At 63.8% G+C, this 116,883-nt stretch overlaps 4 protein-coding genes and 1 long non-coding RNA gene across 9 annotated transcripts; 3 read left to right on the top strand and 2 right to left on the bottom strand.

Annotated features, from left to right (window-relative positions):
* Nucleotides 1-21,384: 21,384 nt before the first annotated feature.
* MLC1 (modulator of VRAC current 1) lies at nucleotides 21,385-35,934 on the top strand. 5 transcript variants are annotated; one of them, XM_081084908.1, is made up of 13 exons: nucleotides 21,679-21,760; nucleotides 22,146-22,326; nucleotides 23,327-23,416; nucleotides 24,556-24,609; nucleotides 24,923-25,024; nucleotides 27,242-27,337; nucleotides 27,623-27,694; nucleotides 29,678-29,794; nucleotides 29,953-30,009; nucleotides 30,299-30,421; nucleotides 32,957-33,122; nucleotides 33,309-33,434; nucleotides 34,783-35,934. In XM_081084908.1, the coding sequence occupies exons 1-13, from the start codon at nucleotides 21,705-21,707 to the stop codon at nucleotides 34,884-34,886; spliced, it is 1,344 nt and encodes a 447-aa protein (XP_080941034.1). In that variant the 5' UTR covers nucleotides 21,679-21,704; the 3' UTR covers nucleotides 34,887-35,934. The 5 variants fall into 5 exon arrangements, with proteins under 5 accessions (XP_080941036.1, XP_080941034.1, XP_080941033.1 ...); XM_081084907.1 differs by having other exon boundaries at nucleotides 27,242-27,355; XM_081084910.1 differs by lacking the exon at nucleotides 32,957-33,122 and having other exon boundaries at nucleotides 21,385-21,760; nucleotides 27,242-27,355.
* Nucleotides 31,658-32,258, bottom strand: LOC308514640. Its single transcript, XR_013995602.1, has 3 exons — nucleotides 32,019-32,258; nucleotides 31,936-31,980; nucleotides 31,658-31,711 (listed from the first exon to the last, which is right to left on the bottom strand). It is a non-coding gene; the product is annotated as an uncharacterized lncRNA (long non-coding RNA).
* Nucleotides 35,935-41,038: 5,104 nt separating the features above from the next.
* TTLL8 (tubulin tyrosine ligase like 8) lies at nucleotides 41,039-64,144 on the top strand (the record flags this gene model as incomplete). The annotated part of the gene is made up of 14 exons (XM_081084069.1): nucleotides 41,039-41,094; nucleotides 41,684-41,787; nucleotides 43,300-43,382; nucleotides 45,954-46,092; nucleotides 46,499-46,572; nucleotides 47,320-47,448; nucleotides 48,583-48,697; nucleotides 49,840-49,965; nucleotides 52,286-52,469; nucleotides 54,805-54,953; nucleotides 58,462-58,702; nucleotides 59,772-60,207; nucleotides 60,652-60,870; nucleotides 63,841-64,144. 14 exons carry the CDS (start codon nucleotides 41,039-41,041, stop codon nucleotides 63,844-63,846), a joined length of 2,061 nt encoding a protein of 686 aa, XP_080940195.1. The 3' UTR covers nucleotides 63,847-64,144.
* Nucleotides 64,145-69,780: 5,636 nt separating this feature from the next.
* On the top strand, nucleotides 69,781-79,988 carry IL17REL (interleukin 17 receptor E like; the record flags this gene model as incomplete). Its single annotated transcript, XM_081084068.1, has 16 exons — nucleotides 69,781-69,882; nucleotides 71,796-71,823; nucleotides 75,519-75,668; nucleotides 75,767-75,876; nucleotides 76,395-76,509; nucleotides 76,686-76,778; nucleotides 76,960-77,099; nucleotides 77,490-77,561; nucleotides 77,641-77,695; nucleotides 78,001-78,173; nucleotides 78,384-78,428; nucleotides 78,730-78,787; nucleotides 78,903-79,066; nucleotides 79,301-79,375; nucleotides 79,558-79,615; nucleotides 79,906-79,988. The coding sequence occupies 16 exons, from the start codon at nucleotides 69,781-69,783 to the stop codon at nucleotides 79,986-79,988; spliced, it is 1,521 nt and encodes a 506-aa protein (XP_080940194.1).
* Nucleotides 79,989-95,031: 15,043 nt separating this feature from the next.
* On the bottom strand, nucleotides 95,032-98,248 carry PIM3 (Pim-3 proto-oncogene, serine/threonine kinase). Its single transcript, XM_081084203.1, has 6 exons — nucleotides 97,900-98,248; nucleotides 97,673-97,782; nucleotides 97,533-97,583; nucleotides 97,070-97,436; nucleotides 96,212-96,388; nucleotides 95,032-96,128 (listed from the first exon to the last, which is right to left on the bottom strand). The coding sequence occupies exons 1-6, from the start codon at nucleotides 97,982-97,984 to the stop codon at nucleotides 95,941-95,943; spliced, it is 978 nt and encodes a 325-aa protein (XP_080940329.1). The 5' UTR covers nucleotides 97,985-98,248; the 3' UTR covers nucleotides 95,032-95,940.
* Nucleotides 98,249-116,883: the final 18,635 nt, after the last annotated feature.

The raw sequence follows: 116,883 nt of genomic DNA, 5'->3' as shown, positions 1-116,883 counted from the left end.
TGGTGGGAGCCTCTCCTGCCTCCTCAGCAGCGCTAAGGGTGTCCGACTGCAGCTTAGTCCTGCTCCCCGCTGGCAAGTGGGCATCCCCTGAGGGCTGCCGGGCTGCCAGAGGGATGTCTGATTGCCATCTTAGGCTCAATCCCCTGGGGAGCAGGCCTAAGCCAGCAAGTGGACACCCCCGTGGGGTCCCAGATTGCAAAAGGGCACAGGCCAGGCTGAGGGATCCCCTACCCCCAAGTGCACAAATTTTTATGCACCGGGCCTCTAGTCCTATATAATAAAAGCCTAATATGCAAATTGACCCAACAGTGGAACTGGTCACTATGATGCGCACTGACCACCAGGGGGCAGACACTCAATGCAGGAGCTGCCCCCTGGTGGTCAGTGCGCTCCCACAGGGGGAACCACTCAGCCAGAAACCAGGCTCACCGCTGGCAAGTGCAGCGGCTGTGGTGGCAGCGCTATGGAGCAACGAGCAGCAAGCAGGCAGGCGGTAAGGAGCCGGGGTCCCTGACTACAAGAGGGCACAGGCAGGGTTGAGGGACGCCCCTCCCCACCAAGTGCACAAATTTCATGCATCGGCCTCTAGTTCTGATTATAAAGAATTACCCCCTTGAAATTCACTGAAAACAACTGTTAAAGGAAACTGAGGTGTATTACAATTTTAAGAGTTTTACAACAGTTGACTGGCACTGGGCAGCATCCAATCCTGCAGAGAGAGGGGCTCCGAGGATCGGTACTGGTGAGACCGTTACAGGCAGCGCAGGCGGGAACAGGGACGCTGTCCTGGGCAATACAGTGCTCGGTACAGAAAGGTCACTTCCTTTAGGGGACATGACATGCATGGCCCACTGGGCAGACCTCTCACTAGAGCTGACCGTGACGGACCAGGCACTCCACCCCTGGAGGAGCAGGCGCTGTAAGCCAGCCAGGTCTTGGTTTGGTGACGTGGGGCTCACACAGCGACTCCACTGGGGGCCTGGTGTCTTATTTTTTAACACAAAAGAAAGAGTAAAAAATGAGAAGTAAAAAGTCTACCTTCAAGGAAACAAGATGATCGGAGCTCCAGCACAGATGATGAAGGATATTCAACAAAGCACATCTGGCCTCAAACCAGCAATGGCCCAGGAGCTGAGCCACAGCCTCGTAGAGCCTGGGCCACACCCACGCTCCGCCAAGTTCACACCAGGGCACCTGGAGAACCAACTGATGGGGGACAGCAGGGTGCAAGGGGGGTGCTCCAAGGGCAGAAGGAACCTTCAGGACCCATCACAGCACGGAATCCTGGGAGGGGGTGTGTGAAGCAGGAAAAATGGCACCTGAAGGTCCTGGCACGAGGCCCCGGCAGCCCCACGCTGTCCCTTCAACAAAACCTTCACCGAGTTGCCTGGGATACAATAAACTCCAAGATGAGAACCGCCAGAAAAGAACCGTCCTAGGACTTAGCAACTTGACCCTAAGAAGGACAAAAACCGTAAAGCAGATGGATTACAGAGGAGGGGCTGAGAGAGGACCTGGCTTGTGCTCCCAGTGAGAGCTTCCCACATGCAGGGTGATCCCGCACCTGCCCTCTTCAGAGACCAAGGGGAGAGACCCAAGACAGTGCCCAGCAAGGAGGTAACCCACCAACCTGCAGTTCAGCCCTTTACCCCAACAGCCTGAAAAACACTAAACTGAAGGAAGAATTCACCAAAATAAAAAACATCACGTTGTTCCTTCTGGGCACACAAGAAAGGTGTATCTGTAGGACCTGAGAGGGGGCACCGGGTTAGGTCCTACAGATACGAAGTCGCCCAGCTGAAATGCTTCAAGTTACTGACAGGCTGAATAAAAAATAACACCTGCCAGGAAGCCAATGATCGTGGCGGCTTGAAAGAGAGACGACCAATTTCCTACACGGCAGGTCCAGGACAGCGAGAGCCCAGGGGTAAACCGAGAGGTGTCTGCACAGAGGAGGGAAGCACGAGGCCAGATGAGCAGCGGGGTGGGAGGCAGCACATCGCAGGAACAGGGAGAGGAGAACGGGGCCATTTCCGGGCACAGAGGAGAGGCCGCCCGCCCCTTGGCCCACTGTCACACGAAGACATGGGCGTGTCCACTGCTTCACCGTGACAGCAGAAGCCTAGGCACCAAGTGTCCAGCAATAGAGGAGTGGCCGCATCCCTCTGAGAGCAAGGCCTAAAAGGCAGAGGAAGAAAGGCCTCGATTCAAGGACCCCCACATCCACCCGAGAGGCAGAGCAGCAGATGGAGTCCCGAGCAAGCAGAAGACAGGAAACGGCAGAGATCAGAGCCAACGCAGAGATGGAAACGAGCTGGAGACCAAGAGCCAGAGTCCGTGCCCCGATGAGGTCACATGGACAATCCTCCAGCCACACTAACAGGGACGAGAAGACACAAACAACCAGGATCCAAAACGAGAGGGGGCACCGGGTCAGGTCCTACAGATACAAAAAGAAAATGATTTTGTGCAAATAGACAACGTGGACGGGACGCACGGAGTCCTCAGAAGGCAGGTGAGGCCAGAGCTCCCTCTCCGCGAGGCCGAGGACCAGGCGCTTTATCCACGGCAGAGACGGAATCTGTGGTCGGGGAGCTTCCCACAGAGAGAGTGCCAGGCCCAGAAGCCTCCCTGGCCCACCTGCCAGGCCCACACACCTGCTCCGGAGACGAACGGGAGGTGCCACTTCCCAGCGTATGTGAGGCCAGTGTTGCCTCGATGCCCAAATCAGAAAAAGACACTTCAAGAAACCACAGACCGACCCTCCTCAGGAACAAGAAGTGACAGTGAATAAAGTCTCAGCAAGTCGGCCTCGCAGCAGGTGACAGGCAGCAACGCCACAGCAGGGGGTGGTGCTCATCACCTAACTGGCCATCTCGACAGACAGAAACAGGAAAACCACACGTCCACCCAACGGAGACATGAAAGCCCAGCAGAATCCCTCACCCACTATGGCCTAAAGCTCTGCAAACTAGGGACCTAGCGCCTCAGCCAGACAGAGGGGCCCCGCTGGGCACACACAACCCCTCACCACCTCTTCCCCACTGTCTCCAAGCTCCAGCCCCGCAGTGAGGCAAAAGCAAACAAAAGCACCAAAATACACCCAGAGAACAAAGGAGGAAAACCACCTCTACTTGAACACACGATTGCATGCATAGAAAACCCCATCTAACCCATAAAAACCACTGGAAACATTGAGTTTAGCAAGCTCACAGGTCACAAGATTAATATACAAAAACCAACTGCATAATAAATCCTAGCTACAAGCAACTAGAAATATATTTTTTATTTGTTTTTACTTTATTTATTGATTTCAGAGAGGAAGGGAGAGGAAGAGAAAGCCAGAAACATCAATGTTGAGAGAGAACCATTGACTGACTGCCTCCTGCACACCCCGCACTGGGGATCGAGCTTCAACCCAGGCATGTGCCCTTGACCAGAATCAAACCTGGGACCCTTCAGTCCACAGGCCGATGCTCTATCCACTGAGCCACACTGGCTAGGGCCAAGCAACTAGAAATTGAAATTACTGTTTACAACAGCATTAAAAGTTTCTTAGAGAGTCAGGGACATATTTGACAAAAAACATATAAAACATACACAGTGAAAAGTACAAAACGTTATGTAAGAAATGAAAAAAGACCTAAGTAGATGGAGAGAGACAGCACTGAAGAATCAACGGTGCCCCAGACAAACCTCGACAGCGTCTGTCCCAAGCCCAGGCGGTTCCGAGATCCACACAGACACCCGAGCTCTCGGCAAAGACGGGACCCAGTGGGAGCCTTGCCTACCCGACTCCAGACACAACACAGGGGCGGACAGACCCCACACGTCAGGGCAGTGGGTTTCATGACGGTGTCAGGAGACGCACGGAGAGAGGGCAGGGCTCACAACACTGGTGCTGGGGCGAGGGGTAGGCACGTCCCCAACCTGGCATCATTGGTAAAAATGAACTCAAACTAGACCGTGGCCCTCAACGTAAAACTGAAAGCTGCAGCATTGTAGAAGAAAACACAGGAGAGAGTGTTTGTGATCTTGCGTGAGGCACATTTCTGAAGTGTGTCACCAAACTCATGAAAGAAAAAACCGATCAACTTCCTTAAAATTAAAAATTTCTGCTCCTCGAAAGACATTAAAAACAATAAAAACACAAGCCACAATCTAAGACAATATTTGCAAAAAACATACCTGATAAAAGGCTAGCTTAAGAATGTGTACTCCACCAACTGCGCAGGTACCGGACGTAGTGCATGGTGATGAGAAATCACACAGGGCACCGAACACACACGCACACACAGGGCACCGAGATGCACTGGCAGGGGCCCCGAGAGCAGGCAGCTGGGACACGGGGGAGCAGAAGCGACCCCTCAGCACCAGCCTCGGCCACTCAGGGGCCAAGGCAGGAGGCGCCCCCATCAAGAAGGACCACAGGTCTGGGAGGCGCTAAAAGCATCACCTGTTGTATGTAAATTCCACGTCCATAGGCTCAAAGTTATACGCTTGTTCAAACTCCGGATTCAGCTTAAGGGTCACATCTTCTTCGTGAATCTAAAGGAGAAAAAAACAGCCTAACTTCCATCCTTCGTACCCGATTCCTTGCGACGGTCTCGTCTGTCTCTGTGGCACATGGCGACACACCCCACAGATCGAATGGGCCACCGGATGTACAACCATCACAGCGCCCTCCCTACACACGCGTCCCCATTCCCCTCCCTGGCTCTGGGGGTCTGCACACCAGGAGCACAGCCACGGGCCAGGCTGTCCCGGGACCACCCCTCCTAGAGGGCCCTCCAGCCAAACAGACCCTGCAGAGAGTGATCCCGGACCAGCGGGAGGAAAGGCGTTTCTGAGGCAGCCCAGGGAGCGTGGGGAGGCCTCCACTGGCCGGGCTCTACTAGGTGGGCCGGTTAATAATGCGGATTTTTGTCACTGGATGGAGTTACACTCACGTTGATATATATGCGATTTGATACGTATGCTCTTTTGTCGTATTGACAAGCTTCAAAACTTCATGTCAAATTTTCTGAAGGTGTTAATATCATAGATATTTTTACGCTTCATCTTTCTGCAAGTTGTTTTTGAGTTTGACACGCATCTCCATTCAATAATGCTTGTAATTGTTGGTCTTCAAACTTTTTCGGTTGACCTGGGCATTGTCTTTCACATCAAAATTATCACTTTTAAAGCGTTTAAACCAGCATCCACAAGTATCTTGAAATGGAGCACGTTCACCATAAGCTTCCCAAAGCATACGATAACTTTCAGCAGCACTTTTCTTCAAAATAATGAATTTAAACTTCCCACAAATGTTTTGGCATGAAATTTGACATTTTTAAGCATAAAAGTATCTATGATGTTAACAGCTTCAGAAAATTTGACACATTAAGTTTTAAAGCTTGTCAATACGACAAAATAGCATACATATAAAATCGCCTATATATCAACACTAGAGGTCCGGTTCAAGAAATTCGTGCATGGGAGAGGGGTCCCTCGGCCCAGCCTGCACTCTCTCCAATCCGGGACCCCCTCGGGGGATGTCTGACTGCCTCTCACAATCCGGGACCACTGGCTCCTAACCGCTCACCTGCCTGATTGCCCCCAACTCCCTCTGCCTGCCTGCCTGATCACCCCTAACTGCTCCCCTACCGGCCTGATCGCCCCCATCTGCTCCCCTGATCGCCCCTAACCACCTCTGCCTCGCCCCACACCCGGGACCCGTGCTTCCCTTTCTCTGGCTGGCCGCAGGCACCCAGGACCTGGGCCGGCTTCGCCTGGGCTGGCCGCAGTCACAAGGGACCGTGGGTGGGCGGCTTCGCTTGGGCCACAGCCACAGGCGCCCGGGATTGTGGGGTGGGCAACTTGTCCCTCTCCCGGGCTGCCACCTGGCTGGCCCCCATTCCTCTCTCCCCAGTGTTGAGTGTCTGAGCCGTTACAGCGTGAGGGCGTGATGACCATCTGCATATTAGCTCTTTATCATATAGGAGGATATGTGATAAGTTTTCATCTATTGGGAAAATCTGCATCATTAACTGGTACACCTCGTATCCTGGGGGTGCTGGGCGCAGCGTGGCAGGGTCAGGAGGCAGGGCGGGGATCACCGCAGGAGCCCAGAGGCCCTCCGAGGGAAGCAGGCCGCCCAGTGAAGGCCCAGGTTCCCCAGACTGAGGAGGAAAATGGGTCATGATCAGAGATGGCCAAGACATGGGGAGCATGTTCCCTGGAGTGAGGTCAGCACAGCCGCATCGGATGCAGGCCTGGAGGACATCACAGACAGACACTGTCCCTTACAGAAACACAAAAGATGAGGTATGAAGTCAAAGAGCGGGAAGACAAAAACAAGGGAACCCAAGACCCTACCGAGATGACAGGGCAGCTCCGTGGAGCCAACAGCCACTCAGAAGCCTGGAGAAGAACGAGAGCAAAGGGAGGAGAGGCGAGGCCACTCCCCGACTCTCAGAGATGCACCTGCTCTGTCCTGGGGAACCCTCCCACCCGGCAGCCTCTCACCTTCACCACGTAGCCGATGTACTCAACGACGTGTCCGTTGTACTCCTGCGTTTTCAGAACCAGTTTGTCACCTAGAGAAGCACAGGACCACATGTGACCACGGCAGCACATCAGAGGACCCACCACTTCACGTGACGTCAGGGACAGGAGACAGGTGCTGAGTCCCTGACCACGTTTTAAGTGACATTCTAACCCAAACCAAGAAAATGAGCTAATGGGACCACGTGGCGCCAGTGGAAACCGCTCCTCCTGGGCGGGGCCACACCCACCTGCGTACAGGGAAGGCCGGCTCTCGGCCAGCCCCGGGACCTCCAGCACCAGCAAGTCCCCGCTCCTCTTCAAGACGACCCCGCTCATGTTATACTCTTTCAGCTCTATCTCCGCGTGGATCTCCTCGAGCCAGAGCAGAGTGGACAGCTTCTCCTTGTAGTTTGACATGTTCAGAAGCTGAAAGCGATGAGCTAGCCAGTGAGCGCAGAGCACGGGGAGCACCCCAGGCCCCGGAGACAGCAGCTGACGTGCCAGACGGGAAGTGAGGGCTGCAGTGACCACAGGCCGTGCAGGACAGCGGTCCTGAGGCGGGGCGTCTCAGTGAGCCCCACCCCCGCCCCACGGCGACCTGGACAGTTTGCAGAGCCTGGCACAGAGACAGCACCGGAGCTGTGTGGCCTGGGTGGTGAAGAGGTGGAGCTGGGGGTTCGGGGAGGCCTAGGCCCGCGGTCGGCAAACTCTTTAGTCAGCAGAGCCAAATATCAACAGGACAACGACTGAAATTTCTTTTGAGAGCCAAACTTTTTAAACTTAAACTATACAGGTAGGTACATTGTTATTAACTTAGGGTGCTCCTAAGACTTAGGAAGAGCCACACTCAAGGGGCCAAAGAGCCGCATGTGGCTCGTGAGCCGCAGTTTGGTGACCACGGGCCTAGGGGGCAGTGCTCAGGGTGTGGGAGCAACCTCACAGGACAGGGCTCCCAGCCTCCCGCATGGGCATCGGGTGCATTGCGGTCGGAGAGGGACCCTCCTGTGCATCGTAGGGTATTTGGCAGCGCTCCTGGCCTCTACAGCACCCTAGTTGTGACACCAAAAACACTCCAGGGGGCAAACTGTCACCTGTGGAGAACTGCCGGTTGAAGGGAACAATTCCCAGAGCTCGCACAGGGCCAGGACGGTGGCCGCCAGCCCCATGCAGCCCGTGCACTGCACTGCCCTGGGCAGGGTCAGAGGGCACCAGCCCCCAAGTGCACCTCTGTTTCCACCTGGCAAAGCTTTAATGCAGGAAAGTGTCCTGCTTTTCCAAGGAACTCAACTGGGTCCCAGAACTGAGTTCAACAAGGTAAAATCCAGGATGCCTGGCAGCCACATGAGCCCTCCCGGCTGGAAGGCGGCACTTGAGCCCCCGAGAGGAAACACCCAGCCCCACTCAGGAGACAGGACGTGAGAGCCGTGGCTATACTGCGTCACTGATGTGCAAAGAGGTGAGGAAGATGAGCATGTTCAGCACAGACAGGGAAGACAGAAGACAATGAGTGGACGTGAACCCGTCCAAGCCCAGCGCAGAGGGAAGCGGCGAGAGAGCAAGGAGCAGAGCGCCAGGGACGGGTGGGAGGGAAGCCATCAGCCACACGGCCGAGCAGCGCAAAGAACCCAGGAACGTGAGGGAAGCGGCACCAAGGCACGTGGTCCTTTAATGTCGTAGACCCGGCGACAGAGCCATCGCGGACGCAGCAGGAAAGCCCAGCCTGTGTGTGAAGGCAGAGGCAGCAGAGCAGCTGTGTCGTCAGGACGGCTCGGGGGACGCAGCCGCCTCAGACTTTTCCAGACACGGAAGCCAATGAGCACCCAGGAGCACCCAGAGGCCGGGGCCCCGTGGGGCCGAGAGCACCAGGAAAGGTCCGCGAGGAGCCCCTTTCTAAACGCCTGAACGAGAACTGGTTATGTCACGTGAAAACGCTAAGACGCCTCACGGGCTTCAAAACAGACGCAGAAGTCAGACTTCCGACAACGCCAGCAAGACGCCACGGAGAAGGGGAGGAGCCCGTGGGGCGCCCGCCTGGCAGCTGAGGGGCTGGGGCTCAGGCCCTAACCTGAGACCATTCACCCCAAATCAAGTGACAGCTAAAGAGCGTTAACGACCCAGCTCCTCAGGGAAGCCGCCACACCGGGGGCTGCCTCAGGCTGACACCCCTTCTCCGGCAGAAGGCCCGAGGCCACGGTGCCCACGACCAAGGCAGCCTGCAGCCAGGAGAGCACGGGCGGCCACAGGCGCCTCCTACCTCGGCGAGCAGCGGCTGGAAAGTCAGGATGTCAATCTTCTGCTCCACACACTTCTTCAGCCGGTCGGGGATGGGGTACTGGGGAAGGAAACTTGGAAGCTGGCGTCTTGAGTTCCTTAAGGAAGAAATTCAGTTGGAGGTGATTCTTTGTCACGACATCTGGCACAAGTTCCTCGGTCACCACAGGAACGACGCAGCAGCCGCGGCCCCGTCAGCGGGCGCCAGCATTTACTGGGGGCATCCTCCCAGCTGCAGCAGGGCGGTCGGTGCACAAGACCCTGGAACCAGGGGTTCTGCACCTTGACTGCTGTGCCTGACAGGGCGTGACCATGGGAACCGCAGCCACGGCTGCAGAGCGCGCTGACGGCTGCTCCGCCCAGGCCTGACTCCGCTCTCGCCTGTCACCCTCCAGCTCTGCCTCCCCTGGCAGGGGCTGTCACTGGGAGTCGCCACCACTGCTGTGGGCAAACCTGAGGCAGCAGCATGATGGCCGGAGGGGCGGCCGGAGAGGAGACCAGGGAAGAGCGGATGTTACAGTGCCACACGGTGCAGGCTGCCGTCAGTTCACAGGTGCACCTGACGTGGGTGAGGATGGCGCCAGCACTGCCCCCTTCTTGGGAGACAGGCTGGGCTGTGGGGAACACAAGAGGTGGCGGGGACCTGAGGTGGTGAGGTGGTGGCCGGGGCGTAGCAGGTCCGCTTCCCCGTCCTCGTACGCACTGTGGGCTGCACCCGGCCGCCCTCAGACAGTTCTGTATGAACACGCCATCCCCCAAGTCAAGGGTGGAATGAGCCCCCCACACCGCTTCCCTTCAGCCAGTGGCCACACCGCGAGTGCACGCCAGGCCACCCCGCTGTCCCTCCTGTCACGGTACCTTTTCTGCGTGGTCACGACAACCGTCGTTTTCGTGGGCGCCGGCGCCGGGGGACTCTTAGACTTCTTCCACAGGAAGGGCTCGCGCACGGCGATCAGGGCCTCCTCCGCGCTCACCACGCCCACGTCCAGGATGCGCCCGATGAGGCAGCTGGAGAAGCAGAGCAGGAGGAGCTCCTTGCAGCGGCCGGCAGTCCTGCGAGACAAGACGTGGTCAGCGTGGGCCCCACGTGCAGAGGCAGCCAGGCTCTCGGAACAGGATCCTTTGTTTTTAACAATTCTTTCACAGGAAAAGGGACTTTCCACAGGAACAACGCAACATGTCCCCAAGACAGTCAAGCACCCCAAACAGTCACCTCTGTAATCGTCAAACCTCAGAACAGTTTTCCCAAATTCCAATCGGAACCGTCTGACACGACCAGACACGGCTCATCACTGCTTCCTGCCCAAACTCCTGCTGTGGCCCTGCCCCCAGCGCGGTCCCCGCCCCACAGCCTCACAGGACCCCAGGGGTCACGGACAGGGGCTGAAGGAGCCCTGAGGTCCCCATGGCTGGACACTGCTGGGCTTACAGCGAGGCAGGGACGCACTCACTCAGATCCACGTTCACAAAAGATTTACAATTAATTAGCAAATGGAGGTGGCAGACTGCAGCCAAAATGTCCAGCTGACAGGCGCCCAGCAGGCAGTGGCAGGGGCTCAGGACATGTGGAAGGAGAAGAGGCGGCGGCCCAGGCTGAGGGCGCCCAGCTGTCCTCTCACTCAGAGGTCAGGGAAGGGGGTCAGTGCCTCACAGTGGACCTCACTCAAGCCACCGTCTCCACCAACACGTTTTCTTTTGAGTCTGTCCCATCGAAAGAGCTACAAATGCTGTTTACAAGGACCACACACGGGACCTGAGCGATAAATGTGCCAACATCCCAGGCAAACCCCTGAGAGCCCAGCAGCACGTACTTGGCCTCACACGTGACCACCACCAGGGCTCTTCCTCCGGGAGGGATGAGCCCACTGGGCTCAGGCTCCGTGACCTGCCTCCTCCAGCCGCCCTGTCCGCTTCCTCCCTCTTCTCCTTTGCAGGCACAGTCATCTGGGAGGGGACAGGAGACCCAGCGGTCAGCTGCTGGTGGCAGTGGTGGCGGCCTGTGGACTCCAGCACGCACGCACAGCCTATCACCCAACAGGGCACAGAAAGCCAACCGCAGGCAGCCTCCCGTTTGGAAGTGTCTGCAGGAAGCAGCATGTCCAATGCACTTCCGGGGTCGCCAACTACCTTGTCCCTGTCCCCAGCCCCGAATCATCAGAGAACTCGAACCAGAGCCCACAGCATCGAGGCCCCTGGGTCCCCCGACCGGCCGGGGCCCCGTCCACCTGGAGAGACTGCTCTGCTGTGGGCCACGCTGCTCTCCGCCGTCTGGTAGGTTTTGTCTGGGCAGCTCTCCCGCGTCTCAGGGTCGGGAGCAGGTGCTGGGGGGCCGTGCTGGGTCCCCTGCAGCAAGTGGAACCGGAACTGTCTGGTTCTGTCCCAGCCGGCCAGCTTGCAGCTGACCAGCTTCTGCGCGACGTCTCCTTTATTCCTGCACAAAGGGAGCTGCCGTCAGCAGACAGGACTTCTGGAGCTGCTGTTACTGTGAAACAGTTCAAAGGAACTGGTACGTGGCGGCTGCAAATACCTTCACGAGCATAACTGAGTTCTGTGGTGAACGCTTTCGTAAAGGGAAGAGCAACGGGGCAGGAGAGTAAAGGCTGTTCTGTAGGATCTTAACCCCCAGCTGGAAGCACGGCCGGGGAGGGGGGGACTCACTCGATGCAGACCACCAGGCTCCTGCTGCCCCCTTCCCGCAGCGTGCCGAAGCTGGTGGCCCTCGTGACTTCGAGGCCGCCCTTGTTCTTCAGCAGAAGGGCCTCGCAGGTCTCCTCGGAGGCCTCGGCGGGGGCGTGGTCTCTGGAGAATCCCACAGAGTGTCAGTCACCTGCAGGCTGCCTCCCCAGGCTCCGCCCCTGCCCACCTGCCTCTCCTCCCAGGTCCCCAACACCAGGTGCAGGGCCAGCTGCTGAGGACCCTCGAGGACACAGCCACCCCGAGGGTGAGTGACAGTCCTACAAGCTCCAGAGAGGAGGCGAGGCGGCGGTGACACCGCGAGGCGGTCCTGGGCCTTGGGGGGGGGGGGGGCGCTGCTGATTATCAGGGACAGCAGGCTTTCATTTAGGAAGCATTGTGCTCCTTCACAGCATTTGAAACAATTAAATGAGAAGGTTCTCTCCCCTACCCAGACCCCTTTCCCTTTATTCCAGACACTGCTCACCTGAGCACCGCATCCAGGAGGCCCACCAGGCACACGCCCGCCCGCCCCACCTGCGGGGGCACTCAGAGTGCAGGCCTTCAGTAATGTACACCTGGGCATTACCAACCCATATGCAAATGCAGTGACATTCTCACCACACCAGTGACCCCCTCTGCTGCCTGCTGCCCCTCCAATTCCCCATCTACACAGGCCTCCCCACCCCCCTTCCTCTCCTGCACAGGTGCCAACAGGGCCGTGGCCGCGGGTGCAGCCCTGGAGCCGCTGGGTCTTGGGGCTGCTCAGCTGACCTCTGTGATGGACAGCTGAGGCCGGGAGTGAGTCGCAGGGCTCCCCCCCTTCCCGCCCCCGTGCAGATGTGCAAGACAGTGGGAAGCGCAGGGTCTACAGCAGGGCCGACACTCGCTGGGCACACACAGAGGGCACTCAGATTGGTGTCCGGATGGTGGTCTGAGTGGCTACCACCGTGGCATCTGGATGCACGTGCAGAGGAAACGGCTCAGACAGGGAGCTGGGGTGGGGGTAGTGGGGGCGGGGGCAGCACGTCCTGGCGGGCAGAGCATGGCCCTCTCAGTGCCAGGCCCGCTCCTATGGCTGGGACAGGGCTGGCACGTAGGCAGCGGGCCCTGACCCTGTGCTGCCCAGACAGGGGACAGCCAGTTCCTTCCCCCCCTTAGCCCCCAGCCCCACTCTGAGGGCGATGAGGACACCCGAGTCGAGGATGGGGCCAGCTCGCAGCCAGCCCAGCACTGAGGGCGGGGCCTCCCTGTCCCCGGGAGACGGCTACCTGAGGCAGATGAGGGAGGAGCCTCATTGAGCAGGTCTGGGGTCAGTCACTGGCCAGGGAGGACCAGCAACCCCTGGACGGCTGCCCAAGGAGGCGGAGCAGGAGGGACCGACCACTGCCAGGGGCCTGGCTTGCATCCACCACTGCACACGGCCCCCCTCCCCTGAGAGCGCAGTTAGTAAATCACCGCATGCTGAGGTTGGCGCCGGGAGAACACGCGGATCCAGACAAGACCATGACCCTGAGCTGGACAGGAGGGGCCAGGCTGGAGTGACAGGCCGCACCAACCACTCCCACAGCCTGAGCGCAGTCAGTCTGTCCGCCCCCCGCCGTCCTGCCCCTCACAGCACCCCCCCCCCGCCTCGCCCAGGCTGAGCTTGCGTTTAGTGAGGAGATGGGGTGACAGCAGCATGACTGGGGGCCCTGTGTGGTGAGATCCCTGGAAGTGGGTGCTGAGGAGGAAAGGCAGGGAGAGGCGGTGCTTCACAGCGGGAGCCCACGGCCTGGGGAAGGGAGGCCACTGGCAATGCAGGAGGACACAGACACGAGTCAGTCACCTAGGAGTTGGCCACGTCCAGTGTGCCCACAAAACGCCAACATGCTGAAGAATCACCCAGGCCAGACCCAGGGCAGGAGGGATCCCTCCACTCGACCTCCGATCGAGCACCATCAACTCCTGTGGGAGACGCCTCCCGCCCACCACCACCCACCGGACGTGGACGCAGACGGCCACTGGGCTAGCCCAGGTAACGCTCACCCCAGCCAGCGGGGGCCCTCACCGTCTCTTCACGGGGGTCACGCACAGGGCCCTCCACATGTAGCAGGACTGGCTGCTCTCCACCACCACGGTGCTGACCACGTCGTACCTGCGCGGCACGTACCCCTCAGGCAGCTTCAGAGAGTCCAGGGTGAAGAAGACACAGTCGTCGATCACCCCGTTTCTGCCACAGAGGCTGGAAATGCAGACCTGCGGGCACAGCGTGCAGACAGCCTCACCAACCGGCCGACCCAATGGCCCCCGAACAAAGGCCCAGTGACTGCGGCCTCCCCTCGCCCGGGGGACCTCGGGGGGGAGTAAGGACCCTGTTCTCGGAGCAATGCCCTGAAGTTAACGCATTGTGGGGGCCCCAGAGCTAAGGCCCCTCGCACGCCGCCACCCCACACGCCCAAGTCCTGTATCCCACTGCCCACAAGCAGGACAGGGCACTTAGGACTAAACCCGACAGCACACTGGGTGGTCTTCTCTGGCCAACACTGAACCTGACGGGCGACCCACCCAGTGTCCCCCGGGGAACCGGGACCAGCGAGGGCCAGCGCCTACCTTGTCCACACGCTTGTACCGCAGCGGCTTCACCGACAGGGCCTCGCTGCTCCACGTGCCCGGCCGGATCCAGTAGGTGGCCTCCACCCAGTCGCCCTTGCAGGGCTCGAAACCTCCGAGGCAGGAGGGCGGCGTCACCCGGGCCGTCCCCCCAGGCCGCCCCCCCCCCCGTGTCCAGCCCCTCGGAAGGGACACTGTTACCCTGATCTCCTGCAGACCCACCTGCTGCAGGGCCTCCTCCCCTCAGCCCGACTCTCCCTGCCAGACAGGCCCACGCTCAGGCAGCCACGAAGCTGGTGCGCAGTCTCAGAAGCCCATCTGGTTTCAGAGATTCCCATACTTTCCATTAAAAGCCCCAGGTATTAGCGGCAACACAAGCAGCTCAGTAGCAGACCTGTCATCACCTCCACCTTCTAGGGCAGTGGTTCTCAACCTTCCTAACGCTGCGACCCTTTAACACAGTTCCTCATGCTGTGGTGACCCCCAACCATAAAATCATTTTCGTTGCTACTTCATAACTGTAATGTTGCTACTGTTATGAACCATAATGTAAATATCTGAGATGCAGGATGTATTTAGGCAACCTCTGTGAAAAGGTCGTTCGACCCCCAAAGGGGTCGCGACCCACAAGTTGAGAACCGCTATTCTAGAAGGTGTGGGCGCATGTGTGGTGGACAGTTTCATGACACCCTGTCCCTACCACCTCTGCCCAGATGCAGTGAGTGCCCCTCCCACTTAGGGACCCAGGGTGCTGGGGACGAGGGGAACTGAGGGCTGGCAGCTAGGTCTCTGCCAGCTCAGGTGGGGAGCAGGCAGTGCCCCGCCAGCCCTGTGGCCTGCCAGGTAGCCGTGCGGTGGCCGGTGCCACGGCCTGCAGGGTTCAAGGTGCCCGCCCCCTCTGGCAGGCTGGGAAGCTCAGTGGCATGGCATGCAGTCCTGACACAAGGCAGGGAGAGAGCAGTCTGGGCAGGATGGCTGTGGTGCCTGGTGTAAAGCCACCACCAGATACAGCCTTTTGGTTCTTTTGCAATAAGCACTTCCGACAGCAACAGGCCCAAAGGACAGAGCACGGAACTGGACCCCGAGTTCTTCCTGTGGGAGCTGGTGATGAGCACACTGTTCCAGCCACCAGCCACCTGTCAACTGCACTCGGGCGCTCCCAAGGTTAGCAGTCAAGGCTGCTCCCAGCTTTCATGGCTGTCAAGGGGACACAGCAGGCTCCCGGCAGGATGAGCTGATGACCACAGCCCAGGTGGGGAGTCCCACGCCTACCTCTCAGCCGGCGCCCTGCAGGGCCTGGGGCTGGAGTTCAGCTCAGAAAGCAACCCCCCCCCCCCGCCCGCCATCCTCCCCGCCACCCCCCCTGCCCGCCCCCAGCTCTGCCAGTTCCTGCTGGGTTCCGAATGGGATGGTCTGCGCGGGAGGAAGAGCCACTGTCAAGGGCCCCCTGTTGCTGCCCTCCTACCGCTGTGCCCAGCAGGCACCCCAGACACTGCGAGTTAAACTCAACTGAGGGCACCAACTTACTTCTTTAGGCACGAAAACAAAATCTGAGATCAGCTCAAACAAGTGCGATCACACAGGGACACGTGCTCCTGGGAGGTGCAGGTTCCCCACACCCCCCTGAAAGCGTGTGAAGCGCCTGAGAAACAGCAGCGCCCGTGGGTCCGAGGCAACAGTGACGATGTGAAAGGAGCAGTTACTCAGAGACGGTGGCTGCATTCCACGAATGAGCACAAACGACAGCACGTCCGGTCCAAGACTCGCAACACACAAACCGCGCCCCCACCTGACCCTTGACCCTCGCAGGGACGCACTAACCGTGGCGAGTCTAAGACATAACAAATGGAAAACCCACTTTTTAATGTGAAGGAGAAAGCCACCCCGCTGACCTTCACAAACGCTCTTCAGAGAGAAGTATGTGGTCTGATTGATGTAGCCAGCGCCCTTCATCAGCGACGTCACACAGCCAATCAGCACCCGGGGGCTGGAGTCGGACAGTCCTCTGCCCTGGTTTTTGCTGTCCTCTTCCCACTTATCAGAAACAGCTTCCACCTGAGACAAACCAACCTCTGTTAAAGCACCAGAGGCCCACAGAACAGCAGGCTGACCAGCACCTCCTGTGAAGAGTGATGCGAAAACCCCCAATAAAAGACCAGCAAGCTGAACGCAGCAAACTATGAAAAGGATTGTGCACAAGCGAGGAGGCAAGGGCGGGCCAACAAGAAACTCCACCATGGGACACACACATTGAGGAGCCGGGAAAACCACCGTCATCTCGGGGTGCAGAGAAGGCACCTGACAAAACGCAACTTGCTCTCGTGATGCAACACTCGGCACACTAGGCACAGACACCACCAAGCCACGTGTGCAGTGTCCTGCCAACGTCACGGGCAGTAGCGACACTCACTGAAAGCTTTTCCTCTAAGATGAGGAACAAGGTGAGGTGCCTCCTTTTGCCACTTCTGCCAACACAGCACTGGACGGTCTAGCCAGAGCAACAGGCAAAAAAAGAAAGAAAGAAAGAAAGGGAATCTAACCTGGAGAGGAAGAAGTAAATTTATCACTGCTTACAGATGCCATGATCTTATATGTAAAAGTCCACTAAATATTCCATTAAAAACTGTTATAGCTAATAAATGAATTCAGCAAAGTTGCAAGATACAAATCAACAAAAATTACTTGCGATGAATATTCCAAAAAGTGAAATTAAAAAACCAATTTGCTACATACAGAGACATCAAAAAGAAAAAGAAACTGAGGAATAAATTTAACCAAGGAGATAGAAGACGTATACACCGAAAATTATAAAAAGTGGCTGGAAGAAATTAAAGATACAAGCAAATGGAAAGACACTGTTCATGAATTGGAAGACTTATATTAAAATGTCAATATTGTGCTAAGCAATCTAGAAATTCACCACAATCCCCATCCAAATCCCAGTGACTTTATAGAAAGAGAAAACCCTCCTAAGATTCATACTGTCTCTCAGGGGCCTTGAGTAGCAGAACTATCTTGAAAAGGAAGAACAAAGCTGCAAGTTCCACATTTGATTTCAAAACTTGCTACAGAGTTATAGTCATCAAACACTGGCATGAGGACAGGCACAGGAACAGATTCCAGAAATAAATGGCATGTATGGTCAATAGATTTTCTTTTAAAATTAATTTATTTTACAGAGAAAGAGGGGCAGGGAGGAATGGATGAATGGATAGATGGAGGGAGGGAGGGGGAGGGAGGGAGAGAAACATGGATCTGTTGTTCGACTTACCTATGCATTCACTGATTGATTCTTGTGTGTGTCCTATCTGGGTATGTATTTAACCCACAACCTTGGTGGGACAACACTCTAACCAACTGAGCTACCTGACCAGGTCCCAAGACCATTCAATGCAGAAAGGGTTTCCCCACGGTGAAGGCTTCTAAAACATGATGGTGGGAAAACTGGATACCAATATGCAAAAGAAAGAAGTCAAATCCTTACCCAATACCATACTCAGAGATTAGCTCAAAATGGATCAAAGACTTACATTTAAGAGCTAAAACTATAAAACTCTTAGAAAGAATAGGCAAAAATGGCCATGCTCTTGGACTAATGAATAATTTTTAAAAAATATATTATTTTTATTGATTTCAGAGAGGAAGGGAGGGAGAGGAGGTAGAAACAACAATGAGAGAGAATTATGGATCAACTGCTTCCTGTACATCCCCCATTGGGGATTGGACCCGAAACCCAGGCACGGGCCCTGACCAGGAATCAAACCGTGATCTCCTGGCCAGGCTGAGGTTTCTTACAGAGCTCAAAAGCTACAATGGAAAGACAGACACATTTAACTACAAAAAACTATAAATCAAAGCCAAAAGATAATCTTGGGGAAAATATTTGCAACACTTTCATATACCAATTTTCCTTTAAAAGATCTAATTTCCTTAAAATAGAATTTTCATTAAAAAGTTGAGCCCCACAAAAAATATGGACAAAGGACACAAACATATTTCATAGAAAAAAAGTGAAATATTATTTTAAAACTTAAGTGAAAAATAAAATTACGAGATAACTGTTCACGGATTAGATTGGCAAAGATTCACAAGAGTGAGACATCCACGCCCTTGTCAACCTTGGGGAACAGACAGCCTTCCACCTGCTCCCAGGAGTTCAATTAGTACCACATGCCTGGGAAGTAATCAGACGACAACCACTGAAGTGAGAAGTGTGCACACCCTTTGCCTAGCAATCCTACTTCCAAGAAATTACAAAAGTCCTATTTGCAAATAAAAAAGTTGCTGAATAATAGGATCCGCTAAAGGGATAGCACAGGGCCCAGTAACTGCTACTTTTAGCAATATTTTTTGAAGACTAGAAGAATACAGAAATGTTCACCGTGTTCATCTCCACAGTCTAAAATTACAGGCACACTTACGAAGGATACGTGTCTACGGTGTTCGCTTTACAACGATCACCACTGATTTTTTAAAGCGGAAACCACGGCGAGAGCCAATGCGCCCGGGCAGGTACACCCCGCCGCCCCCCTTAGCCAGGGGCCTCCGAGGCCACGCGCGCGGGCGGCCCGGGAACCGGAAGAAGCTCCCGCCCAGGCGGGCCTCACCCTGACGGCCTTCAGCCCGTTGGACACGTTATCCTCCTCCACCACCGCGATGACCTCCTGGCCCACGCTCAGCAGCACTCTGCTCGTCACCACGTCGTTGGAGAAGTAGATGAGGTCGTCGATCATGCCGTAGTCGCTGCAGTACCGCGTCACCACGCCCTGCACGGTTTTCAGCTTGGCGTCACCTGGGCGGAAGGACAGACAAAGCGGCGCCGCTGATGGCCAACGCGGGGGGGGGGGGGGGGGGGGGCGCTACCCCCGGGGCCCTGCTGGAGGGAGGGTTAGGGTTAGGGTTAGGCGTCCAGGAAGTCGGTGCGTGAGGCAGGCTGCCTGGTGCTCGACCCCCAGCTCTTCCACGGCCACGTGGAACCCCAGGCCGGGTCCCGACCGCCTCGTGCCTGCTCCCCGGCGAAGGGGGCGGGGGGACAGCCTCCACCGATGCCCGGGCAGCTGGGGCGCAGTGGGGATGCCTGTGAGTGATGCCGCATCCGGGTACTTGTGATCCCTACTGTCGCTTTTTCCTCTTTCGTAATCCACAACCTCGGCAGCAGCGCCAGGAAATTATCTCACAAAACGAGGCAACGCGAGAGATCCCAGGCCTGGCCCGGGGTCCAGGGGACCCCCCTCCCCCATTGCTGGCGACAAGGCTGCTGCCGCCCGTGTCCTGGGCCCTCCCTGCACCCCTGGGTGCACGTCCGCCCCGCGGCCCCTGCACGGGAGACTGGGCTCGGGCTGCCCCTCCAAGTCCACGGGGTGCAGACAGCCCGGAGGGAGAGGCCACGCCACAGGCCAGAGCCGGGACGCGCCTGCGGGGGAGGTGGGAGGTCGACTAGGTGCCAGGCCTGACTGCTCTCCCCGGGGGAGGCCTCGCCCTGGGGACCGCCGCCCGCCCGCAGCCCTGGCCCCGGCCCACGGCCCACGAGGCACCTTCCGCGGGCTCGAGCCTCTGCAGCCCGGTCCCCTCCTCGGGGCCGTCCGCCCTCCTCCAGAAGAAGGCCACCACCTTGGCCGCGAGGCGCAACATGGCCGGCTGCGGCCTAGTCCGCGCAGCGTCCAGCTGCCCGAGGCCCCTGCACGTGGCCACGTCGCTCCCACCGCCCTCAGCCAATGGGGTGACCACGCCTGCGCCTGCGCCTTCGCCTTGTTTGTTCACGGAGCTTGGCCAATGGGGTTGCCGCACTGGAGCCTGCACCGGAGCCCCTTTGACTTTGGCCAATGGGGTTGCCGCCCTCTGGGACTGCGACCGCGCCTGCGCCCATGTCCCATCGCTATTGGCCAATGGGGTCTCCGCTAGCAGTGTTTGTGGGCCGTTGGCGACCGTTAGTGTGCCTAGGCGCGGTGCAGTGTGGGAGTGATGTCATGTCCGGCCATTGGCTCATGCTGGAGGGCGGGGCTTGGCGCAGGTGGGCCTCCGGGCCTCCTTCCCATTGGCTGCCTTCAGGCGTCGCTTTGGTTCCGGCCACGCCCCTCCTCTGGTGCAGGGTTGGGGATGCTCTTCTGCTCCTGCCAGGCGCGGCCCTGGTTCCTGAGAGCGAGTCACACGGGCAGGTTTTCCGCCTTAAACACGCTGCTCTCCCGGGAGAACGCACCGGGTCGTGGCCGCGTCTTTGCTCCGGGGACTCTGGTCCGGACTGTCCCCTCCCGCGTGTCTCGGCTGCTCGGTATCTGTCTCCTGCGGCCTCGGGAATGAGGCCTCGCACGGAGGGGGTCCTTCCCGTGAGCTCGGCGGGCCCGCAGGCCTCTTCGTGGGCTCATTTCGAGTTGCACCAACTTCTGCACCTGCCGAGGCTCCTCCACGTGCCGTGCAGCGCGAGGCAGCTGCGCCGGCTCCTCCGCTCAGCGTTTCTCCATTTCAAACCAGGTGTCAAATATGGCATCGCCCGCCCAGCCGGGGCTCAGTGGTGAGAGGTCGGCCCGGAGGGGAGGGTCGCGCGGTTCGACTCCCGGTCAAGGGCACTCCCCTGGGCTGCAGGTCTGAGCCGGGCCGTGTCCGGCGTGTGTGGCGGGGGAGCAAGCAATCGATGTGTCTCCCACGTGGATGCTTCTGTTTCTCCTTCTGAAATTCAGTGGGAAATAGCCCCGATTCTGCACTTCTCAGCTCACCTCTCCAGCAGATGCGCTCGGCCGCCCAATAGACGTCTCAGCCGCGTCATCAAAGCGCACTCCTCGCCGGCGCCTGTGAGCCAGGAGGTCACCCCAGTGGGGGGCGCGCAGGAGGCAGCCCGTCCATGATGCTCTCTCATCATGGATGTGTCTCTCTCTCTCCCACTCCCTTCCTCTCTGAAATCAATAAAAATATATTTGAAAAACACAAAAGCCCACGGAGACAGCAGAGCATCCCACGATGGGGACCTGATGCTTCGCTCTCACCTCCCGCGGGTCTGTGTGTGCGGAGCCGGCGTTCCGGGCGCCTGAGCTCGCCGTGCACACACAGACCCTGCGGCTGTGCCGCCCTGCCAGCGTCTCCGGGGAAGGCACGTCCTGGCCTTTCTCTCTGCTCAGTGAGCAGAAGGAGAGGGCGCCACGGGGACTCCGGGGCTGCCTGCGGGGCCGGCCGGCCAGAGTCCGGAGCAGGCCAGGGCCACCCGGCCGGGGCTGCGCGCAGGCGTGTGTGTTTGCGTGTGCGTGTGTGTGTTTGCGTGTGCGTGTGCGTGTGCGTGCTGTTGTGCAGGGGCTTTCCTCGTATGACCGCAGGGGATGGGAAAAGGGCGCTGCGAATAAAACGTCTCCAAGACAGAGCCGCGGCCTCCGCCTTCGGGACTCTGTGCCGGGGGATCCCCTCGGGGCACTTCTTCCGAGACGCCCCCGGCGCCCACGCCCTCCCTGTGCTGAGTGGGACCCGGGCGGCCCCTCCGTTTCCCAGAGCGAATCCAGGCCCTGCCAAGGCCGGCGGTTACACAACCACCGCCAACTTCCCAGGGTCACGGCTTCCCCTCATTGACATTCAGGACGAGGCTCTCCTGCTCCTGGCCCCGCGCAGATCCGCTGGGCTTTTGTTCCCCCTGAGGAGTCGCTGCTGGAAGGCCCGGCAGGATGACTGGGCAGCAGCGAGCCCCCCACCCGGAGACCGGCGCCACCAGCCCGGGGAGGTGAGCACGGACGGAGGGACGGACGGACAGACAGACGGACGGGACCTGTGTGTGTGAGAGAGAGAGGTGGGGGGGGGGTGATGGTTCCGTGACCACCTTGAGCAACTGAAGGGCGTGGAGGAGCCAGCGCTTCCTGGGACGTGGGGGGTGAAGGACGCAGGGCCAGCACCCGCCCGAACCCAGAGGCGGGCTGGCTTTGCTGGGAAAGGGGCTGAGGGAGGAAGCAAGCGAGTCTCTTGTTCAGTTCACGGACTTGCTGTGAACGGCCCTCCCTCACTGGGAACTTGTTTTAACCGGCGCGTTTCCAGAGCGACCGCGAGTAGCAGAGTGGGCAGCGCGCCGGGCACAGCTCCGGGCGGCACTAACGAGGCCAGTCTGTCCCCAGCGCCATGACGCGGGAGGAGTCCTGCCGGGAGGAGCTCGGCTACGACCGCACGGCCACCCTGGAGCGCGGCAGGCCGGACGCAGAGGGCTACGCGGACGCCAAGGCCGGCGACCTGCCGCTGTCGTCGAGGCTGCCGCCCTGCTTCAGCCGCAAGACGTGGGTCTTCTCTGTGCTGATGGGGGTGAGTCGCGTGCCAGGGCCACGGAGGCATCGTCCCGTGAGGTGTGCCCTGGCCGATGCCGCTCCCAGGCCTCGTGGGACGAGCCGCTCCCTACCCGCCTCTGGAGAGCCCCGGGGGGCTGGTCTCCAAATCGGTCCTCCGCTCACCTGCATCTGTGGCCCCAGCCCCACTGGCCGCTGGGCTCTGGCTGCCCTGGGTCCTGCCACAGTTGGGACAGCCCAGGGCCCACCTGACTGTCCGCAGGGTCATGCATGGAGCTGGGGTGGCCTCCTGGAGGGGGTCTAGAGTCACCCTGCAGGGGTGGGAGGAGCCTCCGGCAGAGTGGCCGGGGGACGGTGTCCCCTGGTGGGAGGCAGGGCCATGGTGTCAGAGCAGGCCCAGGGGCCAAGGACAGCCAGCAGGGAGCTGGGGGTCAGGCTCGGGGGACCAAACACTGGAGGGGACTTTCCTGGGACGTTCACCTTCAGACGAGCTTGGTGACCTGGGAACCAGGCCTCCGGCCCCCTGGGCAGCACCCCCGATAGTCCTGCTCGCCCTCCCCCCAGCCGGGACCCCATGGGGCACTGAGGAAGCCCCCCCGCTCCTGCTTCCGGGGTCCTAGACTCGGAGCCGCCCCCCAGCCCCTGTTCCGCTGCCCGACCTCACGTAGGTGTGGGCCGTGTCTCCTCAGCCCAGGCCCTGGGCCCCAGCACTGCCATCACAGTGCGACAGACAAGGCCCCTCCCTGCCCCGCAGCCTCACCCTCTGCAGTGAATTCCCATCTCCGGGCCCTGAGCTGGACGAGGCTCCGTGCCTGGACCCGGTAGTGGGGGTCCTAAGGCCCCAAAATTGCCCCTGGTGGGGGGAGGGCATTTTCTGGGAGAGGCATCATTTCTTCCCTTAGATTCTGACAGGGCGCCTCCTTTTCTTCCCCAAGTCAATGTTGAAGCCCACAGCCAACACAGCAGGGTGGGCCCTGGCTGTCCCCGGGCGGGGGCGGCTGAGTCGTGCTGTGTTGCAGGGCTGCCTGCTGGTGACCTCGGGGTGCTCGCTGTACCTGGGGAACGTGTTTCCCTCCGAGATGGATTACCTGCGCTGCGCGGCGGGCGCGGTAAGCAGTGCCCTCGGGCGGGTCCTGGACCGAAGCTTGGGGTGCGGCTGGGTGTGTGCTCCGAGACGTCCCGTGGCTGGCCCTCGGCAGTCAGCACCTCCTCTGGGGCCTCAGCTTCAGGGGTTCATGACGTTTGAAAACGACCGATGAGCGAGTCTGAGCCCCGCCGCGGCCTCCTGGGCTGGAAGTGGCTCCCTGGTCTCTGGCTTCTCAGAGCCAGGCCCCCGGGGACTTGGGCTGCCCCACGCCTCCCCGCTGTGCCCCGCTGCAGGCTACTGGCCGGCCGGGCACGCCCTGGGCTCGCGGGGCCTCTCGCCTGCCCTCCCGCCTGCCCGCTCTCCCGCTGCAGCCTCGCCAGGTCCTCCAACACCTGAAGCCACTGACACAGCTCCCCTCCCGCCCGCCCTGGGCGGCCTGTGCTGCCTCAGGACAAAGATCTAACACCCGCCCTGCCTCTCGGAGAACCTTCCAGGTGACCTTTGTCCTTACCTCTGGAGCAGCCCTTGTTGGGGCCACAGTGACCTGACCTCTGACCCTGATGGCTTCAGGGCAGCGCCAGCCTAGGCTGGGGGTCCCGGCGTAGATCTTGGCAATGCCCTTCCCCCTCAAGTGACAGGGGTCATGGGGTCCCAAGGGCTCCCCCTCCCCCTCCAACTACTGCTCTGGCCCGCAGGCCCCGCCCCTCAGCTTGTGCTGTGCCCACGGCAGTGTCTGCAGGTGTGTCACCCCCAAGAGCCACACGCGGTGTGGCCCCTGAGGCCCCTTGGCCCCCTCTGTCCACCTCCCCACCCGACACCCCACACTTGCCCTCTTCCCTTGTTTTTGCTCCGGTGAGGGTCACAGTGGCCCCGACAAGAACGCCCTGGGACTCGGCTCCTGAGTTCCTGCCCTGCAGCGTCTGCCCTTGGGGCCCCGTCTCCCACAGGGACCGCCTCCGCCTCCAAGCGTCCACCTGGACATGGTCACACAGGGGCCCTTCCCGTCCCGCCAGGAAGCTGACACTTCTTCCAGAACAGCCGCTCTGCAGACGGGGCCTCTCAGGGCCGGCCCGTGGCCGCCACCCTGGTTTTGCGACCGACCGTCTCGGGCCTGGGAGGCTCAGCGCTCACTGGCTCGCTCACGGGCTCTCTCTCTTCCAGTGCATCCCCGCGGCCGTCGTGAGCCTCGCTGTTTCCCGGAGGAACGCCGACGTGGTGAGTCCAGCTCGGTCCAGTCGCTGGGCCCTGGGCAGCCGCACAGCTCGTGGCTGTGGATGGAACCAGGCCCTGCGGGGCCGACAGGCACATGTGTGTGCTCACCTGTGTACACGCCTACACGAGTGTGTGTACTCGTGTGCACGTGCGTACACTTATGTGCACGCATGTGTGCCTGGGTGGAGGCACCTCACTGCCCACGGCAGCCCGAGCCCCCACCCTCTCACCGGGAGTGAGTCCGTGGCCTCCCCACGAGTGGCCTGGAGTTGGGGTTAGTGTGGTGCAGAGGAGCACACCCCGACTTCTCTCCCAGGTCCCCAGCTTCCAGCTGCTGTTCGTCTCCACGTTTGCGGTCACCACGACGTGTCTGATCTGGTTTGGATGCAAACTGGTCCTGAACCCGTCAGCCATCGACGTGAGTCGCCGGGGCCATGTGGGTCCCCACGCTTCCCGCCTCCTCCCGGGCCTCCTGCCGCGAGTCTGTGGGGCGCGTGGCTGCTGCCGCGTGTGCCTGTGTCACGGCTCGCGTCCGACCCAGTGGCGAGTTCGTTCATCCTTCTGGGGAGGGGATTGTCTTTCACGCTTTCCTGACTCAGCGGGTGGATGGCTGATGCCACTTCAGTGCCTTCACGAGTTCTTAGACGTCAACGGACATGGTGACACGCAGGGGTCCCCCACAGCGTGCACCCACTCTAACAGCTGATAGCTCAACCGAGTTTCTCCTTGTTGAGTGTGACCCCTGGAGTTAATAATTACTCAGTGGGTCTGCGCTTTGGGGGACACCTTGTGTTTCATCGAGTCTGCGACGCACTGGTGGTGAGGGGCGCCTCTGAGAAAAACGGAAGAGCCATCATTCTCGTTCCAGAGCCGGAGGCGACTCACAGACACGGGGACCCCAGGGTCCTCCCAGAAAGCCGCCGGCATTGGGACCTGGGGAACGGTGGGGCGGCCCCGAGGAAGGCTGAGCGGCTAACAAGCCACCAAAAATGGACAGACACACGCGGGTCGCCCAGCTGCGAGGTCCGCACGGGAGATGGTTGGCTGCTGGGTGGGCGCAGGGCTGCTGAGGGCTCGCACCAGGGGTGCCGTGTGCGCGTCGCCCGGTGGTTATTTTTACGAGTCACCCACTTCGCACCGCTCTCCCACGTTGCCTGTTGTGGTCAGGAGGCACCGTCAGGGCTGTGCCGGTTTCCTGGGACTACCGGGCCGTTGTAGCAGGTGGTCAGTTCCCAGACGCCCTGAAGGCGTGGGCAGTCCACGCTGTGTTTTGATGCAAGTTCTGTAGAGCAAGCGTATTAATTGCATTGGGTCTGAGATGTAGGTTTACCATCGTTCAGGTGTGGGGAGGCCAGGTCCGGGGACACTGGCCACCGAGATGACAGTTTGTGCTCACAGTCCCCAGGAGGAGGGGCCACGAGGCCACACGGGGGCAGGGGCGCAGGGCGGGGGCGCAGAAGCAGGGCGGGGGCGCAGGAGCAAGAAGGGGGGCAGGAGCAGGGAGGGGGCGCAGGAGCAGGGTGGGGGCGCAGGAGCAGGGAGGGGGCGCAGGAGCAGGGAGGGGGCGCAGGAGCAGGGAGGGGGCGCAGGAGCAAGAAGGGGGGCAGGAGCAAGAAGGGGGCGCAGGAGCAGGGAGGGGCGCAGGAGCAGGGAGGGGCGCAGGAGCAGGGAGGGCCCCGCAGGAGCAGGGTGGGGCGCAGGAGCAGGGAGGGGGGCAGGAGCAGGGAGGGGGGCAGGAGCAAGAAGGGGGCGCAGGAGCAGGGAGGGGGCGCAGGAGCAGGGTGGGGCGCAGGAGCAGGGTGGGGGCGCGAGAGCAGGGTGGGGGCGCAAGAGCAGGGCAGGGGTGTGGGAGCCCTCGCTGTGGTCTCAGGGAGGAACGGGCAGGGAGCAGCTGAGGACGGGCTGTGTGAAGTGTGGGCTCCGGGACGGGGGCTGCCCCTGGCTGTTGGGGACCTGGCCCCGGGTGATGAGGGCTGCTGGGGGGAGCCTCCTGAGTAGGTGCAGCAGGCCCTGGACTGGCCCGCTTGTACACAAGTTACATTTTTTAGCGATGGCTCTGTGAGCACTAACGGACGTGACTCTGGCCGTTAGTACAGAGGTGGGCGCGTACCTGTCAGCAGGGCGGGAAGTGGGAAGCGCCCCAAAGCCCCGGTGGCCTCGGTCTTTGGCAACGTGCACAGGTTTCGGGGTGAATGTAGGTTCCCTCTCTAACTGTTACCACTTTCAAATCCTCACCTGGGGATTTTTTCCCCTGTTGCTTTTAGAGAGGGTAGGAGGGAGGGAGGGAGGGAGGGAGGGAGGGACAGAAGAGAGGAGACATCTATGTGAGAGACACACCCACTGGCTGCCCCCCCCCCCCCCCCCGAGGGAACCTGTTCCCAGGCATGAGCCCTTGACCGGGAATCGAACCCGAGACCCTTTGGTCCAGGGGCCGAGGCTGTGACCACTGAGCCACCAGCCAAGGGGTGCTCCTCTCTTTAGAGCAGGGGCCCTGGAGGGCCGGCGGCAGGGAGGATGGGCCAGGGGCCAGGCTTGGATCAGCCGCGGGCGGCACCCAGCCCTGTGCCCGGGGTCCAGGTCACAGGTCAGAGGAGGCAGGCGCTCAGCCCCGCTCCCCGCCCCTCGGCCCCTGCAGATCAACTTCAACCTGATCCTGCTGCTGCTGCTGGAGCTGCTCATGGCGGCCACGGTCATCGTCTCCGCGCGGGCCAGCGAGGCGTCCCGCCGGCAGGTGTGCGGCCGTGTGCAGGTGTGCGGGGTGGGGGGCGGGGGGTGGGGGTGTTGTGCTGACCTCCCCAGCATCACGTGAAGAGGCCGGTCTGTCTGTGGAAAGTGCCGCTGGGGCAGGAACGTTTCCTCACGTGTGAGAAAGACGCTTACCTGAGCTGCTCGCAGGCCTGGGGGTCACTAGCCGGAGTTGGGGGAGTGGCGGGGAGGGGAAGGAGGTGGGGGAGGGAAAGGGGGCGGCCCCCAGCACAGGACGCAGGCAGGCCACCCCACCCGTCTCTCTCTCCAGGGCTCCAGCTCCGACAGCGCCAGCACGCTGCCCGGCGAGGCGTTCCCTGCGCGGGTCCTGAAGGCCTACTCCGTAAGGGCGTCCATCTTCCTGCTCCTTCTGTTACTGGGGGAGGGCAGGGTGCTGTCTGTGGGGATCGCGGCTCCTGCAGTGCGGTTGGTGCCAAAGCACCGCATCGTGGGAGCTGCCAGGTGTGGATGATAAGATGCCGATGTGGGTGGGGTGGGGTGCAGGTGTGGGTGCGGGTGCGGGTGCGGGTGTGGGTGGGGTGGGGTGCAGTTGCGGGTGCGGGTGCAGGTGTGGGTGCGGGTGTGGGTGGGGTGGGGTGCAGGTGTGGGTGGGGTGCGGTGCAGGTGCGGGTGCAGGTGTGGGTGGGTGCGGGTGCAGGTGTGTGTGGGTGGGTGCGGGTGCAGGTGTGGGTGCGGGTGCAGGTGTGGGTGGGGTGGGGTGCGGGTGCGGGTGCAGGTGTGGGTGGGGTGCGGGTGCGGGTGCGGGTGCAGGTGTGGGTGCGGGTGCGGGTGCAGGTGTGGGTGGGGTGGGGTGCAGTTGCGGGTGCGGGTGCAGGTGTGGGTGTGGGTGCGGGTGTGGGTGGGGTGGGGTGCAGGTGCGGGTGGGGTGCGGTGCAGGTGCGGGTGCAGGTGTGGGTGGGGTGGGGTGCAGGTGTGGGTGGGGTGCGGTGCAGGTGCGGGTGCAGGTGTGTGTGGGTGGGTGCGGGTGCAGGTGTGGGTGGGGTGCGGGTGCGGGTGCAGGTGTGGGTGGGGTGGGGTGCGGGTGCGGGTGCAGGTGTGGGTGGGGTGCGGGTGCAGGTGCGGGTGCAGGTGTGGGTGCGGGTGCAGGTGTGGGTGGGTGCGGGTGCAGGTGTGGGTGCGGGTGCAGGTGTGGGTGGGGTGGGGTGCGGGTGCGGGTGCAGGTGCGGGTGCAGGTGTGGGTGGGGTGGGGTGCAGGTGCGGGTGCAGGTGTGGGTGGGTGTGGGTGCAGGTGCAGGTGTGGGTGGGGTGCAGGTGCAGGTGCGGGTGCAGGTGTGGGTGGGTGTGGGTGCGGGTGTGGGTGGGGTGGGGTGCAGGTGTGGGTAGGTGCGGGTGCTGGTGTGGGTGCGGGTGCAGGTGTGGGTGGGGTGGGGTGCAGGTGCGGGTGCAGGTGTGGGTGGGTGTGGGTGTGGGTGCAGGTGTGGGTAGGTGCGGGTGTAGGTGCGGGTGCCGGTGCAGGTGCGGGTGCGGGTGTGGGTGCAGGTGTGGGTGGGGTGGGGTGCAGGTGCAGGTGCGGGTGCGGGTGTGGGTGGTGTGGGTGTGGGTGCGGGTGCGGGTGTGGGTGCGGGTGCAGGTGTGGGTGGGTGTGGGTGCGGGTGCAGGTGTGGGTGGGTGCAGGTGCGGGTGCAGGTGTGGGTGTGGGTGGGTGCGGGTGCGGGTGCGGGTGCGGGTGCGGGTGCAGGCGGGCTGCAGATGTGGGGTGAGGCACACAGTCCTGGCTGACACCTGCTGCCCCTGGGCGCCCTGTTTGGAGGATCCATCAGGTGGCCACCCTCTCGTTTCACTTTGAGTCTCTCTCTGCGTCTGCTGGTCCCGTAACCAAGCTGCTCGCCTCCCACGGGAGTTGGCGTCTGGGCTTCTCTGTGGCCTGTAGGTTTGGGCCGGAGGTGTTTGGGGTTACGTCGCGCTTAGAATCACTCCTGGTGGCCTCCCTCCGTCAGGACAGCAGCCTGCCTGGGGGGTGGTTCTGCCGTAAAAGCCAGAGCACATCCAGTCTGGCTGCTGTGGGCCTGGCTGCCTCCTCAGTCTGTGAACAGCGACCGGACGTCACTGTCTGTCCTTCTTGGGCCTTTTGAGTGGAGCCCGCTCGCTCGAGGTGCCCGTGGCACGTGCCGCCGGCCGTGTCCTGCCCCCGTGAAGGCGGCAGCGCCCCCGCTGATCCGGTGGGGGGGGTGTGTCCCGTGTCTGGGAAGGTCGTCCTCGGACTCGGACGGTGCGGCTCCTTCGCCCCAGCTCTTCGCGCCCCACACCCTGCCGGTCACGTCAGGGCCCACCTCCCCGGGGACGCTGCCTCCACTGTCGCCCACAGGTCATCGAGGTGGTTGCTGGCGTCTCCGCCGTGCTGGGCGGGGTCATCACTCTGAACGTGCACGAGGCCGTCTCGAGCCCGCACCTCGCGGTGACGTTCTTCTGGATCCTCGTGGCCGTGAGTACCTCCAGCGCGGCCTCCTCCGTCTGGCGTGGCCACACGGCCCTCTCCTGGCCGCCCTGCCGCTCCCATCGGACGCCGGGCGGGAGGGCACGGCCGGAGCCCCGCTCCTGGGCCTGTCGCCTCCAGTGTCTTCCTTTTCTCTCCCCTCTCAGTGTTTCCCAGGCGCCATTGCCAGTCACGTGACAGCGGAGTGTCCCAGCAGGTGCCTGGTAGGTGGGACCCAGGCTGGGGGGGGTGCGGGGGGGGCTGTCCTGGAGGGGGAGGAGCCCAGCTTCGGCTCGTCCTGTGTCTGTCGGGTAGCGACCTGCAGCCTCGCTGTGGATGTGGGACGGGCGCAGGGCAGGTCTCACGGCAGCAGGAGGAGCGGTTTCCCCGTGTGAACAGTCAGAGGGGCCCATGTTGAGACTCCTGGCACGAGACCCGCCCGACCGTGAGCAGGGGCTGCGTGGCGCAGGCGTGGCTCGAGCTGACCGGCCCCCACGGCCGCCTGCCCCCCAGGTGGAGGTGCTGACCGCCATCTGCAGCCTCACGGCACCGCTGCTCTTCACGGCCGCGGGCTACCTGACCTTCAGCGTGAGGCGCGTCCTGGAGGTGTTTGCCGACTACCCGCCCACCCTCAAGGTGCGAGTTCTACAACCGGCTGCGGGCGTGTCCCTGGGGCGGTCGGTGTCTGGCGCCCTCGTGTCCCTCCGCCCCCTGCCCTCCGCTCAGGCCCTGGGAGGGAAGTGCCCCCGGTGCTGTGGTGCCGCCCGCGCTGACGCTGACGCTCCCGTTTCTGTTCCGCCGTGAGATTTGGTGCTTTTCCCCTTCACCGTGGCTTCGAGTCCACGAGACACGCTCACGGCTCAGAAGTCAGACCCGGAGGCCGGCCACCCGCCCTGTCACGTCTGTACACCGGCTCCTTTTTCTTTAAACTGAACGATTTCTCCTGGCCTTTCCTCCGACTCGGGGATCGAGCGCTCTGTCTCCTCTCATTACACACGTGCAGTCCCCTGGGCACCAGCTGCTCCCCTGGGACGGGCCGGGCTGCTCTGGGTCCTGACGCTGCAGACACTCTGCGGGGCACCCCTGGCACAGGCAGCCCGAGGGCAGCTGCCAGGCCAGGGGAGAGGCGTCTGTGCTGTTAGACCCCAGGTGAGGGCCCTGGTCCTGGCCAGCGGAGGCGGGAGCAGCTGTCCCCTGTTCTGAAGCAGGTGAGGGCTGGCAGCACCCGCCCCTCCTCCTGTGACCTCTGTCCACCTGTGCACCTGTCCCTCCTCCCGTGACCTCTGTCCACCTGTGCACCTGTCCCTCCTCCCGTGACCTCTGTCCACTTGTGCACCTGCCCTTCCTCCCGTGACCTCTGTCCACTTGTGCACCTGCCCTTCCTCCCGTGACCTCTGTCCACCTGTGCACCTGCCCCTCCTCCCGTGACCTCTGTCCACTTGTGCACCTGCCCTTCCTCCCGTGACCTCTGTCCACTTGTGCACCTGCCCCTCCTCCCCGTGACCTCTGTCCACCTGTGCACCTGCCCCTCCTCCCGTGACCTCTGTCCACCTGTGCACCTGCCCCTCCTCCCGTGACCTCTGTCCACCTGTGCACCTGCCCTTCCTCCCGTGACCTCTGTCCACCTGTGCACCTGCCCTTCCTCCCGTGACCTCTGTCCACCTGTGCACCTGCCCCTCCTCCCCGTGACCTCTGTCCACTTGTGCACCTGTCCCTCCTCCCGTGACCTCTGTCCACCTGTGCACCTGCCCCTCCTCCCCGTGACCTCTGTCCACTTGTGCACCTGCCCCTCCTCCCCGTGACCTCTGTCCACTTGTGCACCTGTCCCTCCTCCCGTGACCTCTGTCCACTTGTGCACCTGCCCTTCCTCCCCATGACCTCTGTCCACCTGTGCACCTGTCCCTCCTCCCCATGACCTCTGTCCACCTGTGCACCTGTCCCTCCTCCCCGTGACCTCTGTCCACCTGTGCACCTGCCCCTCCTCCTGTGACCTCTGTCCACTTGTGCACCTGCCCTTCCTCCCGTGACCTCTGTCCACTTGTGCACCTGCCCCTCCTCCCGTGACCTCTGTCCACCTGTGCACCTGCCCCTCCTCCCCGTGACCTCTGTCCACCTGTGCACCCGTCCCTCCTCCCGTGACCTCTGTCCACTTGTGCACCTGCCCTTCCTCCCGTGACCTCTGTCCACCTGTGCACCTGTCCCTCCTCCCCATGACCTCTGTCCACCTGTGCACCTGTCCCTCCTCCGTGATCTCTGACCTTCTGCATCTCTGGTGGCTCTGACATCGTGAGCAGTGGCCTCAGCTCCGCGAGCCGTTTGCTGTGTGTGGTGAACTTACCCACATGCCTGACCTGCTCCGGGGTCTCGGCTGTAATAGAAAGGCGAGCGCCGCACCCTCTTTACCTGGGCGAACGTGGGGGGCATCTTTCTCCGGGGTGTTGGTGGGCAGCGCCCCGCATCCAAGAGGCCTGTGTGTGGGTGGCTCTCCCCCGCCTGTCTCCGTCCTCAGTCTGTGGCCGCGCGGTCCCGCCCTGGACACGGGAGCTGCCACTGGTGGCGCCGCCCCACCCCACCCCGAGGACAGCTGTGGGGCCTCGCCGGCCCGGCTTCTCCACATGCACCGAGCAGCCCTGCGGCGTGGCCGGGCGGGTCCGCGGCCCCCGTGCTGGCCGGGCGGTTGTGGGGGGGACACGGGAGACTGGCCGGCCGCTCAGGGCCCCTTTGTGCCCGTTAAACCCGGAGCAGAGCTGAGTCCGCCGCTGCTTCGGGCGGAAGGATCCCTGCTCCCGCCACTGAGGTTCCCGCGCAGGGGTTGTGGGGTACCTCCTCCTGGACCCTCCTCGCTGCCCAGCTGTGGGGGCGCAGGTCCTTGGACGCTGGCGTTAGATGGAGAAGACATGAGTGGTCATAGGCCGGTGATGGCGAACCTTCTGAGCTCGGCGTGTCAGCATTTTGAAAACCCTAACGTAACTCTGGTGCTGTGTCACATAGAGAAATTTTTTGATATTTGCAACCATAGTAAAACAAAGACTTACATTTTTGATATTTATTTTATTTAAATGCCATTTAACAAAGAAAAATCAACCAAAAAAGTGAGTTTGCGTGTCACCTCTGACATGCGTGTCGTAGGCTCGCCATCACTGTCTAGGCCTATGAGAGACCTTATTGCAGACCAAGGAGCCATGGCTGTCAAGGAGCCAGCAGACAAACAGCTCTTCAGAGCAGCCGCACAGACAGCTGCCAGCCCAGCTGCCAACCACCATCTTCAACCGGAGACAAAAGGCTTCTTGCCCAGCAGTGACGGCAGCACCTGGGCGGTGGAAGGCGCCTGCGTGGGGTGCGCGGTGCGATCGCGGGTCCTGGCCTTTGCGCCTGCGTGTGGCAATGGCCTTGAGCACCCAGGGTCCTCTGATTAGGTTCCCACGGTGGCCTTCTGGGCCGGGGGGTCGGGGGCCGGGGGTCACGGGGGGCTGAGGGCCTGGCGGGGGGCCGTGGCCGGCTGCTCACGCCTGTCTCCCACCAGCAATCCTACGATGTGCTGCTGCTGCTGCTGCTGCTGGAGCTGGTGGTGCAGGCGAGCCTGCACACGGGCACCGTGGTCCAGTGCGCCCGCTTCACGGTGGCTCGCCCCCAGGAGCGCCCCGCGGAGGTGAGTCCCAGGCCCGGGAGGTGGCACCCACCCTTGCCGCCTTCTTTCAGGACCCAGGAAGCGTCTGCAGGGAGAGGAATGTGTGGTTTTTAAAGCCAGGCAGACGCAAGGCCACCCTGAAGACATGCCCCGGACTGAATGCCTTGATTTACTCCTGCGAACGTGCCAGGATTCACGCGGCCTCCCAGGGTCCCCGGGCCGCTGGACGTGGCTCTGTGGGAGGGGCCCCTGCTCCTGGCAGACGCGGTGGCATCACAACCTCTGGCTGGCGGGCTCTAGAGCAGCCGTCGCCAACCTTTTGGACCTCAAGGACCACCGGTTGGTGACCGCTGCTCTAGAGGGTCAGGCTCAGGCTCAGGCCACCTGGACTCGCCCAGATCCCACCTCTTGCCCCACACCTGACGGCTGAGGCTCCCTCCCTCCCTGTGGGCAGCCCACCCAGTCCCGCTTCATGGGACCCCGGCCCACCGCCCTTCAGGTGCAGGATGCCCTGTGCAGGGTCCTGCAGGCCCCCGAGTGCACTGGGCGCTCCTCCCACCCAGCCACCCAGGCTCCTCAGTCTCACGCCCTGTGCTCCGCACACCCTGGCGCTGTGTCCCCACCAGGCTGCTCCTGGTCCTGGGACCGGCTCCTGCCCGGGGCCCCGTCCTCAGTGACTGCCCTCCATCCCGTCCCACTGTTCCCTCCACCACACACCCCAGAGTCTCAGACCCACTGTTTCCTTGTGACCTGGTTGTGGTCGGTCTCCTGTGGGGACGGCTCTGTCCCTTGCTGTACAAGCGATGGGTCTGGTTCTGTGTTTGACACTAGGGTACAGAGTTGGGGGAAGGACTTGGGAGCCGCCCACAGCTGCCTCCATTTCTGCAGGTCTTGGGGGACCGCTGCCCGGAGCATCCTCCTTCCCTGGGGTCAGGCCCCAGCCAATGGCATCAGTGTCCCAGGCCAGGTCCAGACCCCTCTCTGTGGGGGTGGCATCCCCTGCCCCAAGGAAGGGCCTGGAAGTCCCACTTACTCCTGTGCTATGGTGTATTGTCCCCCCATCAGCCAGTACTTATTGAGCACCTACTGTATACAGGTGCTGGCTCTGCCAGGGGCCGGCCCCTCCGAGAACCGGCAGGAAGAGAGGCCTCACGAGCAGATGTGGGTCCCCAGGAGCCCGGCCTCCTGGACACCAGGCCACGGCCCACCCCGAGAGCCAGCATGTGGCCACGGGGAGAGCTCACCCCCAGCCCAGACTCTGTTCCTGTGGAGGCCAGGGCAGACTCTCCCAGGCCGAGGGCTGCCAGGCCCCGCAGCCGCCTGCCCGCGTACGGCTGCCCAGTGATGACCTGTGCCTGTCTTGTCGCAGGTGGCCAGGAGCCTCCCGAGGGAGTTCGACAAGGAGCGAGCCTGGAGAGCCGTGGTGGTGCAGATGGCCCAGTGAGGCCCGGAGACCGGCACAGGCACTCGTGACCTCGAGCTACTACTCTAACCCCTTCCCGCTGAGGGCGGTCGGGCTGCCGAGTGTCTGTTCCCAATGGGCATAGGTTGACTGTTCTGATTGGCGGGTCAGCTCGGTTCGGGGTGAGGGGGGCTCGTGTGGGGCTGGACTCTGGCGCTGGTCTGTGCAGTTTCCTGGCCACCGTGCCTGCTGCCTGCTTCGCTCCTCCCGCACCTCACCTGGCTCCTACCCCGCTTTCTGTGGGTTTTTAAAAAATATATTTTTACTGATTTCAGAGAGGAAGGGAGGGAGCGATAGAAACATCCATGATGAGAATCATTGATCAGCTGCCTCCTGCACGCCCCACACTGGGATCGAGACCACAACCCGGCCTGTGCCCTTGGCCGAACCGTGACTCCGGGTTCATAGGTCGACGCTCAGCCCCTGAGCCACCCGGCCGGGCTCCTGCCTGTTTTGGTTGAGCACCTACTGTGTGCGACAGCGGGCCGCCGGCTCCACCCTCTCGGCCTCTCTCTCCCGACCGAGCCCCCGCCCCACGCTGTTTCCTTGATGAGAGCAGACCTGAGGCTCTGTCCCGTGCTCAGACCCCACACAACTGGGGCGCCCAGAGCACGGGCACAGGGCAGCCTCCTCCACGCTTCTCCCATGCTGTCCACCTGCCCCTGCTGCCCTCCCCTGACCCAGCCACTGCAGCAGCGCCTGCCTGCTCAGGGCGCCGGTCCACGGGGCGCTTGTCGGCACCTGTCACCCCCCATGTCCCGCTCCCAAGCCCTTGTCAACCACATGGAGGTGGGCTGTCCACTGCGGCTCAGTGACTGTTGGGGGGACGTGCATCGAAGGGTTTGAAAACTGACGGGGTCCCGTCTCCCAGCCTCGGTGACCTGGGCCAGGCCGCTGCCCTCAGCTGCCCCGGAGGCCTCGCATCCCCTAACAAGTAGTTCCTCTCCGTCCTCACTCCCCTGAGGTCTGGCCTGGGCGGGTCTCTGTCTGTCGCCTCCACCTGCTGGGCTGCAGGCAGTTTGGGTGTGAGAATAACATTTGCTTTGATTAAAATCATGGCCCAGAAGCAGTCTGTGTGCGTCTGTCCTCAGGGCACCTGGAGTCATCAGAATAACTGATGTGGCACTGGGAGATCCCACGGTGGGAGCACGTCTGAGGGGAACAGGGCTCGGGTTAGGGGCTGTGCGCACCCCCACCCCCAGGGCTACGTGGTCAGTGCCAGGAGGGAAAGGGCAGGCCGTGCTGGGAGGCTCAGGCTCCCGCTGCCTCAGCTCAGGGACATGCACCGCGTCCCAGGGAACCAAGGAACCGTTGCTGGCTGGGGCGGGACGGGGGCGGGCCTGGTGGGGGACTCGGTCTGCCCTGCTGGCTCACGTCTGAGCACAGGTGACAAGCTGCCAAGGTCAGACCTGACGGGTGGAGCGTGCCAGCCAAGGGGTCATCAAAGCCGCTGCCCTGGCACCCCCTGCCCTGGCACCCCTGCCGTCCGTGAGCTCCAGAGGCTCGGCGGGTGGGCGAGGGGCCAGGCGGCTCTCCCTGCTGCTCCCAGGCGGTGGCAGGTGGGGATGCCCCTGAGCGGGGACAGGACCCCAGGGGATGCCCAGGGCGCCCAGGTCTTTGTGGGGGTCCAGAGAGTCCTAGAGCCGCATCGGGGCACCTGGGGCTTCACGCTGGCTTGTACTTTAGTTCAGAGAGAACTTGAGAAATCGGCTGGTGGGGTTGGAAAAGGTGATCCTCGGTCAGATTCAGTTTCTCGCTGTAGTTAGCGCTGCCCGAGGAGGGACCGTTAGCCCGTTAGCCGGTGCAGGTGCCTGTGGCCTATGGTACCTCCCTGCGGGTCCTGATGAGGCCGGGAGTAAACCCAGGACGCGGATGGAGGGGCGCCGCCTTCCATTTATTCTGGATTCTGTGACCCCGAGGCCAGGAGGGAGGCGGCGAGAGCCCAGGGTCCCCCCACGGACCCACCACCCAGTGGAGGTGGACCCTCGGTTTGTAGGCGTCTCGGGAAGCCACACAGGAAAGAAAGACGATGTTAAACCAGAGAACAGCGGCATCCAGGTTCGGAAAGAGACCGGGCGGGGGCACTGGGGCGGGTCTGTCCCTCCGCAGATGCGGAGGCGGAGCGGCAGGACCCTGGGGAGCGGGGACTCCCGGCAGCAGCGCACCCCTCGGGTGACCCGGGTGCCGAGCCAGGCGGTGCCTACGCGGGACGGGGCTGCCCCGCCACCCCCCCTCATCCCCACAGAGGGGGACGCTGCACCCCCAAGCCCGGTCACCCGGGGCGCAGGCTCAGACCCGCCTGGGTGGGGCCGCGGGTCGCGGGGCGGAGCCCGTCCGGTGCCGCTGGCCCTGGGGGCGGGACCGCTTGTGACCCTCGGGTCTTTGTGACTTGGGGGGCTCTGACCACAGGGCGCGCCTGTGACCCCAACCGCGCGCTCTGGCGGGACCCCGGGATCCGGGCCGGGCGGCGAGGTCACTCGCTGACCCTCCTCCCCGAGCCTCCATGGCGCGCGCCGCCCGCGGCCCCGGCCTCCGCTCCCCCGCCAGCCCCCGCAGCCCCGCGGATCGCAGCTCGGAGCCCAGCCCCACGCCCCGGGGCACCCCCACCGGCGGCCCCGCGCGCCGCCCGCACCGCCGCCGCCCCCGCAGCAGCCGCAGCAGCGCCCCGCGCTCCACGCCGCCCGCGCGCCCGCGCACCCCCACGCCCCGCACCGCCCTCCGCCGCCCGCGCGCCCCCACGCCCCGCACCGCCCTCCGCCGCCCGCGCCCCCGCCGCCCGCGCCCCTCCTCTGCACAAGGCGCCGAGCCGCCCGTCTCCCCGGGCGACCGCGGGACGCTGGACGGTGTGGAGGTTGGGGGCCCCGCACGGGCCTCGGGACCACTCCCGGGTGAGCGCTCCTCACCGGCCGCGTGGACTCCACACAGGACTCCACGCCCCGCCCCCCGCCCCGCCCTCCCGGTAGAATTCCAGCCCCCGCGCCGCGCCGGGCATTCTAAGCCGCCCTTGGAAATGGCCTGCCCGGCCCACGCCTGCCCTCCCCACGCCTGCCCGGCCCACGCCTGCCCTCCCCACGCCTGTCCTCCCCACGCCTGCCCCAGACCTGCCCCCAGCCCACACCACCCATCCCCACGCCTGCCCTCCCCACCCCTCCCCCGCCCTGCTCCTACTCCAGACCTGTGCCCAACCTTCAATTTGCCCGACTTCAGGCCTGCCCCCGCCCCCCACCCACCCCCTCTCCGGGCTTGGATCCGCCCCTGACCGCCCCCCCTTGCAGGGCCCGGAGCAGAAGGGAGGAAGGAGGAGCTGCCGGGGGCTGGAGTGGAGCCAGGGGAGAGGAGGCGGCTCCCGTTGGCCTCCGCGGAAGGAGACTGGAGAGAAGAGAACAGTCAGTATTGCCCGCCCGCCGCCCTGTGCCGTGTTTCTGTGAAAATCAGACTCGCTGGTGTTTCTCCATCTGCTCCGTGGACTTGCCCGGTGGTCCTCCGGGGCTTGGTGGTCAGTGCGCCCACCCCGGTCTCCCGGCTGCTCCTGGAGGCCGGCACGGCCCCGCGGCTGTGGCTCTGCCCTGCGAGTGCGGGCGTCCAGCGGTCGGTCTGCACACGCACCGCCTGTGGGTCCGTCCGGGCGAGAGCTCCCATCTGACGTCCGGTCTTCGCGCCCCGACCGTCCAGCGGGCGGTCTCAGTGCAGGGACGCCAGACCTTCTGAATGCTGCTGTCGGCGACATGTTCAAGTTTCATGTTCTCAGCGGCTCTAGTGTGTTTAGTTTGGTGACGTTCCTGAACACACCTACGAATTACAATAGCGAACAGATTCCTTTAGGCTTGTGCACACTCATCTGCAAACCTTTCCCCTCTTCATCGTTTTATTTCTTTTTCTTGCATTATTGCTTTGGCCAGCTCTTGCCATAGAATGTTGAAGGCAGGTGGGAGGGTGGGCATCTTTTTTGTTGTTTTTTTCCAAACGCAGAAGGAAGGTGCTCAGTATTTCACCACGAAGGATGATACTGCTGCACACGTTAAAGACGTTCCCTTTTTCACCTGGTTTACTAAGAATTTTCAAACGAACAGCTCTGCCATTTTACCCCACACTGTCCTCTGCATCTATTGAGATGGCAATACATACATTTGTTCTCTCGGCGATGAGTGTGGTGGGTTACGTTGAGGGATTGTCAAACATTAAATCAACTTTGGACTCATGGACTAAACTCCACGTGGTCCTGCTGTTTTGTTTCATATGTCGCTGGATTTGACTAGAATTTTTTTTGTTTACGTTTTTTATTATTAATTTTTTTGAGAGAGAGAGAGGAAGGGGGAGGGAGAGAGAGAAAGAAACATTAATGTGCGGAACATACATCGACTGCCTCCTGCACGCCCCGCACTGAGGATGGAGCCCTAAGCCCCGGACGATGCTCAACCAATGAGCCGCTCAGGCAGGACTCGCATCTCTTTTTACGAGTGAGATCGGCCTTTACTATTCCTTTCTTGTAGCATTCTTGACAGGTTTGGGTGTTAAACTTATGGCTTCATGAAAAGAGTTGAAAAGAGCCCGGTTTTCCCATTCAATGAAAGGCTTTATATAAGATTTCTTAAAATTTTTAATTGTTTTTCTTTTTTTGGCCGCTTTTTTCTTCTTTATGTATATTTTTTCCCTTAAATATTTGGGAAAATTGACCTGTGCTGCCACCCAGACCTTGTTTCACTTGGGAATTTCTTTAACAGAAATAGGCCCTCCAGATTCCTATTATGTCAGTTTGGTTGAGCCCGTCTGACATGAGCTGTCAAATTCCTGGCACGCGGATGCTCATAGGATCGTGTCGTCATTTCAATCCCGCGTGGCGGTCCTGTGCCCCTTCCCATTCTTGCTGCTGGTAACCCGTGTTCCCCTTCTTCTTGACCAGCCTTGGAGAGGTTTATCCGTTAAAAAATGCTGCAAAGATCCAACTTTTGGTTTTGCCTGTTTTCTCTAGAGTGCGCCTGCTTCTCATTTCATGGAAGCCTTACCTTCTTTTATTGTTGCTGCGCTCCGACCTTTAATTGGTCTCTTTCTGGCCTCTTGAGGTGGCAGCTAGATAACGTTCAGCTTGTTTTCTTTTCTAACTTGCGCACTTAAGCCGGCACCCTTCCCCCCGATCACCACGCAGCTGCGTTGCGGTGCTCTGATAGGTCACATTCTCATTCTCATTTAATTCAGATCATTTTGAAATTGGCTTTGATTCATGTTTTATTTTAAAAGAGGGCTGCGGCCCTGGCCGGTGTGGCTCAGTGGATAGAGCGTCGACCTGCAGACCAAAGGGTCCCGGGTTCGATTCCGGTCAAGGGCACATGCCTGGGTTGCAGGCTCCTCGGGCCCTGGCCCTGGTCAGGGCTCCTGCAGGAGTCAACCAATCAATGTGTTTCTTTCACATCGATGTTTCTCTCTGTCTTTCCCTCTCTCTCCCTCTCTCCCTAAAAATCAACGGGAAAACATCCTCGGGTGAAGGGTTAACAACAACAACAAAAAATATCTATGTAATATGCATTTCTTACATAAAATAAAAGTGGGCCGCTTACTTCTTGAATGTTTAGGAAAATTTCTAGTTGCCTTTTTGTTATTAATTTCTAGTTTGATTCTCAGCCCCGAAACCCCCGTGTCTGGGGTGGGCACCTGGCATGCGGAAGATTTATTACCTGCTTGGGGCGGGGGCATCGAAGGGGTCAGGGGTCCTCCTGACACCAGCTGTTGCTTTTTGAAATTGGGGTGACATTGGTTAATAAAGTTATACAGGTTTCAAGGGCACAATTCTGTGACTCATCATCTGTATATTGTATCGTGTGTTCACTACCCCAGGCTGAGTCTCCTTCCCTCACCATTGATCCCCCTTCACCTTCTCCTACCTCCTCCACCCCCTTTCCCTCTGGTAACCACCACACTCATGTCTGTCTGTGAATTTTTTCCCCTTAATCCCTTCACCCCTTTCACCCAGCCCGAAGCCCACCTCCCCTCTGGCAGCTGTGGGTCTGTTCTCTGTGTCCATGAGTCTGCTGCTGTTTTGTTCATTAGATTCCTCATGTAAGTGACATCGATTGGTGTCTCTTTTTCTCTGGCTTATGTCACTCAGCACCGCATTCTCCAGGTCCGTCCGTGCTGTCGCCAGAGGTAAGAGTCCCTTCTTCTTCACGGCATGGTGTTCCACTGTGTGGCTGTGCCACGGCCTTTTCCCCGCTCGTCTGATGGCACGTGGGCTGCTTCCAGACCGTGGCTTCTGTGAAGGACGCTGCTGTGGGCACAGAGATGCATGTATCCTCTCGGATTAGTATTTTGGGGGCTTTCGGGTCTATTCCCAGGAGTGGACTCGATGAGTCCGGCTGATTCCTAAGTAACTTAACTCGTAATACTCAGCACGTCGCAGCCGCACATTTTGGGCGCCTGCCCTGGACCCGTCGTGCGTTGGGTTCTGCTGGGATGACTCACCCGGGTTTGTCTGCTCAGGGCATTTCCAAGGCCGGCCTCCATTTGCCCTTGATTCTAACAACAGCCCATTTTTTCTCCATTCCTCGTTTATTGCCCTGAAGTTCATAATAGCCTCTCAGTTTGTAAGCATCTGAGTAAGGGGTTTCCTGCCGTTACGGCTTTTTGATGCCTTTTTTTTAATGACTCGCGTCTCCCATTGTTTATTGATCTTATGAGTCTTAAACGTTGGGCTTGGTTGATTCTCTTTATCGAATTAAAAAACATTTTCCTGTTATGGGGGGGGGGTGGTTGCGTTTACTTGGTTCTTCCTCACATCACCTCTCTCTGGGTCTCAGCCTTTACTGTCTCCCCGTAGATGCACCAGCAGCAGAAACTCCCTTCGTGAACGCAGCCTCGCGGCCCGAGCGCGGGTGTTGGCCTTCGGTTCCCGTTTCGCCGGCACGCTCCGCTTTCTGCGCGGTCGCTTCCTCGGCCGCGGGCTGTGGGGAGCGTGCTTGCTAACGGGGTGGCTTTCTGCCCGATACTTGGTTCTGTTATCGATCCCTGACCTAACGGAGCTGGGACCAGGGGCGTCATCTTCTCTAGGGACAATGTTGGTCGCTGTCCCGTGTCCCGGAGTCACGTGCCCAGGGCTGCGGAGCTGGAGAGGCGACGGCGACGCCGTGCTCAGATCTTGGTCCGCACCCGCCTTCGCTGGCGTGTCTGTCCGTCACGGACGACGCAGCGGCTCTGGCTGTGAGGACCAGCTGCTGGGTGTTTGCACCGGCCCGGCTCCCCGCCCGCCCCCGCCCGCTCTGTCTGCATGGACCCGTGTTCCCAGCGCAGGCGTCGAACAGGTGGGATCAGGGAGCCCCTGTGTGGGCCCAGATGTGAGCTTGCCGGTGTGTTTCCCAGCCTGGGACCTTGGCTTCCGTCCCGGGGCAGAACACGTCAGCCCTGACAAGGCCCCGCTCGCCGGTTTTCACTCCGATGGCCGCCCTCTGCAGGCCGCTCCATGCCTTCTCCTGGGCCGCGGGCTCAGCTCCCTCACGGAGGCCAAACGCCACAGATCAGCTCTGTGTGGTGCCCAGCGGGGCCGTGGGTCCCTCGCTCCATGTGGCAGGGCTTCGGGGTTGGGGTCTGAGGCATCTGGCCGTGTGGACGTGGGTCTCTGGGGCCCAGGGTGGAGGGGGCCCCAGGAGGAGCAGGTGGGGGGTCTGCTGGCCTCCACCTGCGATGTGCCTTGGCCAGCAGGAACGGTGGGTGCAGGGGTGCGTACGATCCTGGGCACTGTCCAGGGGGATTTAAAGCCACCGCCAGGAAGAGGTGGCCGAGGGCGTGGACCAAGCACAGAGGTCTGGGGTCTGGGCCTGGGTTCCCCCGTGGTTAGCGGGGAGGGAAAGGGGCTGCCATGAGGAGGAGCTGCCAGGCCCCGGGGAGTGACGGGGACCATGCGTGACTTAGCGTGAGCGTGTCTGGTGGACTCCCGCAGACGGGTGGAGAGGGGCTGTGGAGAGAGGCAGGGGCAGGATGGGGAGGGTGCAGGGGGAGGTGTTCATTTTCATGTTGAAGGTGTTTACTATGAAACTCAGGGTGGCTCGTGGCCGGGGTCACAGGAAGGAGCCGAGCGGGGCTGATCTCAGGCAGGGCTGGCCCACGTCGGGGCAGCGCTGGGGGACCCTGTGAGGAAAGACGGTGCCTCGAGGCTGAGCTGTGGGGGAGCGTGGGGAGGGGTTGTAGCCTGGAGAGGGGGCTGGGGAGATGCAGGAGAAGGGCCTGGGGGCGAGAGCTAGAGGCTGGGGGGAGGGGTGCATGGGGGGTCTGGGGCAGAAGTGGGGCTGCACCTGCTGCTCAGGGCTGCGGGGCTCCTGGGTCCGCCCTGAATCAGGACAGACCGGGGCAGGGTTGTGGGCAGCGGGGCCTCTGTGACCCGCCTGGTGTCTCCATGGTGAGAGCACCCATTTGCCTCCGTATCTGCTTTCTCTTTTGCAGAATTAAAACGAGGAGACTCATCTGCCTCCCCCAAACTGGACAGATACAAAATGGCGAGACAGCTGACGGAAAAGGCAATCAAGGTAAATGCTCCTGGGGACTTGGTGGGGAGGGGCTGCCTTTTAAATATGGAATTTGATTTTGGAATTTGGGGAGTGAGTCCAGAGCTCTGACACCCAACACCCACTCCCGGCCGGCCTTGGTCCCTGGCCCCCAGGCCTGGTCACCACGTGGAAGCTTGTGTTAGAGTTACTTTAAAAAAAATTTTAGCCGAAACCGGTTTGGCTCAGTGGATAGAGCGTCGGCCTGTGGACTGAAAGGTCCCAGGTTCGATTTCGGTCAAGGGCATGTACCTGGGTTGCGGGCACATCCCCAGTAGATGTGCAGGAGGCAGCTGATCGATGTTTCTCTCTCATCGATGTTTCTAACTCTCATCTCCCTTCCTCTCTGTAAAAAATCAATAAAATATATTAAAAAAATTTTTTAAATTTATTTCAGAGAGGAAGGGACAGGGAGAGAGAGAGAGAAACATCAATGATGAGAGAGAATCATTGATGGGCGGCCTCCTGCACGCCCCCTACTGGGACTCAAGCCCACAACCCAGGCCTGTGCCCTTGACCAGGAATGGAACCTGGGGCCCTTCAGTCCGCAGGCCAACGCTCTATCCACTGAGCCACACCAGCTAGGGCTAGCGTTACCTTTTATCTCAGCTGGACGCTGGAAATACTCTCAAGATTGGGGACGTGCAGACATATGAGGTGTGGAAGCCTGTCCCAGGTCCCGCCATGCGGCCTCAGGCCCTGGGCACACTTCCGGGCCAGGGTTCTGTGTCAGGGACAGGCTCGTGATGACCTGGAGCCCGTGTGCCGGCCCCTGCTCCCCAGGCCCCTCTCGGGGACGCGATGAGGACAGACGCCACCGTTTCTGTCCTTGCGCAGAAGTCCGGGAGCCTGGGAGCCCCGAGGGACGCGGGCACATGGTTACGTGAGCCTGTGGGTGGGGGGAGAGGGCCCAGAGGCCAGTCCGATCGCAGCATGGCTCCGTTCCCACAGTTCCCTCCCGTCGCTGTGCCGCAGGCAGCCGGGACCCAGGACTGACTCCCGCTGCGCCGGCCGGGACCCTAGCCTGTTGTCCGGTCGTCCGTCCGGACGTTTAGGTCATGACGGCACCTGGCTCTTTATATATTAGGATGATTCCTTCCTCCCTGATCACGGGCGACTGACGAGCCGCGTTGCGAATGTCTGTACTTTTCCCAGTTGGTCTGTCACTGACTCCTCAGCAGGTGCGTTGTGGCTGAGCGTGTGTCTGCGTGAGTCACGCTGCTGAGACGCTCTGTGCCTGTGTCTGGTGACTGTAGGCGGAAGGTGGTGCGAACGCTGGCTGCACACCCTGGGCGGAGGCGCCTGTAGCCACGCTGAGCTTCTGCCTGTGTCCCATCCGCACGGAGAGCAGCGTGTTAACACCTGTTACCTGTGGATGTGTCTGCTCTTCCGTTCTGTCCGTTTCCGCTGCAGATAACGGGCCGCCTGCCAACAGGTGCACACGAGCGCATCGTCCTGCGGGGCCGACTCTTTTCTCTCAATTATTAAATAACTGTCTGTACTCCAGCGACGTTCACGTGACCTCTGTTAATCCTCACCGGAGGATGTTTTCCATTGATTTTTAGAGTGGAAGGGAGGGGGAGACAGAGAGATAGTGATGTGAGAGGGACACACTGATTGGTTGCCTTCTGCACGTGCCCCAACCAGGCGCCAGGCTGGGGAGGAGCCTGCCACCGAGCTACGTGCTCTTGTCAGGAATCGAACCCGGACGCTTCGGTCCGCAGGCCGACGCTCTACCCAGTGAGCCAAGCTGGCCAGGGCGAGTGATGTGACTTGGCCCCGACGTCGGTTCTGCCTCAGATGTGGGTCCTCTCGTCTTTGACTGGCCCGTAGGCTGTGCTGTTTGTTTCTCTCGCAAACAGCACAGGGTTGGGTTTTTAAAGATCGAGTCTGGTGCTCTTCACCTTCCAGCTGCAGCGGGAAGCGTGTTTATCCCGTTGACTGCGGGCGCCTGACTTCTCCCCCCGCCCGCCCTGCCTGCTCCGTTCGCCTCTCCTTCCATGCCTCCTGGGGTCTGACTGCTTTATTTCTTTATTTAGTTCGTTAGTTAATCCTCCCCTGAGGACATTTTCCCATTGGTTTTTAGGGAGAGCGGAAGAGAGAGGGAGAGGCACATCGATTGGCTGCCTCCTGCACGAGCCCGACCAGGGCCCGGGCTGGGGAGGAGCCTGCAACTGAAGTACGTGCCCTTGACCGAATCGAACCCGGGACCCTTTGGTCCACAGGTCGACACTCTATCCATTGAGCCACACCGGCCAGGGCTGGACTGATTGCTTTTAAAATTTGCACTTCCTGCCCTAGCTGGTGTGGCTCAGTGGATAGAGCATCAGCTTACGGAGTGAAGGGTCCTGGATTCAATTCCTGTCAAGGGCACAGGCCCGGGGTGCGGGCCCGGTCCCCAGCAGGGAGCGTGCAGGAGGCAGCCGATGCGCGGCTCTCATCACTGATGTCTCGCGCTCTCCTCCCTTCCGCTCTGAAGTCAGTACCAACATATTTTTGAGAGAAAACTCCCGCAGGACGAGCGTGCGCTCACTCTGTGCTCTCTCATCCGAGGACAAGAAGATCTTCTCCATCCACGGCCACTACCCCGTGGTGCGGGCGCTGCTGCGCAGGAAGGGCTGGGTGGAGAAGAAGCTGCACTTCCTGCCGCGGATCTCTGTCAGTGCCGACGGCGAAGGCGAAGGGGCCGCTGGTAGGCACTGAAGCCCTGGCCCTCCGTGTGCGTGTGTCTGTCTCGAGGCCCCGGGTCCTGGGACTTGGGCCTCCCTCCAAGGCAGAGGACCCGCCTCCCCACGCGGGAGCCGCGCTGCCTCCCACACAGGCACCCACCGCCCAAGCCCGGGTTTGGCCACATCTCAGCGCCGTCGCCCTGACCATCTCTCCTCCTCAGCTCACACAGGGTCCTCGAGACCCCCCCCACCTGCCCCCTCCCGCCACCCCCCCCCCCCGCCTCGGGCCCTGCCCCTGCTCCAGCCAGGACCCTGCAGGTGAGGCTGCTGGGCGGTCAGGGCCGTCTGGCCGCTCTGGCCGCCGGAAGCGAGTGTTGGCGGCCAGGCATTCGGCCGTGACGCGTGGATGCCCCCATGTTGTATTTGCAGAAAGTAAACATCCTGAAAGCAAAGAAAGCCAGGAAGCGGCCTTCGAGGAAATGGACGACATCCACGACGTGATGGTAGGTCCCCTGCGCGAGGCCCTGGGGGATCCGGGTGCAGCCATGGCATGGGGGGAGGGGGACACAGCCTGTCACGGAGGCCTCTGCACCAGCCGCTGCAGAGCCCAGCGGGGGTCAGACAGCCCACAGCCGGGTGACACGCTGCAGGACACCCATGTGTGTGCACCCACGTGTGTACACCCATGTGTGTGAGCTCATGCATATGTATGCACGTATGAGAGCATATGCGTGTGCATGTGTACGCGTGTGAGCACATGCATGTGTAAGTGTGTGCACGGGTGTGCATAAGCACGCGTGTCCTGTGTGCCCGTGTGTGAGCCGACAGGCTGTGTCTGTGACTGGAAATGCGCGAGGAGCCGGCAGGAGAAGGTGCCTCTCACTGTGCTGGCTGAACAGTGACCACTGAGCAGAGCTGGACCCCAAACAGCCCAGCTGGTGACCTCGATTGGGCCGGGGTTGGGGGGCAGCTCAGCCCGCAGTGCGGTCCTGAGAGCCGGTGCGGAGACGCCAGGCGCCCTCATGCGGGACTCGGGGGAGGGACAGACTTAAAACGAGGCCACAAGCGTTTGCCGGGAGAAACGGACACGTGATCACATGAGACCTGCGAGGAGCAGGACCCTGGGCCACGCCGCCCCCCCTCCCCGCACACGGTGGCCCCGCAGCGGGTGTGATGGGGGCGGCGACTCCCCCCGTGGCCCCGCCAACTGGCGGGACAGGACGCGGGTCCTGATGGAGGCCTCCTGCCAGTCCAGGTTGGTGCGAAACGAGGTCCCCTACTTCCTCTGGACGATCAAAAGGGACTCCATCGACTACCACAGCCTGAGCGGCGACCAGATGCTGAACCACTACGGCAAGACGGCGTCCTTCACCACCAAGGTGAGGGCGGGCACGGGGTGGGCGGGGCATCGCGGGCCTGGGGGGAGGGGAGCACACGTGACCAGTCGCCTTGGGGTCCTCCTCGGGCTCCTCCCACCACCCCCCGGCAAACGCCACACTGTGCCAATGTCCACAGTTGCAAGCACCTCCGGACCCACCACCTGACCCCCAGCAACGCCCCCCGTGCCCCTCTCCGTGTCCCTGGGTGACCTCTCCGTGTCCCTGGGTGACCTCTCCGTGTCCCTGGGTGACCTCTCCGTGTCCCTGGGTGACCCTGGGGCCACAGAAGCGCCTCCTGTGGGTTCACAGCCCAAGCCTGAGACGGGCTGGACCCTGGCTCTGGGTCCCGGGAGGGGCTCTGGGTCCCGGGAGGGGCTCTGGGTCCCGGGAGGGGCTCTGGGTCCCGGGAGGGGCTCCAGGCCTGAGGAAGGGTGGCCCCCCTCACCTGCGTGGGGACCTATAGCTACAGGGACAGTGACAAGGGCTCTGATAGGGACGGGCACATAGAGCCTGCACGCCCCTCACGTCCTCCCTCACCTTCCAGCCCCACGGCCCCGCCTACAGGGGGGCTGTCCCCCACTTGCCCTTGGGCTCTGGCTCAGGGGAGGGGCCTGCAGGTCCCGCTGGGTGAAGTTGGTAGAGGGCTTCCCTGACAACGGGGTCCAGCCCCTCAACAGGCAAAGACAGCACAGGAGGGGGGGACAAGGCCACGCTGCCCATGGCTCTGTGTGGGGGTCCAGCCCCCCTGCATGGCCTCCCAAGGCTCAGGGCATGGCCTCCTGTGCAGCGTGGGCGATACTGTGGGCGCCCCAGCCAGGCTGGGCTCCCTGCAAACACTCCTGCCGAGTGGCCGTGAGGGGCTCAGCTTCCTTCCACATGGGCGGCGGCTGGACCCCGGGAGCAGTTCCCCCAGGTCCCTGGAACCGCAGATGGTGTCCCCGAGGCCGAGTACGGGGACGGCTGTGGTAGCCCCTCCCACCTGCCCCACTGCCCGTGCCCTCCTGCCCTCGGGAGGCCCAGGGCCCAGCTGGCCAGGGTGGGCGGGGCTGTTGGGGGGCGTTCTGCAGGTGCGGGGAGGGGGCAGGCGGGGGAAGGCGGTGGGGAGGGGGCACCTGACTCTCGCTCTTTCTGGAGATCGGGCTGTGCCTGAACATGAGGAGCCTGCCCTGGTACGCCCAGGCCAACCCCGACGCCTTCTTCCCACGCTGCTACGGCCTGGGCTCCGACAGCGAGAAGCAGGAGTTCCTGGGTAGGTAGCTGGCCTGTGGCCCGGACCGGGACCCATAGGCCCTCCCTGCTTCGGGCTGCGGGCCTTCGGGGGGCCGTGGGCGGCCGTGGCTGAGGGGCGGTCTGGGCCTGGAGCTGGCGGGGATCTGCACCACCCGACCCGGGGCTCAGCTCCGTGCACATGGCGAGGCCCTCCAGACGCTTTCGCGGGCAGCGTGGGCAGGGGGCTGGCATGGGCCACGGTGCTGAGGGCGCTCGGAGCTGCCGCCTCATCTGGGGGCAGCGCTGGGACCACGTGGGGCCCACGGGCTCTGGCCCAGGAGGAAGGGGGCTCCTGGTCGACGTGCTGAGAGGCCACAGGAGAGAGAAGGTGGTCAGGGCAGGTGGGGCCGGGTCTGAGGGCGACTGTGTTTCCTGAGCACCGACCTGGGGCCATGGGGATGTGGCACCTGCCCGGCACCCCTGCCTGTGCCCTCACCCACCCGGGCCCACCGGGAGCAGATGCCCAGGCAGCGTGACGGGGACAGGGTGGCCTGGAGGGGCCTGGTGGAGCCCTGGAGGGCTGGGCAGGCGAGAGGGGCCAAGGGGAGCCGGCCAGCTGGGAGCCGGCAGAGAGCAGGGTAGTGTAGGGCTCGGGCATTTGTTCTGGAAGAGGAGGAGGCCTGGGCTTTGGCAGCCCTGGGTGTGGGGGGCAGCAGCCAGGGGAGCTCAGGTTCTCAAAGCTCCTGGGCGGCAGCAGCTGCTGGGTGGACAGGTGGCAGGTGGGCAGGGGCCAGCCTCCACTGAGGGGTGAAAGGAGCAGGTTGGGCAAGAAGGTGCTGGAATATGCGGACCCCAAAAAGGCACAGGGTAGCGCGGGGGGGTGGGGGGGGGGCAAGAGCTGCCTGCTGTGCTGGATGGGCCACACGTGCAGGGCTGTCCGGGAGGAGCCCTCGGGGGGTGGGCTGAGGAGCCTGGAGCAGGGGGAGGTGGTGGGGCTCCTGGACCTCGGTCCTGGGGGGCAGGTGGGGCCGTGGCTTCTGCCTCTGGGCCTCGCCAGGTGTGCTAGGAGCCCCTCTGCAGAGCAGCGGGGGGCTGTGGGACCCCTGGGCTGGGGCAGCTGGCGAGGGCCCAGGTCCCGGGCCCAGCGTGGGCAGAGGGGGCGAGGCCTCGGTGCCTTTGCAGATGACTTCCGGCGCACAGCGGCCTCCAGCATCCTCAAGTGGGTGGTCAGCCACCAGCACTGCCCCAAGAGCCACGCCCAGGGCAGGCCCAAGGAGGACCAGGACGCGGACCCCGGCAGCCAGAAAGGTGAGTGACCCCTGACCCCTGACCCCACTCTGTTCCCACACTCCGGGGAGGCGTGAGCTCTGGGTGCCAGCGGGGCCTGAAGACCCCAGTGAGGGTTTGGTGCTGGTCCACGTGAACGAAGCAGTTTTTAAAAATACGTTTTCATTGATGTCAGAGCGGAAGGAGGGGGCAGAGAGAGAGACATCGACGATGAGAGAATCATCAACAGCTGCCCCCGCACGCCCCCCGCTGGGGCTCGAGCCGCAACCCGGGCCTGCGCCCCGACCGGGAATCGAACCGGGACCTCCTGGCTCCTAGGTCGGCGTTCGACCCTGAGCCGCGCTGGCCGGGCCGTGAGGCAGGTTTAGGTCCCAGCAACACCGAGGGGAAGGGCAGCATCTCATGCTCCGCCCCCATGCCGGCCCCCCACCGTCCGTGAGGGGTGTCGGGGGCGATCGCTGAGCCCGTCCGGACACGTCACTGTCACCCCAAGTCCATAGTTTGCGTCGGGGTCACCCCGGCTGTTAGATGTGTGAGGGCACGTGCCCATCACCAGGGCGCGCACGGGGGTTTCACGGCCGCAACTGCTCTGGTTCTGGCCCCCCCACCCCGCCCCCGCCAACCACGGTCCCCACAGCGAGGCCTTTCCACGCGCCGCGGAGTCGCGGAGTCGGAATCACGCGGTGCAGACGGCTCTGCGGCTTCTGCCTCTGGCACCTGCACCTGAGGCCCCCCGCGCCGTCCGTGGCCCCGTGGCTCCGTGGCTCCGTGGCTCGTCTCCTCTGGTCTCTGGATAACACCCCCGTGGGCTTGGAGCGCGGCGTGTGCTCCCATCACCTCTGAACCATGTCCCGGTGCCTCCCGAGTTCCGACAGTTATGACTGAAGGTGCCAGCTTTCGTGAAGACACGTGTTGACTCTTCACATAAATCCCAGGCGCAGGGCTGCCGAGCGTGGCGAGGGCGGGTGGTTCTGAGAGGAACTGGCGGCTCCCGCCAGCAGGGGGCGGACTCCTGCCGCGTCGCCCTCGGGCCTCTCCCGCACCTGCAGCTGCCGCTCCCGGCTCCCGGCTCCGCAATCTGTGCTTTCGCCTTTGGCCTGCGTGGTCCTTTTCTTTGTATGCTTTTTAAAGTATTTTCTTAAGATTTTATTGATTTCAGAGAAGAAGGGAGAGGGAGAGAGAGAGAGAAACATGAGAGGGAATCATGGATCAGCCGCCTCCTGCTCGCCCCCTACTGGGGATCGAGCCCACAACCCAGGCCCGTGCCCTTGACCGGAATGGAACCCGCAACCCTTCAGTCCGCAGAGCGATGCTCTTCCACTGAGCCACACTGTCCAGGGCTGCCTGGTCGTTTTCTGTTAAAAGCCAGACCCGGTGTCCTGGGCAGAAGGGGGAGCACAGACAGGCCTGAGTGAGGGCGCGGGATGTGGGGCGAGTGCCCTGGGCCCTGGATGAGGACCCGCCTGCTTCCCAGGGCGGCAGCAGGGCTGGCGTGGAATGCGCCCTCCCTCCCCAGGTGCTGGGCTCGGATCCCGGCAGGAGCTGCGGCTGTTTCACCACAGCTATGTCCCCTCCCCCGGCCGGGGGTGGGGGGGTCTCTGCTCTTCACGTTCCTGGAGGTAAAAGTGGAAAACGTGAGGGTTCCCAGGCAGAGCCTCCAGCGCCAGCAGCTGGTCCCTGCGGTCAGTCTGCGGGCCCCGGGCGGCCGCTGTGCGTGTGCCCGCCCACCGGGCGCTGCAGCTCCAGGGACGGCTGTGCCTGGCCCCTGCTCTGAGGGTCTAACCACTTGGGCCCCTGGTGTGCTCGGCTCTGCTTGTGGTTGACATGGAACAGGGACTCCTGAGCTTCTCGTGTCAGACCGAAGCCCGAAGCGCCATTTTTCACTTTAAAAAATAGTCATTTGCTGTAATTTCCACCTCAGCACGGGCTTTCGATGCCGCTGCAGCCTCTGCACCCAGCCCCTGAGCGAGCCTCCCAGGGCGGCGCCTGGGCTGGGCCTGAATCGCTGGGCGTGCTCTGCACCCCGGGCTGCCTCCCGCACGATGCCTCTGGGACGCCCCGCTGCCCCGCGGGCTTGCGGGCATCACGGGCGCACAGTGTGGTCACTGAACGCCAGGCGTGTGCCGCTGCCGGGAGTGCCAGCGTGTCCCACCCCGCGGGGCTGAGCCTCGATGGAGGCAGTGGGGGCGCTGGTGGGCGCCCAGCAATAGGAGGGCCCGAGGGAGGGGCGGGCACCTGCCCAGACCCGTGTGGCCCCAGGTGGCCGCCTGAGAAGCGTCCCCAGCGAGGCCGGCGGCACCGGGGCGGCGGGGCCACTCCACGTGCCTGCGCTTGGTTTCAGCTCCCGAGAACGACCCGAAGCTCCTGGGCCTCCCGGGGCAGCTGGTGGACATGGCGTGCCAGGTGTGCCAGGCCTACCTGGGGCAGCTGGAGCACGAGGACATCGACCTCGCCAAGGACGCCGCCACGGACCTGACGGAGGAGCAGTGGAAGGAGCTGACCCAGCAGTACTACGCCCTCATTCAGTAAGAGTGCGGTGGTGGGGGCGCGGCGACCGCGGGGAGGCCTGGGGGCCTCAGCCTCCGGGGCGTCAGGGCGCCTGTCTGGGCGTCAGGGTCACCGTCCGGGAGTGAGGGTCACCGTCCGGGAGTGAGGGTCACCGTCCGGGCGTCAGGGTCACCGTCCGGGCGTCAGGGCCACCGTCCGGGAGTGAGGGTCACCGTCCGGGCGTCAGGGTCACTGTCCGGGAGTGAGGGTCACCGTCCGGGCGTCAGGGTCACCGTCCGGGAGTGAGGGTCACCGTCCGGGCGTCAGGGTCACCGTCTGGGCGTCAGGGTCACCGTCCGGGCGTCAGGGTCACCGTCTGGGCGTCAGGGTCACCGTCCAGACGTCAGGGTCACCATCTGGGCGTCAGGGTCACCGTCCGGGAGTGAGGGTCACCGTCCGGGCGTCAGGGTCACCGTCTGGGCGTCAGGGTCACTGTCCGGACGTCAGGGTCACCGTCCGGGCGTCAGGGTCACCGTCCGGGCGTCAGGGTCACCGTCTGGGCGTCAGGGTCACCGTCCGGGCGTCAGGGTCACCGTCCGGGAGTGAGGGTCACCGTCCGGGCGTCAGGGTCACCGTCTGGGCGTCAGGGTCACTGTCCGGACGTCAGGGTCACCGTCCGGGCGTCAGGGTCACCGTCTGGGCGTCAGGGTCACCGTCTGGGCGTCAGGGTCACCGTCCGGGCGTCAGGGTCACCGTCCGGACGTGGTTAGAGACTCCCATCAGCTGTGAACAGTGCTCCCCATTATCTCTCAGATGTGGCTCCTGCTCCTCTCTGGCCTCCGTCACATGTCGGAGGGTGTGTCACGTGTCCCCTCTCGCTGAGCTGAGAGCTGGTCCGGCCCCGCCTTCAGGTTGGGCAGTTCTGTCTCCTGTCGTCTCCAGCCTGTTCTCAGACCGCCCAGTCCTGAGGCCGCACCTGGATCCCCCCGTGTCGCCTGCTGTTGGCTGGAGGTCAGGGCTCCCGGCTCCGCGGCGATGGTGCCGAGCCGGCCCGCGTGTGAGCCGTCCCGGCCTGGAGTCTGTGCCGCCGGAGAGAGGGTCGCAGTCCCCTCGGCTGTGGGTGGATGTGGAGCTGACGCCCTCCCGGGGCAGCAAGGGGGCAGGGCGGGCGGCTCACTCTGGTGGCAGATGCCTCCACAGGGAAATCAAAACGCCTTTGCAGCCCGGCCAGCGGGCTGGTTGGTTGGCGCGTCGTCTGGGGCCTAGAAAGGTGACAGGCGTGATTCCTCGTCAGGGCACATGCCCAGGCTGGGGTTCCATCCTAGTCCAACCAATTGATGTTTCCCTCTCCCCCTCCCCCTCCCCCTCCCCCTCCCTCGCTCTCTAAAAATCAGTAAAGACATATCCTCAGGTGAGGGTTACTTATGTATTTATTTATTTATTGTAATCCTCACCGAGGAGTGAGGATATTTTTTCCATTGATTTTTAGAGAGAGTGGCAGGAGGGAGACAGGGAGGGAGGGAGAGACATCGATGTGGCAGAAACAGCTGGATTAGTTGCCTCCCACATGTGCCCCGACCAGGGGCAGGGATTGAACTTATACCCCAGGTACGTGCCCTTGACCAGGAATTGAATCTGTGACCCTTCTGGGTGGCCAGCGCTCTAACCACTGAGTCACCGGCCGGGGCCAATCTTCTTTTTCTCCTTGTTGCAGCGGGCGTAACGGCCGGCCACCGCTCACTGCATGCTACTTAAATGAGGTCTCCTAATCAAGTATTCTCCGTCATTTTATTGCATCTCCTACATTTGGTTTTTAGTTACACATTTTTATTTTTTACTTTTAAGATTTACCTCCCCAAAATTACAAAACATTGATTTTTTTAAAAAAAATGTTTTAATTGATTTTTAAAAAACATTTCTTTATTTCAGAGAAGAAGGGAGAGGAAGAGAGAGAGAGAAACATCAATGATGGGAGAGAATCATGGATGGGCTGCCTCCTGCACGCCCCCTACTGAGGACCGAGCCCGCAGCCTGGCCCTGTGCCCTGACCCGGAATCGAATCATGACCTCCTGGTTCCTAGGTCAAGGCTCACTCACTGAGCGGCCTGGCCGGGCCAGGTTGGCGTTTCACCAGGAGGTGCCCATGGGGGGAATGCCATCCCAGACACCCCCTCCCGCGGGACACACGGGCCTGCAGGGCCACACTGACTTGGGGCCCCACACGGGAGCCCCGCCTTCGTCTCCCTGCAGCCTGTACTGGGCCCAGGTCGACATTCGGGGCCCCAGTGTCCACGCCCCCGGCCAGGAGCAGCCTTGCCGCCAGTGGAGCCCCCGCGCCGCCCTGAGGCCTTCCACGCTCTCTGCCTTTTGCAGTGGCAAGGCCTTCATCTCCAACCCAAGAAGCCACTTCTCGCAGTGCCAGGCTCTGCTGAACAGGATCTCCTCGGCGAGCCCGCAGACGGAGATCGATGGGCTTCGGAACATCTGGATCGTCAAGCCCGCGGCCAAGTCCCGGGGCCGTGGTGAGTGCCGAGGAGGACGGCTGCGGGGACAGCCCTGCGGGGTGAGGAGTGGGCTGGGCACCAGGGTCCACGGGCTCAGACTCCCAGGCTCCCGTCAGCCCTGGTCCCGGGAACAGGCATCTAACAGGACTGTCCTCCCGGCTTCTGCCCTGCGCTCTGCTAGTTCATTAGGAGGCTCCTTCCTCTTCCCAAGTCCAATGGGTCTGCCGTTTCCTTGTTGATGGGACAATCCTGACAACAGGCTCCTGCTCGCTGCTCAGTGGACGAAGGACCACCCTCTCGGGCAGCAGGGCCCACTCCTCAGGTCTCTTCATAACCCACCTCGAGCCCAGGTGCTCGGGGCGGCCCTGCGCACCTTGTCAGCCGTGTCCGTGGTGACTGTGTGTCCGTTTTATGCCTCATCTTCTCACGTCGCAGCCATGACCATGTTCTTCTTATTCCCAATGGTCAGCGCTATGTGCTTCTTTCTGTCTTTTTAAAAAATAAGATTTCAAGGTAGATTTGTGCTTCCAAAGAACAACTTTTGGTTACATTTTTTCTCAATGTTCCTTAAGGGACATTTCCCCTCTTGGCTCTGACTTAAACGCTAAGCTTATTTATTTTCATATTTCTTGTGCAACAAGAAACTGCAAGGCTATGAAATCTCCTCTGGATATGGCCTTAACGGCACCCTTTTATCCTATCTAATAAAAGAGAAACATGGTAATTAGCTGTACGTCCGCTACTCTTCCCATTGGCTAATCAGGGCGATATGCAAATTAACTGACAGCCAAGATGGCGGCCGGCAGCCAGGCAGCTTGAAGCGAACATGAGGCTTGTTTGCTTCAGTGACGGAGGACTCCAACGTTCCCCGCCTGCCACTGCCGGCCTCTGAGCTTGCAGTTTGAAACATTGTTACAAACATAGAAGCTAAACAAAACCCCAGAAACCTGCTTTCAGCCAGCCAGATCTCAGAGCTGGAGTTGAAACAGTGTTTCGATTATAGAACCCAAACAAACGAGATACCTGCTTTCAGCAGCCGAGGCCTCAGAGCTGGAGCCAAGCCTCAGAGCTAAAGCTGGCCCAGAATAAAAAAAAAAGAAAAAATGGAGCAATTGGGAGCTTCAGTCACCTGCCAGCCTGAAAACAGCCCTCAGCCCCTCACCCAGACTGGCCAGGCACCCCAGTGGGGACCCCCACCCGGAAGGGTGTGTGACCAGCTGCAAACAGCCATCATCCCCTCATCCAGGCTGGCCAGGCACCCCAGTGGGGACCCCACCCTGATCCAGGACACCCTTCAGGGCAAACCAGCCGGCCCCCACCCGTTCACCAGGCCTCTATCCTATATAGTAAAAGGGTAATATGCCTCCCAGCACCGGGATCAGCGGAGCCACGAGGCTACCCAGCACTGGGATCAGCGTGACAGGGGGCAGCGCCCAAACCCCCTGATCGCCCTGCGGCTCTGTGTGTTACAGGGGGTGGGGCCACAACCTCCCTATCCGCCCTGCTCTGTTTGTGACAGGGGAAGGCGCCCCAACCCCCTGATCAGCCCTGCTCTGTGCCTGATAGGGGGGAACTCCCCAACCCCCTGATCGCCCTGCAGCTCTGTGTGTGACAGGGTGTGGGTGCCCCAACCCCCCCCCCCCCACCACGGGCCCTGCTCTGTGTGTGACAGGGTAGAGCCATAACCTCCCCATTGGCCCTGCCCTGAGCGTGACAGTGGCGGCGCTCCAACCCCCTGATTGGCCCTGCTCTGTGTGTGACAGGGGCGGTGCCCCAACTCCCCTATCGGCCCTACTCTGTGAGTGACGGGGGAGTTCCTCAACCCCCTGATCGGCCCTACACTGTGCGTGACAGGGGGGAGCTCCCCAACCCCCTGATTGACCCTGCTCTGTGCGTGACAGGGTATGGAGCCCCAACCCCCCTGATGGGCCCTGCTCTGTGCATGACAGAGGGTGGTGCCCCAACCTCCCCATCGACCCTGTCTTGAGTGTGACAGGGGGCGGTGCCCCAACCCCCCAATCGGCCCTACCCTGAGCATGACTGAAGGTGGCATCACAACCTCCTGATCCGCCCTGCTCTGTGCATGACAGGGGGAGGCACCCCAACTCCCCAATCAGCCCTGCTCTGAGCCCGACCAGGGGCTGCACCTAAGGATTGGGCCTGCCCTCTGCCACCTGGGAGCAGGCCTAAGCCAGCAGGTCGTTATCTCCCGAGGGGTCCCAGATTGCGAGAGGCCACAGACCGGGCTGAGGGATCCCCCCTACCCCCCGAGTGCACAAATTTTTGTGCACCAGGCCTCTAGTTTGTTATATAATGTTCTCATTTTCCTGAGCCTCTAAATATATTTTTCTTTTCATTTGGAGATTCTGTTGGCCCCTTGAATTATTTTTTTGTTGTCATTGTTTTAAATTCACAAGTGGTTAATTTTTATGTGACTTTTAAAGATCTGTTAATTTGATGTTACTGCACTCTGTCCTAAACATCATCTGTCCCGGAACATTCTCTCTCCCGGACGGAGCAGTGCCAGGATGGCTCTGGATGGCAGCACTGTCTGCTGGTGGCTCCCTGCTCCTGTCCCTCAGGCCAGACCTTCTCCCGCTGCACCCCCAGGACACCCACAGACTCACCTGGTCAGGACCCCAGAGCACCACTCTCCTCCTGGTCACTGGCTGTGTCCCCGCCTCTGAGTCCTCCCTGCCCTCAGCTCAGCACCACGCCACTGCTGGTTTCTTTGTCCCAGCCTTTCCTTCAGGACGGCAAGGTCTCATCTTACTGCAGCTGGAGACCAGCCTCGTGTTCTTGTGAGGAAAGCTCCCCTCCACCCTCATATCAGTCAGGATGGGCCAGGTTGTGCCGCGTAACAAACAGTCCCCAAACCTCAGTGGCTCTCAACGAGGCCATGAATGAGCCTCACCAAGTTCATCCCTCCTCATGCCCGTTGCCCATGCAGTTTGGCATGGGAGGGTGGTGTGGGGGGCTCTGCCCACCAAAGTCCCCGCCCTCTACGGTGTGACACCACTCGCTGCAGGCCTCAGGGTGGCCAGGGAAAGCGGGCGCAGGGTCTGTGGGTGACAGCAAATGCTGAGCCGGAGCGGTGACGGCACTTCTCAGGCATCACTGCTCATGACCAGTCACGTGGCCTGACTTTGGGGGGTGAGCGTGAGAAACTGTAGCCCCCTGCAGAGTGGAGGAGGGCCAGGTGGGGGTGAGCCTAGGGCACCCAGCCCACCCCCGCTTGTCCAGTCACCCGTGGGCGTGAGGCCTCCCTGGACCCTCCCAGTGGGCGGAGCAGCCCACGCCCCTGCCTGCTGGCTTCCCAGAGCCGGCCTTGCTCCCCTGTCCAGCCATACCCGCCACTCCCTGGCCGCCTTCCCAGAGGGCCTCTGTCCCATCCTCACGTCCTCCCTGCAGTCCTGGGGCCGCACCGGCTGCAGGCTGGACCTGAGGTCAGAGCCCGCCCCACCCCCTTCCCCTCGCCCTCGCGCTCCCTCCCCTCCCCCAACCCCCGCCACGCTGCCTCTTGCAGACATCGTGTGCATGGACCGCGTGGAGGAGATCCTGGAGCTGGTGGCCGCGGACAACCTCTTGGCCAAGGACAAGTGGGTGGTGCAGAAGTACATCGAGACGCCGCTGCTCATCTACGACACCAAGTTCGACATCCGGCAGTGGTTCCTGGTCACCGACTGGAACCCCCTGACCATCTGGTTCTACAAGGAGAGCTACCTGCGCTTCTCCACACGGCGCTTCTCCCTGGACGACCTGGACGGGTCAGTGGGCGTCGGCACCGTGGCGTGGGCCCGGGCAGGGCGCCCAGGCTGTGTCCGCTGTTGCCCACCACCCACCGCATCATGCACAGAGGGGGGGCCCAGGCCCCTGTCCCCCAAAGCCAGCGCTCTGCACACCCACGAAGTGTGAATCTTCAGAAAATCCCGGAAGCACCCCCCACCCCGTCCCTGCGCCCCGCTTCTCCATCTGGGAACCCAGTCTGCGAGGGGTCCCTGAAATCGATTCTGCGCAGGCGTGGCCCCACCAGACGGGTTGAGCCCCGAGGGTCCGTCACCCTAACACCTGCGGTAGGGCAGCTTCCAGACTCTTCCGTGTACCTGAGTCTCTTTCTTCTCCCTCTTGTGTCTCACAGAGTAAAACTTACCCACGGCCATGGGGGCGGGGGCGGGGGCGGGGCCTGGACCAGGTGGGAATCCTGGACACATGTGCATGGACATGACCTCGAGAGCACCCCTGGGGTTCAGGGTTCCCAGAGACGTTATTCTGTTTAGAACAAGGCCCGAGTCTAAGTGAACGAACTGGAAAGGTTACTTGGTGAATCCTTCTCCCCAGACCAGCTCCTCAAAGGCCCACCTTATTGCCGTGGACATTGGGGAAACTGAGGCTCGGGGAGGTTCCTAGTTGGTGGCCCAGGCTGGTGGGATTTTTTAAATATATATATATATATTTTTTATTGATTTCAGAGAGGAAGGGAGTGGGAGAGAGAGATAGAAACATCAAGGATGAGAGAGAATCACAGATCGGCTGCCTCCTGCACGCCCCACCCTGGGGATCGAGCCTGCACCCCGGGCCTGTGTCCTGACCGGGAATCAAACCGCGGCCTCCTGGTTCCTAGGTCGACCCCTGAGCCACGCAGGCTGGGCATGGGCCTCTGACCTGGCCCTGGTGCAGTCTGTGGGTCCCCCAGGCAGGACGGCGAGCTGTTGGCGTCCCTCCTGCAGGGACCTGGTGCCAGGGGGCGGGGCCCCAGGTGGAGCTGGGGTGTGGGTTTGGGGGCTGGGGCTGGGGAGGGACTCGGGGGGCGGCCCTGACCATGGCCTGGCCTTGCAGGGCCATCCACCTCTGCAACAACTCCATCCAGAAGCACCTGAAGATCGACAAGGGCCGCAGCCCGCTGCTGCCCTACCACAACATGTGGACCAGCGCGCGCTTCCAGGAGTACCTGCAGAAGCGCGGCCGCGGCTCGGTGTGGGGCAGCGTCATCTACCCCGCCATGAAGCAGGCCATCGCCAACACCATGAAGGTGGCCCAGGACCACGTGGAGCCGCGCAAGAGCAGCTTCGAGCTCTACGGCGCCGACTTCATCCTGGGGCACGACTTCAAGCCCTGGCTGATCGAGATCAACTCCAGCCCCACCATGCACGCCTCCACGCCCGTCACGGCCCAGCTGTGCGCACAGGTGCAGGAGGACACCATCAAGGTGGTGCTGGACCGCAAGGGCGACCACCACTGCGACGTCGGCAACTTCGAGCTGCTGTGGAAGCAGGTGCGGGCGCAGGGCACGGCTGCCCAGCCAGCGGGGGCGGGGGGACCCAGGCTCCGAACTCAGGGTGCTCCCAGGGCCTGGCCCTGCCCCCGCTGGCTGGCCCCTCATGCCAACCGAGCAGTGGGGTCACTGGGCTTGTGGGGTGCCCATGGCCGCTGGGTCCTTCCCTGCCGATTCTTGCTGGGCCCCCCTCTTCTCTTCGGGGAAATCACACCCTCAGGGGCCTCCGCAGGCCATGGGGGCGGGGGGCTCTGTGCCAGCTGCTGGCTCTGTGGGTGGACCCTCCACCGAGGCCTCCCTGGAGGGCGGGCGGCCCAGCATCGGGCAGTGTAGCCAGTGCTTCCCCTTGTGGCCTTATGCCTGACTGGCTGCCCGGGAAAAGGGGGTGCTGGTCCCTGGGGAGGGCAGCCAGCACTCCTAACCTCGCCCCCACGCCCCCCTCAGTCTGCTGTGGACCTGCCGCCAGTCTACGGGTCTGACCTCTGCGTGGAGGGCATCAGCCTGCGGAAAGGCAAGAAGCAAATGCCGCCCATCCCCCACTTCAGATTCTCCCCCTCGTTCCGGGACGCGCAGCCGCTGAAGGCGCGGGGCCCCACAGCCATGCCCGACCTGGCACCCAGACCCCGGGCCGTCCCGCAGCACCTGAAGCTGAAATACGGAAAGGTGGGTGCCGGAGCCCCTCCCCAGGCGCATCTTCTGCTCTGAGGCTCAACTCGGAGACAATGAGGCCCGAACACCCGTCCAGTCGGCAGTCGCGGGGATGCATTCGTAGGCAAAGTGCACCCCCTGCCACCGGTGCGCCTGGCACAGGGAAGGCCGGCGGGGGATGCTCTCTGGGAGCTGCCCGGCCGTGGGCACCCACACTGGTGTCTGCTCACAGCAGCTCGGGGCCTGGCAGCTGCCGCGGTTGGAGCAGGGAGCCGGCGTGATGCTGCCGCTGGCCTGAGCTCCCAGCCGGGGTTGGGGTATCCTGGCCCCGTCCCGGGCCTGGCCGGGTTGTCAGGAAAGTGGGGGTTCTGTCACATCAGCTTCAGGGGCCGGCCGAGCGTGGGGTCTCCTCCACAGGATGGGGGGGACGCACAGTCTCGGGGGCCTGGGGTCGAGATCGGAACCATCACTGGGCTCTCAGGCTCCGTTTTCTTTTTCTTTCTTTCTTTTTTTGGTGAACCTTCACCCAAGAAAAGGACATTTTTCCACTGATTTTTAGAGAGAGTGGAAGGGAGGGGGAGAGACAGGAACATCCATGTGAGAGAAACACATCAATGGGTCGCCTCGTGCACATGCCCCAACCGAGGTACATGCCCTCGACAGGAATCAAGCCCGGGACCCTTTGGTCCGCAGGCCGACACTCTGTCCACTGAGCCACACCAGCCAGGGCTTGGATTCAGTTTTCTGAAGGAGCCAACCCCATGCGGCCTGGGGCCTGTGCTGGAGCTGGGCTCAGAGCCCAAGGCAGCTGGCACTCGGCGTGGCCAGGCCATGTGGGCCCCCCACTGCTCCCTGTGGTGCCCAGCACACAGCAGCGGCCCAGAGAGTGTGTGTGACCCAAAGGTCTACATTTTACTAATACTTTCAAATTCTGCTCTTGACATGAGTCCTCATGGGTCTGGAGTCGATTTTTGTATACAGGGGTGGGCAAGAGGAGGTGGACAGTTGTTCGTGTGGAGCAAGGCGGGCGCGTCGTGATCCTTACAGCAGCTGTATTAGCTCTGTTTCACGTACTCACACTGTAAACCTACTTCTGCCCAGCCCTGTATGGTGTGAGGCAGGGATCCCATTTTACCTTCGTCCAGAAAAACAAGATTTTTTCCCAGTTATTTATTGAAACCCACCCCCACCCACTCCACTTTTGTCCACATGCAGGTCTGTTCTGGAGGGTCCCTCCCACTCCACTGGTGAACTTTCGTCTCCTGTCTGTTAGGCACCTCAGTGCCAGAGCTGCCCCCCTGTTCATCCGTGTAAGGACCCTGTCCTTCTTGGCCTCCTTCCCTCTGTGTAAATGTCACAATCGGTTTTAAACGTGTTTCACAAAAACCCTACTGAGACTTTGTTTGGATTCGCACTGAATCCATTGATTCGCCATGGGGACATGAACTAATGGAACTGTGTTTCCCTTCCCAGGACATGATATGTGTCTCCATTTACTTAGGCCTTCGAATTGTATCACTTTCCCAACGGAGCAGACGTCTCTTGTTAGATCTCTTCTTGGTTACTTGATGCGCTGAACTATTGCACGTGTTGTCACTTCTCTAAATTCCCTCGCTGCTGCAGCTGGTAGATAAGATGCAACTGACTCGTACGCAGCATGTCCCAAAACATGTACACCAAGTGTGTCAAACTCAAAGGCTAACACGGGCCAAATAAATAAGGTTTAAGTTTATGTGGGCTGCAAAAAAACAAAAGCTTCAATTTTCATAGAAATAGAGGTTTATTTTGATAGAGACGTGCTGAATGCAAAGGACTGAAATAAATGAGTCATCATTAACATAAAATAATAGGACGTTTTATTTTATTTTATTTATTTTTTAAAGATATTTTATTGATTTTTACAGAGAGGAAGGGAGAGAGATAGAGAGTTAGAAACATCGATGAGAGAGAAACATCAATCAGCTGCCTCCAGCACACCCCCGACTGGGGATGTGCCTGCAACCAAGGTACATGCCCTTGACTGGAATCAAACCTGGGACCCTTGAGTCCGCAGGCCGATGCTCTATCCGCTGAGTCAAACCAGTTAGGGCTAGGACATTTTAATAAACACTAATATTTTTTCTTGAACATTAACTTGCCACACACTGACCTATTTTTCTTGTTCTCCGAAAGCGAAATATTTCCTGTTGCCACACCAAACAAGTCAGTACAAGACTAATGACGTGGCCATCGGCTGCTAAAATATTCGCTGCTAGTGTTAGTGGAGAGAAATGGTGCGCCTGCGTGTAAGGTGCGTAAGGGAAAGGAATGCAACATGATTATAGTCATCAGTCATTAGCGAACGTTGTACTTTGTTATTAATAATTATGTATAACAGGATATTGTAAAAATTAAGTTACGAAATTTTTATTAAGATGTTTCTTACATGCCAGTATATTGTCTGGGTCGCAAAAATATTCGCTGTGGGCCACATGTGGCCCACGGGCCGTGAGTCTGACATGCTTGGTGTACACACCCTATAACAGCTCAACTGATGTTTCTTTCTTTCTAGCCCAGCTAAGCTATGAACAAAGGAAATTCATCCTAAAATACTACTGGGGATTTGAAAACACAGTTGAAGTACAAACGCTGCCTTTATAATTATTCCAAGTGTGTATTTTGGGGGACAAAAAGATGTATACACACTTGTTGTTGTTGTTAATCCTCACCCAAGGATATTTTTTCCTTTGATTCTTAGAGAGAGTGGAAGGGAGGGAGGAGAGAGAGAAACATCGATGTGAGAGGGACACATCGATCGGCTGCCTCCTGCACGTGCCCCCTAACCTGGGCTGGAATCAGGCCTGAACTCAGGTATATGCCCTTGACCAAGAATCAGACCCGAACCCTTCAGTCCGCGGGCCGACGCTCTAACCACTGAGCAACTGGCCAGGGTAGTACGCACACTTTTAACAGCTGGTAACTCACTTAATTTTCACTCCTTTTCAGGTTTAACTGATTTGAAATAATGGGTGAAGCCAAAGAAAATTTGCCCACTATTTTTTTTATGAGGACACATAACAGATAAAGTTTATGATACAAAACGGGCTACAGTTGACGCGTGGAGGGCACACAGATTCCGAGCGAAATGTTCTTGATGTTTTGATTCCACTGCTTCGTGTTACCAGCAGCGCCGGGGCCAGAGGGTCATCGGTTTGAAAACAGGTGTTGACCCCAAAATCATTCATTTCTGGAGATGCTTTTAAATTTTGAAAACAAGCTGTATGTTAATAAACGCTGACTTTGTAAGCATTCAAAGTGTGTACACATTTGGGGGACGCCCTCCTGTTGATTTTCTCTGCCACCGCGGTCCTCAGGCCCGTTACGTCTGAAGACTCGTGTGCACGGTCTTCTCGTTTCTCCTCCGTAAGGGACCGCGTCGCGTGCAGATAGCGCCACACGCGCGCCGTTGCCTCTTCCTGTGCCGCTGGAGCTGTGGGCGCCCTGGTTGGAGCCTTGATTTCAGAGGGACGGCTCCCTCCAGCATCTCCGCGTTTGCGGGGCAGGGGTCCAGGTCTTTATAAAGACACAGACGCAGGCGGGAATGGGAGGCGCTCCGCACGCCCTCTTGGCCAGGACGTGCAGTGACGCTTCTCCAGCACCTATTTTCGCTGTGAGGTCGTCGTCACCTTCAGTCCTTGGCACTATTGTTGTTGTTGTTAATCCTCACCCAGGGTATTTGTTCCATTGATTTTTAGAGAGAGTGGGAGGGAGGGAGGGAGGGAGGGAGGGACATCGATGTGAGGAATCACGCTGGTTGGGTGCCTCCTGAATGTGCCCCCACTAGGGCTGGGATGGAGCCTGAACCCAGCACCTGCCCTGACCGGAACCGAACGTGTCTTCCTGGTTCATAGGCCAGCACTCGGCAGTGTCCTTCGCTCAGAAGTTCTGCGTAAAAAGCCCTGTGGTCATTCCTCTGGCTTCTTTCTGTTGCCTGGACTTTCTAAATGGCATTGAAGTCACGTCGTGAGGAGCAGTCGGCCTCTGATGTCGGGGACCATCATCGCTGGGGTCTCGGTCATGCGCATGCTGGTCTGCCAGCTCTCTCGTTTTCTCATAAATGGCTCGTTTTCTTCAAACACTGAATTGGGGGATTCTCCGCTCCCTTCCAGAAGGCAGGCCTCGTCCCTCCAGGCCCCGGGAGGGGCTGGGACCTGCAGCAGACACTGCCCCCCCCACCCCCCCCACCCCCCCACCCCCCCACCCCCCCCCCGCAGGGAGGACAGCCTGTGGAGAGACCTGGGGGCGTGGCTGGCTTCGGATCCCAGCATTGCTCAGCATGGAGCTTCCGCAGGCCCTGGGCAGGCAGGGGCAGCCTCTCACGGTTGGGGGGGTTCTCACCCCTTGGGATAGTCTTCTGCCCTTGCCCGCCCGCCCGCCCCAGCCCGTTGGCAGAGCCTCAGGAGGAAGTGCCTGGGGCTCCCTCGCTGGGGCCAATGCTCTGCTGCTTTTAAGAAGATGCTTTTCATGCTCAGCGCCCCGGGGGGGGGGGGGGGCAGGGAGAGGGCGTTTCCCCAGGAAGGTTGGTCTGGATCCCAGAACGCCCGTTCCTGGGCACCTGTGCCGCTGGGGGCTCCGTCGGTTGGAGCGTCCTGTTCACCAGCACGTCTGTGGCTTCAGTTTCTGGTCAGGGAACGTCCCAGATGGCGGGTTTGATCCCCCGTCGGGCGTGTCCCGTGGCTGTTTCTCACTCCCTCTCTTTCTAAAAATCTATAAAAACATATCCTTGGGTGAGATTTTTTTTTTTTTAAAGAACCGCCCGACAGAGCTGCCCCTGGGGTGCCGTGCCTGCTCACCCCAGCCCTGCGCCCGCCCAGCCCCTGCCTCCTGCGCAGGCCCCGGCCTGTCCTGGGGGCCCCTTTCCGGCTCAGTGTCTGCTCCGGCTCCACTTCCCTCCTGGAAGCCGCAGGCTGCTTTGCATGGGCCCCGGGCCCCCTCCTCTCAGACCTGAACCCGGGAGGAGTGTGACTCAGCCAGGCTGTTGGCAGAGGGCAGCTGGCACATGTTCCTGGGGAACCGTGGCTGGCTGGGGACTGCCCTGGCCCCAAGGCCAGGTGCCTGGGGAGCCCCCCCTCCCCATTCTCCCCACGGGGCCTGAGAGGCCTGCAAGGAGGGGGCTCGGCCCAGGTCCACCCCACTCCCTGAGGAGGGGCCAGAGGCCTGGGGCCCGGAGCCAGGGCCGGCCCACGGATGAACAGAGACCTGGGTTCCTGGAGGCGCCCAGTCCCACCTGCCTGCTGGCCTCACCGCCTGGGTGCCTGAGAAACCGAAAATCCTTGGGAAGCAGCAGGGTCTGCCCCTGGGGCGAGGGCGGGGGGCCTCACGGAGGGCTGCCCTCTGCATGGCCACCGGCCACCACACCCTCACCCAACAGGGTCCCAGGTGGGCTGTGCCAATGAAGAGCTGAGCCTGCCCACCAGGTGGACGGCTGCCCCAGTGGCCAGTGCACCCCAGGCGGCCAGCGGGCAGCACGGCGTCTGCGGGGGTCGGGGGCTGGGCCAGTCCTCAGCCTGTGCTGAACCTCGGGCCTTGGCACCCGTCTCCCTTAGGGGCCCCTCCGGCCGCTGACCTGCCTGGGCTCCGGATCCTGACCCAGTACGCTGGCGGGGGACGGGCAGCTGCCCGCCGGCATGTCCTGGCATCCGGCCCACATCGTGCCCACAGCCCACGCCGCCCAGGCCCAGGGGGCGGGACCCCGGCTCCAGGGTCTGCGCTCAGCACGCCAGGCACCAGTGGGAGGAGCGGCTCACCTGGGGTCCCGTCCGCAGGAGGCCGGGGGGGGGGGTGGGGGGCGACTGGGGAAGGCGGCCCTTTCCGGCCGGTGGGAGGGCCCAGGGTAGGGTCTGCAGGCGGCCTCCGCCCTGAGGGACAGTCAGAGACACGGTGGGCGTGGCTGGCCTGCTGCTAGGACGATGTCCAGCCGGCTCTGGTGGTGGCAGGGCTGTGGGCTCTGGACGCGTGAATGGTCCATGGTTCCCTCCAGGGAGCCCTCTGCCGGCCACCGGCCACCGCGGGTGCCCCCGCCACAGCCTCAGGGGGAGGCAGGCAGGGGCAGGGGGGCAGGCGAGCAGGCCCGGGAGCCTCCCAAACCCACCACTTCACCCAGAGACACAGCCCGGGCCTGCCCTCGAGGGCCCGGAGCGGAGGTCGAGGTGTTCTGAGCGCGGGAGCAGCGGTTGGCGTCTGCCTGGGAGCAGGTGGTGGGAGCCAGTGAAGGTGGGGGCAGGTGGGAGGTGGGGGCAGGTGGGAGGTGGGGGCAGGTGGGTGGTGGGGGCAGGTGGGAGGTGTGGGCAGGTGGGAGGTGGGGGCAGGTGGGAGGTGGGGGCAGGTGTGAGGTGGGGGCAGGTGTGAGGTGGGGGCAGGTGGGAGGTGGGGGCAGGTGGGAGGTGGGGGCAGGTGGGTGGTGGGGGCAGGTGGGAGGTGGGGGCAGGTGGGAGGTGTGGGCAGGTGGGAGGTGGGGGCAGGTGGGAGGTGTGGGCAGGTGGGAGGTGGGGGCAGGTGGGAGGTGGGGGCAGGTGTGAGGTGGGGGCAGGTGTGAGGTGGGGGCAGGTGTGAGGTGGGGGCAGGTGTGAGGTGGGGCAGGTGGGAGGTGTGGGCAGGTGGGAGGTGGGGGCAGGTGGGAGGTGGGGGCAGGTGGGAGGTGGGGCAGGTGGGAGGTGGGGGCAGGTGGGAGGTGGGGGCAGGTGGGAGGTGGGGCAGGTGGGAGGTGTGGGCAGGTGGGAGGTGTGGGCAGGTGGGAGGTGGGGGCAGGTGGGAGGTGGGGGCAGGTGGGAGGTGGGGCAGGTGTGAGGTGGGGGCAGGTGTGAGGTGGGGCAGGTGGGAGGTGGGGGCAGGTGGGAGGTGGGGGCAGGTGGGTGGTGGGGGCAGGTGGGAGGTGGGGGCAGGTGGGAGGTGGGGGCAGGTGGGAGGTGTGGGCAGGTGGGAGGTGGGGGCAGGTGGGAGGTGGGGGCAGGTGGGAGGTGGGGGCAGGTGTGAGGTGGGGGCAGGTGTGAGGTGGGGGCAGGTGTGAGGTGGGGCAGGTGGGAGGTGGGGGCAGGTGGGAGGTGGGGGCAGGTGGGAGGTGGGGGCAGGTGTGAGGTGGGGCAGGTGTGAGGTGGGGGCAGGTGTGAGGTGGGGGCAGGTGTGAGGTGGGGGCAGGTGTGAGGTGGGGCAGGTGGGAGGTGGGGGCAGGTGGGAGGTGGGGGCAGGTGGGAGGTGGGGGCAGGTGGGAGGTGGGGCAGGTGGGAGGTGGGGGCAGGTGGGAGGTGGGGGCAGGTGGGAGGTGGGGCAGGTGGGAGGTGTGGGCAGGTGGGAGGTGGGGGCAGGTGGGAGGTGGGGGCAGGTGGGAGGTGGGGGCAGGTGGGCGAGGTCTCAAGGCCTCTCTCTCCCCAGGGCTGCAGAGGGACCTGGCCGCGCCACGTCTAGTGCACCTCCGCTCGCTGCCCGTCGAGCCCTGCAGACGCTGCCGTCCGTCCTACGGCGCCCCCTTCCTGCTCGCCCTGCACCCAATGCCAAGGACCAGGACTCCAACGCACCGCCCAGGCCCCGGGGCCTCCGGACGCGGCTCATGTCTTTGGACACCTTCCCCCTGATGAGGAACCTGTATACAGAGCTATTTTAGCAAATTTGTGCAATTTTAACCATGCTATTTCTTTCTTTTTTGTTGTTGTTAATCCTCGCCCAAGGATATTTTTCTGTTTTTCTGTTTGTTTTTGTCTTAGAGAGAGCGGAAGGGGAGAGACAGAGGGACACCTGATTGGCTGCCCCCAGCACGCGCCGACCGGGCCGTGACCGGAATCGAACACGGGACCCTTTATCCCACGGGCCGATGCTCTAGCCACTGAGCCTCACCGGCCAGGGCTGTGCTATTTCTTAGGGAGCCCCCACCCCATCCAGGTGCCGCACCCCACGCCCCACGCCCCTCACCTGCCGAGACCAGCCCGAAGGGCCCCCCCGCCCACGGGCAGGTTGGAATGAGTCCTCCCCTGGAGCCCCAGCTACAGGTCGGGGAGAAGGCAGCCGTCCACTCGTTCTTATCCCGCACAGGTCGCTCTGCTGGCCCAGGCTCTGCACCGCGCTCTCCCCCCCACCCCTACCCCCACCCCCACCCCCCTGGCGCTGAGCAAGGCCAACCCCTCACCTGCCCCTGCATCTGGCCCTCTGTGACCAGGGGTGGGGGCCTGGGACTCTCTCGCGCAGGCTGGGGTGTTCCAGCCCCCCCAGCCCACACAGGATGAGGGGCTGGAGGAGTGGCCAGGGCCAGGCCCTCGCGGGCATTGGGGAGGTCTGGGGCCTGGAGCCTGCAGCCTCAGAGTGATCCCGAGCCAGGCCCCGGGGTTCCGGGAGAGCAGCCAGAGAGCTCAGCAAAGGGGCGCAGCCTTCCCAGCCAGAGGGGCGGTGGGCACCCAGGACTGGGAGAGGAGCCCAGGTCCCTCCCCAGGGAGAGCTGACCCGCAGAGGGAGGAATGGGGGCTGGCGAGGCACCCGATCTCCCACAGCCAACACAGCAGAGCCCCTCCTTGGCCACTATCCACCCCTGCCCCCAGGGGTGCCTGCGAGACGGGGGACCCAGGAGCCATCAGGTGGGGGGTGTCCCAATCCCACAGCCCGCGGTTCACTCCTGGAGAGCCCGGGTACCTGGGAGCCCAGTGACTCAAGCTTCAGGCGTCTGGCAGCCTCGAAAGCCCAGGGCATCTGGCCGCAGGCGCAGCGAGCCCGGACAGGCGGGGCTGGGCTGGGGCTGGGCTGGGGCTGGGGCCGGGGCTGCGGCCGCCCCCTTGGGCTCTATTCCACCAGGAGCCAGCGACGGAGCCGGACGGAGCGGGAGTGGAGCGTCCGGGAGGCAGGAGAGCAGCCACGGGCACCCTGCAGGCTCCCCATCCCAGCGCGCACACGCGGTCCTGCATGGCCATGCTGGCCGGGGGAGCCCTCGCGCTCCTGGCCCTGAGCTGGAGCACCTGCCCCAGCCTGGCGGTGCCCCGGGTCACAGACTGCGGCCCGGCCTGCTCTCAGGTGAGCCTCTCCCCGCCTCAGCCTGGCTCCGTGGGGGGCGCTGGCCGGACTCGCACACGGGGGCGCAGGTGGGGTGCAGGGGCCGCGTGGTGGCGACCGGAGGCTGAGGGGCCCGGGCCGGCGCTGGGAGACTGGCTGGGCGCCCGAGGGGCAGGGGAGCTGCAGCGGAGCCCTGCCTCCCGGGACGGTTAGGGGCGCCTGGAGCCCAGCCCCCACGGCTTCCCGGCTTGGCTGCGGCGGCCGCGATGCTGAGGAGGAAGTGCCTCGGGGACTCGCGCGTCCTGGGCGGGAGGGGCGGGCGGGCGGCTCAGAGGTGTTGTCCCGGGACTTTTCAGGCAGAGCAGGTGACTCAGCCTGGGGGGGGTCCCGGCACATCGGCCTGGGGAGGGTGCCCGCATCCCGGGAGGTGCCCCCGCCGAGGCCACGGCTCAGCAGGGCCAGCCCGGGAGGGTCGCGGAGCTGGGGGCCTGACCAGACACCGCGTGCCGTCCAGGTGCGGGCGCAGCTGTAAAACCCACGGAGAGAGGAGAGCGAGGGGGCGACTGCGGAGGGAAGGAGAAGGGCCGGCGGGTGGCCGGGCGAGGCTCTGGGTGCCTCTCTGCGGGGCTGGGCCCGGGGGACACTGGGGGTGCCCTGGCCTCCGTCAGGAGAGGCGGCTCCGAGAAGCCTGGGACTGTGTCCAGCAGAAGCCGGGACCCTGGGGAGGGACAAGGGGGCTGAGGGGCTGGAGGGCGGGCAAGGGCCAGGCTGGGCCTCGGAGGGGCAGGGACCCTGGGGCTGGGGTGGTGCCTCCGGCTGTGAGGAAACAGGAGGTTCAGGTGGGGAGATGAGGGCAGGAGGGTTCTGGGTGCCCCGTGCAGGGGGAGGGTCCCGGGGGCAGGAGGGTCCCGGGGGCAGGAGGGTCCCGGGGGCAGGAGGTCCCGGGGGCAGGAGGTCCCGGGGGCAGGAGGGTCCCAGGGGCAGGAGGTCCCGGGGGCAGGAGGTCCCGGGGGCAGGGCTGGGAGGACCAGGACAGACGGCAGGGCAAGTGCTCCCCATGGGGAGAAGGGAGGGAGGCCTCGGGGTGCCTGGGCCTCAGGGGCCCCCACCCCACTGGCTGGTGCTGTCCTACAGGTGAGCCCAGGACGCTGGGCCCTTCCTCTGGCTGATGGACTCGGGCTGGTGGGGGCAGCACAGGGTCCCTCCCCACAGACACCCCCCCGCCCCCACCATCGGCCGTGGGCCGGGAAGCCCCGGGAAGCCCAGTGGAAAACCCCAGCGGCCCTCCCCGCGCCAGACGCCAGGGACGCGGGGTTCCGGGGAGGCACAGGCCACAGGCGCGCTCTGCCGCGGGCCCACGTCCTGTGTCCCTGAGGGCACATCCACCTGTGCCCTCCCCGCCCTGCTCAGTCCCACCTGCTCAGGGTGCCAGGCGGGCGGGGCTCCCACTTTCACTCTCGTGCCCCACGGGTGCCACCAGCAGGGAGCCCAGGTCTTCATCTGGACCCCCGCCCCCGCCCCAGCTTCCTGGGGTCACTGGCCACTTCTTTCTGGGGAAGGGGCAGAGGCCACCACTGCTGTCGCTTCGGGCTGCCCCTGGTGTCCCTGTGGGTCACGGTCTTGCCCTCCGGCGCCCAGGGCAGCCCCCACCCTGCTGCGTGGGCACGAAGCCTGGGCAAGGGGCCCTGAAGGTCCAAGGGGGCCAGGCCACACCGCTGACTGAGTGGCCACTGCACACGGGCCCTCGGGCTCGGCTTCGCGGGGCCGTGTCCCCAGGTACTTGGAGGAGGAACCAGGGACTGGGGCACCCCCTACCTCCCGGGACTGCGACTGCGGGGCCCAGGGCCTCCCCTGCCCCCCCGCCCCCAGGCGGGTTCAGGAGGTGGGACAGGACATCGAGCTGACCTCTCACCCTCTCTCTGTTTTGTCTCCAGGGCTTCGTCTGCAGGAGTCATGTGACCCGTGAGTACCTCTGGGTGAGGGGGACGGGGACGGGCTGCCCACCCAGCCACCAGGGTCACCTTGTCCCCCTGGGCCAGGTCTGCCACAGCCGGATCGCCCCATCCCTGGCCTGGGGCAAAAGGGCTCCCTGAGTGTGAGGCCACACCTCCCACCCCGGCCAGCAACGAATAGAAACCCCACTTACCAGAGCCTCAGTCTCTGTAAACACTGCTTCTATTTGCTAAAGGGACATAAGTGGTGTCGACTATTATATTAGGAAGAAAGTCAAAATAAATGTCACTCCAGCCCTGGCCGGTGGGTGCTCAGTTGGGCCCGTCCACCAAAAGGTTGCAGGTTCGATTCCCGGTCGGGCACATGCAGGAGGCAACCAATCTCATGGATGTTTCTTTCTCTCCCGTCTTCTCTCTAAAAATCAATAAAAACATATCCTCAGAGGAGGATTAAAAATGTTTTAAAAATACATTTTACTACAAAGCCCCTGTATAGACATAAACGTGATTTACATTAAGAAAACATTGTTTAGACATTTTTGTAGGCACATATAATAGGATAAGCAGATAAAAATATTTTATAGAAATAAAATTACCTTATGCCACTTAAAATAAGTATTTTATTTAATTTGAGTTTAATAGGAAACAATCTAAAGAAATGTCTAGTGCAGTCTTTTTAATATATATATATTATTGATTTCAGAGAGGAAGGGAGAAGGAAAGAGAGATAGAAACATCAATGATGAGAGAGAATCATTGATTGGCCGCCTCCTGCACGCCCCCCACTGGGGGTTGAGCCCGCAACCCAGGCCTGTGCCCTGACCGGGAATCAAACCTGGGACCCTTCAGTCTGCAGGCCGACGCTCTATCCACTGAGCCAGACAGGCCAGGGCGTGGTGCAGTCTTCAGGTTCCTCTACTGGTACACACAGTGTCCTGCCATCTGCAGACAGTGAGCGTGTCACTTCCTCCTTTCCAATGTGGATGCCTTTTATTTCTTCTTTTCATCTGGCTGCTGTGGCTAGGACTTCCAGTACTGAGCTGAATAAGAGTGATTTTACCAAAAAACTACTAGAAAAGATCAATGAATTCAGTGGAGTAGCAGGAAACTGTGCAAAGTAAACACCCAGATATCTGTTGCATTTGTATGTACTGACAGTAAACTATCAGAAAGGGAAGCTAAGAGAACAATCCCATTTACAATTTCATCCAAAAAAGGACACATGGGAATAAATTTAACCAAGGGTGTCAAAGGCCTGTCCTCGGAAAATTATAAGACATTAAATTAATGAAAGAATTCGAAGAAGTTACAAATAAGTGGAAGCATATACCATGTCTGCGGACAGGAAGCCCTAACGTCACGAAGCTGTCCACACTACCCAGAGCCATTCCTGTCGGGAGACCACGGCGTGCTCACAGGACGAGGACAGACGCCACTACAATGTGTATGGAACCACACAAGACCCTCAAGGGCCACAGCCATTTTGAGGGAAAAAGAGCAAAGTTGGAGGAATCACGCTACCTGACGTCAAACTGGACCACAGGCCAGAGCGACCACAACAGCACGGGCTGCTCGGTAAAAAGATGGCGAATGCGGCTGCGTCCCGGGTTTCTGGGCTGCTGGGTCGGTTGCAGCCCCAGCTGGCAAGGCCCATGTCGAGTGGCGCCCTGGGCGAGGAGGGCTCCGCTCGCCTGTGGAAGGCCCTCACCTACTTCGGGCGCTGCCCGGGGCGGGCGTGAGCATGCTGCACATCAGCTGCCGAGTTCGTCGCCCACCCCACCTCCGCCCAGGACCCAGCCCTGCCCCCGGGAGATGGCACCAAACTCTATTCCATAATCCTCATCTGAACCCGCTGCCCACCGGCTATGAAGACGAATAAACAGAACCTGGACCACTGCCCAGTGGGCCCACGGCACTGGTTTGGGCCATACTCTGCACATGGGCCAGAAAAGTGTACGGGACCTTAAGCTGACTTCTGTCCTAACGTAAAACGATGACTATAGAGCACACGGATCTTCCGTCTCTTTGCTTATGGCAGGAAATGGCTTAAATAAATAACAGGTTGGTCATGAGAAACAAACAAACAGCATGGCACTGACATAAAAACAGACACACAGGTCGGTGGGACGGAATGGAGAGCCCAGAAATAAACCCGCACCTTTATGGTCAGTATCAGACAAAGGAGGCACGAACACACAGGGTAAAAACCGTCTAGTCAACCAATGGTGCTGGGAAATTGGACAAATCACATGCCAAAAAAAGGAAACGAGACCCCCTTCCCAACCACACCCAAGAGCAAACTCACGCTGGATTAAAGACTTCAGTGTAAGATCAAAACTGAAAAACCCTCGAAGAAACGGGCAGTAAGATCTCGGCCATTTCTGGGAGCTATGCTTTTCCTGAGTGTCACTTCGGACGAGGGAAACCATGAAAAAATAAACAAACGGCCGGTCAGTGGGTGCCAGCGCCCTCGGGTGGCTCTGCTCCTGGACCCCCCAACGGAGGGCAGAGCCACCACCTTCCACGGTCCCAGCTGCTCCAGGGACAGCGGAGCCTGGAGCGACCTCGAGGCTGAGCAGAACAAGGGCAACAGAGGCCGTGCCCCCACTGGTGTGGCTCAGTGGGCAGAGCGTCAGGGCACAGGCCTGGGTGGCGGGCTCGAACCCCAGTGTGGGGCGTGCAGGAGGCAGCTGATCCATGATTCTCTCTCATCACTGATGTTTCTCTCTCTCTCTCCCTCTTCCTCTCTGAAATCAATACAAATATTTTTTTTAAATAATAAATGGAAAAACCCAGAAATAAACAATTCATACGTTAAAATAAATAAATAAAATGACATGAATGACACGTGAAAAAAGGGTAAAGGTTACCAATAGGCAAAGACGTCCCCAAACGATGCTCTCTTAGGGAGAAACCTCCGCCACAAACTCTGACAGCCACTGTCCAAGATTTAAAATGTTTCCTTTAAACTAGATATCGAGAGGGCGCACCACACCCCCAAGAATGTCGGTCCCAAACACCCAACACCAAAACCTCTTCTGGCGAAGTCACTGGGTTTTAAAGAGAGAAGCGTCTTCGGGGCATCGAGGCAAAGGGTCTGCAGCTCACAGGTGGACAGAGAAGCAGATTGTGTCGGACTTTCCAACGGCACCATTTGACGCTGGAAAAAAGGGACCGCAGCCTGGCCGGTGCTTGCTCAGTGGTTAGCGCATCCGCCCGCAGACCGGAGATTCCCGGTCACGGCACGTACCTGTGTAGCCGATCGACCCCCGTTCGTGCAGAAGGCAGCCACCTGATGTGTCTCTCTCATCGATGGTTTCTCTCTCTTTCTCTCTCCCTCCCTCCCTCCATTCCACTCTCTCTAAAAATCATTGGGGAAAAAATATATCCTCCAACGAGGATTAACAAAAAAAGAAAGAGAAGGAACCAAGGGGCAGCGAAGCTACAACGCACAGGAGAGTAGAAGGCCTGTCTGTTTCCTCGGCTCAGCGTCAGCCGGCCCCACTGGCCTGGCCCCACGCCTGCTGCCCACAGACAGCCTGAGCCTCACTCCCCAGGGGACAGGGGACGGGCCCTGGTTGCCCTGGGCAAGGTCCTGAGGGCCCCTCCTGGCTGTGCACCCCAGAGCCCTCCCCCACAGCCTGACCCAGAAGCTTCCCTGGGCGCCAGGGAGCCTGTGGCACTCACCCCCTCCTCCCTTCCCAGGGAGCATCCTGAGCAGCTTCTGCCACCAGCCCCCCGCGTCCATGCCCCGGTCAGTCCTGGGGGCCCTGACCCTCTCCACCGCCATGAAGTGTGACCCCCGCGCCGGCTGCTCCCTGCTGCTGCGTGTGAACACTTCTCTCAGGCTGCACGGTGAGAGGGGACCCCCAGGATGGGGGGCGCCGGGCTCCCCTAACCCCACAGCACTGCGGGGCTGGCTGGGAGCCCCGTAACGGCACGCCCCTCCACAGAGAGCCTGCGGGGCCTGGAGGCCTGCGCCCTGAGCATGGACACGCAGGAGACACACTGTCAGAGCGTGCGCGTCCCCAGGGCCTCGCGCCGGCTGCACGTGGGGCAGCAGGTGAGGCCGGGGTCTTTCCTGGGCCGCCCGCCCAGCCCCAAGCCTTTGCCAAGTAACAGTCCCTGTCCTCTGCCTGCTCCTGTCTGCCCGCCCCTCCCGGCCACCTGGCCACGGCCTGTCCCAGGGCCCTGCCACCGACGCCCAGGGACAAGCAACGCTCCCGCTCTGCTTCCCGATCCTGCTTCCGGCTGTGTCCAGTGGAGCTGGCCTGGCCAGGGAGGGTGGGCAGAGGCCAGAGAGGGTGGGCAGAGGCCAGGGAGGGAGGGCAGAGGCCAGAGAGGGAGGGCAGAGGCCAGAGAGGGTGGGCAGAGGCCAGGGAGGGAGGGCAGAGGCCAGGGAGGGTGGGCAGAGGCCAGGGAGGGAGGGCAGAAGCCAGGGAGGGTGGGCAGAGGCCAGGGAGGGTGGGCAGAGGCCAGGGAGGGAGGGCAGAGGCCAGAGAGGGAGGGCAGAAGCCAGGGAGGGTGGGCAGAGGCCAGGGGGGGTGGGCAGAGGCCCAGGTCACACCTCTATCTGCCCAGTTCCAGGTGCACTTCGGCTGCTTTGAGGTCAGCGCAGCCCAGAGCATCCACGTCACCCTGAGAACTGTCCCCCACTTCTGTGGGGTGCAGCTGGAACAGCAGTACCACGTGGAAGGTGGGAGCCCAGGGGGCCGGCCTCTGGGGACGGATGGAGGGGGAGACTCACCCAGGGCGGCAGGGCCCATCCGGCCGGTCATCTGGCGCATTTGGGGCCCGGCCTCTCTGGAGAGGCCCAGCTGGGGGGTGGCCTGGGAAGGGCAGGCTGAGCCCCTTTGCCTCTGTCACCTGCAGACTGTGGAGACGAGGACGTGGGGAGGAACCTGCCCGGCTGCCTGGGTGAGCCCCCTCCTCCCGGGGACCACAGCCTCATGGGGGACCCCTCAGGTGGCCGCACCACCGCCCTCCGCCGGGGCCTTCTCCCCCCACTTCCGCAATCAAGATGGGTCCTGGGGGAGCGACTCCCAAACGCCGGGGTCTGGCAGGGGCCCCACCCCAAGCTCTCAGGACAGGAGGAACCCTGTGTCTGGTGCTCTGGTCCCAGTGTGACCCCCTTCACCCCCCACAGCCCGGAAGCTGTCCTACGGGGTGGATCGCAGTCGCAAGGTCATCCTGGTGCAGCTGCCCGAGGCCCCTGGGGGCACCGACTACTACGTGCGGCTCTGCCTCAGGTGGTTCACCTGCGAGGACGTGGGCGCCCTGGTGCAGGTGAGCCCCAGGCCCAAGCCTCCCACACAAAGGGAGGCCCGGACCACGCCCACTCAGCCCAAGCCCCGCCCCGATGCAAGCCCCGCCCCTTCTGCTCACAGCCCCCTGGGCCCACCCACCTCAGACCCCGCCCCGCCCACAGAGGCCCCGCCCCACGCCCAGTCGCTGTCCCGCCCACAGAGGCCCCGCCCCACGCCAAGTCGCTGTCCCGCCCACAGAGGCCCCGCCCCACGCCAAGTCGCTGTCCCGCCCACCCAGGCCCCGCCCCACGCCCAGTCGCTGACTCGCCCACAGAGGCCCCGCCCCACGCCCAGTCGCTGACCCGCCCACAGAGGCCCCGCCCACCCAGGCCCCGCCCCTCAGCCCTGGGCTGGGCTGGGTCCCCTGCAGGTGGCGGCCAACAGCGTTCCCGGGGTGGTCTCCCTGCCCTACAGCCGGGAGCTGCCGTGCCTGTGCCTGGAGGTCAGTGGGGGGCGGCCTGGGCTGCCGGGGGTGGGGGGGGTGGGGGGGGCCGGCCCGCGCTGACCCCGCCTCTCCACAGAGCTGGGCCGCGACCCCTGATGCCGTGCGGACCCAGACCTGCCCCTTCGAAGACGGCGAGTGCCCTGGGGGGGGCGGGGGGCAGAGGGGCGAGTGCCCTGGGTGGGATGGGGGGCAGAGGGGCGGGAGAGGGGCGAGTGCCCTGGGGGGGATGGGGGGGCGGGGGGGCAGAGGGGCGGGGGGGAGTGTCCAGCCGGGGGCCGCCCCGTCCAGGTGGGAGGGCGGAGGCCGTGGGGACACTGCGCACGTCCAGGCACCGCCGGCGGCGGACCCACGGGAGAGCCGCGCCTGCCGGTCTGGCCGGCCCTGTCCCGCGGGGGTAGGTCGTGGCCACGGCCGCTGACCTGGGCGGGCCCTGCAGACGCGGCGGCGGCGGAGGCGCTGTGGGAGGCCGTCCGCTACCACCCGGCCAGCCAGGCGCTGAGCTGGGAGCCCGCCTGTCCGCTGAGCGGCCTCGTGAGCCTGTGCTGGTGCCCGGAGCCAGGGCCCGCCTGCCTCGAGCTGCAGCACTCCCGGCGGCCCGCCCACGGCAGGGTGAGTGCGGGGGGGGGGGGGGAGTGCCCACGGGGGAGGGGGCGGGGGGAGTGCGGGGGGGGCGGGGGGAGTGCCCACGGGGGAGGAGGGAGTACCCACGGGGGGAGGGGGTAAGGGGGAGGGGGGAGTTCCCACGGGGGGAGGGGGTAAGGGGGGAGGGGGAGTGCCCGGGGGGAGGAGGAGTGCCCACGGCCCCTGACCGCCCCGCAGGTGCAGTTCTCTCTGGTGGACACGCAGCCGCAGCTCTGCCTCAAGGTGAGTGGGCTGGGCCGCAGGTTCCAGCTTTGGGGCCGGCCGGGAGCCCTACAACCCGAGAGCCTGGCTCAGCCTGGGCCACTCCCCCTGCCACCCCTCTGCCCCCTCCCGTCGGACGGTGGCGGAGCTAAGGGCTGGGGAGCCCGGCCCCAGGGCTGTGCGGACAGACGCCCCAGCCGCACACCGCCAGGCGGCACCCCCCCCAGCCCGCCCTCGCCCCAGCGGCACCCCCCCCCCCAGCGGCACCCCCCCCAGCCCGCCCTCGCCCCAGCGGCACCCCCCCCAGCCCGCCTCTCTGCAGTTCTCCACCAGCCTGGGCTTCCACGTGAGGTGCCCCTTCCAGCAGCCGCGCTTCCCAGGTGAGCGGCCTCCAGCTGCGGCCTCTGCCCTGGGAGGCAGCACATCCCCGGGGTGGCCGGGCCGGGCGGGGGAGGGAGGGACGGTGGGGGCTGGGCCTCACCCCTCCACCCACAGCCTGGAAGATGACCATCCGGCCAGCGCCCTCGGGCACCCACCTCCGGGTCGCCTTCTCCTCGCCCAGCCCCGCCCGCTTCCAGGTGTGCCTGAGCCACGGGAGGAAGACCTGGCCCCTGGCCTGCCACCGGGCCCTGCAGGCCACCACCCGCTCTGCAGCCTCGGTGAGCGGTGGGGGCAGCATCCCGGGAGGGCTGACCCCTGACCCCACAGTGTCCTTCCACCCCCTCGCCCTCCAGGCCAGGGGCCGCCTGGGGGAAGTGAGCAGGGGCTGACGCACGCTACACACACACACACACACACACACACACACACACACACACACACGTGCGCGTGCGGGACAGGGACAGGGAGCACCTGGACTGTCCTCACTGCCTGTGACCGCCCCTCCCGCCCAGGATGACGGCACAGTGGACGCTGCCTTCGTGGACATTCCCAGGGACGAGGCCTGTGGGCCGGACACTTGCATCCAGGTGGGGGTGCCCTGCCCAACCCCCCACTCCAGGCCCCCGTTTCCCCCTGGCTGCCCCAGGGCCCCTTCAGCCCCGCAGCCTCTCCAGGCCGCCCCTCGGGCACGGGGGGCGGTGGGGGGGGGGGTGCCGAGCAGGGCTGCGGGCCACACTGACCCAGCTGCCCCCCCACCCCTCGTCTGCAGGGCTGGCGAGCCGACGTGCACTTCTCAGCCCCCCAGCAGCTGTGTGGCATCCCCTGCGGTGAGTGCCCACGCTGGGCTCAGCCGGGGGTACGGGCGGGGGTGGGGGGGTGGGGGAGCCCTGGGGGCGCAGGAGGCCGAGGGCTGCACCCGGCCTCTGTGGGAGCCTGGCCCCTGTCTCCCAGTCGGGATGGGTGTGGGGTGCACCACACAGGAGAGGAGGGCAGGGGGTCACCCACCCCGTCAGGCTAGGCTCTGAGCTCAGGCACAGGCAGGCCAGACAGAAGGGGGGTCCCGGCCTCCTCTTCCGAGTGTCCAGCACCTGACCCGGCTCTGCTTCCTCCTGTCCAGGAGCTGGGGATGTCCCTCAGGCCCAGACTCCCAGGGCCTCGGGCCGGCCCCCCACCTCCTATGAGACCCCACGCTATGCCTGAGGACGCGACAGGCTGGGGATGCCAACACTCCCTCAGCCTCCACCGCCCGCCCCGTCCACCACCACCACCACCCCCCCCCCCGTGTGGGGGAGGGAGAGTGGCCCCTGGCCCCCTCTGGAGGCCCTACACCCCGCGTCCCTGTAAAGGGGCCAGGGCTGGAGGGGAGGGAGGTGGAGGTGGGATGTGGGGCTCCAGGCGCCCCACCCCCACCCCCCGGGGGCTGCAGCTCACACTCACCACGCGTCCCCTGGAGGCCTCTGCCCACCCTTCACCAAAACTGGACAAGAACTGAAGTGCCTGTATTTGTAGACGCCGTGACCTCATGTGTAGGAAACGTTAAAGAATCCCATGAAAGCCTCAGCTCACAGGCAAGCTCAGCAGCCTGGCGGCGGCAAAGCCAGCCAGTCAGGGCGTCTCTGTCCACAGTGAGCAATGCCCGGGGCAGCGGGGGAAGCTGTCACTTGCAGAAGCACCAGAGAGGATAAGGTGCTGAGAAATAAACTTACCCCGGGAGGCGGGAGGCGCTCGGCTGGCGGACGTGGAAGACCATCCCAGGAAGGACGAGGCGTCCGTGCGCAGGGATGGGAAGACAGTTCATCCCCACGTCCGTCAGAAATCCGGAAACAGAGAATCCCCCCCTGAGGTTCAGAGGGAATCGCAAAGGACCCGAAGAGACAGAACAATCCCAGGAAGAACCAAGTTGGGCCCAGCTGGCGACTCAGTGGTTGAGCTTCGACCTATGAAGCAAGAGGTCACAGCTCCATTCCCATCCAGGGCACATGGGGGGCTGCGGCTCGATCCCGGGGGGGGGGGGCGGCAGCCGGTCCATGACGCTCATCATCGATGGCTCTCTCTCCCTCTCCCTTCCTCTCTGACATCAACACAAATATTTTTAAAAATGAAAGAACCAAGTTGGACTCACACCTGAGTTCAACACTCACTACCAAGCTTCAGTGATGGACGGAGGTGGCCCCGGCGTGAGGACAGACACTGGGAGAGGGTGCGAGTCAGAAATGACCCTCATCCGCTTGGTGCGTTGATTCCACACGGAGGACAGGCCAGTTCAGCGAAGAAAGGGCGCTCGCTTCCACAAACAGCACACCCACGGGCAAAAGAAGGACGTTGGGCCCTGATGCTGGTGTCCATCGGGAGATGAGCAGATAGCCCTCGCCCGTGTGGCTCAGTGGGTAGAGCAATGGCCTGTGCGCTGAAGGGTCCCGGGTTCGATTCTGGTCAAGGGTACATATTTCAGTTGCAGGCTCCATCCCGGTCCTGGTCCGGGCTTGTGTGGGAGGCGACCACTCGATGTGTCTCTCTCATCGATGTTTCTGTCTCTCCCCGCTCCCTTCCATTCTCTAAAAATCAATGGAAAAATATCCTCAGGTGAGGATTAGCCCCCCGCCGCCCCAAAAAATGATGCGTGGATAAACAAAATGTGGTCAGACTACAACGGATCGACAACCACCATAGAAAGGAATTAAGGTCTGACGATGCTACAACAGGGGTGAACCCTGCCAGCACGTTGTTCCGTGAAATACGCCAGACGGGCGGCCACAGGGTGTGCGATCCACCTGAGCCTGGACCGGCCAATGGAGAGGGACCTACACCTGAGCCTGGATCGGCCAATGGAGAGGGACCTCCACCTGAGCCTGGACCGGCCAATGGAGAGGGACCTCCACCTGAGCCTGGACCGGCCAATGGAGAGGGACCTACACCTGAGCCTGGACCGGCCAATGGAGAGGGACCGACGGGAGCTGGGCGCGAGGGGGGAGGAGGGGTCTTTGTTCATGGGCATGGAGTTTCGTGTGTGGTGATGACGTTGTGGAAATAGTGGCGATAATTGCGTAACATTGTGAATGTACTTAAATGTCACTGAATTAATCACTAAAAATGGTTAAAGTGGGAATTGTTATCATGTATATTTTGCCACAAGAACAAACATTTTTTTGGGAGAGGACTTGACAGCACCAGTGTCGCTCATAGAGGATCCTAAACGCACCTGTTCTGTTCGCTGGGGTGGCCACTGAGTCCCTGCTTCCCTCAAGCCCAAGGGACGATGAGAAGTCGTCATCCGCTGTGACAAGCAGAGAGCCGCGGCTCGGAACCAGGCGTTTCAGGCAGAATCCCCCCAAGAGACGGAGAGAGGGCGCCATCGTCCTTGTTCACGTTCGAAGAGCCTGCTGGGGACTAAGGAGAAACATTCCCCGTGAATGCTTCCTACGTTTCCAAAAGGTTTGCACACCTGTCAAAGGGACAAGGAATTTACAGGTTTCTAAGGAAAATGTTCTAAGCAAAGGGCGGGGAGGGGTCTGTGTCCACTTGGGCACCAGGGAAAGTTCAAATTTACCCTCAGGACAGCTACAGGCAGAGGGGAGAGCCGTGCAAAGGCCCTGGGGCAGGCAGGTGAGCGGAGGGGGAGGAAGGGGCAGGAGGTGGAGAGGCAGAGGGGGGCCGGAGCCACTGAAGACAAGTGGGCTTTGACCTGGCTGGTGTGGCTCAGCGCATAGAGCCTCCGCCTGCGGACTGAAGGGTCCGGGTTCCATTCTGGTCACGGGCACATCCCCCAGTGGGCGCGCAGGAGGCGGCCCATCCGGGACTCTCTCATCCTTGATGTTTCCCCCTCCCTCTCCCTCCCGCTCTGACGGCAACATACATGAAAACCGGGGCTTTTACCGCCAGCAGCAGGTTGCTTGGAGAGTCACATGACCCCCAGCGGGTGAGAACAGGGTGCAGGTGGAGGGGACACAGGGAGGGCAGAGCACGGGGAAGGCGCTGAGAGAGAGAGGGGGGGGAGAGGGGGGAGGAGAGAGAGAGAGAGAGGCAGCGGCAGCCCTGGAGCGCGGTGGCCGGTGGCGCCACAGGGTTCCCCGGGGGAGAGGGAGGGGGAGGGGGGAGGGGGAGGGGGAGGGGGAGGGGCGGGGGAGGAGCCGGGGCGGCTGCGCACCTGGGAGCTGGGCCTGAGCAGGGAGAAGGGGGAGGGGGGAGGGAGCGAGGGTGGCGCCGGGCAGCGGCCTTTTCCTCCGACACCGACACCGACACCGACACCGACACCGACACCGACACGGAACCGAGCGGAGAGGCCGCCGAGCTGCCTGCGGCGTGAGACCCCGCTGGGCACCGCGGGCACCAGCAGAGGCTGGAGGGGAGGGGGGAGGGGGGAGGGGGAGGGGCGGGGGTCAGGGGGGAGGGGCGGCGAGTGTGCAGGGGGCGGGCGCTGGTCGGCAGGTGCCGGGAGCCCCGGGCGGGAGGAGGAGGCGGCACCCCGTCCCCAGCCGCGCTCTGGGGGGGCCGGACCGAGGGCTGGCGGCGGGAGGGGGGCGGGCGCCTGCGTTCAGCGGCGAAGGACAAAGGCCGGGCGGCGGCGGGGGCTGGTGGCGGCGGAGCGGCCTGGGGGCGGGGGTTTGGGGGGGCCCAGTTTGCAGAGGGACTGACAGGTGCCCGGCGGGCGGAGGGCGGGGGGGGGTCGGCCTGGCCGCCGCCCGAAGGTCTGGGAGGCGCCCCCCCTCGGCGGCCGGCACCTGCCCTGCCGCGCGGAGCTTGGTCGGCGGCGCCAGCGAATCCCGTTCATCGAGGCCTCTTCCCGGTTTGGGAGGTTTGCGGACGGAAACGTGGACGTTGACGTTTCCACGCGCTGGCGACGTCTGGCCAGGGTTCGAGTCCCCGCGGGGCACGGGCTGGGCTGCAGGCTCCTCCCGGGCGGGCGTGTGGCGGCCACTGGGCCGCCCCCCTCCTGTCTCTCTCTTTCGGTCTCTCCCCCCCTCCCATTCTCTCCAAGACATTTAATGGGAAATTAATAACAACGCCCTCTGGCGAGGATGAACGAACACACACACACACACACCCTGTTGAGCCCTGGCCGGTGTGGTCCAGTGGCTAGAGCGTCGGCCTGCGGCGGGGAGGGCCCACCCCCCCTTGGATTCCGGTCAAGGGCGCGGGTCTGGGTTGGCTCCGTCCAACGAGCAGGAGGCAGCCGATCACTGGTTCCCTCTCATCACTGACGCTTCTACCTCTCTCTTCCTCTCTGAAATCAATAAAAATATTTTTTAAAATTTTTTGTTGGACTACGTACTTCCCTCTGGCTCTAGGTTTCTGGTGCGATGTCCAGTCATTTGGATCACTGTTTTTCCACAGGTAATACATCATTTTTCCTGGATTTTCTTTAAGATCGCGCCCCCCCCCCCGCCCCCCTTGTTTCCAGCAGTTTGACGATGGAGGTCTTGGTGGGGAGTCCTTGTGCCTCTCACCAAACTTGGGGAGTTCCCAGCGATTATCTCCCGGTGTTGTTTCCCCTCCTGTCCGGCCCCCAGTGACCAATGCCAGCCCTTCCATCGCTCACATCAGCTTCTGTGGGTACAGCTTCGAGCCATTGGTTTTTCCCTGTCACCCCATCTGCGACTGAATCCATTGGTCAGGGCTCTGTGGGGTCTTCCGTTACTGTATTTTTCCAATTCCAACATTTCCATTGGGTTCTCCTTTATGTCTTTCTCTTTCTTCCTCCTCCTCTTCCTCCTCCTCCTCCTCCTCCTCCTCCTCCTCCTCCTCCTCCTCCTTTCTCCTTTCCTCACCGAAGGATATTTTTCCATTGATTTGGAGAGAGTGGAAGAGAGGGAAAGTCAGAGAGAAACATCGATGTGAGAGAGACACACTGATCGGTTGCCTCTCCTGCATGTGCCCAGACCAGGGGGCCGGGGAGGAGCCTGCAACCGAGGTACATGCCCTTGACCGGGATCGAACCCTGGACCCTTCAGTCTGCAGGCTGATGCTCTATCCACTGAGCCAAACCGGCCAGGGCTATTTTTCCAAATAGTTGACATGCTGACTAGGATCGGAGCCACGCAATACCCAGCGGGGGAGGGGGGTGGGGGAGGGGGGAGCTCAGAAATCCAAAACTTCTCATCTTCTGGGGTCGTTCTCTGGGCGCCTTCCTCTTGGTCATGTCCTGGAACTTTCCAGGTGCCTGGGTTTCCCTTTTTCTCCACCAGAAACCACCCGCGTCTGCACTTGTGACGTCCTCGGGGCCAAGGGCAGGGGAACGCGACGGAACAAAGGCAGCTAGTGAGCGAGCTCGCCAGGGTTCTAGATCCACCATCCACGTGCAGAAAGTCACTGCACTTCTACGTGTTAGCGAGGAACCGCCTACACGTGACACTGAGCAAGTGCCACCCACAGCGTGGAGAGAAGAGACCACCTCAGAACGCGTCACGCGAGGGCGCAGGACTGACACTCGGGCTGCGCAGCACTTCCGGACGATGCTGAAGGGACCTGAATAAATGGAGCCGCTCGACGTCCCGGGACTGGAAGTCGGTATTGTTAGGGTGGCAATTCTCAGACACTCACCAAGTTCAGTAGTAGATTGGATGCAATCCCTATCAACATGTGAACAGCCCTGGCCGGCGTGGCTACGTGGGTAGAGCGTCGGCCTGCGGACTGAAGGGTCCCAGGTTCGACTCCGGTCAAGGGCTCGATCCCCAGGAGGGGGTGTGCAGGGGCATTAGCGAACTATCTGGCCACAAAATGTGTCCGGAAATGCAAAGGACACAGAATAGCCACGACAATTTGGAAAGGAAGGACGTCGGAGAATTTCCAGTTTGGAATGTGAAGTCTCCCTGTGAAGCTGGGCGTGAAGACGTGTGCTGACGTAGGAACTGATCGGAGCCGTGGGGCTGGGCTCAGTCCGAAGTGAACGGCGGACACGGGGCCGCTGGGTCGTTGACAGAGGTGCCACGGCTCCCGGTGTGGCCAGTGGCTCCCGCATGTACAGAGAGGAGCTGGGCCCTTGCCTTCCACCACCCACCGAAACTCAACCTGTATGTGAGAGCCGAGACCACAGGCCTGTGGGAAGGACACATCCAAGACAACCTCTGTGCCCCTGAGGTAGGCCGTGTTCTCAGGCAGGACCACGAAAAGCGCAAACAGGGAGACTGCACTGGAGCAGAAGGGAAAGCCTTGTGCTTGGAACAACAGTAAGAAAATGAAAATGGTGGTAAATGTTCGCAAATCGTGTACAGAAGGGAGGACTTGTATCTAGACTATGTAAAGCACATTTGAAACTCAAAAGTAAGAAAAACATACACTTAAAATTGTTGTGTTGCCGAAACCGGTTTGGCTCAGTGGATAGAGCGTCGGCCTGCGGACTGAGGGGTCCCGGGTTCGATTCCGGTCAGGGGCATGTGCCTGGGTTGCGGGCACATCCCCGGTGGGAGATGTGCAGGAGGCAGCTGATCGATGTTTCTCTCTCATCGATGTTTCTGACTCTCTGTCTCTCTCCCTTCCTCTCTGTAAAAAATCAATAAAATATATTAAAAAAAATTGTGCATATTTTATTTTATTTTTGTATTTATTTAAAATATATTTTTATTGATTTCAGAAAGGAAGGGAGAGGGGGGAGAGAGATAGAAACATCAATGATGAGAGGAAAAACTCATGGATCGACTGCCTCCTGCAGGCCCCACACTGGGGATCAAGCCCGCCACCCGGGCATGTGCCCTTGACCGGAACTGAACCGTGACCTCCTGGTTCATAGGTTGACGCTCAACCACTGGGCTACACTGGCCGGGCAAAAAAAATAAATATGAATTTTAAAATAACAATAACACTACAAACAATCCAAGTAAAGAAAAGTAGGCAAAATATTTTATTAGACATTTAACCAAAGGAGGAGAGGGAGCTGGTATCTTCTTGGGTGAAATGTCTAATGAAATTTGAAAAGATGCTCAGCCCCTTAGTTACCAGGAAAATCCCAATAGCAACCACACGCAGCCCCTCACACCCCCCGGGCGACTGTGGTCGCAGAGACAGACATGACAAGTGGGCACGGATGTGGAGCCACTGGGCCCTCACCCATGACGGGTGGGCATGCGAATCGGAGAGCCCATTTCCTCAAAAATTAAACATAAATTTACCAACGACCGCAATTCCCTTCCTAGCGTCCGCCCAAGAGAACGGAAACACGCATACACACAGGAGGTTCACGCGTGTCCTCGGCAGCCTTGTCCACAGCGGCCGCCATGCGAGTGATGGGTAAGCGAGTGTATCCTCACAATGAACTTCATGGGAGCCAACGGCTGACACGTGTTGCCACATGGACGAACCCCAAAATGAATCCCAGTGAAAGCAGCCCGACCCCAACACTGGACTGACTGCACGTGCCCTGAGGCCGTGTCCATGAAATGCCCACAAAGGCAAGTCTGAGGACGGCGGCAGGGGGGTGCAGCCTGGGGCTGGGCGGCGGGGGAGCCGCTAATGGGAACGCCGGGGCCTCGGAAACGTTCTAAAGTTAGACTGCGGGGGTGGCTGCCCAACCCGGGAGGTTTACTCCATCACTGAATTGTGGGTGGTTCATTGAAATCGTTGAAAGTGGGCGAATTTTATGGTTTATAAATTGCGCCTCCATGAAGCCGTTTTAAAAATACTTTTCATGCCCGGCCTGCGTGGCTCTGTGTTTGAGCGTTGACCTATGAACCAGGAGGTCACGGTTTGATTCAGGTCAAGGGCACATGCCCGGGTGACGGCTCGATCCCCAGTGTGGGGCGTGCAGGAGGCAGCCGATCCATGAGTTTTTCCTCTCATCATTGATGTTTCTATCTCTCTCTCCCTCTCCCTTCCTTTCTGAAATTAAAAAAAAAAAGTATTTTTTAAAAACACTTTTCATGAACCCCATTAGACCTCCATTTCACTTTCTGAGAGATGTTTAAAGCGGCTGGAGGTATTAGTTTAAGCCGAGTTCTGAAAGGGCGGGCCTCCCCCTGCTGGAGGCTAATTCCCGCAGGTCATACCTGCAGGAAGCTCATCAGAAGGTTGACGAACCTGGGCGTCAGTCGGGCTGAAGATCGGCACGTCACTGCCTGCGCCAGACAGCTGAGGGCAGCTGCCCATGTCCTGGTAATCTTTTCCTGGTCACCAAGCCGCACCTTTGATACGCATATCTGCTTTGCTGTAGGGCAAAATACCGGAATGAAAGGCCTTGGGCCCGGATTCAGGGAACTTGGTTACCAGAGCTAAGCCTCCTCTGGCTCCCCCAAAATGCCTTCCAAATTCATATTTCTCCTCCAGCCTCTTTATTGATTTATGCACAGCCCCTTTTCCAGGTTTCTTGAACCCTAGCAGATGCTGAGAAAGACCCCGGCACCCCGCCTGCATCCACCCCCACCCCTGCCCCGAGGCTGTACCCTGTCACCATCAGGCCACACAGTCCTGGACAGCGAGGCCCCTCAAGATGTGGAGGTGCCAGGAGCACCCTTGGGGACCAGAGAGGGCCAGAGGAGGCTGGGGCTGGTCCGGGGAGATGGGGGTGGGGTCCCAGGCCGGGCACAGGCGCTCAGGGGGCCGTGGAGATGGGGGCATTTGGCTGGGTCTTGCTGGTGGCCACACAGAGGAAGGCCTGGCATCTGCACCAGGCTCTGTGGGTGCCCACCTGGACGGCGGGTGTGCGGGCTGCAGAGCTGAGGGCCTGAGGGGAGGGTGAGCAGGACCAGGAGGTGGGTGCCCCCTGCCTGGCAGGCACGACGGGAGGACTCCAGGGAGGTGCGGTGGGCGGCCCAGAGGAGATGCGTCTGGGCACTGAGGGCCGGGTCCCCCAGGACCACTCCCCCGCCCCCGGCCCAGGCTCTGCTCCTCCATGGCGCCCCCATGGCTCATAGGAGAGGCCACGGGTGCAACGGGGCACCTGTCCAGTCGGGCGCACCTACTGCGTGCCAGGCCCCGCTCAGCCCTTGCCTTCCTACCACCGGACGGACCCCCCCCTGGCCCTGGGACCACCCATTTCAGCTCCTTTTTGCCCGGGAGGGAGTCCGGTGAGCCTCACAGGGTGAGGGAATGGAGGCCCCGGGATAGAAAGCCCAGCCTGGGCTCCCCAGGGCCAGGGAGCTGGAGAGCTGGTCGACTCTGTGGTTGCCCAGGGGCCCCCCAAGATTGGTTGTGTTGTGGGCATGGGATGTGGGACCTGTGGGCCTGGGGCCAGTGCCCTGCGGGCTGGCTCAGGGCGCCCACAGCTAGTCTGACCGTAGGGCACAGCGGCCACCAGTGGGCAGCCCCCGGGCATGGGAGCCGGAGCCGAGCAGACTGGTGGCTGGTCACTCGTGTGTGCGGACAGGGACAGGATGTGCCAGAAGCTGGGCCGGGTGTGGGGCAGGGAGGCCGTGGGCTCAGCGCAGAGCCTCAGGTGGCCCAGGCCCCGGGCTCCCCACTCACCACCGGCAGGCCTCCTCGGGCCCAGGGGGTCCGCATGCCGGGCCTGCTCTCACGCTCTCATCTTGGGGGGCTCACTGTGCCCCCTGGGACTTTCTGTACATGTGCACCCCTCCTCTCCAGACCCCTGCATCCCTGGGGCTCCATTCCTCCCTGCATCCAAATGACCTTCGACCTCCCAAACCACCCAGACCCCCTCCTGGGCCCTGGCCCCCTGCCAGCCGCTGGCCCCAGGTTGGCCTGTCTCTGGCCCCCACATCACCCTCCCCCTTTCTGGCCTGTCCACCGCCCCCAGGGCCCTCCTCACTCCAGGGCCCACCTCCCTGCGCCTGCCCTTGGCCTCTGACCCCTCAGATCTCAGCGCTCTGGGAGCCCCCCCTTCCGTGACCTGACGCCCTCCTATGGCTTCCTGACCTCTGACCTTGGCCCCATGAGACCCAGCGAAGCCCCAAGCCCTCGGAGCTGCAGGGGGTTCCCCCCCACGGCCACGGGCGGTCGGGTCCCGGCCGACGTGTCTGGTCACTGCCCAGGGGGCTCTCTGACCTTTGGAACGGACCTGGGGAGGGACCAAGCCTGAGGCGGCCCCTGGGGTGCTCCGCCGGGTGGGCCCCCCCAGGAGGGAGGGCCTCTGTGGGGACCTGTCGGCAGGTCTGCTGTGGTAGGAACCCCACCCAGGGAGGTATCTCCAAGTCCTGGCCCTCCCACACTGCCCCCCACACGACCCCCCCCACGGCCCCCCACACTGCCCCCCCACTGCCCCCCACACTGCCCCCCCACGGCCCCCCACACTGCCCCCCCACTGCCCCCCACACGGCCCCCCACACGGCCCCCCACACGGCCCCCCACACGGCCCCCCACACGGCCCCCCACACAGCCCCCCACACGGCCCCCACCCGCGAGAGGGGAAGGACGGAGGGGTGTTTCCAGGATCACACAGCCTCGGGCAGCTCCGTGACCCAGGCTCCCTGACCTCCCTGCCACGGGCCCGGGGCATCTGCACCAGAGCGCCTCGCGGAGGGACATGGCGGCGCCTTCTCGGCCTCCCGGTCCAGCCCCGTCCACCCCATCCCGCCCCCCACAGGCCTAGCTGGGGCCTCCCTCTGGGTACCAGGAACGGGCTGCGCCTCTCCTCACCACCCCGCGCCCCCAGGGCTGCAGGGACCAGCGGGTCACTACGCGCAGGTTCCTGGCTGAGGAGCCCCAGGCACCCTGCTCAGCAGCAGCGCCTGGGGGCGTGGCCAGGGAGCCTGGGGGCGGGGCCTGGGGCCTGGGGGCGTGGCCATGGAACCTGGGGCGGGGCCAGGGAGCCTGGGGCGGGGCCTGGGAGCCTGGGGGCGGGGCATATGCCAGCCTCCCCTATGAGTGGGCGGGGCCAGTGACAGTAAGGTGCCCTGCCCACTGAGGGTCTGCATTTCGGCTCAGAGCAGGCAGCTTACCCCTTGAGCCTCACGTCAGGGAGATGGCATCCCACCCTGGGCGGGTGGCCCCTCGGCTACTGATGACCTGGCCCTCGGGTGGGCACCTCCGTTTCCACACCCACCAGGCTCAGCCAGTGCTGGGGACAGGCCTCCCCCCCCAACCGAGGCCCTCACTCCTTTCCCAGCACAGATCCCCGCCCCACCCACCCACCTGGCCAGCATCTGGGCCTGGTCCCCAGGAACGGCTCCTACGGGGACCAGGCGGAGGAGGGCAGTGGTCAGTGCTGAGAGGCAGGCCCTGCCCTGAGAGGGGTCAGTTGTGTAATCTAAGCTGGACGCTCAGGCTTTGCCAAGTCTGCCTGGAAAGCCGCGGCTGCAAGTCACGTGCTGGGGGCTCAGGCAGGCGCCCCGTCAGAGGCCCGCGAGGGACCCGGAGCCAGCACCTCGGCTGTGCCTCACCCCCAGCCCCAGCCGGGGTGGGGGATGGACAGGGCTCTGTGGGCAGGTGCCAGGCTTGGCTGCCATCTTCCCGCCACAATGCCCGTGGCTGCGGCTCCCCAGGGCAGGCGATGACCCGCAGCCCCTGCTGTCCGGCCTCCACTGCCCCCTCGGGGCCCAGCCTGTCGCTCTGGGTCTCCTTTGGGTGCTGCGGCTGCTCGCACAGGGTGCCGGGCCACTGGGGTCTGCGTGCCTGGAGGCAGGGGTGGGGCACCCAGGCTCCCGCAGGGTCACCTCCCTTTTCCGAGAAGCTGTGGCCCCAAAAGTTGCCACGGTTTCGTTTCAGGGGCTGCGTCGGAGCGAAGGAGGTGAGCAGGGCGACTGCCGGTCAGTTTCCGACCGGCCCGGCCTCTCTCTTCCTGGAAGCTGGCGGCCCCTGGCCTCTGGGTGAGGAGGCGGGAGGGCGGCCAGCTGGGAGCCAGCCACTCGGAGGTCAGGCCCCGCAGGTGGTGACGCGACGCTGCCGGCAGGGCAGGAGCCGGAGCAGAGGAGATGCAAGCTGGCAGGCCGCGGGCCACGCAGAATTCGGTTCTTTCCACCCTGGTTTCGGGGTTCTGTGCAGCCCCCGCAAAGTCCCGCAGCCCTAGATGCTGTGCAGAACCCGAGCCAGTGGTTCTAAAGGAGCCTTGAGCCCTGGCTGGTGTGGTTCAGTGGATAGAGCGTCAACCTGGGGACTGAAGGGTCCCGGGTTCGATTCCGGATAAGGGCACATGCCTGGTGGCGGGCTCGATCCCCAGTAGGGGGCGTGCAGGAGGCGGCCGATCCATGATTCTCTCTCATCACTGATGTTTCTCTCTCTCCCTCTCCCTTCCTCTCTAAAATCAATTATTTTAAAAAATAAAAATGTTTTAAAAATAAATAAAGAAGCTTTGATATGAAACTGCCTGAGATACAGAAAGACGAGTGGAGACGGGGCCAGCCCAGGGCGTGGGCAGAGGGGCGGGGACGGTGCCACCCGTCCCGGAGCGCCTGGCCGAGGGCAGGACAAGCTCTTGGGGTCGTGCGCTCACGCAGTGTGCAGGCAGCCTGTCCCCGGTCCTGCAGCCCCACGCTGCCCACCAGCACAGCCCACGGGCCGTGGGGCTCCTGCCACGGGCACAGCCCTCTCCTGGCCCAGAGTCCCTGGTAGAGGCGCCCCTCTCGCAGCCCCAGACCCCGGGCTTGGCAGACGGGCTGGTTCTGGCAAGAACAGATCCAGCTGAGGGGGTTCTGGGGAGCCCCACGCTCAGCACGAGGGGCACAGCTCTTGGTGCCGCCACGGCTTGGGGGCGAGGGGCCCACGGCAGCGCCCAGCCCCTCACCCCTGCAGAGCTCCGGGCACTGAGCGGGGGCAGCGGGCGATTGGAGGCCGCCCACCCGGCCCCCGTGCACGCAGTCACCTGGCCCCGCCTGCCCGAGGAGGAGGTGTGCGGTCCTGCAGGTGCCCGGGGTGGGGGGGTGGGGGGGAGGGCAGAATGCACCCAGAAGCCCGAGAGGTCCCTAGAGGGACCCAGTGCCTCCGGAGCTGAAGTGGGCAGCCTTCCTGCCCCAGGGACGGGGGGATTTCGGGGTCCGGGGGAAGGGGCCTTGGGGGGCAGATCCACCACTCAGACCCTGACAGGGCTCCAGGTCTGTGTCCCGAGGCAAGAGGTGGGGGAGCCCTGCCTCCTTCGTCCGCTCAGAACCCGGAGCCGAGTGGCCCCGCAGTGCCAGGCAGTCAGCCTGCCTCTGGGACCCGGGACTGTGCCCATGAGACCCTTCGAAAGCTCACCAGAGGGGCGGGGACGGCTCCCTCAGTGCACGGCATCCCCGGCTGTCTGTGGCCTGTGGCCTGTGCCCGCGCCCGCGCCCACGCCCACGCCCGTGCCCACGGTCCTGAATGCAGCTGGCCCCACCCCATAGGCCTCAGCCCCCTGAGGCCGCAGCCTGGCCCTCCTGCTTCCCAATATGTGGGCAGAGCCATGGGGACCAGAGTCGTTCTCTGCCTCCCTGGCCGCAGTTTCCCCAGGGCGTCCTGAGCAGGCGCTTGCCTGGTGGAGCAGGGACCAGGCCGGCAGCAGTGCCCGGGGCCCCGGGGGGGAGGGGTGCAGTGGGGCCCAGGCTGGGGCAGTCAGTGGAGACGGGTGCGGGCGGGTGGAGAAAGCTACTCCCCCAGCGTCCCCCCTCCATCTCCTCCCTCTGCCTGTGGGGCGGGGGGGGCGGGCTCTGTCCAGCAGAGTCCCCACGGGGAGTAGGTACTGGCCTCCCAGAACCCCTGCTGGACCTGGGCCCACCCTCCGGCCCTGACACACCCAGGCCTGGCCTCCTCCCACCTCCAGCGAACCCCCTCCCTGCTCACCTGTCATTCCCATCAGAGCCAGGGGGCCTGCAACCCCCAGGCCGGAGAGGAGGTGTCACCCCTGGCCTCAGCTTCTGCCTCTCAGACCTGTCACTGGTCACCCCCAGGCCTGTCCATCTACAGCCTGAGCAGCCAGTGCCAGCCCCCCTCACAGGTGCACTGCGGGGTCCCCGGGCCAAGGAGCCTGGGGCGGCCTGGCAGGGCCCAGGGGCCAGTGACTCCCAAGCTCCCTGGCAGAGCCCCTGCTTCGGGACAGACGGGCACATGCTGTCCGGCCCTGAGGCCTGTGGCAGCCGCTGGTCTCCGTGCCCGTGTGAGGGGCGGCTCTCGGGCTGACAGATGAGGGGAGAACTCAGGACAGAGCCCTCGGCCAGCCAGGGCTCAGGGCTTTGCACTGGGCTGTGCCCGCCTGACTGCACCTCCGGGACGCGACGCCCTCTGTGCCAGGCCAGCCTCCCACCAGGCTCTTGGTGACTAAGAGGTGGGTGCTTGGCCGTCCCAGGGCCTGACTCAGGATCCCCCACAAGACGAGCTCAGCGAGTGGTTGGTTATTGGATGTGCAGTGGGCGGACGGATGGATGGACAGATGGATCGTGGACTGTGGAGGACAGGGAGGTGGGTGCATGGTGGGTGCCCGGGACCAGCCCAGCACCCTCGGCTGGCAAGTGGGGAACCAGGATCCTGGTGACGTGTGGGTGGCTGTCACCACGTGGTGGGGCTCAAAGGCTGCACCACTGTTGCCTTCAGCCTTCCCTGGGCACCCCCACTCCTGGGAGCAGCCGGGTGAGCCAGGAGAGGAGCCCAGCGTCCTGGGTGCACACCCAGCAGCAGGCTGGCCAGGCTGGGCCGTGGGAACGGGCGCACAGTCTCCACTCCACCCACTCAGCTCCCCGGCATCTGCGGGAATTCCTGGGCCCAGCAGTGGCTCCTCACGGGGGCACACCAGGCTCCCCAAGACCATGCCAGGAGCTGCACCCCGGCCCAGCCTGCCCGCTTTTCTTCTCCAAACTCCCTGCCCTGCTCTCGCGTGCAGTCTCCGGACACTCCTCCGTCCAGTCCGGCTTCGGGAGCAAACACAGGGGCAGCCCTGGCATGGGGATCTCCCTGGGGGCGGCAGGGGGGCAGGGCACACCCAGACCCTCTACCCAGCCAGCCCTTCACGCTGGGCCTGGCCGTTTCCACTCCTGGACCCGGCGTGGCTCCCACACCCACACCTGCGAGCCAGGGCGAACCCACCATCACTCCGCCCACTCACCGGCTCCCTGCACTTAGGCCTTGCCGCCCGTCCGCCTGGCAGACTTGTCCGTCCTTCAGAGCCCTTCCAGTGGCAGCATGACCCCCGCCCCACGCTCTGCTGCGTGGCCTGGGCGAAGGCCCTTCCCTCTTCCCACCAGACTGGACCTCCTGCGGAAGGGGCCACGGGTTCTCGGGTTAACCCCTACCGTGGCCTCTGACCAGTGGTTACGTCACCCCCCACCCCCCCACCCCAGCCTGCCTGGCCCCCTGCCCCCCCACCTCAGGTGCCACCGGGGCAGGAACGGGGTCTCCTGGTCTGGGAGGGGGCTGCCTTCCCAGAGGCCCCTTCACCACCCAACCCCCAGCCCAGTGAACACAGGACATCCGTTATATACAAAACAATTTAATTGAAATGCTTGTATAAAAAATATGATTTCCAGACATCTCGCTTTTAAACTGAAAGAACCCCATCCTGATGTGGGCGCACCAGGACCACAGAAACAGCTGCTAAAATAAATTAAAGGCTTGAGACTCTGCCCCCCCCCCCCCCCCAGCTTCCAGAGCCAACAAGCAGACTGTACAAGGTCAATAATTTAAAACCCACTCCCAGGGGTGCAGAGCCCCAAGTGGCGGGCCACCCCTCCCCTTAAATTAGCCACTGTACAAGTCTGTCCTCGACAGAGGCAGGTGGGTCGGGCTGGGTCCACACACAGCCACCGCCGCCCAGGGGCCCAGCAGAGTGGGGGGCTGAGGAGGACCCCAACAAATAAGTTAAACAATAAATAGCCCTCCCGGGGTCACCATAAATAGACGTTCGCAGGCTTGCCAGCCACAGACAGGGGGCCGTGTGGGCGGCAGAGGCCTGCACATTGCATTGCTTGTGCACAGACGTGCCCGCAGGAACCGAGGGGGCGGGGGCGGGAGGCGGGCACGAGGACCCTGTGCCCGGTGAGACGAAGCCACGGACACGAGTGCTCCTGGCCCAGCGTGGTCAGGTGGGAGGTGCGGGAGCGGGCCCCCCCGGAAGCACAGGGCAGGGAGTCTGGGTCAGCACCCACCCTGGAGACAGCCGCCTCCACCAGAGTCTTTGGACAGACAGCTCAGAAACCAGCCCCGGGAGAGCAGCGTTCGAAAAGGCACTCAAAGCAAAGGAAACGGGCCCAGTGCCAAAGGTCAAGGTCACCAGGGGTCAGAGGTCACTGCTGTCTCCAGCAGACAGCCCGAGGAGAACAAGCCCTACAGGGCGGGGCGGGGCGGGTGGTCCCTTTGGCCCCCAAGGGCGGGGCGCAGTCCCTCCTCACAAGCTCTCGCTGCTGGAGGTGGTGCTGGCCGCGTCGTCCGCGTCCAGGGCGCAGAGCCGGAGGTCACAGCTTTCGGGGGCGCCCCCGTCGGCCCTCAGCATCCAGGGGTGCGCGGAGATCTGGTCCAGCGAGGGCCGCTCCGAGGGCCGCAGGGACAGGCACCACTGGATGAGCTGCTGGCACTCTGTGGGGGGGAGGGGGAGTCAGCCAGGGGCCAGCTCCCGTCTGTCGCCTCCGTGCCCCCCCCCCCCCGGGCCCCACACACACCTGGGGAGACCCTCCTGCGGAAGAAGAGGCGGCCCCGCAGGATCTCCTCGTCCTGCTCGAAGGGGATGTCCCCGCACACCATGTCGTAGAGCAGCACCCCCAGGGACCAGACGGTGGCCGAGCGCCCGTGGTAGCGGTGGTAGCGGATCCACTCCGGAGGGCTGTACACGCGGGTGCCTGGGGAACACGCGGGGTTAGGGCGCCCACCCCAGGCACCAGCACCAGGCGACGCCGGCACCAGGCTCCTGCGCTCCGCTCTGCGCCGGGAGAGGGAGCCGGCGCCCAGATCCTGGAGTCAGTCCTCGCCCTGGAAAAACCCCGCAGGCAGGCGGGGCGCCCGGGCTGGCGGTGGGGGAGGAGCCGGTCACATGGGCGCCGGCTCGGGTTTCACAACAAACAGATGTGAGGGGAGGAGGGGGGGAGGCCGGGGACTGCGGAGCGGCGGCGGCGGGAGGAGGGAGGAGGCGTGGGCGGGCGGGGAGCCCCGGCTTCCCCGCGCACCGCAATGCGGGGATTTCTGCCGGCACCCCCCTCCCCAGGCACGCACGCACGCAGGAAGGGGGAGCCCACGCAGCGCCGGCGGCAATCGCCGCGCAGACACACACGCAGACATCACGACCCCCACAGCCCCCCGCCCGTGCGCCCCAACCGGCCAGAGGGCGCAGTCTCGAGCCCACCTCTCACCCACCCCCCCCCCCCTCACGAACCGAACCAAACCGGCTCGGGATCCCTGCCGGGTGCCTGCTTCTAAATGGGTCCGAGGCTGCGGCGCGGGCCCAGCGCTCACCCGCCCCCACCTCCCCGCGGACGTTACCAGCCGTTGGAACGCCCCGCGCCCGCCCCGCGCGCTCCGCTCACCGTCGAAGTCCGTGTAGACCGTGTCCTTGAGCAGCGCGCCCGAGCCGAAGTCGATGAGCTTGAGCTCCCCGGAGCGCAGGTCCACCAGCAGGTTCTCGTCCTTGATGTCGCGGTGCACCACCCCGCACGCGTGGCAGTGGCGCACGGCCGCCAGCACCTGCGCGAAGAAGCGGCGCGCCAGCGGCTCGTCCAGGGCGCCGCGCTCCGTGATGAAGTCGAACAGGTCCTGCGCCGGCTCGGGCCGCTCCAGCACCAGCAGGAAGCCGTCGGGCCGCTCGCACCAGTCCAGCAGGCGGATGACTCCGCGCGCGCCCGCGGCGCCCACCTTGCGCAGCAGCACCACCTCGAGGGGCACGGGCACGCCGCCCTGTTTGGGGGGGAGGGGGGCACGTTGGTCAGCGCGCCCCGCCCGCGGCCCCGGCCCCGCCGACGGCCCGCCCGCCCGCCCGGGCCCCGCACTCACGATGCTGCCCCACTCGGTCACCCGCTCCTTCACCACGTGCTTCACGGCCACCTGGGGGGAGGCAGGGGGTCAGGCCGGGCCGGCTGCGACGCCGCGCGCGCTGCGCCGAGAACCCGGGCCCGCCCGGCGGCCCGACTCACCGGGAGCCCGTCGGCGATGCGGGTGCCCGCGTAGACCGTGCCGAATCCGCCGCTGCCCAGCACGGCGCCCACCTGGTACACTTTCTCGAAACTCTCCTTGTCCGCCTTGGCTGTGGGGACCGCGAGGGCGGGTTGGTGCGACCTGACGCGCCCCCGAACCCCCAGCCCCCGACCCCTCCGGCCGCCAGCGCCCCGATCGGGCCCCCCGGCCCCGGCCCCCGGCGTACCCGGCTGCAGGATCTTGGCCGGGAGGTGGTCGGAGCCGCCCGGCCCGCAGAGGTGCGCCAGCGACCCGAACTTGGAGAGCAGCATCGCGGGCGGCGGGGGGCGCGGGCTCTGCGCCGCCTCCCGCTGGGCTCGGCTCCCCGCGCGGCTACGGACGCGGGAGGGCGGCCTCCCCCGGCCGCGCGGACCCCGAGCCCCAGGCGGCGGGCTGGTGCGGGTGGGCGGGCGTCGCGGGAGCACCGGTCCTTGGAGCAGCGGCCGAGATGCGCGCGGGCGAGGCCGTCACGCGGCGCACCGGCCCGGCGAGCTGCGTGGACGTCGTGGGCGCGCAGCAGACCCAGCGGCTCACACGCCCCGGCCGCCTCGCCCCGGGCTTTTGGGCCGCGGACGCGCGTATCCCTCCGCGGGGGCGGGGCGAGCGAGACACCGCCCTCCTCCGCCGGGGACCGCGCGGCGGGCCGCCCCCGAGAGCCCGCGGGAGCCCGTGCGGGGCCGGCGGGGCGAGGCCGGGCGACACCTCCCGGGGCCGGCGGGGCGCGGCGCGGCGGGCGGGGGGCGGCGAGCCCCGGGACTAACTCGCCGTAGTGAAGTCGCGGAGGCGCACGGCGTGGCGCGCCCGGCCTCGCGCTCAAACACAGGCTCCGCGCACGCGCAGGTCCCGCGCGGGCGGTGCCCAGCGCGTAGGGAGGGGCCGCGGGAGCCAATGGGAGCCTGTGTTTTCAAAGGGCACCGCGGCCCCGGCCAATGGTGGCGCGCGGGAGGGGCGGGGCCTCGCGTGGGTCCGCCCGGGCTGCGCCGGGAAGGTCACCGGCGACACGCGCGCCTTCCCGGCCGGGAGGCAGGGTAGTCAGTTGCTTCCCGCGGGCGGGGGTCCCGAGACGGCCTCGGGTCCGGGAGGCGCCGCCCGCGCTGCCCCAGGCCCGTGCGTGCGCGTCGCCCGCAGTCTGCGCGGGGAGATGGCGTCGCGCCGCGGGCACCCGGCTCTGTGGCAGCGCCCCAGCACCCTGCCCACCCCGGGGGCGCATTCTGACCCCGGACAGACCTCCAGCCCCGAGGTCCTTCCCTCGTCTTCCGGGGACCTCAGCCCTGCTGCCCCCGTGCCTGGGCGCCCTCCTTGGTCTCCACCCGCCTGGCTGCCCCCCAGGCTCAGGGGCTTTGCTGGCCATGGCTCCCACCCTGACCACGCGGTCAGCGCCCGAGCCAGCCAGGTCCACGCTCACCCTCCTGCACGACGCAGACTCGCCTGGGCAGTGGTGCGACCCAACCCCACGGTTGCCCGCCCAGGTCGGGTGTGGGCAGTCCCGTGCCAGCCCTGGTGTCGGGCCGCATGACCCGGCTTCCCCCCACCCCTTCTCCGAACCAGAGGCCTGAGGGTTGGGGGAGCCAAAGGCCAAGGGATGGTCCATTTGGCCTCGCTGGTGCTCCCGGCGGCCCCTGGGGGACCCCCCAGTAAGCACAGGGCCGACCTGCTGGCTCCCCGCACTCCAGCCTCCCCCGCGTGCACCCTCCGCTGGCACAGCTCTTAGGTGCTTGTCTTCCTGGAGCAACGCCTGTCCAGCACCCTCCTGCCCTGGGGGTTCCCAGGCCTAAGGGAGCGCTGCAGAGTGTGGGTCAGCGGGAGGGGCTGAGGGCCCCGCGGCCGCCCCAGTGGCCCCAGTCCACCTGGCCCCTGGCCGTGGAGTCCACCTTTGGAAGCCAGCACCCCCATGAGCCCCACCAGCTTGATCTGAAGACCTCGAGTCTCCCGCTGCTCAGCCAGTGGGCACACACAGCTGCTGGGAGGGGCAGAAGGTGTGCCCTGCTCCTCTGCCTTCCTCCCCCACCCCACCCCACCCCCACCCCCAGCTCTGCAGGGGGCTCCCGAGTGGGAAGGGCCCTGGCCTGGCCTGGGGGTGCAGGACAGCAGGAGGCAGCCTCTCTCCTGGGGTGAATTTCCGTAGAGCCTTCCTCCCTCCCAGACACAGGTGTGTGTTGTAGACGTGCTGTTGTCTGAGGCTGTGCCCGCGTGTGTGCGCCTGTGTGAGCGTGAGCGTCCTGCGCCAGCTGTGAGTTCCATGACGGGTCAGAGCCGGCCTGTGCCCTCCAGGGGCTGTCCCTTGAGGCTCCGCTGGCCCAAGGAGTGGGCAGGGGGCCTGGCATCTCTGCTCATGCAGCCACAGGGGCCTCATGTCCATGATATCGGGGGTCCTGGCGCCCCAGACAACCCTGCCCCTGCCCTGCAGGGGGCCGTGACCGAGGCCCAGAGGGGTCTACCCGGCTGCGGAGCCCAGCTGGGGGCAAAGCCAACTCTGAGACCCAGGAGCCTCTTGCTCCTCTGCCCTGGGCATGCCCTTGGGGAGTGACCAGCGGCCACCCCTGCCCTGCAGGCCTGAGCCACACACACCCGGCCGCGTCCTTCGCCTACAGGACGCCTGTCATGTTTTTTCCTGGTTCCTGGAAGGCCCATCCGGTGGGCCTTAAAAATAGCTCCGGAAGGCCTGGCACCGGCAGCGCCTCATTGGCAGTAGTCCCGACCCTGCTGCCCCACTGACCAGAGGGCTGGGCTCCATCCCTTGGCCCCCACCCCCCCAAGGTGCCCCCACAGTGGCAGCGCCCCAGGACCTACCCACCCCAGGGTCGCAGTCCTGACCGGGGCGGGACCTCTTCAGGCTCCCCTCCTCTCAAGGTAGATGCGTCCCAAGGAGGGGGGAGGCTGGATCCCACCGGAGGCTGCACCCCATCGCCCGTGCGGGTGAGGAGGGGCCGTGGAGAGCCCCTGGAAGGGAACCCCAGAAATGGCCTGCCGCTGCCCTGCACAGCCAGCCCCCCAGATTACCCTGTCCTGCGGGGGTGGGGGGTGCGGCACTGTCCCCATGGTGACTGGGGCTGGGCTGACCTCCCTGGATTAGGGAGGAAGAGGAGAGTGGACAAAAGGGCCAGGCCGCTCACGCTGTCTCCCACAGTCACACTCACACACACACACACACACACACTCACACACACACACACCTCACACACACACACACACTCACACACACACACACACTCACACACACACACCTCACACACACACACACACACCTCACACACACACACACCTCACACACACCTCACACACACACACACACACACTCACACACACACACCTCACACACACACACACATACACTCACACCACACACACATACACACATACACACACATACACACACACACATACACACACACATACACACACACACACACGGACCAGGCAGCACGGGGCTGCTGTCTGGGGAGCTGGGAGGACCTGGGTGGCTGAGGGAGCAGAGGGGGCTGAGAGGGGGGAGCAGGGAGGGGTGCCTGGGGACGATGGGGCGGCTCTCCCAGCCCTCTCCAGCCATAGGCCGTGGCCATGAGTGGGGCAGCTGGGGGTCCCCCAGGCCTGGCCCGGGTTGAGGGGCATCCGGCCAGGGCAGAGTGGGTACCTTTGGGACACCAGGCACAACTGGGAAGGGGCCGATGGAGGAGGCATGGGGACAGGGGCATAGGACAGGCCTGAGGTGGGCCGCGCGGGGCAGGCAGGACCCCAGGAAACCGAGGGGCCTGGGGAGCAGGCCCCCCAGTATGTACTCCCCCACTCCCAGGTCACAACGCCCCAGCTCTAGGCACGCATCCGTGTGTGGACGTGCGTGTGATGGTCTGTGTGTACATCTGCCGCGTGTGAGTGTGTGTGTGTGATGCTCTATGTGTGTGTGTGCGCGCGGGGGTGAGTGTGTACACGTGGGTGCCACCCTGCACCCTCTCTGGCTTCCACTCCCATTGCAGGAAGCCCTGGTCCGCCTGGGGCTGCCCCCCGGGCCTCCGCTGGCCTCCGCACCCGCATCGCAGCCTCTCGCCCACCGGGAGGGGAGCCAGCAAGGCCAGGCCAGGGTTTTGCAATGTTCCCCACAGGCGACCGGGCAGGGCCTGGGCTGGGTGGGGGTGAGTCCGTGGGAGCTGGTGGACAGTCTGCCTGAACTCTGCCCTGGGACGCGGCCAGGCCACACCCGGGCACCGCGTCTGCCCCCGGCCTGCTCCTCGGCAACGTTGCTGGGGCCTCAGACCTGGGTCTCTCCCTCCCCGGGACCACCCCAACCCAGCCTCGGTACCAGCCTGCCCCCCCACACACACCCCTCTGCCACTGACTGACCCATGCCAGAGCCGTGGCACATCAGCTACTCCGGCCTGGATCTCCCCGTCCGTGGGGCCTCTCTGGTCACCCCTGTGCAGGGCCCGGAGGAGGGGCCCGTGAGGCGTCTGAGGTGCTTCTCCCAGCACACAGGAGGCGCCTATCAGATGCAGCCATGGGGGCTCTGGCTGTTGCGGGCACAGGGTCCAGGGGTGAGGGGTGAGGATGAGGCCCTCAAGGTGGAGGAGCCCCCCCCCCCAGGCGGCCTGGGGGAAGGGTGCCCATGGTGCCCTCCTGTGGACTTGGGGCCCGGCCCACGGGCTGGGGTGACCGCTGGCCTTGCAGGAGGCGCACACACTGCACCCGGGAGTGGGGACGCCTCTCGGACCCTGGCAGGGAGGACGAGGTGCCAGGCTGTGCCCGCCCCTCCGCTCTGGCTCCCCGCGTGCGGTGTGGACACGGGGGCCGTGGAAGGGACCCCGAGGAGCTGGGAGCCGGGCAGGGCCCGTGTTTGCCTCTGACTTGCATGCGGGGGGGCAGTGGGTCCAGCTCAGCAGAACCTGGAGGCCGTGGGGGCTCCCTCACCTGGGGGTGCCAGGGGCCAGGGTGTGAGGTCCGAGCTGTGCAGCGGAGCCAGCCAGGAGGTCTCCTCTCTGAAGGGGCGCTCTGGCCCGGCCGCGGGGCTCAGTGGGTGAGCTTTGACCTGTGAACCAGGAGGTCAGGGTTCGATGCCCGGTCGGGGCACAGGCCCGGGTTGTGGGCTCATCCCCAGTGCGGGGCGTGCAGGGGGCAGCCGATCATGATTCTCTCTCAGCATTGATGCTTCTATCTCCCTCTCCCTCCTTCTCTGAAGTTAATAAAAAAATATTTGAAAGCCCCAGTTGGTTTGTCTCGGTGGATACAGCATCAGCCTATGGACTGAAGGGTCCCGGGTTCGATTCTGGTCAGGGCAATGCCTGGGCCTGTGCCGGGCCTGCTCCTCCGCCACTAACAGAAACATCATCGTAGTTTCTCTCTCCCTCCCCCTTCCTCTCTGAAATCAATACAAATATATTTTTTAAAATTAAAAAAAAAAGCAGGAAGGGCCGCTCTGTACCGCCAGCCGGCGTGCGGCACCTGGCGCCGGGCACCTCGCCACGCCCAGGCCACCCCTTACAGATGGGCCACCCCTTACGGATGGGCCACCCCTTACGGATGGGCCCCCAGAAGACGCACCGATGGCCTCGGCGAGGCGAGAGGCGCGTCCGGTGAGCACTGCATCCGGGCCTGTGCTCCGCTCCCTGGGCGCCCCGCCCATCCCTCAGGGGAGCTGTGGGGTGCCAGGGGCACAGCCTTGGGGAAAGGACCAGCTGTGGTGGCCCCTGGCCCAGCCAGGTGGACAGGAGAGGGTCATGGCCAGGCGTGAGCCCCACTCAGGACGGGTCGCAGAGGAGAGAAGCAGGGCAGATGGAAGCCGGCTTCAGGTCAGGCTCGATCTGTCCGCGCCCCACAGCCCCAGGCAGCACCCGCAGAGCTCAGAGCCCACAAGCCCTCGAGGGTCCCCTCCTTTGATGGCTCAGAAACGGAGAGCCAGGGCCGGGGGAGAGGCCCCACTCCCGGGCAAGGGGGCGGGGCCTGTGTGGCACCCAGCACCCTGGAGGCAGCACTGGCACCTGAGGTCCCTGGGCCCTGCCCCATGCCCTCTCCTGTCCTGTCTCCTGGGAGCCAGCAGCCTGGGGGCAGGGACAGATCCTGGCAGCCAGGCCTGGACGTGGAGCCCAGCCAGGGTGGGGGCAAGTCCCCCCCACCAGCCCTGGGAGGCCGAGCTGCCCCAGTTGCTCCACCTTCCACACCCCTCGCTGCGGCTTTGGGCAGAAGGACCAGGTCCCGCTCCTGGGAGGGTCCCCAGCGCCCACTTGGGCATTGAGATCCCAGGATGCAGCAGGGCAGAGCCGGCCAGGGGCCGCCAGCCCAGGCAGCAGTGACCACCGGGGATGCCCGTATTCCACGGCTACTGGCCCGGCCAGTGTGGGAGAGGGGGAGGCTGGGGACCCCGACCACAGCCTGGCTGCAGGCCTGTTTCCCGCCTCAGCCCATTGTCATTGGGGAGCCTCTGAAGGGGGAGAAGCTGGGGGTGCTGGCCAGCCCCCACCACCCCGAGTTAAGGCTCGAACAGGGACCGGGCAGTCTCGAGGGCCCCCTGAGACCTGGGACGGCTCTGCCCGCTCGGTGTGCCTGCCGGCTTTCCTCAGGTGCCCTGACCCCAGGTGTGAGGTGACCAGGAAAGAGCACCTGCCCAGAAGTGGCCGGGCTCGTTCCCAGCCTCGGGGCTACTCCCATCCTGGGCAGGGAAAGTGGGGGGGGGGGGTCCCAGCTAGTCCAGACCCACATGGACCTCTAACCAGGAGGGGTCCCAGCTCATCGCCAAGTGCTTCCTGCTCGCTCCCTGTCCCAAGCAGGACCCTGATGCTGAGGCTTCCTACAGCAGGTGGCAGTGGCGCGGGTGTTCGGGTGCCAGGAGCTGGAGGACACCCCAGGACCGCCCGGGGGCTGGCCGGCCAGGGCCCAGGCAGCGACACCTGCGCACTCACCTTTGAGCAGGTGAGCACTCAGGTGCACGCAGAGGCGGCCAGCTGACCCACGAGGACTGGCAGGTGGTGCTCACACAGTGGGCACCGGCCCTCTCTGGTCCCTCCTGCTGGCTCCTCCCGCCAGGTCCGGCCTCCTGGCTCCTCCCTCCCCCAAGGGTAAGGGGGATGTCCCCCCAGCCCCTCTGGGAGAAGGGGACCAGTGGCTGCCCCTGGGTGTGGCCAAGGGCAGGAGATGGGGCCTGGCTACCCTGCCCACTGTCCAGATGGGGAGCTGAGGCCTGGCCCCCAGTGGGATTGGGGGCAGGTCCAAGGGCCACCCAGGACCCAGGGACAGACCCTTTCAGGGCAGCCGGGGCCAACTCCCCAGAGGAGCTGGGAGAGCAGGCTGGGCTGGGTGTGGGCCGCACCTGTGGGAGGGACGTGGTGCGGGACACACACACACACACACGCACACACGCATACACACGCACACACACGCACGCACACGCATACACACACACATACGTGCACACACACGCACACACGCGCACGGCCGTGCATTCCTGGTGGGACTGTGGGTGGTGGTGCTGCCGCTGGGGCAGAGCCGCTGAGTCACGGGAGGAATGGGAACTATGGCAGGAACTCAGAATTTTCAGAATTTTGCCTCTGGCATCTCAAGGCTCCCCACCCCCAGCACCTTCCCGGCCCAGACCCCCCTGCTTCCTGCCCTGGGAGGAGCCTGCCCAGAGGTGGAGAGTGGCAGGGTCCTGCAGGCGGGGCCCTGTGCTGGAGGCCACCCTCCTGTCCACGGGGCCCGGGTCCCCAGGGGCAGCGTCCCCACAGCCCCGGCACTGGCCCCACAGCCTGGGCGGGGGTGCCCAGCTGCTGGGACAACCTGGTGCAGAGCGGCCCTCTCTGGGACCTGGCCGGCTTAGGGCAGGGGCCCCGGGGAGCCGGGCTGGGACGTCAGGGCTCGGATGCCCCTGTGTCCCCGATCAACCGCAGAGCAGTGCGGAGCTCTGGGACCCACAGGGAGCGCTGAGCGTCCTCCGTTACGCCAGGTCTGCCTGCAGTCACCCCAGCACCACTGGTGGGATGCCCACGCAGACCCTATGTCGGCGCCCCCTTGAACCGGCCCTGTGCCCGTTCCCCAGTAAGGCACCATCAGGACAGAAGTTGGGGTGTCTTGTGGGGAGAGTTGGGGGTCAGGAGAGTTGGGAGTGGAGGCTGGGCTAGAGGGACGGCCGGCCGGGCCAAGGGTGCCTGGAGCAGGTGGTCTAGGCAGAGGTGGGCCTGCTGGGGCGGCACCGAGTGGGCAGGAAGGAGCCCGCCGGGGAGCAGGGGGGAGCTGGGCTCCACGTCCAGGCCTGGCTGCCAGGACCCCGGGGCTCCCAGCAGAGGTGACAGCTGTCTGCCTGGCGTGGAGCCTGTGTGTGTGTGGCCCCGGCGGTGGGAGCAGCAGGGCCCACCGTGCTGCCTGGGCTGAGGGTAGGTGGGCAGAGCCGGGCGGGACCTCGGAGCTGGGCCTCGGCCTGGGAAGAGGACCGTGAGGCCCGCCGGTCTGCCAGCCCCCACCCCGTGACCCAGCCTCCCGGGCTTGGCCACGGTTCCTGCTCTGCCACCCGCTCCGGGCTGGCGCCCCAGGGTGCTGCCCATGACGCAGGCTGTGACCTCTGACGCACCTGCCTCCTGGCGAGGTCCCAGGCCACATGCACACGTGTACACACACACACACACACACACACACACACACACGAACCCGGTCAGACCGGTTCTGCTCAGCAGGCTCCAGGCCTGTCTGTGTAGGGCCCCTCCCCCCGGCCCAGCCTCAGTTTCCCCACCTGAGGCCCTTTCGGGGCTGGGCCCAGGAGGAGCCTCAGAGCTGTGGGGGGAGGAGCAGGAAGAGCCTGGAACAGCGGTTCTCAACCTGTGGGTCGCGACCCCTTTGGGGGTCGAACGACCCTTTCACAGGGGTCGCCTAAGACCATCGGAAAACACAGATATAATTACATATTGTTTTTGTGATTAATCACCATGCTTTAATTATGTTCAATTTGTAACAATGGAATTGGGGGTCACCACAGCATGAGGAGCTGTATTAAAGGGTCGCGGCATTAGGAAGGTTGAGAACCACTGGCCTGGAGACCCTCAAATGCAGCCGCCGCCTCCCTCCCCTGCACGTGGGCCCTTCATCCTTGTCCCTCAGCCCAAAGGTCCCCAAAGGGGCTTCCAAAGACCCCAGCAGCCAGGTGCCCACGCAGCCAGGTGCCCACGCAGCCAGGTGCCCCAGCAGCCAGGTGCCCACGCAGCCAGGTGCCCCAGCAGCCAGGTGCCCACGCAGCCAGGTGCCCACGCAGCCAGGTGCCCACGCAGCCAGGTGCTGGCAGAGACCGATTCCTCGGTTACTTAGCTGGTCAGATGACTCACCCACCAACAGCCCAGCCCAGCGCCCAAGTTTCGCCCTGCTCCCCGCGTCCCTGTGGTGGGTGGTCACACCCACCCGTTGGGACACCCGCCCGTTGGGTTGTCCCTGTCCCAGGGCACCGGGCGGGCCCTGTGCTCCAGGCTGGACGCTGTAGGCATCTGTGTGGGCAACCGCTGTGTGACACGGGACGGGGGTGTGCCCGGTGAGGACGGTGAGCGAGGATCCTGTGGGCACAGGGGTGCTGAGTCATGATGGGAGGCCCACGTAGAGCCGTGGACCTTGGCCAGTGGCCTGTGTCCTGCTTGACCAGCAAGCCTCCGCGCCGGGCTCCCAGCAGGATGCGTGCGGCCAGCCCGCGCCCAGGTCTCCGCTGGGAAGTCCAGTAGCCAGGACACCCAGCCGGCGGCTGCTCCCAGCACCTGTGTCCGACCTCCCCCAGGCCTGGTCCCCTGGCCAGTGTGGCTGGGCCACCCCCACTGGACAGCAGAGCCGTGCAGTGAGCAGTGCCCAGGGCCTGCACCGGCCCCCAGGCCGCTCGACCCACTCACGCCATTTGGGGCGCGGAACCTCCTCCCAGTCCCGCTCCATGGGAAGCCTGCCCGCTGCGGCCCAGGGGGCTCTTCTCTCCGGACCCCTCTTGTCCTCCCTGGAGGGACATCTGCTCCGGCAAATGGAGCAGGGAGCCCAGGTGGGGCGTCGAGGAACCCTGACGCTGCAGCGCCGGGAAAGGACAGGCCCGAGGGCAGCAGGGGCACGGGTGGCAAGGGGCGACAGGATGGCGGCGGGCTAAGGAGGCCCGGGCGTGGGGTGTGGAGGAGGGGCAGCGGGGGGCACGGTGAGGGGCGAGGCAAGGGGCAAGGTGGTCGGACAGCAGGGGCGTGGGTGGGTTGGGGTGTGGAGGGGGTGTGAGGAGTGGCCTCACGGTGGGGGCTCCGGATGAGGGTCGCTGGGTGGGGTGGGCCGAAGTCTGGGGCAGGGTCACCCGGGGACACAATGGGCCCTTGTCCGGCTGCCAGGCGCCCTGAGCAAACACACGCCCTGCTCGGCTGCACAGCAGCGTGTCCTGGGCCGGCAGGTCGGGCGCTGGGCCAGGGCGGAGCAGGCCCTGCCTGGGGCTCCGGGTCCACCTTGTGTGCCCGGCTGGGCTGCCGCCCGCGTGGCCGCTCCGCAGGCCAGGTGTCCCGAGGCCTGTGGCCCTGGCGGGAGCCTTTCTCAGGACGCCGTGGGCTCCACCACGCGGCCGTGTCCGGGGGCCTGGCCATCGGCCCACGAGGCGACCGGACACAGAGGCCGAACACCCGCCAGAGGCCGGCTCAGGCAGCAGGGGCTCCCCGGGACACCCGGCCCGAGCCCCGGACGGACGGGCAGGGGCTCCCCGGGACACCGGCCCGAGCCCCGGACGGACGGGCAGGGGCTCCCCGGGACACCCGGCCCGAGCCCCGGACGGACGGGCAGGGGCTCCCCGGGACACCCGGCCCGAGCCCCGGACGGACGGGCAGGGGCTCCCCGGGACACCCGGCCCGAGCCCCGGACGGACGGGCAGGGGCTCCCCGGGACACCCGGCCCGAGCCCCGGACGGACGGGCAGGGGCTCCCCGGGACACCCGGCCCGAGCCCCGGACGGACGGGCAGGGGCTCCCCGGGACACCCGGCCTGAGCCCCGGACGGACGGGCAGGGGCTCCCCGGGACACCCGGCCCAAGCCCCGGACGGACGGGCAGGGGCAGGTGGACAGACTGGCCCTGGGGGTGGGGTGGGCACAGGGCTCCCAGCCCCGGAGGCAGCGGGAGAGAGGCCTGGCCCACCCACTCCCACCCAGGGAGGTGCCGGAGCCGCGAGGGACCAAGCTGAGGAGCCGCGGAGGGTGGGGCGGGCCTTGAGGTTGCAGCTGGGGTCAAGGCCCAGGTCAGCCCGGGGGTGCCTCCTCGGGAAGGGGCTCCCTCAGCTGCCACCCACTGTGGGGAGGGCCTGCATGACCCGTGGGGGTTCGATTCCCGGTCAAGGGCACATGCCCAGCAGGGCACAGGCTAGAGTCCAGCCCAGCCTTGGACGGGCAGCAGCTCCAGAACCTACTCTGGAGGCTCCTAGGACCCCAGGAGGGGTCATTTGCATAACAAATGGGTTCCCTGGAAGGCGGTGATCTGGAAGCTTCCCCCCCCCCCATGCTGTCCCAGCCTGCGTGGGGCCAGGTGCGCCCTGCAGGGCACATGCACCCACCTGCACCAGCTGTGCAGCCACCCCATGCAGGGCCATCCCGCAGGCTGGGCCCCCACACCTGGGCCCCCCACACCTGGGCCCCCCACACCTGGGCCCCCACACCTGGCCCCCCACACCTGGGCCCCCCACACCTGGGCCCCCCACACCTGGGCCCCCACACCTGGGCCCCCCACACCTGGGCCCCCACACCTGGCCCCCCACACCTGGGCCCCCACACCTGGCCCCCCACACCTGGGCCCCCCACACCTGGGCCCCCCATACCTGGGCTCTCACACCTGGGCCCCCACACCTGGGCCCCCCACACCTGGGCCCCCCACACCTGGGCCCCTCAGCTGCAGGGAGGCTCTATGCCAGTGGTTCTCAACTTTGGCTGCACATTAGAATCACCTGGGAGTCTTTTTAAAATCCTGATTTCTGGGCCTCATCCTCCGGAAAGTCTGTTTCTTTGTTATGGGGTGGGGTCACCCTGAAACGAGAAGGGATGTGACTGTGGTCCTTGCTGGGGGGGCGGGGGGGGGGTTCAGACCAGCACAGCCCACTGGAGCGGCACGGGTAACTGAAAGTGGCAAAAAGCAGGTGAAATTAATCGTAACGAGCGCCCGTATCTAACCGAAATCTCCAAAATACGGCCATTTCAACCTGCAGTCAATAGACCAGGGGTCCTCAAACTACGGCCCGCGGGCCACATGCAGACACAAATATTGTATTTGTTCCCGTTTTGTTTTTTTACTTTAAATAAGATATGTGCAGTGTGCATAGGAATTTGTTCAGTTTTTTTTAAAACTATAGTCCGGCCTCCAGCGGTCCGAGGGACCGTGCACTGGCCCCTGTGTAAACAGTTTGAGGACCCCTGATGTAGACCATCGGTGGGTCCGTTCCCACCGCTCTCCTGCCCCCCACGGAGGGACCGGCGATGCCGCGCACAGGGGCAGCCTGGGAGCAGGAGGGCCACTCCCGGGACCACGGGGGCGTCTGGGCTCTGCAGTCAGGGGTCCCACGGAGGCCACTCTCTCCCGGGGACACAGCCAGGAGCTCACGCTGAGCTGCCCAAGAGCGCGGGTCAGCCGAGCGGCCAGCCCTGACCTGCGGGAAGCGGGCTGCCCTCACCCAGGCCCAGCGAGGCCAGGAGGGGACGGGACTGCGAAGGCCAGACCCAGGGCTTGGGTCAGGGACGGTCACCAGGCAGGGCACCCGAGGGCGGGACCCTTACTCATGGAGAAAACCCTCCTCTCGCCTGGCCTGTGGGTCCCTCCCCGAGACCTGGGCACAGGGCCCGAGGGTCACAGGCAGGGAGCCCTGGGCCCCTCCAGCCACAGCCCCCACTCTCCCCGTCCCCCTGGTGGCTGTTTCAGGGGTTCTGCTCTGGGGGGGCGGGGGGGGGGGGGCTTGGGGCTGAGCACCTGAGGCTGGTTTTCGGGAAAGTGATTTCCAGGCAAACTGTTCAAAGCTCCTGAGGTTGTGTGAAGGGCTCCCCTCCCGACCCTGCACCCCTCCAGGGACCAGGGCCTGGCCTCCTGGTCTCCCTGCGCCCCCCTCTCCGCCTGCACCTGGTGGGCGGCAGAAGCTGGGACCCCACGCAGGGGCTGCCTCCCTTCCCCTCCCCTCCCCCTGTGCAGCCAGCCCAGACCTGGGCCAGGCTGAGTCTGGGTCTGGGGTTGCCGTGGCCGCCTGCCGTGTGGTCCAGGCCAGAGGGACGCAGGGGCTGCCCGTGCCCCTGGGCACCCGGCCGCTCTGGGCAGGACTCAGAGGCCGGGCAGGGACAGCGCAGCTCTGTCCGCAGCAGCCGTGCGCCCAGACCCACCGGCGCTGCCTGTGGCTGCGAGGAGCCCTGCACAGCGGCCTCCCCCCCACGGGCGCCTGTTCGCTGGGGAGGGGAGCTGGGCTCCAGGCGCCGGGTCAGCAGCCAGCGGAGGGGCGGGCGGGCGCCCCATCCTCCCAATTCTCCGCTTGTTCCTTCTCCATTCACTTGTTTTTTTCTTGGTTTGGGGTTTTTGAGAGGGTTTGGTTAGATTTTTTTTTTTTTAATTCTCACCCGAGGATATTTTCCCACTGATTTTTACTGAGAGTGGAAGAGAGAAGGAGGGACAGAGAGAAACATCGATGTGAGAGAAACACGTCGATGGGTCGCCTCCTGCACACGCTCTGACCAGGGCCTGGGCCAGGGAGGAGCCTGCAACCGAGGTACAGGCCCTCGACCGGAATCGAACCCGGGACCCTTCGGTCCGCAGGCTGACGCTCTATCCACTGAGCCAAACCGGCCAGGGCTGTTTTGTGGTGTGTGTGTTTTTAAAAATATATATATTTTTTTATTGATTTCAGAGAGGAAGGGAGAGGGAGAGAAATATCAATGATGAGAGTCATTGCTCAGCTGCCTCGTGCATGCCCCCTACTGGGGATGGAGCCCGCAACCCGGGCCTGTGCCCTGACCGGGAATCAAACCGGACCGGTGCAGGTCGATGCTCTAGCCACTGAACCACACCAGCCATGGCCATTCATTCCCTGTTGCTTCACTCACTCGTCCTTCCTTCACTCGGGCACCCATCATTTGATCAGTAGTTCTTTCTCGGGAGCCCGCCACTTGGGGCCAGGCCCACGGTCCGGGTCCAGGGAGGGAGGGCCCGAGGCGGCTGGACAGACAAACAGGCGGGTTTATTCACTGACTCGCCACCGGACAGAGGACGCCTTCCTCGGGAGTGATGGGTCTGCAGCGCCCCGGATGGCCGGACTGACGGATGGACGGACACAGGACACGTGGACGCCTGGCTTGGGGTTCGGGCTGAGGCATCCCTGGGTGCCAGCTTCCTGGCTCAGCGGGCCGCGCTGTCCCCTTGCCCACGGGGACGTGCCCAGGGCAGCGCGCGGAGGCCTGGACCAGACCACGGGCTGCAAGTCCCACTGAGGCCCCGCCCCGAACCCGGTGGTCCCACCCAGTCCTGGAGCCACCCCACCCAGTCCCTCTGCAAACACCTCGTTCTAATGCACCTAGAACTGCACCACCGCTCACCCTCCTCCCCGCTCACGCCCCTGCTCCCTCCAGGGCGGGGCGAGGGATCCCTCAGCCTCTGAGATCCACACCCTCCACGCAGAGCCCACAGCCTCCCACCCACAGGAGCCACGCCCACCCACAGGCCTCATCCACCCTCTGCCGGCTCCTCCCCACCTGAGACCCTGACCTCAAGGTAGAGTGAGGGGGGGCGTGGGGGTGGGAGAGGCCTCAGGCTGCCTCTGTCTCTCCCCTCGCTGAGCCCAGCTCTGCCCCTCACCCTCCTGGCACTGCCCTCTCTGTGCTCCTTGCATCTTGGGTCCAAGGCCTGGTTGTGACGAACAGAGCCCCCCGCCCACATTGTTTCCTGGCTGTGGCCGGCTGGGGGGCAGGGGGGGTCTGTCAATGGGTTTCCGGGGCCCCAGGGCGACCGTGCAGAGGCCGGGCCGGTCGGCAGGCGGCGGGCCTGGCAGGTGCTCCCAGGTGTTTGTCCATGTGGCCAGGGGTCCGAGGTCGGCCTCCAGGGGGCCCCGCTGCAGGGGCTCAGCATGGACAGTGGCTTTGCCCCAGAGCCGGAGGCCTGGGCCTGTGGTCAGAGGGACACACAGACAAACGGATGGACACAGGCGGCTGGTGGCGGCAGAAGCGGCGGAGAATGGGCGGAAGCCCGGCGGCGGGTGGCGGGCAGCCCGTGGGTCCTGGAAATCCTCGCTTCCTGTTTTCCCAACAAAGGGCCTCTGTCCCCCCAGGAAGGCCACTGGCCAGCACGCGGGCTCGCCTTTTCCATAAACAGGGTTGTTTTCCTTTTCTGCTCTTGGCACAATAACAGCACTCTCCACGCCCCCAGCCCGGCCGCCACCACAGCCTGGAGGTCCCGAGGGCAAGCGGGGGGCAGGAAGTCAGTGCTGCCTGCCCAGGGGTCCCCGAGAGCCAGAGAGTCAGAGTGGGCAGGGCTGTGCTGAGCAGATGCCCCTTGGGGCGTGGCAGGGCCTGTGACCCTCAGGCCTGACCCAGCAGCGCCCAGAGCAGAGCCAGGACGGAGTCCACACAGAGGCCGGTCTCCCGGGAGTGGGCAGAGGGGCCAGGATGGCTGGGGGGTCCCCTGGGTGTTCAATCAGACAGACACTATGGTGCCCGCTGCACAGAGGGGATCTCTGAGGTGCCAGGGACCGGGCAGGAGGGAACAGCCCCCAGGTGCCCCCCCCCCCCCATCGCAGGGACCCAAGGGTGTAGACAAGTGTGCCTGCACCCCGGGGAGGGCGGGCGGCCAGGCCAGACCCCGCAGAGGAGGAAGCGAGGGCCACAGGCCTGCTCCCTGCCCCGTGGCCAGCAGGGACCAACATGGGGACGGAACAGCGGCCCCTTTGAGCCGGGCCCTGGGAGGGCCCGCGAGGGCAGCTGGGCTGTGTGTGCCGCCCTCCGCGCCTGGCGTGGAGCGAGCAGGAGTGGGCCCGGTGCCCGGCGTGTGCAGCTGAGTGGGCCAGTGTGCGGGCGTGTGTGGGTGATTGTGCGCGGGCAGCAGGCGCCTGCAGCCTGTGCGAGGGGCTGGGGGGCTATTTATAGCAGCTCCTGAGACGGAGCTATTAATAGTGAGGGTGGAGGGTGAATGGACAAAGCCTCTGGATGGGGGGCCGTCCCGCGGAGACGCCCGAGGCTGGTACCCGGCCCTCACCCGGCTGCCAGACAAGGGCCACTGTTCTCTGGTCGGCAGCTGAGGCAGGGGCTGGGGTTCACCTAGGGCAGCAGGCTGGGGGGGTCTCAAGCGGGTGCCCCCCAACTCTCCCAGCCACTCTTTACCCTGAGGCAGGCTAGCACATGGGGCCCAGGAGGCAGGGCGTCAAGGTCAGCTGCCCACCCCTGGTTCTCGGGTGGCAGCCCAGGAGGGGTGGGGCATGGGACCTCCACTCCTCACCCCAACCGTGTGCTCCTTGGGGAGCACCCCTTTCTAGTCTGAGATCAGAAGTGAACTAACGGAGGGTCCTGGCAGCGAGGATAGCGGGTGACCCAGCAGTCAATGGGGCTCAGCGGGCCTTTGGGCCGCACCCAGGATGGGTGTGGAGGGTGTGGGTGGGCCGCCCCGGGTCTAGGCTCACTGCCCTTCATGCCCTGGGGGTACCCAGCTGGGGGTACCCAAACCAGCGCCACCACGAGGGTGCCGGTGATGTGGGGACACCCCTCCAGGTCTTCACTCCTTCCTGCTCCCCTCCTGCCCTAAGCCTGGGAGGTCCCACCTGGTGCCTGGGGGCGGGGTGCTGAGTCGGAGACCCACCCAGCAGGGCTGCCTCCCCAGGGAGGGCGGAGACCAGCCCTAATGCTCCCACCTTCCCCCCCCCCCCAGACCTCCAGAGGCAGGGCCTGAGGTGCTCGGTGGCTGGGCAGGGAGGTGCTGGACACCTTCATCCAGGCCCCGTGGGGAATGTGGGGGCCCCGTGGGGGATGTGGGGGCCCCATGGGGAATGTGGGGACCATGGGGGATGTGGGGGCCCCGTGGGGAATGTGGAGCCCGTGGGGGGAAGGTGGGGGCCCCGGGGGGGATGTGGGGACCGTGGGGGATGTGGGGCCCGTGGGGGATGTGGGGGCCGTGGGGGAATGTGGGGACCGTGGGGGGAATGTGGGGCCCGTGGGGGGAATGTGGGGACCGTGGGGGATGTGGGGGCCCCGTGGGGAATGTGGAGCCCGTGGGGGGAATGTGGGGCCCCGGGGGGGATGTGGGGGCCCGTCGCACTCCAGGCGGGAACCCGGGCCCCCCTCCCCTCCTCCCCGGCCCTCCCCCGCTGAGCCCACGGGGCGGGATCGGGGTCCCCCAGGGCTGCCACCCCTACACGTGCCTCTGGTCCCGCCTCCCCCGGCGCGTCCTCCGGGGACACCGCCCGCCCCGTGACGTCACGGCTGCGCAAGCCCCGCCCGCACCTGCCACCGGGCTTTCCAGGAAGGTCCGCCGGGTGCTCCGGGGGCGGGGGGACCCCAACCCAGGACGGGATCCTCAGACCACAGGCCGCCCTCCCCCCGGGCCCCTCCCTCATTTCCCTCCCCCGCGAGGAGCCCCCCTCCCCCACCCCTCCCCCACCCCCCCAGGCTTCCGGCGCCGCCCCTTCCCGGCAGAGCTGCGCCTCGCTTCCCGCCCGCGGCCGGGCCCCTCCCCGCGCGGCCACCGAACCTGCGGGGCGAGGGCGAGAAGGGGCGGCGGTGCCAACCCTCCCTCCGCGTCGCTGGGCCCCGAGGAGCTGAGGGGTCAGGGTGCAGGGGCGCCCGCTCCCCACCCTCACGGCGGGGGGTGCCCGCTCCCAGGTCCGGAGCGAGGGCACCGAGGCCGCCGGGCGACCCCTGGGGGCGGGACGCTCTGCGGCGGCGTCTGGGGGCGCTGACGGTCCCCTGGGCGCCCCGCGACTTCTCGCGGCTGGGATCGTGGGCAGATGCCCTTCCTGCCCCCCCTTCAGCCCCGCAGGTGGGGCGCAGAGACCCCGGCCCTGGTGGCGGGGCAGCCAGTGACGTCACCCGGAAACCTCTCCAGCAGCGGCCCCGGGATGGGAAGGGGCACCCCACCCTGCACGCAGCCCCCCAGGACGGGCTGGCCCTCGCCCCACACGGTGTGGAGCCAGCCAGCCTGGCGTCGGGGATGATCCGGCCACAATGAGGGCTTTGAGGGGCCCCTGCGGTGGGGGGGCAGGTGGCCTGAATGGCAGCCTGTCCGGGCAGAGGCCCAGGCTGGTCCCACTCAACCACAGTGCGAGCCTGCTGCCCGCTGCTGCCCACAGGACCCAGGGCTCCGTGCCACCCGCCCAGCCTGCCGGCCCTGCCCACCCCTGCCCGGCTCCTGCCGGCCCCCTGCCCGCCCCCTGCCGGCCCCCTGCCGGCCCCTGCCCGCCCCCTGCTGGCCCCTGCCCGCCCCTGCCCGCCCTGCCAGCCCCTGCCCGGCCCCCTGCCCAGCCCCTGCCCCACCCCTGCCCGCCCCCTGCCCGCCCTGCCACGATCCCACCGGGCGCACTAGGCCGGCTCTGGAATGAAGATCGCCAGTGCGCCAGGCCGTGACCCCCGCGCCCCAGGCCAGCCTGCCTCCAGGGCCCTGGCACCCACAGGGTCGGCAACGAGCAGGAGAGGGGTGGGGAGCGGGCAGTGTAGGAGCGACCGAGGCCGACCTGTGGGGGTCAGGACAGGCCCCACGAGCTGGCTCTTCAGGATCTGGGCAGTGGGGAGGGGAGTGAGGGGCCAGGGAGGGTGGCCTGGGCCGGGGACCGGGAGCCGCGGGATGGGGTGGGGCGGGGGGAGGCCCAGGCTTTGGTTGGCTGCAGCGGGCAGGAGTGGGGTGGTGAGGGAGCACCCGGCTGTGTGGCCAGGACGGGGTGAGCTCTGCTCTCGGCCGGGGAAGGAGAGGGGTGGGTGGGGGGGACTAGGGCCTGAGAGAGGAGCAGGACCTGCCTCCCACCGCTGGGACCTCGCCTGCGGCCTCTGCAGCGAACCGGCCCCTTGTCTCCATGCGGGCATTTCTGGATGACCCCGGGGGTCAGCTGAGGACCCACTGCCCGTCTGGGAGCCAACCCAACAGGCCGGCCAGGGCGGTGGCGAAGGCGGAGACAGAGGGGCCGCCTTGCTCGGTGGGCAGTCAGGGTGTCACAGCTGGCGCTGTGGGGGACCGGGGAGGGCACCCTAGCTGAGCAGGGTCCGGGGTGCGGGATGAGGAAGTCCCG

Source organism: Myotis nattereri (genome assembly GCF_964212035.1).
Source record: "Myotis nattereri genome assembly, chromosome: 2".
Lineage (NCBI taxonomy): Eukaryota > Metazoa > Chordata > Mammalia > Chiroptera > Vespertilionidae > Myotis > Myotis nattereri.
The sequence above is the reverse complement of the archived record's forward strand: the minus strand, read 5'-3'. Positions and strand labels throughout refer to the sequence as shown.

Bases quoted from the DNA above. Each gene is read 5' to 3' on its own strand.
- MLC1 (XM_081084907.1), top strand. From the start codon at position 21,705: ATGACTGGGCAGCAGCGAGCCCCCCACCCGGAGACCGGCGCCACCAGC. The intron at 24,610-24,922 runs GTGAGTCCAGCT...CTTCTCTCCCAG, and splicing joins CCCGGAGGAACGCCGACGTG to GTCCCCAGCTTCCAGCTGCT. The intron at 30,422-32,956 runs GTGCGAGTTCTA...ACCTTATTGCAG, and splicing joins ACTACCCGCCCACCCTCAAG to ACCAAGGAGCCATGGCTGTC.
- PIM3 (XM_081084203.1), bottom strand. From the start codon at position 97,984: ATGCTGCTCTCCAAGTTCGGGTCGCTGGCGCACCTCTGCGGGCCGGGC. The intron at 97,437-97,532 runs GTGAGTGCGGGG...CCCCCCAAACAG, and splicing joins TGACCGAGTGGGGCAGCATC to GGCGGCGTGCCCGTGCCCCT. The intron at 96,129-96,211 runs GTGTGTGTGGGG...TCCCCCCCACAG, and splicing joins CCGCAGGAGGGTCTCCCCAG to AGTGCCAGCAGCTCATCCAG.